We start from the raw sequence: 137,963 nt of genomic DNA, 5'->3' as shown, positions 1-137,963 counted from the left end.
GATATATCTCGCGGACTGGACTTGAAGCATTCAGAGATCGATTGAAGAATGGAACTCTTGATCTTGGTTTAACCAGTCAGGTAATGAGCAAAACTTCATACATAAAGTATTAATTTGTAAACCGAACTAGAGCCTAGAGGATCTTTTGATGTTGAAGAATACAACAAGATTCAAACTCTCTATATTGGTATATGAAAACAGGCTCAAAAACAAGAAGAGCTGCCATCACAAGTTTTGTGTTGTCTGGAGACTAAGCAAGATTGACTTTGTTGACCATGGTCAAATCCCTACGCTTCTAATCCGAGAGGCTCGTATAAGCATCATCATCTTGCATCCTCAACGGCTCAAGTCTTGGATCAAAAGCTGTATATTTCAAAATGATCTTTATATTTGTATGCGTACATTATTTATATGTTATAGTAATGTTCATAATGCAAAATGCTTGAAGTCATCTTATCGAGTTTGGCATGTGTTGTAATTTGCATTATGTTCATTGATACTGTCTTCTTGTGTGTTATTTTGGCTCTCTACATTTGCTGTAAAGGCTCAATTATAACTCATTTCAATTTCAAAGATCCAAGTCAATAGATTCGATGTTTATACAAAGATCTTAGACAACAAATTTGCTGCAAAGGCTCAATTATAGCTCATTTCCGCTGATGTATTACAACTTCAATAGACATTGTAAATGATATAAATGCAATTATGTTGAAGAATCACACTAATATGGTTTTGTTTATCTTTTTATTTTAATTGTCAATTTGGAATTACAGTGAACTCCATAAAAATCCATCATAAGAATCAAAATGTATAACAAACAATTCTATTAAAATCTTTCTTATCTTTTAAAGAATCCAATCGTCTATATGAGTCTGTTTGTTGATGACAAAAAAAAAAAAAAAAAAAAGAATCCAATCAGCTCCATTAAAATATTCTTACTAACGATTATTATCCCCTAGACTATATTTGCGAAGTGATTTTGTCACGTGTCCTTTATACAATCAATTTCACAAAACAAATATGACATGACTACTGAAATTGATGACATGTCTTATAGCTTAATATGATATGGACAATTGCATTTAATGTTAATTTATATTTTTGGTAAACTTTTTAAAATATGGTAATAACTCATATATTACATTTAATGTCAATTTATATTTTTGAAAATTTTTTAGAATATGGAAATAACTCATAAATCATCATTAAAATAAATATATTCAAATATGGCATTATAAATTTCGAAATATAATTTAATTAAATATTTTTAAATTATATAATTTTATTATTAAAATTTTCAAAAATGTATACAATTTTTTTAGAAAATTATAAAAATTTAATTGTAAAATCATTATTTTTTTATATATCTACAAATTTTATAAAGATTGTTTAATTTTAATTTTTGGTAATTATGCAACATTTACAAATTTATTTAATTTATTTAATATATTTAATTAAAATAAATAGATAGAAAAATCTATCTAAGATTATAATTTCAAATATATACATGCATATTCTTAAATATAATTTTTATGTTTAATTAAATCAAATTTATATTAAAATATTGATACACAATATTAATAAAAATTTATTTTAAAATATAATTTATATTTATTTGTTAAAAAATATTTTAAATTTTTTTACTGCACGTGGTGCAGGAAGACACCTAGTGACTTAATAAAATCGATGACACTATGCCTACACCTTTTTTAGCAAATGAATTAGCCCCTAAAACAAATACAAAAGACTTCAAGCCGATCTCAAAGCTTGTAAACATAGTTTAAATCCCAACACTCAAGAATTTCAAAGCACACCAAATGCAATCCAGTTCTTGCATGAAGTCCCGATAAACTCCTATGAATTCTCTCAACTAAGCATAAAATATTAATGTTATTCTACAAACACCATCTAAATCCATTAACTAGTTCATCATTAATCTAAAAGACATCGATTTGGAAGATCGAATAAATGGATTGCATGGAAATATCTCATGCAGTGCATGTTCTAAATGTTATGGTAGCTTTCGGCTCAAGAGATCTTCTCAACTTTCTGATCATATTCTGCTTTACATCCAAGTTGAGATGCCAAAGATTTAATCCCAAAAATTGCTGATACAGTATCTGAGTTTTCTTTATCTGTCAAAAGAAAGTGAGACAAAAAAAACAATATTATCTTTCTTTAAGATTCTCGTAGCTAGTGACCACTAACATTTCTATATTTCACAGTTCATAATTAAAAAGTACCTTAGGCATGATATGAGTCGCTTGCAACTCCAGTATCCCAGACCTTTGATGAGGTACTATACAGCCCGACCGACACATGGTTGCCACCTTGTGTCTGTTTTTTCCTTTTTATTCTTTCTGTCACTAATATATTTTTGCTTCACCTCAGAGACACAACACACTACGTGCCTTTGTTGAAGACAAATCTTGTAAGTCACGCACTTAAGGACCTTACCGCGTCAGTTCTCGGGTAAGTTATTACTTTTGGGTTGTATTGGATGCTTTAAACTTTGATTGATCATGGGATAGAAGCTGTTTCTCGCAGTTACGATATCCAACTTGAGAAGAGGCACACGCCATCAGAGAACTGTGTTGCGTCGATGAGATTGTACAAGAGAATGCGCAATCAGCAGCATGGATAGGCAACAGAAGGGAAGGGTCTCGCCTCGTATACTCCAAGACAACTGAATAATATGTCCGTGGAGCAGCTCTACACCAACTCTGTGCCAAACTACTACTGCTGGTGCCATGATCGTCACCGCTTCAACAGTCTATGAAATCCTATTTTCTCATTAAGCTCCCCTACTCGATAGCTTTCCGGTTTGGTTTTGGATAACACTGCACAACAACATCATTACCCGACCCTGATTGTTTCTGGCGGAATAGGGAACACAAGCTATTATTTTCCCTCACAAACTCTTGAAAGAATCTTGAAAACTCTCAAGACAAATACAATTATTAGGTTCGAGCTTTTCTTTCCCGTGAGCCCACATCAAAATCGGTTTTAGTATTATACAATTTTTAAGCACTTTAATTCTAAAGAGGATGATGAGTTTCCTTATCTTTTGGTCTCCTTTTTCTTTATATACAGTTTGTCAAGTACCTGTTTTGAATCTTGAAAACAATATGTTATTGTAGTTCAAGGCTCGCTCGACTCTTAACCAAACCTTCTATTCGGATTCGTCTAACGCAATCCTTATTCCATGCTACCCCCAATATATATATGTTCTTTCACATCAGTGGAGCATTTATAGTTAGTTGGAACAGAAGCCATTTGAAATGGTTCTTTTTTTTCACAAATGTCCCTTTTACAATGTCATTTGCTGTAATTGCTTCTCCAGGTTGTGTTACCATCTTGATTTGCTTGTCTACGCGATGCTGTCTATAATCGCATGTCATATATATTGTTGGGGAACAAAACTAACCGTTAGTTTTGTTGGATCAAGAAAAGCCATAGGCTTTTATTAAAATGTGAATTCAAAATGACGATGGGGGCTTGAGCCCATATGACATGTCAATTAAATGAAATGGCAAGAGTGGGAGACTCCCACATCGACCAGGAAGGAGGAAATGGAGTAATATATATATGCGTCTCTATGGCTTAAACAGTTCCAGGAGAGAGGATGACTCCCCACATGCGTACCATTGACGCTGTGCGGCCGGTTTGGTTTTGGTTTGGTCTTGGGTCTTGGCCCAAATAATTCTATTGAAATATTTCTCATCTTTTAAAGAATCCAATCAACTCAATTAAAACCTTCCTACCGTAAAAGATCCATTTACCGTAGTTCGGGTAGGGATCTAAAAGATCCATTTAGTACTTAACCTATTTTCGGTTCGGTTCGGATAGTTTCGGGTAATGTAGAAACCGGAAAAAGTTCGGTTCTCATTTGGATCTGGTTCGAGTTCGGGTAGTTCGGATAATTTGGATAAAATATCGGTTATTTAAGGTAAAATATCAAATAATTAGGATGATTTAGATAAAAAAATTGGATATTTCGGATTACTTTATATATTTCGGATTAATTTGGATATTTCGTATAAAACTATCCGGATAGTTTCGGATACTTTCGCGTAGTTTGAATACTTTATAATAATTTAGTTATCTTCAACTATTTTCAGATACTTTTACTAGAATTTTGAATTAAAAATTTATATTTAGTGATGTTATATGTATATATAATTAATATTTTTATATATTCGGGTACCCGTTCGGTTCTCGGTTCGGTTATTTCGGATATAAAAATATAGGAACCGTTCGGATATTTGAAGGTATTGGTCCGGTTCCGGTTTCGGGTATTTCGGTTCGGTTCCGGTTCGGTTCTTCGGTTCCGGTTATTTTGCCCAGGCCTAACTTACACCTTTTTTAGCAAATGAATTGGCACGTAAAACAAATACAAAAGAGTTCAAACCGATCTCTAAGCTTGTAAACATAGTATAAACTCAACTTGAACGCATCCAAACACTCAAGAATTTCAGTCATCTTTGAGAATATTTTGCACAATATGTGGACATAGCACACCAATGACCATCTTGTTCTTTCGTGAAGTGCCGATAAACTCCTATGACATTCTCTCAAACCAATCATAAAACATTTCATGTTATTCTACAGAATCATTAATTTTAAAGACCAAATCGAGTAAATGGATTGCATGGAAATATCTCATGCAATGCATGGCATCGTCGCATAATTTAAATGATGCCGTCTTAAAAAAATTGTTTTATATATTTTAATTTTTCTTAAACCAAATAATATTCAAATTGTTTTCTTGTAATGTTGAAATTTCATCAAAATCTTAATAGATTAATCTGATAGATAAAATTATGATTTGAAAACTTTTCTCTGCATTGAACAACATATCACCTATGTTACATGGAAACAGAAGCGGGTGCGTGGAAGCGGAAGCGTATGGAAACGTAGAAGCGAATTTTTTTAAAAAATTAGGAAGCGGATACGTGTTGGAAGCGTATATATACATATATATACATATATAAGAAGTTTTTTAAAATATAGAACTTAAAGTTATATTATTTTAATTTAAAATAAAGCATTTATTCATTTATAATAATTTTGAAATGATTTTATATTAAAACTATGAAAATACACATAAATTAAATTTAAAATAAATTATTATATTAATTATTTTTAATACTTTAGAATTAATTGACATAATATATTTGAATATATGATTTATCTTTAATAAAAACCTCAATGCATAAAGATAATTTATAGTATTAATTTTAATATTTGTATATTTCTATTCTCTCTACTAAATACTATTAAAACTTGGATTTTATATAAATTAAAAATTATAATTTTATATTTTTATTGATATAAGATATTGTGTTTTTTTTTAAAGAATGGAAGCGTGATTCCAAAACGGAATCGTAAGCTTCCAACGTGTTCTTAAAGAGAATATTTTAGAAGCGTTTTGGAAGCGAGATTCCGTAAGCTTCCATGAGGTTCCGATTCCGATTCCGGTTCCGAAGCGGGAAGCGGACGTCCGATGAAGCTTCCGTGCAATTAATTCTTCGATGAAGCTTCCGCTTCCGGTTCCGAAGCGGAAAGCGAGATATCATTGCCACTGCCCAATTTGATTATAGTCTATTGGGTTTTGTGTCTACTTTGATTGATAGACAAAGGAAAAATGAGATATTAGATCAACTAATTTAAAAGGAACCAAGCGCTCGTGGCTTGGTGGTAAAGGAGGTACAGCTGTACTGTCCGCCACCCGGGTTCGAACCTTGACCACAACGGATTTAACATCCCTTCCGTTGGGGCGCTGGATCCCCTACGGGAGATAGTTGGGAATGTGACTGTCTAGATACCAGAATTACTAAAAAAAAAAAAAAAAAAAAACTAATTTAAACGGGGGCACTTCAACTTGGATGTAAAGCAGATAATAATGATGAGGCACCTTCTTTTTTTTTTTTTTTTTAAATGTAGGCTCAATTATAGGTAAATATTTCATGTCATCTTGTATCAATTCAAAGAGGCACCTTCTGTTTTTTTTTTTCCTTCTTTCGAGACTATATTTTTATGAAATTATATAAAATTACAATGTTAAAGGTATCCCATAAAACAAAAATTATATGTGTCATCATATGCTGAAAAATCTCAAAGAAATAGACGTATCCTGGTCGAAAATACCTTACTCGCTAACGATTATATTCGTAATATTTTTCTTAATGCCTTCTTATTTCAATACATATCTTTTGTGTTTCTTTATTTTGAGGCTTTTCTTTACTCGTATCAGTAAGAGTGTGAGACTCATTATTCCTAACTAGATCTTTTGAAGCGCGGATAATTTTTTTTTATATGTAATTGTTGATTTGTTATATATGAATATCAAATATTATAGACTATAGTTGCTTTTTATATTTAATTATTGATTTTGTTGTATTATTTTTATATAATCTCTTATTATATTTAATTGTTGATTTTGTTTTATATTGAAAGTATTTAAATTCAAAGAAAATGTTTTTTCTTGTTTAAAAGTTTTTCATACTTTTATTTGAAAACACTTTTGACGTATTGTAATAGATAAGTTTTTATTTTTGTGGTATTGGACTTTTAATAAGCTAAGGTGGATCAATATCTAATTAAATGTAAGAAATAGTAGTGTACATAGTTTTTTTATAACGACTAATTTTATTAAACTTGTGTGGAGTTTACATAATCCTTCATGAAGAGGATGAACAATTAAAGTAAGTACATTGTAATAACATACAAAAAAATTGTCTTTCGGACTTCTAGCCTTATCCAAAAGATTCACCACCTAATTTATCTTTTTTTCCGTCCAGGTAAATGAGATATCTTCAAATCCTTTCACCCACCAACATATTTCCTTGATCCAGTTATAAGCTCCAAAGTGGATTACCATTCTTTAATATGGCTTTTTCACAGTCACTCTCAATGATTAGCATTCTATAACCCCTTATCCAACAATGCTGTACCGCCATTAAAATTCTTTGATGTTCACTTTCAAACGCATTTTAAACAATCTTCCCTGCAGCTTGAACTGATTCTTTATAACATCCATACTCATTTCTCAGAATCCAACCCGCTTCCGCTGGAATAGTTGAGTTGATGAAACTCTCCATCTACATTACATTTACTTTTTCCTTGGTTGGGCCTTAAATGTACTTGTTAGAATTTTTTTTTAATATTTTATATTTACGCTTATATGTATTTAATTTAGGAGACTTATTTTTACTTTTAAAATATGTGACCAATATAGCTTTCCTAATATTGTTTTATGTTTGGACATGTATATAATTAAACAATACATGATTATTGTTTTTTCATGTATTTATAACATAATATGAAGTCCGTAGCTAAGGTGTAACATAATAAGAAGTTCGTAGCTTATAACATAATAATAGGCTTGTGGTTAAGAAAACATAATAATAAGCTAAGGTGGATCAATAGCTAGTTAAGAAGTTTGAAGCTTTTGTTCGTGCATTTAAAAGCAAATAATTATTTTAATCCATAAATCTCGAATCAAAGCAACATATTTTTGTATCTCTTACCAATCTTTTCAAGTTGCAAAGCCATTGTATATATATATATATATAATTTTAACTATCTTCTTAATTCTTATCAGAATTTTGGGTTTCTTCTATGATTTTCATCAATGAAGTAACGTTTGATAGAGAAACATATAGTTGTTCCTAAGTGAACAATGGTGTTGGGAAGTACAAAAGAACAGCTATTAACTTTTGACCTCGTGGAAGCACTGTAGCCTAATGGTTAAGGTTTAAAGGCTTCTACACCCAGGTTTGGGGTTCGAATCCCAGACTATGCCCTCAAACTATGCAATTTATTGCAGAATACACGAAATCCAGGTTTCAAGTCCCGGAGAGAGCGATTTATTACTGCATACTACGGAAGAAGGCTTCCAAGGGATCTTTAACATGGTGCAAGTAAATCCAGTAATGCGTGGATCTTCATAGGACGGCTCAGGTGATGTAGTTAGGCGTAGATCCTCATAAGGCAGGTAGTATTGTTGGTTGTCAAATCGTCTATGTAGTATTTCTCTTAATTGTAATGCCATAATAAATCAACGTTAAAAAAAAAATTTTGACCTTGGCTTTTGTCAATCATCATAGGCTCATAGCTTTTCATCTTATAATTTTTCCATCTCTAGCGTGTTCAGACTTAAGAGTACACACAAAAAATAAGATGATGACTACATAACCTGACATATTTCTATTTGTTTCATGAACTATTCTTGTTTTGGACATCATCAATCATGTCTGCTTTTGGAAGGGTACCTTCAATGGTCCTCTCGGTATTAAGTACGACATGTTCTTTTGATTTAGTCAGACGATCCAAACCATGTGAACTTCCCCATCTACGAAGAAACAAAGCAGTTGATGGCTTCATCAATTTTTAGAAACCCTATATCAAGGTAGAGAGCAATCAATCAACCTTATAAATGCCATGTAAAATGCCTCTTTTCGTGGAAGCTTAAGCTCATATTCTAATGGAGCAAATATAGCTTCAATTGGAGGCATTTCATCATCATATTTTTCTGCAGCAAGGATCTTTCTTAAGGTGGATTCCTTAGCAAACTGAGCAACCATTGATGCCCTCTCCTCATTGATTTTCTTGATTTATAGATTCCGCAACACAGTTCTTATGCATAAACAAAAGATACTGTCTACAAAGCTCTGACAAATTAAAACATAAAAGTGAAGAACACATGATGTAATAATTGATCCAAAACTAAGTGGCAGTAAAATTCTGAATGTAATAACTGATCCATAAACTAAGTGGCAGTAAAAATTCTTAACGCTAATGCATAATATTCACGGCATAAATACACCTGAACACTTTCATGATAATTGGCTTGTTTTTAACTAACAAAAAGTTAAAAACTTAAAATTTTGGGTGAACGGAAAAAATAAACTGACATATGAAACTGAACTTCCTTTAATGAACACAAACACAAAACAGAAAAACAGACAACACAAATAACAACAAACCTTTTCAAGATCTTTCTCTCTATGTCTCTCAGACAAACTTTAACGATTTAAGTTCAGTGTGTGGTTTCCCAAACTCTCAAATCAATATCAGCATCACAATAAGGCGAAAAAACTAATAAATCAAGCCAATACCAACAACAAAAAAAAAGCAAGAAAATTAAAATCAAATCGACACATAAACAACTATAGATTGTCGTTGTATAATCTATTAAGCTCCACTTTCACTGTATCTGAACCATGAAGCAGAGTGATGAAGTTCCAGATGCACAGACTCATATATGCAAAGTTCCAGTCATCTTTTTAGACTCTATGAGATGATATATAGTACTTACAAACATATATAGCTTCTGAGAAAAAAATGAAAACACCATATTAGCAAACCAATAAGAGACCTTTTTGAAAAAGAAAACTATTGCAAAATATGCATGTCAAATTTTCCGATTATTTGATTGTATTACCCAAAATCACATTGCTTTACCGTATAGATGTATCAATAGCTCAACAGCCAGTTATGATTTCTAGAAGCAACGCCCCAAACACAACCACATTGGTCTTCACTAGCTGGTCCATTCATAAAGAACTCGAAGCTAGATATCTGAAAAAATAACGAAGGTTACAATTCACAACAACAAAAACGACATTTGGATTCTCAACATTTAACTCTAAGAAAAATCAAAACGTGTAATTTTTTAAAAAAGGAGACAAACGAAAAAAAGGCAAATCTATGTCTCAAAATAAACGTCTCGCTTCTCTCTAGGTTAAAAAAAAGAAAGAAAAAAAGAAAGAAAAATAGCACCTCTTTTTTCCGCTACTCCTCTTCTCCATCTCATTGTTCACCTCTGTACCCTCTTCACCAGCAAGGGTGGAGTTCAGTTGAGGTTGTCTCCATTATCAGATCCGGTGGTTCTGAAGCGTGCTTGGCGGTGTCGGTGGGGTTAGAGGACGATCCTTCTCTCTGCTAGTTTTGTATCTGTATCCATTAACTCGCCCTCTTGTGGTCCAAATTCGACATCTCTGAAGAACACCACTTCATCAGCTCTGGGGGAGGAGACAACGGCCTTGCCGTTTGGTTTCTTTGACTTAGGATCGTAGGAGACAGATCTGGCGGAGGAAGCACAAGTTTTGGCGGAGGAGTCGGAGTGGAGAACCGCCTTGCCGTTTGGTTTCTTCGACGTAGGATCGCTGGAGACAGCTTTGGTGGAGGAGACACCGGTTTTGCCAGTATGTTTGATTGGTGGGGATTTGCCATCGGGTTTTATCGCGGATTCGGCTTCTTAAGAGGATTCTCTCGATTTTGATTGGAACCAAGAAATGGTGAAGAGATAGACAATTTTGTGATAAATGGATCTGGAGAAAAAATGGTTATGAAGAAATTCATAGGGAAAAGGTGAAAGGAAGACATAAATGGAGGCTTGATTACACACAGATGAATCGTGTGTCGTTTGATCGACAATCCGTTAGAGAATTGGAAACGACGAAGAACAACACACAAAAGGATCTGGAATTCATCTTCTCACGTTTCTAGGGTTTTCTCTCTCATTGGGCTAAACGGGCCAAATAAATTCAAGTTAACAGATCAAAAAATTATTAGAAGCCCAACACAAAAATGGTCTGTGACATGGCCAAAAGAAAAAAAATTATTGGCTGATTTTTTAGTCCTACGTAGACAGTCAATCTGAGGCTTTCGTTTCCCTTTTATTACTAGTTTGATACTAATCTTTGGAAATACGACTATCTGATATAAACCTTCTGCTTGCTTTTTGGTCAGAAAAATTGTAGTATGTATTTGGTTTGGAGTATATTATGATACGAATGTGTGGGGCTTAAGCCCATTATAGAAAACTCGAAATATCCGACGCAACTCATTAGTTTTTTTTTTTATTACCCGCCATATAAAACCCTAATTCAATTTTCAGCTCAAGGAAGAAAACCTTGATCGTTCTCCTTCTTCTCCTACACGGTTGCCCTGTAGACTTGTTCTTTTGATTTCTTTAACGCGATGGATCGCGAAATCATGTACGACTCTGATGACAACGATATCGGGGAAGATCTAGATGACTTAAGACGCGCGTGTATCGTCTCCGATTCCAATTCCAATTCTGGCGGAGTGTTGCAGTCGGATTCTGAAAACGAAGAGGATTTCGAGATGCTTCGAAGCGTCAAAACCCAATTAGCTTCGTCGCCGGATCATCCGATGGGTTTATCATCACTGCCCTCTGATTCAGACAGTGAAGAAGACTTCAAGATGCTTCGGAGTCTTAAGAGACAATTGGCACTTCCCATGGACCAAGAAGACGAAGATGATGAAACCCTTTTCGCTATTTGCAAGCGATTCTCTTCTTATGAAAACTCAGGTGAGCTCAATTGTGACTTTATTTGTTTGCTCTCTGTAAGGTGAAGACTTTATGATATAATGAATGTTTGTTTGATTGATGTTGTGCAGGTGTGGAAAGAACTTTGATGAATGAGTCTTCTCCCAAGCAGGTACATGCCTCGTGTAATGAACCTTCAAGCGAAATATTGAGTAGGTCTAATACTTGTGAAAGCTTTTCAGAGGTTGTAGAAGCTTCCGTCGAGCCTCATCTTACCCTAGCTTCTGCGAGTTCAAGTACTTTCCCTGAATCAGCACAAGCGTTTGTCGACGCGATCAGGAAGAACAGGTCGTATCAGAAGTTTCTTCGAAGGAAACTGGGAGAAATCGAAGCGACGATTGAGAAGAACGAGAAGCTTCAGAAAGACGTTAAGATTATTGATGGTTTCACGGTTTCTTGCAAGAGAAGGATGAAGCAACAGGCGTTTTCTCAGGGTAAAGATCCACGTTTCGAACTAATCTCAATACGAAGGCCTAGGACTCATGATAGCTCTGAGGTAAGGACATGCACTCTGATCTATTGCCCCTGTCTCCGACACTGATGGAACAATGTTTCTGTGTAGGGTACTGGTGAAAAGACATCTCCTTTGACGTTGGGTCCATTAGAAAATCCTTGTGTTGCAAGTTATAGGATGGCACTAGAGGAGTATCCAGTTACAGTGTGTCGCACGAATTGGTCTGCTAAGGAGAACGAAGATCTTGCGAAAGGTCTCAGACAACAGCTTCAAGAAACACTCATTCGTGAAGCTACTGAACGGTCCAGGTACTGCTTTTCTCTTCCTCCTTGCTTCTTAGGTCTATAACAGATGCAATATTTAATTAAAAAGTTTTCTTTTCTTCTGAACAGTGATTTGGAAGGATGTTCAGATGATATAGACAGCATTCTTGAATCGGTAAGTAATCTTGAGATCACACCAGAAATGATTAGGCAGTTTCTACCGAAAGTTAATTGGGATCAATTAGATATCAAGAACCGTTCTGCTGCAGAATGTGAAGCCCGGTAAGTTCCTCCTCTATCTGAACTCTCTGATTACTAATATGAATCAAGAATGTGTTTTTTTTAATCTGTGCTCTACCTCATTGTAGGTGGATGAGCTCGGAAGATCCGTTGATCAACCAAGGTCCCTGGACTGCAGCAGAGGACGATTACATACGCTTAATTACCCAAAACAAGAGTGTTACAGATTGGCTTGACGTTGCTGTATCTCTAGGAACAAATAGGAACCCGTTTCAATGTTTGGCTAGATATCAGAGAAGCTTGAATACAGACATACTGAGAAGAGAGTGGACTCCAGAAGAAGATGACCAACTCCGTACCGCAGTAGGCTTGTTTGGCGAGAAAGACTGGCAATCTGTTGCTAATGAAATAGAAGGAAGAACTGGAACTCAGTGCTCTAACAGGTCAGTGATCTAACAGCATACTCAAAATTTTTAAGATGAGAAGAGTCATAGTTTTATAAACCACCCATCGAGTCCATCTTTAGACGATGTGGGATTATAATTTATAACATAACATTAATATGCTTATTTAAGTACGTATCTTATTCACTTATTTTCTCTATACTTTCAGATGGAATAAGTCGCTTGTCCCAAGCAGGAAAAGGGTAGGGAAATCAAATTCAAAGGAAGCCAAGTGGAGCTCAGAGGAAGACAAGCGTCTGAGAGTAGCTTTGACATTCTTTGGAGCTAAAAATTATAATAAAATTGCTCAGTTTGTTCCTGGACGGACGCAGTCTCAGTGTCGAGCGAGATGGAAAGATTCTTTAGATCCCAGACTAAACTTTGGGAGCTGGACCGAGGAAGAGGTTACAAAGTACAATGAAGCAGTTAAAGAACATGGAGATAGTAACTGGTCCAAAGTCGCTGCACATGTGTATTCTCGTACTAGCAAGCAGTGCTCCAGGAGATGGGAGACTTTGAACCCTCACCTGAAGCTTCTTAAACGGGAAGCTATGAGGTTGAGAAGAGAAGCTACCATTGGTAATTTTGTTGATCGGGAATCAGAGCGTCCTCTTCTTGTTGCAAGCGATTTTTTGGCACTAGCTGAGAGATCTTTCGAGTCAGAACCCGTTCTGAAGAAGAAACGCAAAACAAGGTCAGTTTAATCGAATTGCATACGCAGGCAATGGCCTTCTGAAACTAAATTGACCCTTTGTGTGTGTGTGTGGATGCAGACAGAAGAAGGCAGATGCAGAGGGCGAGAGTGAAGCAGTTTGTGCTGATACAGAGAGACAACCAAAGAGGCGGAGAAAAGGATTAGAGAGATGCTCAGGAGATGTATGTAGACAAGAGAATGGGACTGAAGAGACTGGAAAGGAGAAGAAACAAAGACGAAAACGCAAAGCTGTTGCAGGAACATCATCAGATAACAGCACTGTGACCACCAACTCCAACTGCTCTCATGTAAAAGTTGGTATAGAGAAGCTTAAGCCTAGGAGGAAAGTATCTGCAGTAGTTCCTATCGAGAATCAAGATGCACCAAATTAAGATTTTTCCTTTGATGCTCTTGAAAATTTTGTATGTAATACTAAGTCCAATCAAATTATTAATAGAAAGAGTAATGAGTGGTACATGTGCATTCGTATAATCAAAGCTTACAAGCTGTTTGATAGTTTAGATCAATTTGCATTCCTACAGAACATATAAGACAATACAAAACACCAAACGTCGGTCTAGTGCCTCCAAGGGTATATAGCACATCCTTGTAACACACACTGGACCCCAACAAACTCTTCCAGTGAAAGCAGGCACAAATAAGGGTTATCTCTGAACTCTGAACTAACGTTTGTGACTTGGAAGATACCTTTCTTCTTTCACTGGTAGATGCAAATGAACCTCTGCTCTTCCAGCTTTCTGGAAACCCACCCTTTTGTTTCATTAGTTGGCATTCATATCACAAAGCTCAAATTTTGTGTTGCATTAGCATATCCTCACAATCTCAGTTGTAATCAAATCAAGTAATCGTGCCAGTAAACCTTTTCACTTCAGGTAGACGATTGGTTTATACGTTCCCAAACAGCTGGACCTTCAGGGTGGACATTGACAAAATACTTGACAAACCTAGCATCACCGCAAGTGAGAATAGTACTCGGTGATAGCATTGGCCTTGCTGCATCTCTTTCCCTCAACCACAAATACATTGAGAATCTCTGATGTATTCTCTGCATATCATAGCACAGATACGCCGGGAAACTCACCAGAGATTCAATGGGATAGCCAAGAAGTTCGGTTAAGGAATGTATCTTCTTCTCTATGACATCTTTAGAGAGGTTAAGCACAATCGGAGCGTGCCTGATGATCTCCGCAACCGTATTGTGGTTTAACCCCGCTTTCACGAGGCAATCAAACCTCTCCTGAAGCTGATCTCCCCTCCCTCGAAACTGTTTCAGAGCCTTCACCATCTCGTCCGAGTTCTCTAAATACCCTAGCCTCATCAAAAACGCAGTCTTCTCCGCGTGTTTCCTCGCATCCTCTGAAAGAAGTTTGCTTCTTCTCTTCTTTGTCGTGGAAACAAAGCTAAACAGTCTCAAAGGCTCTTTCTTTAACATCTGACATAGCTCCTCTTGGCTAACGTTCAAGCTAACACAAACGGTTCTAGGTGCTTGCAGAGAGCATGAACCGATACGCTCAATGTGACTCATCAGAATCTTCCTGATAAAATGAGTTTCCATTCTAATACCGATCAAGAAATCAACCGTCTTCTGAATGTTTTTAACGCATTTGTCTGACAACATCTCAGGGTTGTCTATAAACAGCCTATAGATCTCATCCCCTTGAAGCCCCACTTTAAACAACCCACCAAACAGAACATAGAACTTCTTACCAGAGCCTTCAATCACCAAAGCAGGATAAGTTTTCAAAAGACTACTCAGCTTCTCCTCTTTACATCCCATTCTCTCAAGAAACTCCATCGTCTCCAGAATCCTCCCCCAGCTATACGTTCTCCGGTCAGACAAGTCTCTCCCAAGCCAATCACATCCCACTGGTAACCTTTTCAACTTATCAACCACGGAAGCAAACTCACCATCAACCCCACCAACAAGCAGCAAGGGACAGCTACTAACCAACTTGATAACTGTACCTTTTCTAAGACCCAAATCCTCATAAGCCCTGAGTTTAGCCACCAACACCCCAGACTCGTATCTAAAAACCTCTCTTGCTTCTTTATACACACGGCCAATCTTCCCACGAGGGACCCCATAGTTGCAAAGAGCATGGAAGTTCTCAAACATGACATCATCATCACTCAGAAACATTAGCCTTTGGGGAAGAAACTGCTCAAACTCAGATGGGGACAAACCCAAACTCTCGAAAAAGGGTTCGAACTCGTTTATGGGATTGTACCTAAGGTACTTAGTCAACGCCCTGGAGACATCTCTCTCGTTATCATCGATCTTGGAGAGCAAATAGGTCAGAAAAAGCGGCGAGTTCTTGCTTATATGCTCTGCATCAGTGAAAGTAAAGCTTCTAGTGGTATGCAAGTAATCAAAGAGAGCTCCTTGAGCCTGGTTCCTAGTTCCCCTCGAAACCGGATTAACGAAAAACCGAGTGGGTATCTGCGACTTATCACTGCGGACACAGCTCTGAATCTGAAAACGCCGAACTGTGAACGAAACGTGAGAAAGGTCGAACCTTTGAGGAGCTTGGCTCTGACGAGGAGGAACAGAGGAGGGGAAAGATATGCAATTTGTGAAATGGGTAATCATATTCAACGATTTATAAACCTTTTTCTGAGTTCTGAGCTTTAACATCGCCACATTGAACAGCGACTAGACATATGAGTCACCACCAGATACAGGCACCGACGCATCGATCCGAAGAAAATGATTCTTACTTTCTCAGAACAAGAGACGTTACCTGGAAGGAGGATATATTGCGAGCTTTGAATTCACCATTTTCGACGAGATTCTTTAAGGGTTTCATCGTCAAATCTGGGTTACTTTGCTTAAACCTTGTTAGGGATTTGACATTCAGATGAAAATATCAGGAAAGTCCTTTAACTTTTGTAATATACTAGAAACGACCGTAAGGTTTTGCTCTTTACTTCAAGTGTGGTATACTGTATTTGTGGATGTAGGAGGAAGGATACTTATCAATCTGTCATCCAATTTTGTGGTTTGGTTTATACAGTTAACCAAAACTAGACCATATTTTCCATTTCGGTTTGAATCGATTCCAGATTTGGTTCTTACTAATTGGCCTTAAAATATTAAGCCTGATATATTTCCTGTGAATACCACACACTTGTCAAATTTGGACGTGTCAGAAGTGATAAACAATGAGCTAAATATAAAACGAGTCCAATCCCATGGAAAATGGAGAGTTCTTCCTTTTGATTGTCTACACGATAAAAACAGCTTGAAACAGTGAGTTTCTTCACAAAGATGAGTATTGTGTTTTGTCTTTCTGATATTTTTAATTTCACGAAATGTTTAACTGGTTACTTAGGTTTATTTTAAGTGGTCCATACTATAGATTCAACTCGTATGTTTTAGGTTAGCATCTTCAAGCTAACAAGCCTACCAAACATTCCAAACATTGAATAATTAATAAGTACTAGTGGCAAAACCCCCGCGCAAGCGCGGGGTTATTAACGTTGGTGTGGTGTTGTTTTTATATGTGAAGGAGTGACTCATGTTTGGGAAGTTAGTTCCTTTTGAGATTGTGAAATGGAGTTATTAACGTTGGTGTGGTGTTGTTATTGATTTATAGAGGTTTGTTGTCAGGTTTTGTAAGTGAATGTTTGTTGACATATGGATGAACGTTTGTAGGTATGTGTATATATTCTTATTATGGTACTAAAATGTTGTTTTAACTCTAGCCTATGACTATCCAGTTTGTTTCCATTTGTTTTCATCTTAACATCGAAATTCTTTTTTAAGGAGAAAGAAAAACAAAATCAAGAGCTTTTTGTTCCTAGCCTAACTGCATGCCTACAGAGCTACGTTTCTTTACGAAAGTCGCGTTTCACAATGTAAACATGTAGTGATGCATTTGGTTTTGGACATTATCAATGCTGTCAACGCTGCCTTTTTTAGTATTAAAGAGAAAAAATAAAGTTGTAAACCATATATATAATGGATTCAGATTATAGCAACCTAGAAATTCGAAACAGACAAAGCTAATTGGGGTTGACAGCAGGACGAGCTTGGAACTATCAATCACGCGTGCGATTGTGACTATTCTCGTTGGCTCCAAAACCGGAAGGATTTGGTTCATCGCCTCCTGCTGCAGCAATGTTGCTGGCAGATGCAGCTGCTTCTCCATATTCCCCTTCAACAACTGGAGCTTGGTTGTTGCTGCTACTCTGTGAGATAGTTTTAAATGTGTTATTTCAAATTAGCAAGAAGAAAACGTTTTGGTTTGGTGTCAAAGAAGCTATTGTCACTTACTGTATAAACGGTGAAGATATAATGGTTTGATGTGAAATTGTATGACCTCACACGTATTTGGAAAACTTATTCTTTCCCAGTAAGCTCTTCAAGAGATGTCTGTTTTGCTGCCCTCCAACGCCATTCATCTGTAAACTGTTTCAGGGTTTAGAGGCATTCATAGTGACTGACAACCGTAAATGTGGACAAATGTAGTGTAGGTGAAAGAAAAAAAAACATAACAGCTCAAGAGCCGGATCAGCAGCATCTTTCTTAGTATGCTGAATATAAGCAGACATTTAAATCTGAGTCATGGAGCTATACAAAATGAGTTTTATGGAGCTATACAAAATGAGTTTTAACCTGGCGGTGAACTCTCTGATGGCAGGAAGATTGGTGTCAAAATAAAATTTGGTTGCTGGTGTTGAGTTCAGACAGAGATTACCTGCGGAATAAAGATTGTTTCACAGACAATGATATTAAGTAGAATAAAAGAGAAACCATATATGCATGGAAAGAATTTTAGTGAAAATGTTTTATATTTCTTAATAAATGACTATAGTATACCTCCAAATATATTTGGATTCACAGTTGTAACCACCATTACAGACTGAGTTTTATCACATGAAATTAGGAGATCCCGAAACATTGCTGCAGCACCTTCCCATAACTACAAGTACACCACCACCATCATGTTATATGAGATTGTAATATTTATTAATCCTGGATGAAAAGAAGAAAAGTATTAGGAGATTTGTAAGTGGTTTTTGGCTTACGGCTCAATTATAAGATGAACGACAAGTCTCGTCGCTGCTGCAGCCTTGTTAAGGTTAGACCCTTGCACATCGAATTAGGCCAGCACCATCTGAAAATTGATAAAGAGCTTGACGATTGATAACAAAATATAAATAGATGATGATGTTTTTGGAAAAGTGAACCTAAAAATACGGGCCAGTTCTAAATTTGTGTTTGCTAGAGCTTGGAAACGCTTCACAATGCTCTTGTCAACCTTAGCACACGATGAGACAACTAAGTTGGCTACTTGGCTCTAGGCATAGTGTCGTCGGCCATAGCTACCTCCCTCTTAAGACTAATGAAAATTTCAATTTACACACAAATTAGTGTACATTCTAAAAACTAAAATTGCTGCATTAAAATGATATTCAAGGCACGATTAAGGAATCATAATCTGTCATTTAGAAAACAAAAAGCCTCAATCGGAGGCATCTGTTGCTCACCGGCATTGCAGCAGGAAAGAGGGGAGGATCTTTAGGTTCAATGACAGGTTTCTTCAGTTTGCTGATTCTTTCCCATATTTTCATCGAGTGTCCAGTGCTTACAACTCCAGCCCACAGCTGATTTGAGGATATAACATGGGGATTCTCCAAACGAATAGGAAAGTCTCTGCATTTTCCAGGGAAAAAAAACTTTTCGTCAAAAAGCAAATAGAGAAGAACAGTGGGTGAGAGAAACCATAGCAATATACTCACATTTAGTTCTTGAGCCAGTGAATCCATGGGAGACAAGGTTCCCGATGTTAAAATGATAGGTTCACAATTTTAGTTCTTGAGCTTGGATTGCAAACGTCTCTTCTTTATAAGGTTTGAGTTGTTCTTTTGGTTTTAAGTCGAACAAAGCTTGGGTTGTAAAGAAAAGGAGACAAAGAGATCTAGGGAGTAAATGGCTTTACTGGAAACAACAGATTCATTGAACTGGTGAAAATCAAAACGTTGAAAGAGGGTAAGCAAGAGATGGAGATGAAGAGACAAAGGAGGTAAAAGGTGAAGTGAAGGTCTGGTTTTTCTCAGTGAAGTTCAATAGTCGTAGAAGGAGTTTTGTTATCTCTGGGCTAAAGGTTTCAGAATAGGTTTCTAAATATAAATTACAAACTCATTCCAGCCCACAAATCAAAACATAATATAAGTGTTGTTAACGGATGAAATAATATGCGGACCCTACACAAAAAATGTACGCGAGGCCCACTGTCAGAAAGCCCACTCGTCAACCTAAAAAAAATAAAAAAAAAGTGGAATCCGAAAAAAAGAAGCCAAGGGGCTTCGAACCCGTACTCTCAAGCTTTACTATGAGCGGGTTATACCACTGGGCCAAGTAAACTTTAGTTGATGTAGCCAGGGCGACGTAAGTGTTATACAAAAAACAAATTCGGCCCCTTTAAAAAGTGCTGACGTGTCGCCTCAGGGGGAGAGAAACTCTCCTATTATATTATAGACTAGATTTTTTAAGAAAAAGATGAATTTCGTAAAAAATATTTTTATTAATATTATTAAAATATTATTTGATTTCCTATTTACATTGTTTTTATAAATTTGTTATTTTTGAACTTAGCTATTTATTTGTTTGTATTATAAAAGTAAAATTACTGTTACTAAAGTATTTATAGTTTCTTATAAGTACATAATTTTAATATCACATAGATTTCTCAGTACATATACATTACTATACTATGCTATACACCACTATGAATACTTTATTAATAATTAGTTTTATTTTTTAATAATATTAAGATAAATATAATAGAAAATTGTTTTATATACATTTTTCTATGAAATTTATTTAAAGTGTGCTTTATTATTTTTCATAGTTAAGTTTTTATACAATTTTACCATTTAAATAACTAATATTTAGATATCAGTTTGTTTGTATACGTAAATGTATAAATGTATTTATAAACATGTGTATATTGTTTCTTAATAAAAAAATTAAAAGCGTCATATAGATTGTTCCATGCTTATTAACTAATACAACACTGTTATAAATATTTTCTTATAATTTTATATGTATTTCTATTTGAATTACATAAAAGATTAATCCTTATACAATATATCTAACTTCTTTGTATTTACCAAATTTTTAGAATGAATGTATTATTATATACTTATTTTATACATATTTGTATTTAAAATACTCTTATTTAATTCTTTTAAATGCATATCTAATAGTTTTATATGTATATTTAGGTCTAAATCATAATAAATATTTTGATGAAATTTAAATAATAGTAACTATCTGTTTGTTAGATATAAGAAAAGGAGAAAAAATATATATATATATATATATAAAATTTATGCTAATATTAAGTAATATTTTATTTATTAAAATAAAAAATAAAAATCTAAAAAATTAAATATATATCCTACTTGATATAGTTACAATATAAATTAGTGGTGGGATTATGATGTTTTAGCGGTTCACAAAATGTTTTTCCCGATTGAGAAGTTACTTTTCTCGGAAAAGGGTTACCATGTACTTCGATTTATTATTATTAGTGACCTAATTTAAAAAAAAAATATTTTAGATAATAAAAAAAATTAGGTATGTTTCATAAAAACATGTTTTTTTAGTTAAATGAATATTTGGATTATGACTTTTTAAAAACAATTGTCTCAAAATTTATTAAAATCTAATTGTTGATGAGTAAATAACTATGTTAATTTATTTAATTGATCAAAGGCAATTCAAAAGCATATAAACAAACTGTTTAATCAACAATATGTGTATTAATTGTGGATTATTCTTACCATATTTTATTTTTAATAGAACTTTGTAAGCTTATTATAAGCAAAAACTGAATTGGCCCGGTAAGAAAGAAACGAAAATTGACCAATGTTTTTAAGAATCTTTTATAATCTATTATAAAATTAGATGCTTTTGTAGCCAACACCAATATAAAAATACTAAAATTTTATTTTTTACTTATTTGATTAGGTTAATTATTTTAATATTAATTATATATTTTATTTTTATGTATATGCTATTTTATGTTTTGACATACTTTATGAATTTTTTAAATAAATTTTAGTGTTATGTTTTAAGATAGTTAGCATATATATCAAGTTAGTTAATTTTAGTTCATATTTTGAAATTAATTTATAGATTTACTTTAGAAATATTAAGATTTCTAAAAATATTAAACAATGATACTGATTTGGATATTTTCGTATTTTTATTTATATATGAATATTTTTAATAGTATATAGCCCTTATCGTAATATTGGCTGTGGACATAATTTGTTTTTTTCTTGTTAAACTCTTTTTATGTTAAGTTTTCAAGAATTTAGTATAAATACCAATCTATTTTTTAAGATAATTAATACATTAGTTAATTTATCATTTTTGTAATTTTGTATTTATTTTTATTTTACTTTCACATACATGATTATTAGAACATTTTTTTATGTTGATTTATTTTTTAAAATGTTTTTTTTGTTCGATAAAATTTTATTTTTAATTTTCAAATATTTAGTTTAAAAATAAAGTTAATTATTTATGGCAAAAAAATTTAAACTTATTTAATTTTATTTTGAGAGAAATAAAATATCTGAAATTTTATATTTAAAAATATCAAATTAACATTTTGAGAATACATATTATTAATAATAATTTTAGCTTCTATGTGACCACTTTAAATAACATATAGCCTCAATTTTAAAATCATATGTGCTTTAGATTCATATTTTCTTTATTATTTCAAATTCTTTTATTTTTTAATATTATATTTTGTACGTAAGATTTATGTTTTTCTTCCAAATATTTAGTTTATATATCAATATGATTCCTTTAATGATTTTGGCTTTTTCTAAATTTTACATTGATTATGAAAGAAACAATTTTTGAAAGTTCTATAAGTAATATATAAAATGGTGATTAACATATTTTTCTTGGTGCTTCAAGATAATATATGGATATTCTCAATAATTTACGGCATCAAATTATATATAGTATATGTTATTTGTGAATATTTTCAGTTATTTCTGTTTTTTAAAGCATATAGTCCATATCATATTAAAGGTTACATACAAAATTATATTTTTAGAAATAATATGCGATTAATACCAATTCCTATAAGGTACGTGAACAATCTCTTATTATATTAAGTTTTCAATAATTTGCTACAAATATCAATCTAACTTTAAAGATAAGTTTTACAAATTTTAATTTATCTTTTTATAGTTTTGTGCTGATTTTTATTTATTTTTACATACGTGATTATTTATAAATATGTTTTTTAAAACTTTGTTTCTTTTTGAATATTTTTATTTTTGTTAATTTTTTGTTTAATTTCAAATATATAATTATTTTATATATCAAGTTAATTATCTTTAATAATACGTGTTTAATTTCAAATATATAATTATTTTATATTATTATAAGGGAGAATTGCCAAGTGTGACTCAAAACTTGGAGTCAAACCCAAAACAATACCCCAACTTGGGTCAAAGGCAAAAGTAACCTAAAAGGCTATTGAAATTACAACTATCCCCCTTGTGACCAAACAATAAAACGAAATTTTTTTTACGTTTCTACCCCTCGCAAGTCGTCTGTTTAGACGACTTGAAAATAAGTCGTCCAGACGACTTAACTGAAAGTCGTCTGGACAGTTAGTCTTAAACATAATTTAAAAATTTTGTAAAAAATATTTTGATAAGTGAAAAATGAGAATGATGTAATTAACATATGTCTTAGGAGGTATAAATTAAGATATAACAAATTTCAATTGTTTTCAGCATAGATGAGTGAAAGTAGTGAGTCATGATATTCTTAAGTTTATGTTTCATCAACATATGTTGTAGTATTGTATGTGTTCTTAGGGTTAGATTTTGGAAAGCATTAAAACCGTTTTTGAAAATTTTTAAAATTACTTATGCGTGTTCATTTCTGTGTATAGTAAACACTATTTAAGTATAATTTGATTTTATAACGTGGTTAGTTAGTTAATCTAGTCATTTTAGTTTAGGGGTTCATTTTAGGGTCTAGGACGACTTAATATTTTGTCGTCTGAAAACAGACGACTAAATATTAAGTCGTCTAAACCGGACCAAACCTTAAAGTTTACCAATGTACTTTTAAAGCTAACCGGATTATTTACCCAATATATAAGGTGATTTTTATTTTTTTTGTTTCATTTTTCGCGAAATTCAGAAACCCTAACAGTTCTCTCTCAAAGGCGATTTCGAATTCCCACGATTTCCGAACAAACCATCGTTCTCAACGTCGGCTATCTATCTCACCGTTGTCGCCGCAGCTTCTTCTAACCCTAGCGCCGCCGATTCCTCTAAACCCTAGCGCCGCCGATTCCTCTAAACCCTAGCGCCGCCGCTTCCACTATTTCCGAACAAACCGTCGCCCTCGCCACCGTGGTCACCAACGTTCTCACCGCCGCTTCCTCTAAACACTAGCGCCGCCGCTTCTTCTAAACCCTAGCGCCGCCGCTTCTTCTCTGTAAACCTTAGCGCCGTTTCTCTGTAAACCCTAACGCCGCTAAGTCATCAATCTCGAGGAAAAGATGAACATAAAACGTTGTCTCTATCAATTTACTCATTCTCACCGTTTCACGTTTATTTTTTCAGATCTATAACCGCAATGACGAGTACTCCAACTCCTTCTGCGACTGGAAGACTTGTAGGTAATTTAAGTCGTCTGGAAAGTCATCCAACTGGACGACTTAGTAGATGACTTAAATATAAGTCGTCCATTTGGAAGACTTTCCAGACGACTTAATGATAAGTCGTCTACTAAGTCGTCTGGACTTATATTGTTGTCTTTGATTATTTTGCAGACAAAAAGGATGGATATTCCAGAACTCCCCCGTAGGTTATACACATCAGGGGAAGAGCCAGAAGCCCACAATAGCATTTCGTATCATACGGATAACAGCAAGTTGCATACTGCTCTTAGGAAAGCTCTTACTGATGACGAATTTGAAGAGCTCAAGGAGTCGAGTTTGGGAGTTTTCATCAAGTTCAAGGAGCAGGGATTTGGTTGGGCTTCAAGGCTGGTTCACTACATGCTCAGTTTCAAGCTGGACATTAAGAAGAAGTATGAGATGTGGTCTCTCGTTGGTCCAGAACCTTTGAGGTTTTCACTGTTAGAGTTTGAAAACCTCACTGGTCTAAACTGCGAGTACATCGAGGACCTTGAGACACCAAAATGTGACGTTACCCCAGAGATGGTTTCTTTCTGGGGGATGCTGGGAGTTCATCTGGAAGCTGGGCCAACTACTGATCAGATAATAGCAGCACTGAAGAGATGCGGGGATTGGTCCAGGGAAGATCGCAAGCGGCTCGCGTACCTCTCCATCTTCACTGGATTCATTGAAGGGAGAAAGTTTTCAACCGCTACACGATCTACTCTGGCAAGGCTAGTGATGGATTTAGAACGGTTTGAGAATTATCCATGGGGGAGAGTCGCGTTTAAGGTGCTGATGGACTCTTTGTGGAACAAAGAAATTGCTGGCTGTTACACCGTGGATGGGTTTATACAAGTTCTTCAGGTCTGGACGTACACAGCTATGCCGGAATTGGGTGCTAGTATTGGTGGTCCCAGAGCAGACAGTCCGTCTCCACCGATACTGGCTTACGAGGGCAGCAGAGGCCGCAGATCAATGAAAGCTGCTATCTTGAGTCAGGTATTTACTTCAATCCAAAAGACTGCGCAGACGACTTATTATAAGTCGTCTGGAAGGTCGTCCAGCTGGACGACTTATCGGACGACTTATAATAAGTCGTCTGGAAAGTCTTCCCAGAGGCTTGTCATGAGATATACAACTAGCCAATTTTGTGAAAAACCATTCCCAAGAAGGTATATCTTCCTCATCCACGATCCCAAAAGCCAATGGGAATATCTGAAAATTGTCATCTTGTGCGGCTGCAACTAACATAGTTCCTCCATACTTTCCACTTAGGTGAGTTCCATCCACCACAATGACCCTTCTCTGATACTTAAAACCTTTGATAGAAGCTCCAAAAGAGAGAAATAGATACTTAAATCTTTTCATAGAATCAAGTTCTATCGCCGTGATAGAATCAGGATTTGCAATGGAGATTTGCTCGAGATATGATGCCAGACGCGAATACCCTTCTTCTGCTGATCCTCTCACCAATCTTTGTGCATATAACAGTGCTCTGTATGAAGTGGTGTAATCAAGCGCCATGCCAAACATGTTCCTCATTGCATCAGTGATATGCTGCGGAGTTATCCCATCAATGATTCCAACACGATCAATGAAAAGACTACCTACATACTTCGGAGTACAGTGTCTCCGCTGAGCGATTCGGTCTCCCGCTGAGCATAAATGTTTTTCCACATACTTTGTTACCCAAAACGTGTTTGTCCCATGTTTGACACTCGCTCTGACCTTCCATCCACAATAGCTAACCGGACATGTTGCCACAACGAGAGTTTTCGTTGATTTGTATAATCTGAAAGAAAACTTACCCCTCACTGCTGCCAACCGCAGCTCTGAAAGCAGTGCACCCTTGCTAACAAAACTCTGGTTGACATAGATACTGGTACCATTCGATTTTCCTCCTTCAATAGCATTTGTCTTAGCATATGTCTTTTGGATTTCTTCAAAACAAATATTATCATCATCTTCCTCGTCCTCATCTGGAACCTTTCCATAAAGACTGTAATCCCCACCATTCTGATCCGTTTCACCAACAATAGAATTATCAGCATCCTCCTCCCCATTTTCCTCCTCCCCATCTTGATTTTCATCTTCAACAAACTCATTATCACCAACATCTTCAAAACATTCATCAGCTTCATCATCATCACCAACATCTTCTTCCCATTCACCAGCTTCATCATTATCACCAACATCTTTTTCCCATTCACCAGCTTCATCAATATCCCTTTTCTCTGAAACCGTTTCGACCTTGCTGCGGCTTGATACACAAAGACATACTCTATGGGTTTTGAGTATCTCCAGCAAGTTTCGAACTTGTCTATCACTTGTAACATTAATGGGAAGACTGCCTGGAGCCATCATCATTTCTGCTGGTAATGAGTAGCTAATCTCCACACTCACTGTTCTCATGTCCAGGTTATAATCTTCTTGAGCCATTGCAACAAGTTCAGCATGTGTTGAATCTTCATTCAATAAAAACAATCTTGCTCCTTTGAGATCATCAACCACAAAATCCCAACGGAAATCTCTCAACAACCATTCTCCATACACTGCATGTAACTGAAAAATCATCTGCAAATATTCAAAATAAAACACATTAGTAAACATAGAGAAAATGAAGAAGTTCAATAAACATTGCCGCAGACGACTTAGCATTAAGTCGTCCAGAAGACTTAAAGGTAAGTCGTCTAAAGAGGTCACTTTTGCAATTGAAAATTAAAAGGGACGACTTAATTCTAAGTCGTCCGGCTTTGTTTGTTAAAAAAAAACTTCAGACGACTTATATATAAGTCGTCTACGAGAAACGGGCTAGTTTTGCATTTGACCGAATCGTGTCAGATCTTTGACTATTTCTGGACGACTTATAATTCAGTCGTCTCTGGGAAAGTTAAAATTTCAATATTTTATGAAAACTTGACGACTTACGTGTAAGTCGTCCTAGGTTAGTTTTGTAATTGAAAAATAAAACTTGAAATTTAACTTTCTCCAGACGACTTAGATGAAAGTCGTCCAGCTAAACGACTTAATTTAAGGTCGTCCGGGATAAGCAAGGTTTGACCAGAAAATTGGGAAAAATTCTGGACGACTTTGCTTTCACCGGACGACTTTAAATTAAGTCTTCTGGAGGGACGACTTTATATTAAGTCGTCTGGTTAAATTTAAATTATGAAGTTTTATTTTTCAATTATAAAACTAACCTAGGACGACTTACACGTAAGTCGTCAAGTTTTCATAAAATATTGAAATTTTAACTTTCCCAGAGACGACTGAATTATAAGTCGTCCAGAAATAGTCAAAGATCTGACACGATTCGGTCAAATGCAAAACTAGCCCGTTTCTCGTAGACGACGTATATATAAGTCGTCTGGAGTGTTTTTTTTTTAACAAACAAAGCTGGACGACTTAATTTAAGTCGTCCGTTTGACCAGAAGACTCATCAGTAAGTCTTCTACATACAGATGACTTACTAGTAAGTCTTCTACGCGAACAGATCTTGAAAAAAAATTCAAATTCGTACCTTAAACTAGGTGAGATGACTTCGTTTGCACACAGGGTCTTCTCCAACCACCCAGAACCTCAAACGAAAGCAACCGTAAGTCAAAACGAAAGAAATATGGCTCTGTCAAAAGCTTGAGTTTTTTGGATGAATATAGAGAGAAAGTGAAAGAAATGTTGTTTTTAGTTCATAACAATTGAAACAGAGAGAGTGTAAAGAGATTTACGTGCATTAAAGGGCATTAAAAGCTCCAAACAGTTCGTACAAGGTTGTTGCCACTATTCATTGCAGTGGCAATATTGTAAATACTTGAAGAAGATGAGGTTGAGACAGTAAAGAAGCCATTTTCGAAAAAAAAAAAAAATGTTAATGGCATTTTCGTAGATAAACTGCAGGTGTGGGGTTAAAATCTCAAAAAAAAAAGAGTCAAAAGAAAAAGTTAGTTTTCTGTTTGACTCCAAGTTTTGAGTCACTTTTACAAAAAGCCCTTATTATAATGATATTTTTAAATTCTATGTGAACACTTAAATAATATATATCCTCAATTTTGAAATCATATGTTATTTAGATTCATATGTAATGAAAAAGTGATTTAGATTTACATTGTCTTTATTATTTGAAATCCTTATATTTTTAATATTATTTTGGTTACTTAATTTTATGTTGATCTTCCAAACATTTATTTCTTATAATAAACTGATTCTTTTAGTTATTTGACAATTTTGCTTACAAAATTTATTATTGATATTTTGTTGAAAGAAATAGCTTCCATTTTGAAATCATATTTTGTTAGATTCATATGTAATGAAAAGTGCTTTAGATTCATATTGTTTTTATTATTTTAAAATCTTGTATTCTTTAAGATTTTTTTTGTTAGTTGATTTTATGTTGGTCTTTCAAAGGTTTACTTTATATATCAAATTGATTCCTTTAATAATTTTGCATTTTCACTAAATTAAATAGTAGTTTCCTTTTTATTTTGAAATAAACATTTTTTGAAAATCTTGAAATTTTTAAAATAATAATTAAAATGGTAATTTGACATATTTTGGTGCTTTAAAATAATATGTGGATATTCTCAATGATTTATTGCATAAAATTACATATAGTACATATTTTTGTTGAATATTTTCAGCAGTATATAACCTAAATTTTGTAAATCATGTGTTTTAGATTTATATAGTTATAATTGTTTGAAAGTATTGCATTTTTAAATTAACTATTATATTTGTTTGTTATTTTTATGTTAATTTTCGAAACTTTATTTTATATAGTATAGATTTGTACATGATGTTTTTAACTTTGTAAATTTAACTTATTTGATAATTATTTATATTTTATTTTGAAATAAAAAATTTCGTAATATTAACATTTTTAGAAATACCAAATTGAAAAACGATTTGGTATATTTTTGGTGCTTTAAAATAATATGTGAACATTGTCAATGATTTATAATATCAACTTATATATAGTATATGTTAGTTTGAATATTTTCAATAGTATATAACTTAAACTTTGAAAATCATGAGTTTAAATTTAGATTTATATAGTTATACTTGTTTGAAAGTCTTGTATTTTTAAATTAATTATTCTTTTCGTTATTTATTTTTTAATTTTCGAAAAATATTAAATATTATGTTAACTTAATATAGTATTTATATTTTTGTAAATTTACCTTATTCGATATTGATTTATATTTTAGTTTGAAATAAACATTTTTTTGGTAATATTAACATTTTTAAAAATAGTAAACTTAAATAATAATTTGTCATACTACGATTGGTCGTTTAAATCCTATGTGGACGCTCTCGATGGCTTATAGCCTCAACTTTTATATAGTATAGATTTTTCTTGCTCCTGTTAGATGAGTTTGGTTTTATAAAATCTGAAGGTAAAAATGGAAAATTTTGATTCAAAGATTTTACACATAAAAGTAAATCCAAATTAATTCATAATCTTTCAAGTCAAATGAATTATGAATATCTATCAAACATGAAGAACACAAGATTTTAAATGTTATATTCAATTCTTTAATTGAATAACAATAAATTTAAAATCTCCTTACTGAAAAGATTATGAATACAAGAACTAATAATATAAGATTTTGAAATCATTTAATATAGATATTTTAAATACAATAACCAATAACTCTAGATTTGATAACAAAAATTAAAATCAGTCATTAAATAACATTAGATTATAAAAACGAAAAATCCATTGGCAGTAAATTAACATAGATTTAATTTTATCATAATACGTATTATAAATAGAGAAAGCTTACAAGAAAGTTTTTTGCGTTTACACCGAGTATAAGAAAATTTTTAAGAATGTCGGATTCCGTCAACTCTTCATCTGCTTCCAATCATTTCGACGGCCAGTTGTCAGCTTTGCGAGAGGCCAACGTGCAGTTAGGATTCCGGATAAGGACAAAAGTCCAGGAAATGGAAGAATTCAACAAGAAAACAGTAAGTTTGTAAGAAACGTTGGTGCTTCTTAGCAATGTTTTTGTGTGGCCTTTTTTTGAATCGCTTATATTGTTTGTACTTCGATTGCTTATATTTTTCCTTGATTTAGAGGTGTCTGAGAGAAAGTTGTTTCCTTTTTGTCTTTGTTTCATATCTTTACTGTAGACCACCTCCAAAGATGAGCTCATAGCTTCCATAACTTGCATTGGCAAGTGCATTGACAGTCTTGAGAGGGCTTTGTTTCAAAACAGGGTGGTGATAAATAATAAAGTGAATCCACCTATGTTGGTTAGAATATCTAAAGATATGACCAATGATACACTAAGGTCAAATGCCAAGCTCCTCATGGACCATTTCAAGAAACATACCCTCCAGTACTTTTCTAATGCTTTCTTCCCTCCTGTTACTGCACCAGATGGTGATGTTTTGCCCAAGTTTGCTATCTTCAGGTCTCATCTCGAAAAATGCGAGTCTCTCTTTGACCAGGTCATGATGGAAGGTTATGATTGCAACTTGCAAGACATCTAGCTGAAGATGATGAAGCTTCTAACCAGCTTACCTTACAGTGGCAGAGCCAAAATTGTTATTTAAAAGAGTCGTTTTATTGAACTAATTATATAATAATATTAAATTATTTATCTTATAAGAATTATTAATATGAATATTATAACTAAAAAGAATATCAGTTTGTTATAAACCCCACGAATTATAATTTTAACTAAAACTTATATGTTGTGAATAAATATATGAATATTTTTATATTATATCAACATATGTTTACATTTCTTTTTAATATTAGTGAATGAATAGGATTATATTAGTTTTGATTCTTCAAAATATTAATTTATCTAAATATATATTATAGTAAAGAAGAGAAAAATAATCAAAAGGATTAAAAAAGTTAACAAATGATAGGGAAAAATGAGGTAAATAAACATTAAAATATTATTTTAAAAGGCAGAAACAAAATAAAAATAACAAAGGTGTCAAGGGAAATGTTTGACCTCGAGACAAGGGGGTCAACTTATATAGAACTCTAACCAAATTATCCCACAATTACTTAACTTTAATGAACAAAAAATAATTTGTAAAAAATCACAGGGTCAGCTGACCCCCTCACGTAGACATAGCTCCTCCAATGTTACCTTATCATGTTGGATATGCTTACGCACCTGTGGTTTCTAATGTTATTGCTGGATCAATTAGTTTATTAAGTGGATTTTGACACCTAATGATGTATGTGTCAAGTAATTATGCTACTCCTTTTATATATTCAGTCTAGTTAATGGATATGTGTTATTTCAATGTCTAATTTGATTTAAGTGATTTATCTCCGGTCTAACTTCCTTCCTACAATATATACACCACACACAGAAAACGGATAAAAACTTAATAATCCAAGAAGAGGATCTCATTTTCTTATCACATTACATCGGAGATGTTCACACCTTTTGTCATTCAAATGAATCATATCAGAACAAGTTCTGTTCTGAGTTATTTATGTAATTTAAGCATCCCTTGCACGATTTTGTTTCCTGGGAGATGAAGGTGGAAACATGATAACATGATAATTGAAGGGCTGGGATAACATGATAATTAAGTCTGCTCTTTAAACATCCACTAATGATTCAAGCACTCCAAGCCAATCTTACTTTATTTATGGAGCTCCAGTACGCATGTACGTTCTAACCAATCAACTCACATTGATTACATTTGCTTTGAACAGCTGTCTGAATATAGCATGGCTGGTCAAATGATTTTTTTTTTTTTGATAACTCTGGTATCTGGGCAGCCACAATCCCAACTATCGCCCCGAAAGGAGTCCAGCGCCCCAACGGAAGGGATGTTAAATCCGTTGTGGCCAAGACTCGAACCCGGGTGGCGGGCAGCACAGTTGTACCTCCTTTACCACCAAGCTACGAGCGCTTGGTTGGTCAAATGATTTTCCATCGTGGGAATCATGTCCAATTAACCAAACGGGCTGTCCAAATCCGTATGCTATAGATATATCCTTGTGTGTGACAATTATTGGTGAGTTTGGCAAATCTTGAAAATTATTAGTGAGTTTTGCAAATCTTGAAGGAAGGAAACGTAGTGGTGTGTGATGCAAGTAACAATAGTTCATATCAACAGCAAAAAAGTGGGAAACATTCATAACAAGTTTTAAAAGAAGTAGTTTTAATTATGTATTGTAAAAGAGAAAGTGGCAACTTGTTGGATTTGAATCTGCTAGGAGCGAACCAGAAAGTAATATCAATAATTTGTTGGAGACATGATCTCTAGCTTGCATTTAGGATCGTTTCAAGAAAGATCTTCGCAAAAGAGAGGAATGCAGACTATAGGGAGAGCTTCAGAATTTGGTTGCTTATCAGGTGACCAGAAAGCATTCATCACAAGTTAGTTGGTTTCTCAGGTGTAAGACCTGGATCACAATGGATCAAGAACATAGAAAACACACACAATTGCGAAGATACTATTTGTGAGGACGACATTCATCGCAACTTATGGAGGAAGTTTTTTTTTTTTTTTTTCTTTAGGGACATTCATCGCAACTTAGAGCAGCTGCAACGGGGTAACGTTGATGGTCCTTAGCGGTTAATCATATGCTTATCGGATTATAAAAATATTATTTGAGCTAAATAAGCTAAGGAAGAATCCGTAACTAAGGATTTAAAGGCGTTGATCCTTAGAGACGTGGCAGCCGGTGATACGTTCGGTCCGCTTTCGTCTTTTGTATACCAAAAAAAAAAGATTTCATTTTCGACCGAAGCCGAGAAAAAAAGAAAAGCTCTCGAGGAAAGGCGATTTCGATCTGTATACGAAGGTAAATCGAAGCCTTCTCGTGCAGATTTATGGATTTAGATTAGGTTCGATGTTGTTTTCCTCTCAATTTAGTGTTTGGTTTTGTGTTTTCAATCGATTTGGGGATATTTACGTTTGAAATTAGGGTTTAGAATAACTGGGTTTTCAATCGATTTGGGGTTTAGGTCGTTTGTAGTTAGGGTTTGAAAAGGATTTTGGTTTCAAACGATTTGGGGATCTACTCGTTTGTTCTTACAATCGATTTCTTACTCTTTTGTCATGTTTTGTCAATATGGGGATCTACTCTTTTGTCATGTTTTGTTAACTCGATCCCTCTGTTTTGTTCAATCGGTGCTTGTTTCTCTAATGCTCTGTGATTGTTGTTGTTTATTATCCACTTCGCTTTATCTTCTTCGCTTTATCTTCTTCGCGTTATCTTCTTCGCTTTATCTTCTTCGCTTACATGATTTCTTTCAGGTTAACGAATCATGGGACAAGATTACTCGTACACCCAGCCTTCTTCATCAAACGAGTATGACATAACGTCCCTTCTTCAAGCAGAAGCTGAACTGTACGCCGATGGAGCTGAGAGTAGCTACCATATTGCTGAGCCGGTTCAGTACCCACCTCAACCTGAGGGTGATGATGGAATCCCGACGACATGCTACTGTGGTGGTGAGCCTGTTGTTGCAACATCTTACACGCGTAAAGACCCAGGGAGAAGGTACTTCACCTGCGACAATATCGATGATGGGGACTGCCACATATGGAAATGGTGGGATGTGGCTGTTACAGAGGAGATGAGTGACATTCAGAGACAACTTAGGCAGCTTAAGGATCAAGGTTTTGAGTATGACCAGAAGCTGGTTAAGCTACAGAAGACCGTCTGTGAGTTATCTAAGAAGAAATCAGGGGTTAGAAATGGCTTTGCATTGGAAGTTGGGTTACTGGTCTCTGTATTAGTTTTTTTAGGTCTGGCGGTCATGTTTCTGACTAGTAAGTTTATCTCTTCTGCTTTTGGTTGTCCTTTATGCAATTTTGTAAAACTTTTGACTGTTTGATCGCATGTTTTTGCAGCAAGAGCTTCAAAGAAGTAAACCAGAGTGTCTAAAACCTCGAGAGTGTCTGTATAATAAGGTACGAAACTACAAATTCCTAGTGACTTTTCTTTGAATTATAAAAAACATATAGTACTGTATTTTCTTTGAATAATAAAAATTAAAACGTCAAAAATAATAGTAGTCTCTTTTCTTTGATTGTATTGGTGTTAAATGCTAGTTGTTTTGCTTTCTACCTTCCTACCGCCTCAGATTGGATTGTTTTAAATGTTTTACAACCTAATGAATTCGGTGTTAGTCTGATTTGATTGGTGTTTAATGCAACTAGTTTTCTTTCTACCTTCCTAACTGCTCGGATTTTATTGCCTTTAAATGTTTCTTAGGTAAACCTCGCCTACTTAAGCTGGTGCGTTCTGGAGGAGGATTGTAGACTACTACAACGCAAGCCCTCAGCTGGTTGGGACAATACCTAGAGAGGTTGGTCAGTGCAAGCAAAGATGGGCTAGGATTAACGAGCAAGTGTCCAAGTTCGTTGGATGCTATGATGCGGCTCTGAGGGAGCAGAGAAGTGGTCAAAATGATGATGATGTGATGAAAGCTGCACTAGACTACTTCTACAATGATCACGGTTACAAGTTCACCCTGGAACATGCCTGGAGGGAACTGAGGCATGACCAGAAATGGTCCTCTACCTATCTGGCTAATCACGGTGGGAAGGAAAAGCGCAAACAAGTGCTGGAGGTAGACACAGAAGATGAAGTGGGAGAACCAGAGGCTAGACCTGTGGGGGTCAAGGCTGCTAAAGCTGCTACTAAGAGGAAGAAGAGTGGTAAAGAAGAGGAGTTGTCACAGATACATGCCATCATGGAAATGAAAGAAAAACTCTCTAAACAGAAACTGCTCGACCGTTTACTTGCCAAAAAAGATCCACTCACTGAGATGGAAACATCTCTTAAACTCAAACTTATGTCTGAGATGTTATGAGTTTAGGTATTGTGTTATTTGCTAACTCTTGGCGTATTAGACATGTTGTATTGAGCAGTTAGCTATCTTGTTTGGAGTAGTCCTGAGTAGTTAGCTAACTCTTGGCGTATTAGGTAGACATGTTGTATTGCGTAGTTAGCTATCTAGTCACATGTCATATAACTTTAATAATTAGCCAACTCTTGTCTTTTGTGTTGTTTCAGGTTAAGCAGTAGGACATGTGAACCAAGTCACGGGTGCATTTCTGAAAGTGTTTTGTTGTTTAGCTTCATGTGAACCAACTCACTACTTTCACTCACTACTTTCACTCACTACTACAACATATGTTGGCAAAACCTAAACCAAAGAATATCATGACTCACTACTTTCACTCACTACTTTTGACACATCCAAATTTAAGTTTGGGTTAACCTTTGTGTTTGAAATCAAGTTGTGAGTCATATTTGGCAATGATATTAGTGAGTCATGATATTCTTTGGTTTAGGTTTTGCCAACATATGTTGTAGTATTGTATGTGTTCTTAGGGTTAGATTTTGGAATGCATAAATGTTTTTTTGAAAACTTTAAAATTTACCTAAGTGTTTTAATTCTGTGTATAGTAAACACTATTTAAGTATAACTACGGGTTTATAACATGGTTAGTTAGTTAATTTAGTCAATTTAGTTTAGGGGTTAAATTTAGGGTCTGGGACGACTTACTAGTAAGTCGTCTGATGTACAGTATTCAACAGACGACTTACTAGTAAGTCGTCCAAACCGGACCAAACCTTTAATTTTACAATGTACTTTTAAACCTAACCGGATTATTAACCGGCCATATATAAGGTGTTTTTTTTTCACTGTTTATCGAAAATCAGAAGCCGTTTCTCTCAAAGGCGATTTCGAAGGCGATTTCCGTCGATTCTCTCTAATCCATCGTTCTCATCGTTCTCATCGTTCTCACCGCCGGTTATCTTTCCGCCGTTATCACCGTCGTTCTCACCACCGTTCTCACAGCCGCTTCCTCTATTTAAGATCCGAGAGGAAACCCTAGCGCGCATTCTCTCAGAGGCGTTTCGTTGAACTCCGCCGCCGGTAAGTTATATCTCTTACTGTCGAGTGATTGATTGAGGAAAAGATGAACATAAAACTGGAAGTCTTGGAAGACTTATAATTAAGTCGTCTGGGAAGTCTTCCAGCTGGAAGACTTTCCAGACGACTTAATTATAAGTCTTTCAGCTGGAAAACTTGCCAGACGACTTAATTATAAGTCTTTGATTGTTTGAGATGGTTGTCTTTGATTGTTTTGCAGGCAGACAAAAAAAATGGAGATGCCAGAACTCCCCCTTAGGATATATACATTAGGGGAAGAGCCCCCCGCAGTGCATAGCATTTCGTATCATACTTGTTGGACGTTGCATGCTGCTTTAAAGAAAGCTCTTCATGATGACGAATATGAAGAGCTGAAGGAGTCGAAGTTGGGAGTTTTCATCAAGTTCCAAGAGCTGGGATTTGATTGGGCTTCAAGGCTGGTTCACTACATGCTCGGTTTTCAGCTGGACATAAAGAAGAAGTATGAGCTTTGGAGTCTCGTTGGTCCAGAACCTGCGAGGTTTTCACTGTTAGAGTTTGAACACCTCACTGGTCTAAACTGCGAGTACATCGAGGACCTTGAGAGACCTCACTCTGTTGTTACAAAGGAATTGACTTCTTTTTGGGAGATGCTGGGAGTTCATGTCGAAGCTGGGCCATCTACTCAGGAGATAATAGCAGCACTTGAGAGATGCGAAGGGTGGTCTCGGGATGATCGCAAGCGGCTCGCGTACCTTGCCATCTTCACTGGATACATTGAAGGGAGAAAGTATTCAACCCCTACACGGGTTAGTCTGGCAAGGCTAGTGATGGAGCTAGAACGGTTTGAGAATTATCCATGGGGGAGAGTCGCATTTAAGGTGCTGATGGACTCTGTGAAGGGCAGAGATATTTCGGGTTGTTACACTATTAATGGGTTTGCGCAAGCTCTCCAGGTCTGGATGTACACAGCTCTTCCGGAATTGGGTGCTACTTTTGGTAATCCTCTCCCAAACAATCCGTCTCCCCCGATACTGGCTTACAAGGGTCGCAAAGGACGCAAACAGTTTAAAGAGGCTATCCTCAGTCAGGTATTTACTTCAATCTGGACGACTTCGCAGAAAACTTATAATTAAGTCGTCTGATAAGTCTTCCAATTAGACGACTTAGTAGAAGACTTATAATTAAGTCGTCTGGAAAGTCTTCTAGTTGGATGACTTAGTAGAAGCCTTATAATTAAGTCGTCTGGGAACACTATCCAGACTACTTAATCATAAGTCGTCTGGAAAGTCTTCCAGCTGGACGACTTAGTAGACGACTTATAATTAAGTCGTCTGTAAAGTCTTCCAGCGGGAAGACTTAGTAGAAGACTTATAATTAAGTCGTCTGGAAAGTCTTCCAGCTGGATGACTTAGTAGAAGCCTTATAATTAAGTCGTCTGGGAAGACTATCCAGACTACTTAATTATAAGTCTTCTACTAAGTCTTCCAGCTGGAAGACTTTACAGACGACTTAATTATAAGTCGTCTACTAAGTCGTCCAGCTGGAAGACTTTCCAGACGACTTAATTATAAGTCGTCTGTGAAGTCTTTTCTTTCCATCTTTCTTAATCCGTCAAATATCTAAGTTCATATCTTCTATTTACTGCAGACTAGGGTGATCAACTTTATTCAAAAGGACACTGGTGAAATGTTTCCAAAATGGGAGTTTGATGTTGAGGACCCGCTCGCGGAGAACATAATTAAACTCATGTTTGTGAAGAAACCATGGAAGTAGACCATGGATTGCTGGGAAGTCACCGGTACTTGGGTCAATACAAAGTCGGCGGTTGTGAGTCCAGCGAAGAAAAAGGTAGTGAAGGAAGACAGTCCAAGACCTCGGAAGAAAGCTCGTAAAGAGGCACCTGCTGAAGCTAGTGAAGAGGCAGCTGCAGAGGCTAGTGAAGAGGCAGCTGCAGAGGCTAGTGAAGAGGTGACTACGACTGTTGGTGGTTTGACCAAAGAGGATATTAAAACTATGTTCAAGGACATAGCTGATGCCATGAGGGAAGGGTTTGGGACGTGCCTTAAGGAGATCAAGTATCTGTCGGAAAGGGTGGAAGCTGTGGAGAAGAAGGTTGGTATCACCACAAAACGGAAAGGGACATCATCTCAAAACACTACCTCTCCACCTAAACCGACGCTCGAACCCGGGGTTAGTAACAAATCCTTGGATTTTATATATGTATTTTGTTTCATGTTTGAGGACACTCATTGGTTATTATTGTATAAACTCATTTTGTATATTGCAGAGTGAAAGTGTCAATGGGACGAACGCGGGAAGGAAGAGCTTGGCGGAGGATAAAGCTTCAGAACCGAGCCTTGTTCTATTGGACAAAAATCAATCCACTGTTTCAGATTTGCAGAAGGAGGATGCTAGATATCTAGAAAAGAAGGATGCTGCTTTGGCACTTTGCCGTGCAAAGAGTGATCGAACAAGGAAACTTGCCCGATCACAGAAATCTCCTTATACGGCAAACAGGACGGCCAGAGTGATCATTTCAAACAGAAAGCTTTATCCAGGCTATAATCCTTTTGCACCAATTGACAAGAATAAGTTGAGGGAGCTCGCTGAGTGGTTGAAATCTTGTCCGTAAGTGTTTGCTTTTCACATAATAGCTTGCTTTTTACATAATAGCTTGCTTTTCCCATAAAACCTGATTGCTTTTCAACATTTTGTGTTTGCAGTTATTATAGAACAGCTCTCGATAAAAAACCACGTAAAAGTAGAACTTGGTGGTATCAAATCCTCCGAACCTCCCTATGACGTAGACAACTTACTTGTAAGTCTTCTGCTATGACGTAGACAACTTACTTGTAAGTCGTCTGGTAAGTCTTCTACGTAGACGACTTATCAGACGACTTACTTGTAAGTCGTCTGGTAAGTCATCTACGTAGAAGACTTACCACTAAGTCGTCTGATATCTTCTGACTTGTACTTTATTTTATATGCAGCATATTGATGCTTGGATTAATGTGCTGAGGAAGAGGTACAACGCTAACCCACAACATTTCAGGAGCGAGAGAATGTGCTTCCTTGATCATCTCTTTGCTCAGCAATGGAGATTCAACTTCAAGGATTTTAAGGACTCGAAGCCCGATCAAAACGGTTTAGGAAGAAGACTCCCTGGTGGGGCGTGGAATTATTATGCAGGCACTATACCATCATTTTGCAAATCGAACAAGGTTTGGGGGACGGATATTGATGATATCTATGCGCCAGTAAACTTCGCCGACAGTCATTGGATTGCTATTTGGATATCGATCCCTAAGAGGCACATATTCGTCTTTGACAACATTTGTTCCAGTATCTCCCCAGAAGAACTCGATGTGGTAATGGAGTCTTTTCTCTACATGGTCCCTTATCTGCTTGTTGAGTGCGCTTCCTCAGACGAACTACGTGCCCAATACAGCCTGGAGCCATTCACATATGAGAGACCGACCAATATACCTCCGGCCCGAGCTGGTGATTGTGGCGTGTACACTCTAAAGTACATTGAATGTCATGCTCTTGGGATAGAGTTTAGTAAAAAAGACTTTGCTAAGGCCAACGGGAAGAGTATGAGGGATAAGATGGCGGTGGATATATTTCAAGAGCTTCCTGACGCGCATGAGTTCGTAAACAAGGACATGGATGACATCCTGGGTACGTATGACGGGTGATAAACAGGCCACTTTAGATGATTTTGTATGATAGATTAGGCTGATGTGTGTATTTGAACTTGATCCCTATTTTGTATTTGAACTTGATCCCTATTTTGTAACTATATTCTGCGCAGAAGACTTACAGTTAAGTCGTCTGGACGACTTAACTATAAGTAGTCTGGAAAGTCTTCTGAGCAGTGACCTTTTGTAACTATATTTCGGATAATATAAAGGGCAAGACCATCTCAAATTTGTTTGGTAGTGCAATTTGACAAAGAAGTTGACACAGATAAGTTCATAACACAAATTTTTAGTACATAAACTGAACACTGGACGACTAACTTGAAGGTCTTCTGGAAGAAAAAACTCTGGACGACTAACTGGACGACCTTCTGGACGACTTAATTGAAGGTCTTCTGGAAGACTAAACACTGGACGACTAACTGGACGACCTTCTGGACGACTTAATTGAAGGTCTTCTGGAAGACTAAACACTGGACGACTAACTGGACGACCTTCTGGACGACTTAATTGAAGGTCTTCTGGAAGACTAAACACTGGACGACTAACTTGAAGGTCTTCTGGAAGAAAAAACCCTGGACGACTAACTGGACGACCTTCTGGACGACTTAACTGAAGGTCTTCTGGAAGACTAAACACTGGACGACTTACATTGGGGTTTCGTATGGCCAGTTTCCTTGCATTTTGAGCATCTATAAGCCCTGTGTTGCTTCCCGGGTTTGCGTCCTCTCATCCTGGATAGCTCCAACCAAGATTGCCATCTTGATTTCTTCTGTCTTCCCGGACCACGTTTTACTTCCGGAGGAAAGCATGTGCGTTCCTCAACTTGTTGTCCAACACAAGGATATATATTCTCTGAGTATCCTGCAAACAAAAAATCATTTGAGTACACTGGACATACAAGTGTGGAGATATGCAAACCAACAGATGTTCCAGCAGCTATAGCATGAGGGCAAGGTATTTTCTCCACTGCATAGACACCACAATCACACTTTCCATGTCACTACAAGAAAAAGGAGCTATTGTTACGATTTTTTGAGACTAGATTTCTTAGTCACATATTTGTGACATAACATACACTGATTTGTAACTGATCTATTATGTCAAAAAAAGAGTAGCTATTTAGTCATAATATTGTGACCGGTTATGTCGTAACCAAATTATGTCGCATTTAGTGACATAAATATGACAAAAATAAATGAGACAAAAAATGTGACATAATTGTAACTATGTTTATTGTTACCATAGCGACAACTATGTGACTAAAGGCTATGACTCCGTTTATGAAGATATATAAACTAAATGTTCGTGATGGATGCATTGAAAAGGATAACAAATAAAAAATGTCGTAACTTTTCAAGCGCAAAATTATTTGGGTGATCTTGCAAGGTTTATTTATGTAGCTCAAGTTTTAACAATGGTTTATCCTGAGTTTTAAAAAGAAACCATTGTTTATCATTTTTCTTTTGAGGTTGAATATGAAACTTTTCTATACACTATTCCCTAAACATAAACACTAAATTTAAATTTACATACAAAACAATTAATTTGATCTTCTTAAAATTTAGAAATTAATTCTTAAACTTTCAATTCAAATATATATTTTTAAAATTTAAACCAATATACTCCAAACACTTAATCTCAAATCCCTTAAGTTAAGTCCAAATCTCAAATCTAAACCCTAAACTACACCAAATCCTATATCATAAATTTAAACTTCAAATATAATAGTTTAAACTTAAAATCTAAATCTTTGACATAAACTCAAAATTTATTCTTTTTTTTTTTGACAACTATAATAACTAAACTAAGATAAAGGTCCTACCGACTCGGAAAGCCAAGCCGGTGGGGTGGAATCAACATAGAACACAGCTGAAGGGGGACTCCGAGCACCTCGTGCAAGCTTGTCCGCCACTAGATTAGTTGCTCTTGGTATATGTTGAATCTTGAAGGAAGGAAAGAAACTCTTACCAGAATTTATTCTCTTAAAATCTTTAATCCCAAGTTTTTAAACTTAAACTTTTAACCTTACATATACTTCAAACCATATATTCATACTTAACCTTATATCTTAAGACATTAATTCATATTACATACTTCAAACTATTTTTAAATATTTTCTAAATTTTAAACTTAAACCTCAAACTCCAAATCATATATCATAAATTTCATTTCTAAATCTATTTTTCATTTCTAGAACTATATAACATGTACTCTAAGTGAAGTAAACTTATAATTTTAATAACTTTTTTTTTATCAACAATAAAACTTATAATAAACATAAAAACTAAAGAAAAATTAGAAAGTAAAATTCTATCCCTGTACGAAAATGAGATTAGAAACAAAAATTATAAAACAACTAACATTAAAGAATAAAATGTATTCTGTCTGTTGAGAAAAAAGTATAACAACTAAAAAAATTCCTATTGGCTGATTCACAAACACAAGGATCAAGCTTTTCACCGTCGGATGAGATTGGATCCAAGGGACCAAAGTTATTCCTTTTCTTCAGATCTCCATACATAGCTTTCTTCACTGCTGGCCTCCGCATCTCCTCTCTTCTCTTTCGTCAGAAGATCTCTCCACCCTCGCAAGATCTCTGCCTTCATCGCTCTCCATCTTCTCTACCACCTCCGTTAATGGTCGTTTATTATAAATTTTACTTCCATCATCTCTCTTCTGCGTGACTTTGACTTTGGTGCAGGTTGAAGAATTGAATGAGTGGTATCTCTGTCTTCCATCATTTGATGTCACGCTCACCGTTCACCACCACTCCACGGTTTGACATATATCTCTCTGTCGCTGTCTTTGTCTCTCTCTTTGAATCTGATTTTTGTTTGTTTTTTGTAAAGGAGGGTGGAGGATGCAGAAAAAGCTTGATGGTGGAGGATGCAGAAGAAGCTTGATGGTGGAGGAGACAAGACCAGCCGTGGTCGCAGTGGCTGTTGTGCGGCGGAGGCAAGGCCACACATGGCGGCTGGAGGAGGCAAGGCGAGGCAGGCATGGCCGCTTATTTTTTTAGGGTTGAATTTTTTTTAATGATTTGGTTTAGTTATCTAAACCTAATTTTATTTTAAACCAATTTCATTTTGTAAACCGAGTTATTTTTATTTCGATTTATAGAGTAACCAATTGAAACTGAGATGTTACTACTACTGTAATACTTTGTGAGGTTTAATTATGACAAATTAATAACATAATGAAGGTTACAAAATACAAAAATTTTGTTACACAATTATAGTAACGGATAAATATTATTTCGTTCGTCATTGATCATTATGTTTTGTGACTAAATTTTTGATTATAATAGGCTACAAAAAAAATTGACCAAAAAAAAGGCTACAAAATTAAGATTTTAAATTAGTTATAAATAATGACAGTTTGGGGCAATATATATAATGTCAGTATCGGTGACACAGTAAAAAAACTATAATGTCGTCAATATTAGTGACATTTTGTGACAATAGATCCGTTACTAGAAGTGATATAGTTGTCACATTAAACAGTCACAAATTATGACAGTTTGATACAATTTAATAAGTAAGAAATTACTACAGTTTTGTTATTAATATACAACGTAACTATGTGTGACGATTTGTTACAAAAAATTTAGTCGCAAGAAATTGTGACATTTTTGTTACTCCAGAAAATTTGTCACACGTATTGCAACCATTAATAATTGGTCACAAAAACGTAACAATGATAATATTGTTACGAATTCTTTGCTATCGTGACGGAAAATTTCGTCACAATACATTTATTTTCTTGTAGTGTGTTCCAAATCAACCACACAGTCCATTTTCCGACCTTTCACAAAGAATCGCCATCCATCAATTGGTTGTACTGTCATCGTATCCGCTATCTCCGATCGAACAGCAAGCAAGTATTCAACACCTCGACTATGTTGAGTTGGGAGACTCAAAGCATCTTCTCACCTTTTCCAAAACCACTTTCCTAGCTTCTCCCTTATGAACTCCAACAGGAACTGAACCGGAAATCCTCTAGCTCGCTTCAGAGCGGAATTAATAGATTCAGCGATGTTGCTTGTCTTTATGTTGTACCTGTCCCCCTGACAATAAACCCTTGACCATAGGCTGACGTCGGCATTCTCCAAATACGTTGCAAGGTCCAGGTTTGCACTCCGTATCTCAGCCATGTACCGGTCAAAATCTGAAACCGTATGAGCATAAGCAGCACCTTTCACCAAGTACAAGAGATGTTTCCCTTTATATTTTTTGACAATGTTATCTTGAAGGTGATAATAACATATTCCTCGGGTTGCCCAAGGAAACACCTTATCACACGCACTTTTAATGGCCGCGTGCCGGTCAGAGACTATCACCAGAGGCTGCTCATCAGATACACAACTAGCCAATTTTGTGAAAAACCATTCCCAAGAAGGTTCATCTTCAGCATCTACGATCCCAAAAGCCAATGGAAATATCTGAAAATTCCCATCTTATGCGGCTGCAACTAACATAACACCTCCATATTTCCCACTTAGGTGAGTCCCATCCACAACAATGACCCTTCTCTGATACTTAAAACCTTTGATAGAAGCTCCAAAAGAGAGAAATAGATACTTAAATCTATTGATAGAATCAAGTTCTATAGCCGTGATAGAATCGGGATTTGCTAAGGAGATTTGCTCGAGATATGATGGCAGACGCGAATACCCATCTTCTGCTGATCCTCTCACCAATGTTTGTGCATATAAAAGTGCTCTGTATGAAGTGGTGTAATCAAGCGTCATGCCAAACATGTTCTTCATTGCATCAGTGATATGCTGCGGATTCAACCCATCAATGATTCCAACACGATCAATGAAAAGCCTACCAACATACTTCGGAGTACAGTGTCTCCGCTGAGCGAGTCGGTCTCCCGCTGAGCATGTATGTTTTTCCACATACTTTGTTACCCAAAACGTGTTTGTCCCATGTTTCACACTCGCTCTGACCTTCCATTGACAACCACTAACCGGACATGTTGTCACAAGGAGAGTTTTCGTTGACTTGTATATTCTGAAGGAGAACTTAAACCTCACTGCTGTCAACCGCAGCTCTGAAAGCAGTGCATCCTTGCTAACAAAACTCTGGTTGACATAGATACTGTTACCATTCGATCTTCCTCCTTCAATCTTTTCGATATCTTCAAAACACATATCATCATCTTCCTCATCCTCATCTTCAACCTTTCCATAAACACTGTAATCCTCACCATTCTCGTCCGCTTCAGCAACAATAGAGATGCCAGCATCCTCCTCCCCATCGTCCTCATCCCCATCGTCCTCCTCCCAGTCATGATTTTCATCATCAACCAAATCATCATCATCATCTTCAAAACATTCATCAGCTTCATCATCTTCCCTGAACTCTGAAACCGTTTCCACCTTGCTATGGCTTGATACACAAAGCCGTACTCCATGCGTTTTGGTTATCTCGAGCAAGTTTCGAACTTGTCTATCACTTGTAACATGAATAGGAGGGGTGTCTGGAGCCTGCATCATTTCTGCTGGTAATGAGTAGGTTATCTCCACAGATTCTGTGCTCATGTCCAGGTTATAATCTTCTTGAGCCATTGCAAGAAGTTCAGCATGTGTCGAACCTTCCCCCAAAAAAATGATTCTCGCTCCTTTGACATTATCAACCACAAAATCCCAACGACAATCATTCAACAACCATTCTCCATACACTGCATGTAACTGACGCATCATCTACAAAAATTCAAAATAAAACACATTAGTAAACATAGAGAAAATGAAAGTTTACTAAACATTGACGCAGACGACATACCAGTAAGTCGTCTGGAAGACTTACCAGTAAGTCGTCCAAACGGGTCATTTTTGCAATTGAATTTTAAATAGGACGACTTACTTGTAAGTCGTCCAGCTTTGTTTGTTAAAAAAAAAACCTAGACGACTTACCAGGAAGTCGTCTAGGATAAATGTGTTAGTTTTGCATTTGACCGAATAGTATCAGATATTTGACTTTTCCTGGACGACTTACCAGTAAGTCATCCCAGGGAAAACAAAAATTTCAATATTTTATTAAAGCTAGACGACTTATTTGTAAGTCTTCTCAGGTTAGTTTGCAATTCGAAAAAGAAACTTATATATTTAACTTTACCCAGACGACTTACTTGAAAGTCGTCCAGCCAGACGACAAACAAGAAAGTCGTCCGAGATAAGCAAGGTTTGACCATAATCTAGGAATTAAATCTGGACGACTTTGCTTATCCTGGACGACTTTCAAGTAAGTCGTCTTACTGGAAGTCAGTCGTCTGGGAAAAGTTAAATTTAAGTTTTATTTTCCAATTGCAAAAGTAACCTGAGACGACTTACAGATAAGTCGTCCAGATTTAATAAAATATTGAAATTTTTGTTTTCCGGGAGAAGACTTACTGGTAAGTCGTCCAGGAATAGTCAAATATCTGACACAATTCGGTCAAATGCAAAACTAACTCATTTATCCTAGACGACTTATCAGTAAGTCGTCTAGGGTATTCTCTAGTTCTTTTTTTAACAAACAAAGATGACGACTTAAAAGTAAGTCGTCCGTTTGACCATAAGACTTACCCGTAAGTCTTCTACAGCCAGACTACTTTCGGGTAAGTCTTCTACACAAACAGATCTGGAAAAAATTTCAGTTTCATACCTTAAACTAGTGAGATGACTTCCTTAGCACACAGAGTCTTCTCCAACCACCCACAATCTCAAACGAAAGTGACCCACCAAGAATAGTATGCTTGAATGGCTCTATAAACCATAAAAAAATTTGAATCAAAAGCTTGAGTTTTTTGGATGAATATGGAGGCAAAGTGAAAGAGATGTTGTTTTTAGTTCATTACAAGTGAGAAAGAGAGAGTGTAAATCGATTTTAGGTGCATTAAGAGCTTCAAATTGGTTGTTCATGGTGGTTGGGGTATTGATCACAATGACAATCTTGTAATTACTTGAAGATGATGAGGGTGAGGGAGTAAAAATATCATTTTCGGAAAAAAAAAATAAAAAAAATGTGATGGTATTTTCGTGAATATCATGAACTTGTGGGGGTGAATAGGGCAGAAGAAAAATCCAAGAAAAACATGGGTTAGTTTTAGGTTTGACTTTGAGTTTTGAGTCAATTCTGCAAAAAGCCCTTTTTTATTTTCTGATTTTTAAGTTATATAAATAATCCATGTTCTTGAAACCAACCGTGATATTTATGGATGTGGGAGGAGGATTCTTATCAATCCGTGATCCAATTTTGTGGTTTGGTTTATACAGTTAACCAAAACTAGACCATATTTCCATTTCGGTTTGTAGCGGTTCCACATTCGGTTTATTGATTCCAAACTTTTGACTTTAAAATATTAAGCCTGATATATTTCCTCTGAATACCAAACACTTGTCAAATTTGGACGTGTCAAAAGTGATAAACAATAATATCACACAAAATTTTATTATTAAAGTGAGCGTTACAAATTCTCATGTATATGAATTAAACGAGCTTATATAAAACGACTTCAAACCAGTGTGGAGATTCAACTTCAAGGATTTTAAGGACTCGAAGCCCGATCAAAACGGTTTAGGAAGAAGACTCCCTGGTGGGGCGTGGAATTATTATGCAGGCACTATACCATCATTTTGCAAATCGAACAAGGTTTGGGGGACGGATATTGATGATATCTATGCGCCAGTAAACTTCGCCGACAGTCATTGGATTGCTATTTGGATATCGATCCCTAAGAGGCACATAGTCGTCTTTGACAGCATTTGTTCCAGTATCTCCCCAGAAGAACTCGATGTGGTAATGGAGCCTTTTCTCTACATGGTCCCTTATCTGCTTGTTGATTGCGCTTCCACAGACGAACTACGTGCCCAATACAGCCTGGAGCCATTCACATATGAGAGACCGACCAATATACCTCCGGCCCGAGCTGGTGATTGTGGTGTGTACACTCTAAAGTACATTGAATGTCATGCTCTTGGGATAGAGTTTAGTAAAAAAGACTTTGCTAAGGCCAACGGGAAGAGTATGAGGGATAAGATGGCGGTGGATATATTTCAAGAGCTTCCTGACGCGCATGAGTTCGTAAACAAGGACATGGATGACATCCTGGGTACGTATGACGGGTGATAAACAGGCCACTTTAGATGATTTTGTATGATAGATTAGGCTGATGTGTGTATTTGAACTTGATCCCTATTTTGTAACTATATTCTGCGCAGAAGACTTACAGTTAAGTCGTCTGGACGACTTAACTATAAGTAGTCTGGAAAGTCTTCTGAGCAGTGACCTTTTGTAACTATATTTCGGATAATATAAAGGGCAAGACCATCTCAAATTTGTTTGGTAGTGCAATTTGACAAAGAAGTTGACACAGATAAGTTCATAACACAAATTTTTAGTACATAAACTGAACACTGGACGACTAACTTGAAGGTCTTCTGGAAGAAAAAACTCTGGACGACTAACTGGACGACCTTCTGGACGACTTAATTGAAGGTCTTCTGGAAGACTAAACACTGGACGACTAACTGGACGACCTTCTGGATGACTTAATTGAAGGCCTTCTGGAAGATAAACTCTGGACGACTAACTGGACGACCTTCTGGACGACTTAATTGAAGGTCTTCTGGAAGACTAAACACTGGACGACTAACTGGACGACCTTCTGGACGACTTAATTGAAGGTCTTCTGGAAGACTAAACACTGGACGACTAACTTGAAGGTCTTCTGGAAGAAAAAACCCTGGACGACTAACTGGACGACCTTCTGGACGACTTAACTGAAGGTCTACTGGAAGACTAAACACTGGACGACTTACATTGGGGTTTCGTATGGCCAGTTTCCTTGCATTTTGAGCATCTATAAGCCCTGTGTTGCTTCCCGGGTTTGCGTCCTCTCATCCTGGATAGCTCCAACCAAGATTACCATCTTGATTTCTTCTGTCTTCCCGGACCACGTTTTACTTCCGGAGGAAAGCATGTGCGTTCCTCAACTTGTTGTCCAACACAAGGATATATATTCTCTGAGTATCCTGCAAACAGAAAATCCTTTGAGTACACTGGACATACAAGTGTGGAGATATGCAAACCAACAGATGTTCCAGCAGCTATAGCATGAGGGCAAGGTATTTTCTCCACTGCATAGACACCACAATCACACTTTCTATGTCACTACAAAAAAAAAGGAGCTATTGTTACGATTTTTTGAGACTAGATTTCTTAGTCACATATTTGTGACATAACATACACTGATTTGTAACTGATCTATTATGTCAAAAATAGAGTAGCTATTTAGTCATAATATTGTGACCGGTTATGTCGTAACCAAATTATGTCGCATTTAGTGACATAAATATGACAAAAATAAATGAGACAAAAAATGTGACATAATTGTAACTATGTTTATTGTTACCATAGCGACAACTATGTGACTAAAGGCTATGACTCCGTTTATGAAGATATATAAACTAAATGTTCGTGATGGATGCATTGAAAAGGATAACAAATAAAAAATGTCGTAACTTTTCAAGCGCAAAATTATTTGGGTGATCTTGCAAGGTTTATTTATGTAGCTCAAGTTTTAACAATGGTTTATCCTGAGTTTTAAAAACAAACCATTGTTTATCATTTTTCTTTTGAGGTTGAATATGAAACTTTTCTATACACTATTCCCTAAACATAAACACTAAATTTAAATTTACATACAAAACAATTAATTTGATCTTCTTAAAATTTAGAAATTAATTCTTAAACTTTCAATTCAAATATATATTTTTAAAATTTAAACCAATATACTCCAAACACTTAATCTCAAATCCCCTAAGTTAAGTCCAAATCTCAAATCTAAACCCTAAACTACACCAAATCCTATATCATAAATTTAAACTTCAAATATAATAGTTTAAACTTAAAATCTAAATCTTTGACATAAACTCAGAATTTATTCTTTTTTTTTTTACAACTATAATAACTAAACTAAGATAAAGGTCCTACCTACTCGGAAAGCCAAGCCAGTGGGGTGGAATCAACATAGAACACAGCTGAAGGGGGACTCCGAGCACCTCGTGCAAGCTTGTCCGCCACTAGATTAGTTGCTCTTGGTATATGTTGAATCTTGAAGGAAGGAAAGAAACTCTTACCAGAATTTATTCTCTTAAAATCTTTAATCCCAAGTTTTTAAACTTAAACTTTCAACCTTACATATACTTCAAACCATATATTCATACTTAACCTTATATCTTAAGACATTAATTCATATTACATACTTCAAACTATTTTTAAATATTTTCTAAATTTTAAACTTAAACCTCAAACTCCAAATCATATATCATAAATTTCATTTCTAAATCTATTTTTCATTTCTAGAACTATATAACATGTACTCTAAGTGAAGTAAACTTATAATTTTAATAACTTTTTTTTTATCAAAAATAAAACTTATAATAAACAAAAAAACTAAAGAAAAATTAGAAAGTAAAATTCTATCCCTGTACGAAAATGAGATTAGAAAAAAATTATAAAACAACTAACATTAAAGAATAAAATGTATTCTGTCAGTTGAGAAAAAAAGTATAACAACTAAAAAAATTCCTATTGGCTGATTCACAAACACAAGGATCAAGCTTTTCACCGTCGGATGAGATTGGATCCAAGGGACCAAAGTTATTCCTTTTCTTCAGATCTCCATACATAGCTTTCTTCACTGCTGGCCTCCGCATCTCCTCTCTTCTCTTTTGTCAGAAGATCTCTCCACCCTCGCAAGATCTCTGCCTTCATCGCTCTCCATCTTCTCTACCACCTCCGTTAATGGTCGTTTATTATAAATTTTACTTCCATCATCTCTCTTCTGCGTGACTTTGACTTTGGTGCAGGTTGAAGAATTGAATGAGTGGTATCTCTGTCTTCCATCATTTGATGTCACGCTCACCGTTCACCACCACTCCACGGTTTGACATATATCTCTCTGTCGCTGTCTTTGTCTCTCTCTTTGAATCTGATTTTTGTTTGTTTTTTGTAAAGGAGGGTGGAGGATGCAGAAAAAGCTTGATGGTGGAGGATGCAGAAGAAGCTTGATGGTGGAGGAGACAAGACCAGCCGTGGTCGCAGTGGCTGTTGTGCGGCGGAGGCAAGGCCACACATGGCGGCTAGAGGAGGCAAGGCGAGGCAGGCATGGCCGCTTATTTTTTTAGGGTTGAATTTTTTTTAATGATTTGGTTTAGTTATCTAAACCTAATTTTATTTTAAACCAATTTCATTTTGTAAACCGAGTTATTTTTATTTCGATTTATAGAGTAACCAATTGAAACTGAGATGTTACTACTACTGTAATACTTTGTGAGGTTTAATTATGACAAATTAATAACATAATGAAGGTTACAAAATACAAAAATTTTGTTACACAATTATAGTAACGGATAAATATTATTTCGTTCGTCATTGATCATTATGTTTTGTGACTAAATTTTTGATTATAATAGGCTACAAAAAAAATTGACCAAAAAAAAGGCTACAAAATTAAGATTTTAAATTAGTTATAAATAATGACAGTTTGGGGCAATATATATAATGTCAGTATCGGTGACACAGTAAAAAAACTATAATGTCGTCAATATTAGTGACATTTTGTGACAATAGATCCGTTACTAGAAGTGATATAGTTGTCACATTAAACAGTCACAAATTAAGACAGTTTGATACAATTTAATAAGTAAGAAATTACTACAGTTTTGTTATTAATATACAACGTAACTATGTGTGACGATTTGTTACAAAAAATTTAGTCGCAAGAAATTGTGACATTTTTGTTACTCCAGAAAATTTGTGACACACGTATTGCAACCATTAATAATTGGTCACAAAAACGTAACAATGATAATATTGTTACGAATTCTTTGCTATCGTGACGGAAAATTTCGTCACAATACATTTATTTTCTTGTAGTGTGTTCCAAATCAACCACACAGTCCATTTTCCCACCTTTCACAAAGAATCGCCATCCATCAATTGGTTGTACTGTCATCGTATCCGCTATCTCCGATCGAACAGCAAGCAAGTATTCAACACCTCGACTATGTTGAGTTGGGAGACTCAAAGCATCTTCTCTCATTTTCCAAAACCACTTTCCTAGCTTCTCCCTTATGAACTCCAACAGGAACTGAACCGGAAATCCTCTAGCTCGCTTCAGAGCGGAATTAATAGATTCAGCGATGTTGCTTGTCTTTATGTTGTACATGTCCCCCTGACAATAAACCCTTGACCATAGGCTGACGTCGGCATTCTCCAAATACGTTGCAAGGTCCAGGTTTGCACTCCGTATCTCAGCCATGTACCGGTCAAAATCTGAAACCGTATGAGCATAAGCAGCACCTTTCACCAAGTACAAAAGATGTTTCCCTTTATACTTTTTGACAATGTTATCTTGAAGGTGATAATAACATATTCCTCGGGTTGCCCAAGGAAACACCTTATCACACGCACTTTTAATGGCCGCGTGCCGGTCAGAGACTATCACCAGAGGCTGCTCATCAGATACACAACTAGCCAATTTTGTGAAAAACCATTCCCAAGAAGGTTCATCTTCAGCATCTACGATCCCAAAAGCCAATGGAAATATCTGAAAATTCCCATCTTATGCGGCTGCAACTAACATAACACCTCCATATTTCCCACTTAGGTGAGTCCCATCCACAACAATGACCCTTCTCTGATACTTAAAACCTTTGATAGAAGCTCCAAAAGAGAGAAATAGATACTTAAATCTATTGATAGAATCAAGTTCTATAGCCGTGATAGAATCGGGATTTGCTAAGGAGATTTGCTCGAGATATGATGGCAGACGCGAATACCCATCTTCTGCTGATCCTCTCACCAATGTTTGTGCATATAAAAGTGCTCTGTATGAAGTGGTGTAATCAAGCGTCATGCCAAACATGTTCTTCATTGCATCAGTGATATGCTGCGGATTCAACCCATCAATGATTCCAACACGATCAATGAAAAGCCTACCAACATACTTCGGAGTACAGTGTCTCCGCTGAGCGAGTCGGTCTCCCGCTGAGCATGTATGTTTTTCCACATACTTTGTTACCCAAAACGTGTTTGTCCCATGTTTCACACTCGCTCTGACCTTCCATTGACAACCACTAACCGGACATGTTGTCACAAGGAGAGTTTTCGTTGACTTGTATATTCTGAAGGAGAACTTAAACCTCACTGCTGTCAACCGCAGCTCTGAAAGCAGGGCATCCTTGCTAACAAAAATCTGGTTGACATAGATACTGTTACCATTCGATCTTCCTCCTTCAATCTTTTCGATATCTTCAAAACACATATCATCATCTTCCTCATCCTCATCTTCAACCTTTCCATAAACACTGTAATCCTCACCATTCTCGTCCGCTTCAGCAACAATAGAGATACCAGCATCCTCCTCCCCATCGTCCTCATCCCCATTGTCCTCCTCCCCGTCATGATTTTCATCTTCAACCAAATCATCATCATCATCTTCAAAACATTCATCAGCTTCATCATCTTCCCTGAACTCTGAAACCGTTTCCACCTTGCTACGGCTTGATACACAAAGCCGTACTCCATGCGTTTTGGTTATCTCGAGCAAGTTTCGAACTTGTCTATCACTTGTAACATGAATAGGAGGGGTGTCTGGAGCCTGCATCATTTCTGCTGGTAATGAGTAGGTTATCTCCACAGATTCTGTGCTCATGTCCAGGTTATAATCTTCTTGAGCCATTGCAAGAAGTTCAGCATGTGTCGAACCTTCCCCCAAAAAAATGATTCTCGCTCCTTTGACATTATCAACCACAAAATCCCAACGACAATCATTCAACAACCATTCTCCATACACTGCATGTAACTGACGCATTATCTACAAAAATTCAAAATAAAACACATTAGTAAACATAGAGAAAATGAAAGTTTACTAAACATTGACGCAGACGACATACCAGTAAGTCGTCTGGAAGACTTACCAGTAAGTCGTCCAAACGGGTCATTTTTGCAATTGAATTTTAAATAGGACGACTTACTTGTAAGTCGTCCAGCTTTGTTTGTTAAAAAAAAACCTAGACGACTTACCAGGAAGTCGTCTAGGATAAATGTGTTAGTTTTGCATTTGACCGAATTGTATCAGATATTTGACTTTTCCTGGACGACTTACCAGTAAGTCATCTCAGGAAAAACAAAAATTTCAATATTTTATTAAAGCTAGACGACTTATTTGTAAGTCTTCTCAGGTTAGTTTGCAATTCGAAAAAGAAACATTATATATTTAACTTTACCCAGACGACTTACTTGAAAGTCGTCCAGCCAGACGACAAACAAGAAAGTCGTCCGAGATAAGCAAGGTTTGACCATAATCTAGGAATTAAATCTGGACGACTTTGCTTATCCTGGACGACTTTCAAGTAAGTCGTCTTACTGGAAGTCGGTCGTCTGGGAAAAGTTAAATTTAAGTTTTATTTTCCAATTGCAAAAGTAACCTGAGACGACTTACAGATAAGTCGTCCAGATTTAATAAAATATTGAAATTTTTGTTTTCCCGAAGAAGACTTACTGGTAAGTCGTCCAGGAATAGTCAAATATCTGACACAATTCGGTCAAATGCAAAACTAACTCATTTATCCTAGAGTCGTCTAGGGTATTCTCTAGTTCTTTTTTTAACAAACAAAGATGACGACTTAAAAGTAAGTCATCCGTTTGACCATAAGACTTCCATAAGACTTACCCGTAAGTCTTCTACAGCCAGACTACTTTCGGGTAAGTCTTCTACACAAACAGATCTGGAAAAAATTTCAGTTTCATACCTTAAACTAGTGAGATGACTTCCTTAGCACACAGAGTCTTCTCCAACCACCCACAATCTCAAACGAAAGTAACCCACCAAGAATAGTATGCTTGAATGGCTCTATAAACCATAAAAAAATTTGAATCAAAAGCTTGAGTTTTTTGGATGAATATGGAGGCAAAGTGAAAGAGATGTTATTTTTAGTTCATAACAAGTGAGAAAGAGAGAGTGTAAATCGATTTTAGGTGCATTAAAAGCTTCAAATTGGTTGTTCATGGTGGTTGGGGTATTGATCACAATGACAATCTTGTAATTACTTGAAGATGATGAGTGTGAGAGAGTAAAAATATCATTTTCGGAAAAAAAAAATTAAAAAAATGTGATGGTATTTTCGTGAATATCATGAACTTGTGGGGGTGAATAGGGCAAAAAAAAAATCCAAAAAAAGCATGGGTTAGTTTTAGGTTTGACTTTGAGTTTTGAGTCAATCCTCCAAAAAGCCCTTTTTTATTTTCTGATTTTTAAGTTATATAAATAATCCATGTTCTTGAAACCAACCGTGATATTTATGGATGTGGGAGGAGGATTCTTATCAATCCGTGATCCAATTTTGTGGTTTGGTTTATACAGTTAACCAAAACTAGACCATATTTCCATTTCGGTTTTTAGCGGTTCCACATTCGGTTTATTGATTCCAAACTTTTGACTTTAAAATATTAAGCCTGATATATTTCCTCTGAATACCAAACACTTGTCAAATTTGGACGTGTCAAAAGTGATAAACAATAATATCACACAAAATTTTATTATTAAAGTGAGCGTTACAAATTCTCATGTATATGAATTAAACGAGCTTATATAAAATGATTTTTTCTATAAATCATTTGGCAGCAAATTAACATATATTTAATCTTATTCGAATACTAATTAATATTAATGATAAACATTAATTTTCAAAAATTTCTTAGTTTAAGTAAGTATTTTAATTATATATGTATTATTTTAAAATAATATATCTATATTATTAAAAGACAAGTACCTATTTGAAAATGTTCTTACTTCGTTAATTAAACTCCCTATTTTTTTGCTTGTCTTTGCATTTATGAAATATCCTAAAACGAATAAAACTGCCTAATTTATTATTTTTCTTTTCAGTTACATTAATGAAATATGTTTAAATGAATTTAAACTTCCTATTTTATTGTTTGTCTTTTTCAGTTACCTTAATGAAATATCCTTAAATAAATTTGGACATAATGTCATTTAATCAACAAAAAAAACTCATGAGTTATCCTTACGTGCATAATTTTAATAATGGATTTTAAAAACGTGCATCATTAAAATGTTACCTAAAACATACAACACTAATATATAACATGCATCAATAAAACTAGAATTTGACTCACACAATTGTACGAATATTATTTTCAGTTGATTAAATTAAAAAATATTTATTTATTCAAAAGCTATTTAAGAATGGCTATGTTTTTAAAAATTATATGGTATTATTTGCTCATAACTCATTTGTCATTTGCTAAATTGTTAGAAATAAAATTTTAGCATAATATAACTCAGTTGTCATTTGCTAAATTTATGGTTTTTATTTATATTTTTTATTATTTAATTATAATATTTTCATTTTATATTTGAAAGAGAAATGAATTTTCTTTCAAACAATATTTTTGTAAATGTATTTTTAAAAAAATAATCAATTTAAATTGTTATTATCATTGAATATAATTATTTTTGACATAATTTGAGTTTTCGTTTACATCAAAATTTATCATATTTTAGGATAATTTTAATTTAAAATGTAATTTTCATATTTTTCAAACAAATTCTAAAAATATTTTTTAATATTTTGTTATAATTTTTAAAAAAATATTGAGTTGCATTTCAAATAAAAAAGTAAAGATATTAAAAATATTCTAATTAAAATATGTAAAATTTAATATAGTTTTAAGGAAATGTTCAAAATAAAAAAAAAAATTACACATAAAAAAATCCTGATTTTTGTTAACTGGGCGGATCATTATTTATATGATATCGCAAACGAAAGAAAAATTTATGTTTTTACAATTATCTAATTAACTATGTATACTCATTTTTTTATATTTTTTTATATGATATCACACATTCTTAAAAAAATAGATAGTTTAAGATGCAAAAAAAAATAATTTAGTTAATGAATATAATATGAATGAATTTTACAAATACATCATTTATAAAATAAATAATTAAAAACTGAAAATTCATATCCGCGCTGGCGTGCGGATCAGGATCTAGTGTAGATTATAACGTTTGGTTCAATCTTACTAACAAAATTTATATAACATTTATCCTCATTATTTTTACTTGATGTACAAGCCGAAACAATTCATAACCCAAATACCAAATATTTTGCAGATAGAGACATACTTGGTTGATCCTAAAATCCAGCTACCTTCCCTTTTTCTAAGACAAAACCAAAAGAAGATAGTTTCTTTATTTATATACTAAAAATTAGATTCTTTCCTGTAAACTTCCTCCCTTAAGTTTTCTTGCAAAACACAATTCAAATCGTCTTACTAGGCATTCTTCAAGCAAAACCTCTTTGTTAATTAATTAGTGGAATAAATAAATAGGAAAAAATCTTTATTTATTTTTATTTACTTTTTTTCTCTCGATTATTCTTAAGATAACTACTTGTGAGTTGTTCGGTTACAGCACCTCTTGCGAGTCAAGTAATTGAGTAAAATCTCTTATTACCTACTTGGATGATTTCTTGAAGCTTCTAAAGAAATACCCTTTTATCCATATCATCTCTGTAACGTCCTTCTTCTTACTCTTCTTCATCGTCTTGGCGTTTCTTCTGCATCTTTTTTTGCGGTTCACGTGTTGATTGCTTCTGGGTCTATCCTTGTTCGTTTAACTGTTTTAAGGTTGTCTCGGGTTGAGGTTTTCTCTGATAAACAAAACACAAAGCAAGAAACATAGTCTTTAATTGTTGTCTTCTTGAGCAGACGAATATTCGAGAAGGTTAATGTAAGAATTCTTGCTCCTTTTGATGTATTTTACAAAACCATGACTATAAGCCATCAAAGGTTATATTGTATTTTAATATTTTGTATTTAATGTGTTTTGAGAGAAGAGAATGACTCAGATGAACTTTCTTTCTCTTTTATGAAGCCAAGTTAAGTTTGAGAGGAAGAACTAAAACCATTCACCACAGAAGATCGAGGCTAGAGACGGTTATGGACGTCATGTCTTACCAGAATCAGGCAGAGGGTTTTGTTAAACGCTATCTGTTAGCAGATCCATGTCTTCCTTATACTTCTGTTCTTACAGGAATCTTTCTCTGCAAGATGGTAAGTATGGTTCTAGTTCACATGCAATTTCAAACCTCACGTCCTTTCTTTCTGATTTGACCTGTGTAGCTTATACTATTTTTGATAAATAGGTCTATGATCTTATGGAGTCATTCAGCTCTATTCATATCAAATCATACTCAGCTCTCACAAAAATGAAGAGAATTGAATGGAACAACAGGTGAGTGTCCATATACTAGATATGCTCTTTATTTTCAGCCTGTTTATATTTTTGTTCTTTGTCTTTTATCACTTTGGCAGGGGAATTTCTACAGTCCATGCGATATTTATCTCATTGATGGCACTCTACTTTGTGTTCTTCTCTGATTTGTTTTCTGACCAAACAAGTCTTCAAGGCCTTATGGTGTTTCGTAGCTCGCCTCTATCTAACTTTGGTTTAGGAGTAAGTTTTCATCTTGTTCACTTCTCATGTTTCTTCTTGAAACCATCCTGATGAGCATTGATGTGTTTGTCATAATAGGTATCAGTTGGTTACTTTCTTGCTGATCTTGGAATGATCATTTGGCTTTACCCTTCTTTAGGGGGAGTAGAATATGTAAGTTGTAGACACAAGAAAGCTTTTGTGTTCTATCCATTGGTTTTAATGATCTTGATCTGGCTGGTAAATGATAATGGCTGTTTTCCTTTATAGATTTTCCATCACAGCTTATCTGGTGTGGCAGTAGCGTATTCTCTGTTCTCAGGAGAGGCTCAGCATTACACATACATGGTTTTAATATCTGAAGTGACTACACCATCTATCAATCTTAGATGGTACCTTGACACTGCTGGCTTGAAGCGGTCTAGAGCTTATCTTATTAATGGAGTTGCTATTTTCTTGGCTTGGTTGGTGAGTTTTTGTAAGCCTTATACATTTGTTTGGAATCTGTAAAACGTCTTAGAAATTCATGTTTTTTGTTTGCAGACAGCAAGAATACTTCTGTTCATCTACATGTTTTACCATGTCTACATACACTATGATCAGGTACCTAAGATTTCGGTTTAATGACCAAACAGGTTCTTCCACCGAACGGTCTAGCTTTACACTCTGATATTGCTGTTGGTGCTGGTTGGTATTAGAGGTAACGAATTAATATGATCTATGGACTTTTTGGCAGGTGGTACAGATGAATACATTCGGTTATCTACTGGTATTCGTAGTACCGATTGCGTTGAGTGTAATGAACTTGATGTGGTTTGGTAAGATAGTGAAGGGATTGAAGAAAACACTTGAGAAAAGACAGTGAAGCAAATATTTTCTGTTGAATGTAAATATAAAGCTCTTATGAGAAAATGTGTTAGGTTCAAAGCAACAAGGTTTTTTACTTTTAGCTTAAACACTAATTATGTTCCAAAAAGATCTCAAATTTACTTCAGAAATCAGAATCTTATTCCACAATCGCCTCTCTCTCATCCATATATATTTTTTTTTTTGTTTCATGTAACATCTAGTATGTATTCCCATCCAAACAAAACTTCTTGTATAGCTCATCACTAGACCACGCTACTAGTACAGTTGAGAGCATACACTGAGTTTATCTTGTTCTTTTGCTTTCAACTCAACCATACTCCATTCATGAAATTAATATTTGAGAGCATACACTGAGTTTATTACTTTTTGCAATTAGTGTTAATGGAGCAATTTAAAATAGGGAAGCATATAGTATATAGAGGAAGTGAAAGCCATATTTTGGCTAAGAGATGGGTAAAATGTTTAGTTTATATTCTTTGGATTCAAAAGATGTGACTTCAAGGTTCCATAATCTCCCTAGTACAACTATTTTAACCTCTGCCAAGCTTGGGATAAATCCTTTATAGCGTGAGTGAGAATCCTAGCTAGAATCACTTAAACCAAAACAAAAACTATGATGATGATGATGATGATGATTCTGTGTCAAGTTGAGCTTCCTTTGTTTTTGTTAATTCATTTTAATAATCCCCCGATATTAATATTCTCTGGATCCGAAAAAGAAATTTCCATTATCGTAATAATATAAGAGTATAGATTAACATAAACATGAAAATGTAATTAAACGCTTAAATAAATACTGCATTTATTTATTTATTTATTTATCTTCTGGAGAGAGAGAGAGAAGTGGTTGTTGTTGCCGACGCGTCTGTGTTCTCTCTATCCTTGCAATGGTCTTTTGATCTTAAATCTAGTTATCATCCACGAGCTAGCTCCCTTGAGCTGAAGATTTCTAGAGCTACGATACTGTGACTGTGATCTGATAGATAATCATGGCTACCGCTGGAAACAAGACCATTAACGCCAAATTGGTCCGTCTTTTGTTTCACTCACTCATGCAAAAGCTCCATTCTTTTTGTGATTTCAATTTAGCCCTTGAGAATTTTGATCTGATTGTTAAGTTGTCTTCATCATAGGGTTTTAAATGAACAAGCTTTCCTATCATCATGAACTCTCCACGTTGGTTTAGTGATCATATGTTTGATTTGATGCGTCCTGCTGCTTTTTTGAGTTGGTTCTGTAATTTGGTTTAAGCTTTCAGGTGTTACTTGGAGATGTTGGCGCTGGGAAATCCAGTCTTGTCTTACGGTTTGTTAAAGATCAGTTTGTTGAGTTCCAGGTTTGTGTTCTTCCTTGCAGCCTTTCTTGTTGTTTTGTTCACATTCTGTCGTCTTCTTCTTCTTGACTCTGATAAAATCTTTTTTTTCTTCTTACAGGAATCAACCATAGGTGCAGCCTTTTTCTCACAAACATTAGCTGTGAACGATGCGACTGTTAAGTTTGAGATATGGGATACAGCGGGTCAGGAACGGTACCATAGCTTGGCTCCAATGTACTACAGGGGTGCTGCTGCTGCTATCATTGTCTTTGACGTTACTAATCAAGTACCAAGTTTTTTAAATTTATTGATCAGTGGATGCAATTTATTGGCTTTCTTCTAAATTACGGTTGATTTTTTTTGTTTTTACTATCTTCTCAGGCCTCGTTTGAGAGGGCAAAGAAATGGGTTCAGGAACTGCAAGCGCAAGGTATTGTCTATAGCTATAAGTTATGGCTAGAATAGTTTTTTTTTAATGATTTCACTTTACTTGGTTTTACTATTTGTGTGAGTAGGTAACGCTAATATGGTCATGGCCCTTGCTGGAAACAAATCTGATTTATTAGATGCAAGGAAGGTTTCCGCAGAGGTAAGCAATTGCTCTGTCCTGACTGATTTTTCTTACTGTGATGTTTGGATTCAAGCTTAGAGTTGAGATGAGTGTGTAATAGCTTAATAGCTGATCCATCATGTGTCACTACCGTCACTTGGCTTCTGAATTTTGCTGCTAAGCCTACTTCTTGATACCTCTGACACTAATTGTCTTTCTTGTAGGAGGCGCAAACATATGCTCAGGAGAACGGTCTTTTCTTCATGGAAACTTCAGCCAAAACCGCTGCTAATGTCAAAGAGATATTCTATGAAATTGGTGAGAGCTATCGTTACACTCTAGATTCAAATTCAAACAGTTTTCTTTTTGCTTCTATTACTAAATGCTGTTATACCTTTTTCTTTTGGCCGGTACAGCAAGAAGGTTACCGAGAGTGCAACCTACAGAAAACCCAACAGGAATGGTTCTACCAGATAGGGCCATGGATAGGGCAGTGAGTTCATCTTGTTGTGCTTAGTTATATGTAATGGAATACACTTCCCTTAAAGGGGACCTTCTGGTCAGTCAATATTGATTTATGGACTTCTGTGTTTTGAATATCTTTGTTTTGTTTTGCTTGTGTGAACATTCAATTTACCAATTAAAAAGGGTTGTACATGAAGATATCTCATATTGAGATATGATGTATCCAGTTGTCAAACACCAAGCATTTTCAAGTTTTAGGAACTCTAGAATTTGTTTTTCCCTTTATTGGAGCTTCCTGATTGATCGATCACAAGTTCGTGCAACTCTTTTTTTCTTAAATGAATGTTAATTTATATTCAAATAGAAAAAACTTCCAGATGATGACTTGTGCTTTCAAGACTGCAACTTGTGCTTTCAAGTTAATCGTAAATATATCAAAGAATAAAAAGAATGAGGCTTCCAGATGTATTCATCTGTAACATCCTGTCTCCAGTTGTGAGCTGGTCTTTCAACGATAGCCAGGTCATGAATGAGAACTTTGGGGTTGAGTGAGTGAACCAAACTGCTCTGCTCCCGTTGCAATGTGGCTTATTCTCACGAACTTGAAGCAAAGGTCTTTTTTGAAGAGAAATGTGGCTTATAATTTTCAGTAATTTAATTTTTTATTATTTAAATTTATAGCTGGGAAAGATTATTTATTATTTGTATAGTAATTTAAATACATATAAATAAAATAAAAAGAGTTGACATAAAAAAAGAATATGAAAAGTTATTTTACATTTTTATATTATAAACCTAGTCTAAGAAAACAAATGCAAAAGCCCACTAACAGCCTACAAAACTAGGTGGAACCTATATATATGATATGAGCGTTGGTTTTGAGATCTTTGATTATTTACATTTTGGAGGATTTTAGGGTTTGAAGCGTGTTTAGGGGTGGTGGGGATGCAGCAGTTCCACGTCGCAATATATGAGATTGTGGATGATCCTTCACTGGATTCAACAATCTCGTGGAGCAAAAGCAACAAGAGTTTTATCATCTGGAATCCTAAAGAGCTATTCACGAAAAAGATTCTCAAGAGATTCTTTTGCTGCAATCTGTCACAGTTTATCACCGAACTTGACACATACGTAAGTTTTATTTTGTGTATATGTAAGAAGATTATCACTGAGTTTTTTCGGAATCTTGCAGTTTTGAATCTGAGTCTCTCTTGTTTGGTGGTGGTACGTACGTAGGGTTTTGTAAGAATTGAGGGGTCCGATGAGCAATTGGAATTCGGACATAAGCACTACTTTGTGAGAGGTAAACCTGAGCTTTTGAAGAAGATGCGTCTCCAAGCTGCGATGAATAGGATGAAGAAAAGTGCCCAGAAAGCCAAAGCTAGAGCTGAAGCAGAGAAGAACGGCTCTGTGACTGTGAGACGTGAACCTCGGATTATAATAAATGCCGACGATGCAAGGATGAGGTACAAGCAAATATTTGAATCATCATCATCATCATCATCATCATCATCATCGATCGCTAAAACGCCACTAGAGAATCGCTTCCGACATCTACGAATATGATCACTTGTTCCAGTTGCTCTCTAGACCTTGCTAAAATAATTGGGGTTTTCCAGTAAGACAATGCATGTTTTGCTTAACCTATATATTTTAATCTTTTGCTATTTTGTATCATACCTTGTCCCGAATATTACTTTGTGTAATATTTAAATGGTAGCTTTCTCTTTATTAAGCTGCAGTGAGTGTTTAAAGAAACACTGGCTGAAACATCCACAAGAATGCTTCTGTTAGTAGCCTACAAATGTTATCTTTGTAGTCTTAAAGCCTCTCTCTCTCTCTCTCTTACACCTGAGATCATAACTTTACTGGTCACTTGAGAACAACCGCATTCTGAAGCTCTCCCTATAGTTTGCATTCCTCTCTTTTTCTTCTTCTTGATTTTAACCAATCCTAAATGGAAGCTACATAATCTTCTCATATACCTTGCCTTTAATCCTCTGAGTTCACTCTCTTCTACGTCCAGTTCACTCTCTTTGCGTTTCGAGTGTTATTCGGACAAGGATGTCTGGAACAGAAAAAAAAAAAAAAAAAGAAAAAACTCATCTCTGAAAACATGAAATAAGCCTCATTACTATCTGTCTGCTAAACATTCTTCTCATTTGGTTCTTGTAGAGATTTTGATTTCCCAATCTTGATGTTTATGTGTACACTTTTTTATGTTTGGCGGCCTGACAAACAATTTGTAAGAAACAAATGATTAGACGAGTCTTTGGTTTAAAAAAGATGATGTTATATGCTAGAAAACAAACAAACAAATTATTCGATACTTTCTGATTAAAATCCATCAAGTTTGCCACATTCTCTATTTCAATACAACTGAAAGCTTTATCGTTCAAACACTTGTTATGATTGTTTCTCACTTTCTTGCTGTTGCCGATGGGTGATTGATGCCCTGCCGCTAAATTCTTGTGCACATGCTGAGATACCAATCAATTGGTGGCCACAATGAACAAGTTAGTTGAATCATATACCACTACGTTTCCTTCAAGATTTACAACTCTCACCAATAATTTTCACAGATGAGACATTGTACGGGTGCACAAGTAAACTGATCTAAAAACCTAAACCGAATCCGACATCTGAATATCTCATATTGGAACTATGTATCTAAACACCAAGTAGTTTCAAGTAGTATATTCATAGCCACTTGTCTGAATTCTCCTAAATGGAAGCTAGAGATTGTACTTTAGCAGCGTCAGCAATAAAGGTTTTTCATCCGAAAATTCAACTGAACCGATTTTGTAAGTTTTAATTGATAGAAAAAGTAAAATTTTATAGATAACTGGAAAAGGTTTCTACAAATTCTATAGAAATCTCTGTATTTAGCACATTTATCTATTCGTAAAAAAAAAAATTAAAACAAGTAGAAGCCAGTACAGAGCAAAATTTCAACCATGGGAACCACACACAGTGGACAGACTTAACACCAACACGAAACTTTTTAACAGAGGGGTGTGTGGCTATTCAGCTGTTCTCCTTCTCTTTGGAGTGTCGTTTTCTTGATACTTGGCAGCAGAACGACGCCTCTTCTCTTCCATGCTAGTGTCGTCTTTGGCCCACTCGATCACCTGCAATGAAGGTAAAAAAAGAGTCGAGAAAGCATACAAACCTAGAGCCTTGAGAGAGATATAAGAGTGTAACATAAGTCATACCAAATGGCGTCCGTAGAAATGGGTGCTCGACAGTGCTTTTTTGGCGTTTGAAGCTTCTTGCTTTGTCATGAATTCAACAAAAGCATAACCTGCGTACTGTCCTATATTCCTCTTTGGAAGCCTGAGACCCTTGATCTGAGGCAACAAAAAGAAACATGAACGAATGTGGTTTGTTGTAAAGAAAACAATCTTAAACTGAAACAGGCATTAGACCAAAACTTAAGCTATTGCACTGTTTACCTGTCCAAATGGACTAAAAAGCTGTCTTAATTCCTTCTCGGTTGTCTCAAAAGCTACATTTTTCACATGTAGCTTTGTTGAAATTTTGTCTGAGCCTTTGGCAACCGTGTCCCTACGCTTGTGTTCAGTAAACCTCAACTTCAAAGCATGCCCATCAAGAGAAGTTCCCTGAAAAATCAAACAGAAAAAATGTCACTTCCCAACGTCGATTCGAATCCAATCAACTTTTAAGTTTCAAAGAGGCTTGACTTATTATATACCTGTAGATCTCTAAAGACACTGGTCGCTGTCTCAACAGAGTCGAATTCGAGAAAACCATAACCGCTTGAAACATTCTTCCCATTCTTTACATGCTTCATTATCTGCTCATGATGGATTAATAAAGAAATACTTAAAAACAGACTCAATAGTTCAGTGCATACCATTCAAGTGACATCACCAATGAACAAACAACTTACCTTCACACTCAGTATCTTTCCCTGCTTCACCAGGTCTTTCAAATGCTTCATCAAACTCTCATCAGTCGTTTTGAAGCTCAGATTCGTAACATGAAGGACATTTGACTGAAATATAACGCAACGAGTAAAAAGTTACAGACAGACTAATTCAAAAGATAAGTGTAAGTAACATTTTCGTCTACAAAATTGATCAGAAGACAGATATTTCAAGCCCATGGAACATAAATTATACAGTACCTAACCTGAAACTCGCAACTCGCAAGATATTTAACTAAATTCGTATACAGCCACAAAAGGTAAGACTCAAATAAACTTCAGTTAACCAAGCTAACCAAGATTTTTTAAACTAACACAATAATATGATATAATAACGTCCACAGATTTCATAACTTGACATACCTCAGTTACGTCAGGATCGAGGTTAACCTCCTGTTCCAATTTGACTCTTCTCAGATCATTTACTCCATCATCACTCTTCTCTTCTTTGTTCTCAGGAACTGTTTTTGGCTCAAGAATATCTGCAGGAGCCCACTCGAGATACAGGGGAGCATCTCTGCAGTAACAACAAGAAATTTGATAAGGCAGTTTTGTTTAAATTTATCTCCAAGAAGCACTCTAGGGAAAGAATGAGGATTATAAATATTTAGACTGAAACAATTATCACTTTACTGTTCTTCCCTTCTTGGTTTAATAAACATCAAAGTTAATGTTTAAGCTTACTTGTAACGCTTGTATGCCATCTTCTTAATAGCTGAACGTGCATCAGCCGGTTCAAGGAAAACAACCTGGAGGTCATGTAACAAAGGGTTAGAGAACACGCAACTATATTGGTTGTAGAACACACAGAAGGAAAGAAAAAAATACCAAGGCCATTGTCTTCGTTGGAGGGAGAATAATTTTTTCAATTCCAAATTTTCCAAACATTTGTGCCAGTTCCTTTTCAGTCGAAGCAAATGGCAAATTCTTAACCAAGAGAATATGTTTGCTTCGGTTCTTCTCGTCGCCTTTCCCTGTAGCGAACTCTTCCAAAGCAGGGACATTAACTCCAGCCTTAGCGAGGGCTTCTTTGGTCTCCGCAATCACTTTTGTTTCAGCCAGAGCAAGGCGTACGGCAGGGTCATCAGATTCACGGTCAAGTAGCTCACTCTTGCTTACACCATACACCCTGACTGTGTTTTCTAGAATCTATAACAGCAAAATGGAAAGAAAAAAAAAGATGAAGGCATGAAGCAAAATAATAAAAGAACAGATTATAAATAACATAAATGGATGCATTTTTTTTGAAACAAGAAAAAACTTACGGTGTCCTGTCGCATGAACAAACTATTCCAAGCCTTTGTGTTTCCACCTGCTTCAGACGCCTTTCTTGCTTCCTCCTTCTTTTGCTTGAATGTTTTAGACAGATTAGAAGTTTCATCCCTGTTGAGAAAAGCCATCGTAATTGGTAAACAACTAATGAAATTTCTCCATAAAGACCGAAACTTAGAAAGGGAAAGGACACTGACACTTGTTTATCAAACGTTACACGAGGCTTGGATGGTAAAACATGAAGCAACCGCCCCTGGAAAAAATCGTTATCTAATACCTCCATTGCCCTGCATCACAATCCAAAAATCATTCAAAACCTGAACTAACATGTAAATGGAGAGAGTAAAAAAAAAAAACAGAAGGCTAAGTGTTGGCATGTATATATAATACCTTGCTGCATGTTCCGGAACCTGGTAGAGGATGTAGGCAACTCCTTTGGACCTTTTAGTCTCCCTGTCAAGAACAAGATGGACCTCTGATATCTCACCGAATGGGCTAAAATGTTCCATAAGATCTTCTTCCCTGTTGCAATATATTATTGACAGCAATCAGAGGTGTAAAAGATGAACAACAGAAGGATAAACATAAAACAGAAGATGAATAAGACAATTCATTACGTTGCAGTGTAAGGCAGGTTCCGGACGAAAAGGCGACCAGTCTGGAGAACATCATCACTGTCAGGTTTAGAATCTTGAGCCAGCTTGCCATCATCTTCTTCTTCCACCTCCATGGCATCTTCATCACCACCTTCCTCAACTTCATCATCATCGCCATCAACGGGAGAAATACGAGTATCAGCGTCATCATCACCATCATCAGCTTTGTCTTCATCACTACCAGATTCACTATCACTGTCCGAATCCGAGAGGTTTTTCTTGACCCTGCTCTTGAAGTACTCCAAATCATCAACATCATCAGTAGGAGCAACAACGTTCCTCTTTTTACTCTTTTCAGTATCTGATGACCTCTCAGCAGCACCACTGGAAACAACAACTGGCTCATCAGCTTTCTTAGCTACTTTAACGGAAGGAGCAACCGACGTGTCATTTGACCATATCTTCGACTTGCCCCTCAGCATAACGTCGAGAAACTCCTCGCGCATGGGATCATCAACATCTTGCTCCTTCTTACCCTTTTTGTTAGAAGACTTTCCACCGTTTTCTTCTTTCTTGAGCGAATGACGACTCCAAGGACGGGGAGCGTTCTCGTCTCCGACTTTACGAGCAATCTATTAAGTTAAAAGGAAGAATTCAAGACTAGTCTACAGAGGTGAAAACAAGAGTCTCTCCAAGTTTTTGAAGTGCAAACCTCAACAGAGATACGGAAAGTATCAAGGTAAGAGTTGTTGAAGTACTTAATAGCTTCTTGAGCATCTTGTTCACTACGGAACCCAATAAAAGCCATTTGTCTACTTGTACCTTCCCTGCGAAGCAAATAAATATATATTCAAATTAAAACGAGAAAAGACACAAAACTTAGTTGTGAAATAACGAGACTTTGAATATAGTAGTAGTAGTACCTGGAACGCAGCAATTTAGCGTCTGTGATTTCTCCTTTCTTTGAGAAAACATCTCGAAGACGAGCCTCTGCCACTTCTTTGGGCAGATTCTTCACACAGATCCTCGACCTGGAATTTACAAAAAACCCGACAAGAGAAGATGAGTCAACTTGGTTTCTGCGAAACCTCAGTAGGAAGAAGGAACAGTTTCCGGGAAAACAATACTTACATCTTTTAGTTTTGCAAAAGAAGAGCTGGTTATGAGAATTGTAGACTCCGAAGGGACCTCGAAATTAGGTTTTCTAAGAGACGAAAGACAAGACTTTAATCCTTTTTTTGCAAATGTTTCTGGAAGACTCTAGTGTCGGAACAATTAACTCAGCCGCCGGGACGAGGGAGAGACGAAGGAAGAATAAGAGGGACAGCGAGAGGGTTTTTAGGTCTTTTGCTGTTCCTACTTTAGGTCGGCTTTCCACATTTTATTTAGAACCGAACCGGTCCGGTCCAAATAACCAAATAGTTGTATTTTTAAAATACTTAATAAACCAAACCGAATCCCAATTATACAGCCAAAAACTTGTAACCGAAACTAAAATGAGGCTTTAGAGTTTTTTTTTCTTTGGTCGTCACTCATACGTAAGTCTCTTACTCAACAGATCTGTTCTTGATTTGATGTATGGCTAACCGGTTTGGTTAGCACGATAACCGATATATGAAAAATTAACAATGACCAACAGACAAATGGAACAAGGTTAGACCATTGTACCAAAGTTCTAACTAAAAACACAACATTGCCAAATCAATTGACCATTCTGTTTCCTATTTGACAAGTGTAAATATATCGGCAAAAAATCTCCAGGGAGGTCTTCTCTTCCTTATATATCATCTTTTATATATTAAATCACAAGTCACTTGAACAATAAGATTTTGCCACATGTCATTATTTTACAAATAAAAAAAACTAATTAATTATCAACATAAGGATTAAAAACTCTCGCAAATAAACCAACTGAAAAAAGAAATGTCTCCAATCAAAAAAGAGCTCCACTAACCACGATCTCTAATTTCTTAAAACCGTAAAATCTTAAATCCCTAAATTTTCTCTAATGAACACCTTATTTCATGGCACAATTTCAAATTGTTTCATCTATAACTTATTTCTTCTGTCTTCTATCCCTCTCTCTTATTCTTTGTCGTTTGTTTCTTAGTAATTTTTTGGGTTTTGAGTGTTGCAACAATAACTATATAGCTTATGACTTCATTATGTCCAAGTTCGGTGTTTCTTCTTAATTAAATACTCTCATATTCTTTTTGTTCAGCTTCAAGTTGTTTTAATAGATTATTCATAGGAAGACTAAGGGACAATGAGGCTGGGCATATAGATTTTAAAAATCTGAAATGGAAATACAAAGTAAATATTTTATCACTTTTCTTTTAGTTAACTATGCAAAGTTTCAGCGTTATTGAGTTTTTTTGGGGTAAATTGTTTCGTATATTATGGATATAGTACAAAAGAAATGGTGTTCATCTTTCCTATTAAGAACGTGAAGATGGAGAGAAAAAAACGTGAAGATGGCATATCGGTGTTGTTGTGTAGACTGAGATTAAGGTAATATTTTATAAAGAGGTATTTTAGCTTATTTTGTAAATTGTTATAATTTTCTAGATATATTATATATCCACAATTTATGACTTTATGTATATATATATGAACACTCTTCAACATCTCTTGATACGCGGTAATAGGAGGAGATAATCTATATGGAGTTGGTATATTTTTGACTTTAAAATGTAATAGTAATACATGTTAAATTTATATGATAATTTGATATAACACTAGTTTATATACTAAATTGGAAGTCACTCGTCCAATAAAAAGTTGATATTTGGCATTGTGTTTCAAAAATAACAAATCAATTAAAAATAACAAATTCAATTTTTCGAAAACTATAAGACAAAACTGATTCCTAAATTTTCTCATACCAGTAACATGTTCAAACTTCCAAGAAATATAGTTAGAAATTCTATCACGATTTCAAAGACTTTTTTTTCCCAACAATATCAAATTGTCTAACTTCTATATAACTTCAAACAACTAATTGATTTTTCCTATTTCTTTCTTTTATCAACGTTTTTTCTTCATTTTTCCAGTGTTTTGAGGGTAGAAAAAAATCTATACAGGTTTATATTTCTCCTTTTCAGATTAATTTTCTTCAATTTTCAATTCAATGCTTTCTCATTCTTTTAATTATTTATTCATGATTCAGGATGAAAATGGTACTTAATATACTCCAGTTTTAAAGAGTTCTTCAAACGAAAAAGAAAACTCAGAGTTTTGTCGGTAATTTAGGTAACAATACGTATATATGAACCTGCTATATATACAAACTGATTATTTACAAATCGTTGTGTTACGGTTTAACTATATATATTTTAAAAATATGTTTTCTTATAACAAAACATATTCAAATATTTTACAAATCGATTTGAGTCTATTACACAGAAACTGAAGATTTTATATATGTTTTATCTTATCGTTGAATTTTATGGTTAGTGATTATTGTAGAAAAGACGATCGAGAAGAATCTTAAAATGCAGGTTCAATAAAAAAAAATCATAACACGTGTTTTTTTTTACCACTTTCTTGCGGCTAACCTAGAAAGCTTTAATGTTATTGAGTTTTTTTTTTTTTGTGATTATTGAAGTTTTTGTGGATATAGAGCAAAATAAAAACTAGAGATCATCTTGCCGTTAGGGCAACATTATCAGGCACAAAATTTGGTCCTTAAGGGGAGGGGACCCACAAAAACACCAAAACCGAAGAGGAGAAGTCGTTTTGGCTTGGTCCTTGTACTGTTCGCGGGCCGCGTTCGCGGGCCTCACTGACATGGCGGCCCGCGATTGGTTCGTTTCTATTTTTTTTTTTTTAATCGGAAAAAAAAAAGAAAAAAAGAAAATTAAGAACTTTTACCGATAATGTTGCCCTTAAAGAACACGAAGCTAGCATATCACTAGTAGTAATGTGTGGACCAGGTTAAAGTAATAATTGTAAACAATGGCATCTTAGCTTATAATGATTACAAGTTGTTGTAGTTTTCTATATATATTATCAACAATTTATGGGTTTATGCAAACACAAATTAATTAACACTCTTCTTGATATATTATCTATAATCTACGATATATTTTAACAAGAAAATGTAGGGTATGAATGGTGACCAAGGAACGACGAGGAATAATGCATTCCCTAACGTTTCTAAAAAAAATTACCATTCACAAGGAATAATAATTTTCTCTCATTCCCTTTCGTTCCTTTTTTTTTGTAGAGAATTAAAAAACAAAATTATTTTTTGTCAAATTTGATAAGGAACAACCATTCCTTTTCATTCCTGGTATTTTATTCCCGTACATTCCTTTTTTATTCGTTCCTCTTGTTTCCCGGATGGTCACCAGTCGGACCCGTAGTGTTAATACATGTTAAAGTTAACAAATCCTTGCCCGTATACGTGGGGCTAAACACTAGTTATAATACAAAGGAAATCTTACAATACTAAAAGGAGAATAAGCTCAATGTTTAGCTATGCCATGTCCACAAATTAATTTAGACCAATCACATTACTATATTATGTCATGTCATCTACTACAGTGAAACCAATCGCTTTCGTCGCCGACTGATCGACTTCTTTTTGATCTTTTTCCTTGGAGAAACCCAGCCGATTTCACCTCTTTAGCTTCTCCTCTGTAACGTTAAATCGTGACCCATAAAGCTCCATCATTTAGTGCAATCACTATATAATCTATCTCTTCCCCTCCGATTTTTCTGAGAAGAAGATGAAATACGACGTAGAATCTATTTTTCCAAACCGCTGCCGCTGTGCTCTCCGGTGCCCCTTAACTCACGTCCTTGTCTTCGCTCTTTCTCAGCTTTCCCCATTCCTGGCTGATAACTCAGACGGGACGACCCTAAAGCTTTGTCTTCACTGTCCATTGACCAGAGACGGCTTGCACCACCACCACCGCACCACGACGTCGTACCTCCTCTGTCTTCAAGCTCACGACCACTACCTCTCCTCGCCACCCACCTTACTTTACCAAAAACAATACAAAATCAGAGAGAGAGAGAGAGAGAGAGAGAGAGAGAGGAGAGAGAGAGAGAGAGAGAGAGAGAGAGAGAGAGAGAGTGTGAGACAGAGAGAGAGAGAGCTTGACCGGCGAGGTTCATGGCAAAGAGAGGCTGAGAAGAACTTGATGACCGGAGATGAAGTGGAGAGAGGTGACGACGAGATGAGGTAGAGCCACATCGAAGCTTCCTCTCCTCCTCCTTCCACGCCGCGATTTGAGGAGCCACACCGAAGCTCCCTCTCCACACCGGAGACCTTTCCGTTTCATAACTTCTCAAATCTTTAAACAAAACAAAATTCAATTAGAGTAGGCATAGCTTTAAGAAGTGAAGAGAAAGAGAGAAAACTAAGAACAATGAAAAAAGAAAAAGATGGATTACGACAGAGGATGAACGTCAGTAGCTTCTTCGCAAAAAGAAAGAGGATGAAACACAGAAAAGGGTGGACGCGGGAGAGAGATTGGAAATAGAGATAAGAGACATGTGGTTGAGAAAGGAGAAAACACAAATGGATAAGAGCCCTTAGATTAATCTAACCAAATGCCAAAATTGTAATCCATGTAGTGGTGTGTACATGAGATATTTTTTTTAACTATATGTGATATGTGGTTGTGGTTGTAAGGTGAGAAATAAGAGATGTGACCAATTGTATTGATATGTAAGAGGGTTTGGGAAATGAAAGTGTAGAGCATCTTTATCCCTAGAACTCATTAGGGTCTCTTAATCAATTGTTTAGTAATAAATTTGTGTTAAAAATTTTAGTTAAGAGACACCTAAATTTGTGTCCTCCATTGCAAGTTTCTTAAGTAGGTTCTTAAAAAAATAATTGAAAAAACTTAAAGAAGAAAGAACCTGAGAAAGAACATTTGATCTTGTGAATACACTTTCATTATTCATCAACTCAAGGGAATAAATTAACGATAGGAATCTCTCGGTGATTATTATGATAATCATGAATCTGTTAAAACGTAAAACAGTCCAACTTAAACAAAGCATGGTAAAACGAGATACACTAACCTCTGATGGTGCAGGCTCCGATGAAGAGGGAAATGAGATAAACCTGCCAACATCCCGGCCGCACCGTATCTCCGACTCTCCTTCATCGTATCCACAGAATCTCCTGCGCCTCCGCGGTGGTGATGACAGCCCCGAGAGACATGACGGAGAGGCAGACGATAAGCAATTGTACTAAAATGATATTATCTAGCAGAAAGAAACAGACAACTTCCAAATTATAAATCACCAAACAAGAAGCCCTTGCCTTTCCTGCACTCAATAAAACTATGAACTAACAACAGTTACAGTAATAGTATTCAATAGCACAGACCAAACCAAGAAGAAGAAACAGACAACTTATTAAATTATCAAATATCAATCACCAGACAAGAAGCCATTGCTTTTTTTACTCCAAACTCATAACGAATTACAATAATAGTATCAATCATCAGACAAGATGCCATTGCCTTTTTAACACACAAGAAGACTCACAAACTAACAACGAGTTACAGTAATACTATGAAACACACAAATCAACCCCTAGAAGGGGAACTGAGATTGATTTTACTAAATCAAGTCAACTCTTATACTAAAACTTGAATTACTTATCAAAGTCTGAGACTTTAAGAATGGTGAAGGGTATGGTTCCAAGTGAAGATCAAAAGAGATAAGAAAAAAAAAGGGACTGACTTTGATGAGAAGGATGAGGAGAGCGGTCGATGGCTTGAAGCTCTCTAGCTGGCAAACATGTCCTCAATCTCTAGGTTCTGATTGTTCGATGGCGTCTCCAGTGATGTGATTCCTGGAAAACGATCAGACGGCGACGGGGAAGAGTCAGAAGACGGTGGCGGTTGCGGTTAATAAACCATCCAGGACTTCGCGTTGAGTCCCACGCCGAGGATGACGATCGTGAGGAAACTCGTGATGTAGCAAGGAAGCTCCCGAGGAGGAGGAGGAGGAGTCGATGATTTTGTTCTTCGCAAAGTGATTTTGCCTTCCTCGTATTCTCCTCCCAAAACTCTATCAAAGCTACACGTGGCATACAAGAGACGTTGCTTGTGTGGCCTAATTAAGATATGTCTTCAATGATAATTGCCTTTTTTTATTTTTTTAATTCTTAATTTTATTAAAAACCCTGATAAGATCCCCGATAATGATGCTCTTAGAGATTAAGTTTATAGTTGTATGTGGTTTTGGAATTTGGGAGAGTTGAAATTAAATATGTGATTTGAAATAAGTTGGTTTGTAAGCTTTATAAACTTAGAGTTTTTATTTATTGAAATTTGAAATTTTAGATTTGATATTTAGATTTGTGATTTGGAGTATAGGGTTTGGTGTATAGTATTTGAGTTATAGTTTTAAGATTTGAGATTAATTATTAAAAAGATTAGCTTTAAGTTTGAATTTAAGATTTGATATTAAAATTTTATATTTTAAATTTCAAAATATTATAACTGGAGTATGTATTTATGGTATTTTATATTTTAAATTTCAAAATATTATAATTGGAGTTTGTATTTATGATATAGGGTTTTAAGAAATGGTATTTAGGGTAGGGTTTAGATTAATGTTTATTGTGTGAAAAGTTTAAAGTTTTAAGGTTTATATTTAACGTTTAAGGTTTTAAAACAAGTTTAGGGTTTAGGGTATCAGATTTAAGTTTAGGATAATACTTACCTACTGATTTCCGACTGATTTTGCAACTGATAAATTCAGTCTCAAATTAGCGACTGAAAGGTGACTGTTAACCTCCAAAATAATTCAGTCCGTAACCATTTAGAAAAAGATTTGCAGGTCTTAGTCACCGCTTTCCACTCCTTCTATAACAACTGATTCTAAGAGCAAAAGAGCATGATTCTCTTCCTAAGGATCTATTCATATTTCCATTACCATTCAAACCAACCGGAGAGAGAGACTGTTTTTATCACAGACTAAACACGGTAGACTAACTGATATTTCTATCGGTTAATGAAAGAGCCCAATGCAAAAAGAAATACATGTTGGGTCTTTGAAAGAGTTCAAATCATTTTGATAATAATAACTTCAAACTCTTTTACCTTCGATTTTTTTGAACGAATTCCATGTTCGGTTGGTACATTTTCTTCAGTTTCGCTGCAACCATCAGTCAAAGAGAGAAACAATCTACTTTTTTGATCCACCTTCCGGGACAAGGAATGAGAACAAAAAGAGGCTGCTGATAGTATTTGTGGTAAGTTCGAAGATCTTGCACGGCAGTATGAATGAAGAGTTTTTAAATTCCGAAATAAATCAATAGAAAAACTGATAATGTATGAAAAAACACGGGTTACGAAGTAATTATCAATATAAAATCAAACCAAAAACAAACATCAACACAAGCTCACATGATGGTTTAACAAATACAATTCAACTTAAGTTTTTAATCAGATTATATGTTCTTTGCACTTTGTACCATGTATATTCATTGCTTAACAAAACTTTTAAGTAAATTACGCGCGGACAACAACTCTAGTGCAAATAACGATCAAAACTGTAGAGTTCCTAGCCTATAAGGAGGTTTCGGATGGATGATGTAAAGCTGATTTAGTTTCTCAACTGTTGGTTTATGTTGTAGTACAAGTACCAAAGAATAAGGGAGAATATAAATCCAACATTATAAATACACTCAGCTCGTTCTACACCATGGCTGGGAATCAAAAGTTTGCCAATTGTCTCTTATTAGAGACCCATATGAGAATGTTCAAAAACAAACAAATCACTTTACCTCTCTTGGGAGTGTCTTCTTGCCTCCCGATCACCATGACTATTATGGCTACTTTCTACTCGGCTTGTCTTTAGACCTCCTTCAGCATCCTCACTGTTGTCTATGTGTTGCTTCTTTCCTTCTCCCAACTGTTTTTCACAAGGGCTTTCCATTTTTCTCTTCCGGCTAGGCATTGTTGATGAAACATCATCTACCATTTCACCTTCCTCGCTGTTGCCCACCAAGTTGTTTCCATCAAGAATCTCGCCGTGCTCTGTACCAATCTTCTTCTGGCTGTCTTTGGCATCTTCAACAGCTATTTCCACATCTTCCAGTTCTCTTTCGATCAAATCATCCTCATCTATCACATCCTTTTTCTTCGTCTTCTCACCTTGGGACTTCTTAGCCTCTAGTTTAGCCTTCACCTTATCTCTAAGCAATTTTATATCTTTCGGCGATTGACTAACCGGGGCATCACCTGACTTCACAACACTTCTAGATTTATCAAGAGGGATGCTATCATCTGGAAGATTTGCATCTATTTTCTCTGTTCTGTCCTTCTCAGGTGCCTCAACTTTCGTTCTAGACTGATCCGCTTGATGAGTTTCTGTATGCTCGGTAATGACACTACCTGCCTCCCCACTCCCATTATCATTGCTCTGGTTTTGTGTAGCTTTTGACGAGCCCCCGGGATTGTCAGAATTTGAATGTTCATGAGCTGGACGGGCTGATATTGGCCTAGAACCAACTTGTTGAGCCGATCCTCCACCTACACTACTTTCGACTTGGCTTCCTTGAGATGCAGGAACACTATTTTGCTCATAGAGCTCAAGCATTTGGTTGCTCACATCTGAAGCGTACAAAAAGCAGCAGCTGTTGATCATATCCAGAAAAAAGCACGCAAGCCAAACAGAAATGGTGGCAAAAATCTCATAAAATTCCTTTAGTATCATAGTACTCTTACCCTCCAGTATTCGAGGTGTGACATCAAATTCTTGCCACCAAACCTTATCTCCATCCGATGGTAATTTCACTTTAAGGAACTTAGCAGCAAGAAAAATTGCACCCGCCGCAATGTGGTGAGGCTTAAATTGCAGGCAGAGTGACGTCCGCAGACTGCAAGCATCTTTTCATTGTATGAAGACGAAAAATACAAAGGCACATAGATCTAACTGAATCTTTTCAAGTAAACAGACTTTTAACGTACCCATCGTTAACAAAATTCCATGCAACTTGGGCCAGAGCATTCTGTGCGACCTTAAACTTCTTTATTGCTTCTACAAGAGGTTTATAAGGATGATTTACATTGAAGTCAAACCCCAATGTAGAAAGTACAATCTTTTCTCCGATTAGTATAAGCTCTTTCTGTTGCTCATATACTTCCTGCAATAGTCGAATAAGTTCGTTCAGCACACAGAAGAGAACTAGTCGATACAGTGACCAACACCGATCATAGTAACAGAGAAGGACTGTACATAAACAACGAACAAGCACAATCTGGAGGTGTAAGTACAAAACTAATGTCATAGGAAATAGAAGATACGGGGAAAAACAAGCACATTCACTTTGAGCTAGCTAAACATCAAGCAACGGAGTAGAGAAGGTCTAAATAGAATTGGGACCTTTTGCTTGATTTTCTGTGCAGTAACAGGATCCTTCTTGTGTATTATCTCATAGGAGACAACAATAACATCTTTTAACGGCCTTGGAGTTTCTTCAACTTTTCCAGCAAGGAACATGCATACTGTAGCAATCATCTGAGTGTGGATGAAGGAAAACAAGGGGAAAAGGGATCAGCATTAGTGTTAATACATAATACTGTTCTGCTCTAGAAAGATACACGAGTAAAAAGAACTATATACAATGATCCCAACTCCCAAGTAGACAAAAAGAAGGCTCTTAAATAATATGCATCATGACAGATATCTTTGCAGCAAATCAGTATAAATTCACCAAGTGCATCAGCTAGTTTGTTCTCTAAGTATACAAAGGTAATTAGCAGATATGGAGACAAAGAATATTAACTGGCACCAATTAGCCAGTTCAACCTCTAAATTCACGCAAACAAGAGTGCAGCAGACTGACTCGAACAACAAAGAAAGAGTAGGCCCATATCTCTAAAGCATTCAACTAGGTAACGTGCAAAAAGAATATATACTCACCCGTCTGTCATTCCTCGCATGTGACTGGCGAATGAAGAATCGATGGCAGAATATTATCGATGTAGCTATTGTAATCTGAGGACTATAAGAGAAAACTATATTAGTTGGATTCACTGAGAGAATCAAAAGTCAAAACCAACAGTGCACATGAAACACGTCTACATGAAGAACGATTCACACACACACGATGCACATGAAACACGTCTACAAGAATTTTACAAAATCTAGGGGGAGAATGAAGGTTATACTTACACTTTCAATTTCATGCCCAAGTCCTGCAGAAACGTACAGTAAGACTTGCGGAGGTATGTTTCCTTCTTCAAGTCAATCTTATCCAACCTCGACGGCGAGTTTTCCTCTATCTCTTTCCGTCCAAAATACCAGCGGGAAACCTCGTCCTGGTTCTCATTGGGATTCCTGGAATGTGATGAAACGCCACTCTCGTTGTATGAACATTCCCCACCTAATACTCCAGCCATTGCTATCTTTCTCAAAACTCAAATCTACCAAAAAAAACCAATTGTAATTGCTATTTAATCTCTGCGTCAAAGAGTTGTAATTGAATAAGAAAATTGAGAGATTCAATCAATTCGCAATGCAAATTTCAATTCTTCACAGAGAGATCCGAACAAAAACCCCAAATTTACGAAACTATTTCGATAAAAAATAACTGGGCAAGTTTCAGGAAGCAGGAAAAACGTAAAACCAGATCCGAGAGATGCACACGATCGCAAGAGAACCAAAAACCTAATCGAGGAAGATGAAATTGGATTCGATGTTTACGTACCAGGTTAATCGATTCTTCGATCGATCGGGAGCTAACGCGTAGAACAGCCCAGAGAGAACGAGAGAATAAGGAGGAAAGGGCAAAAAAGAAGAAGAAGAGGATTTTCAACAAATATCTCCCCCCGACATACAAGTGATTTTTTGTTATGACTCCTTTTGGTTAAAAACATTTGGGGGGGGGGGGAAAGTCAAACCTTTTGATAATTAAGGGACGGAAAAGGAAATGATAGTAAGTGGAGATTAATATTTTACAGAAACGTGACCATTCGCGTTGACCTACTTTGGTTGATTAATAATCTGAAAATATTCAATTCAGATAAAACCAATGTATAGGCAATGAAATCATTGTTGGCTTCAATTAATTGAATCATGTTATAAATTAACCATTGAAATGATCATCCACTTCTTTACCAAACTCAAGCACTATGATCATCCACTCCTTTACCAACTCAAGCACTATGATCATCTACTCATCAAACACTATGATCACCCACTCATTTACCAAATTAAGCACTATCTTTGTTATTTTATGTATTGTTGTTCACTATAAATACCATCACTCATCTCACTCTTTTGTACACCATAAACAAGAACAAGAGTTTATAATCAAAGAACCATTACATCTTCTTCTTCTTCCTTATAATAAACTCTCTCCCTTATACTAGTGTTATTTGCTTCCTACGGGTATTAAATTCTACTCTTATTTAAATTTCTCGATACTATAAATTATAAGTTATTTCATAACACGTTATCAGCACGATCACTCTGCGATTCGGTAAAATTTATTTGTATCATTTATACCCTGTTATAATGGTCGGTATACCGCCTCTACTATTATTTATATCATGTTATAATGGCCGGAATACCGCCTATATTATTTACTAGTAATTTAATTTATTTATTGGTCGGCCGAGCCGCCTTATATCCTGTTTATTATTTATTGGTCGGCCGAGCCGCCTTATATCCTGTTTATTATTTATTGGTCGGCCGAGCCGCCTTATATTCTGTTTATTATTAATTGGTCGGCCGAGCCGCCGTATAATTTATTTGATATTATGCATTGATCGGCTGAGCCGTCGCATGATTTATTGTCATATAACATAAATATTTCATTGTCATAATTTTTCACTTTTATGAAATTTTATAGATTTGATTGACCGTTTAATACGATATTTTCGGACTAATTTTTGGTGCACTCGATTTAACCCCAACGGTCACAAAGAATTTTTTTCAAAAATTTCCCCTTTCTCCAACGGTCATGAACAGTAATTTTCATCTATAAATACAACTCATTTTCACTTCATTTCATCATCCAAAACATTTCATCTTCTCTCAAAAATTTCAAAATCGCTCTCCTCCGATTTTTCAAGAAAGATGATTCGCGCACTTTTGTTTTTATGTGCCATTTTTATTTGTGTTTCTATTTATGGTTTATTCGATGGAGAATTTACTCCGAGTGAATTTAAGATGATTATCGGTTTAATTTTCTTTACATCGCTTCTCCTTGTAATTGCTTGTATGATTAATGTAAACGGTTTTTAAATTATGAAGTTCATAATAAATGGTTCATTTTAAAATTGCGAAATTCTAAATATATATATATATATATATATAGTCATTTTAGACAATGATATATATATATATATCAACGCTTGTCTATATGTAAGAATAATAGTTATTTGATGAATTAAATTTTGCTTATTATACTTTAATATGCTTCATGGTTTAATGGTATTAAGGAAACATACTTTATGATTCATGGTCTAACATCATAAAAGAAATTATTTGTAATCGGTTAGTTTTGTGGTCGATTAGTCTTTGGTCTAATATCATAAAAGAATTTGGATTATATGTTGATATTTACTAATGTAATGGCCATGTTTATATGAGCAAAAATTTAAAGTTTTCAGGATTGTGTATTCTCTCGGAAAGATATGTACAAGTTATCAGCCAATTCAGAAACGTGAACAGCTGAAACTTTCATCGCCGATATACTTCTGTTTATAAGATAAGTATTTTTATGCTTTATATACAAGTTTAACAAACTTGATTAGATAAATCAATGCACATGAAGTTGGCAGTGATATAAATTTGTTCATTAAAATGATTGATAGGTTAAACTTTGTTAAAAAGCATGAGAGTAATAATATAGTCTATATAATAATTACTATGAAAGTTTTATTTATTTTCTGATATAATAAGACACCTTTGTTAATACATATTTATATATATTTGAAATATTTTGATTTTATTACCATTTATATTGAGGATTTTAAGTTTAAAGCTTGACTCTAAAAGATCCATAAGTTTTGGAAGATAATATATATAAAAAAGGTATTATCACCTGAAGTGATTACCTAAAGCTCATTTTGTATTTTGCATTTAAAGATTACAAGACCTGAAGTCGGTAAATAAAGCCAACTATGTTGGATGTTAAGTTTAAAAGTAAAATTTCTTCAAGAAATTGTTTTATGATGCATATATATTGAAAAATATCTATTGATAAATCACGTCTAGTTGATTATGATTCATTCTCCTGAAGAGAATATGACATTTAAAAAACTCATAAATAGTGGTTTTAGACGTGAGCATAAATGAGGTCAAGGTCCAAAGAGTTTCTTTATAGAACTCATACTCTCACTTAAAGTTGAGAAAATAAACATGGTAATAAAGAAAAGAAATTATGAATTCATTTGAAGATGAAAGAAAATTTATTGTGTGTACAATACAAGGTAGTAAAACTTATAGAATGCTTAAAAAGAGGATATATATGATGCTCCAGAAGTATACATAGTGTTACTGCACATAAAAATTTAATTTAAAGTTTTTAAGAATGCAATTTAAAGTTCTTAAGGTATTGTATTTTTATAAGTATCAAAAGTTAAAAGGATCTACGAAAAATACATAACCCATGTAGGATATGTTGTTGATTAAGAAAATGAGATACATTCGAGATTGATAAACCTGTAGTATTATACTCTCGAGGGGAAGAGTTAAAGAATCTCACTTTTTATGATAAGTCAAACATCCAGAAGATTATGTTTACACTAAAACTAAGATTAATGAATTTTTCTCAAAGTAAATCCGTAAGATTTTGAGACACTTATGTTGAGACAATAAGCAAACGAAATGATATATACATTTCAATCAGAAATAATTCTCAAAGCAGTATAAGTATTTTAGAGAAAATATCTACAGCCTCTTATATATTGTACTACACAAAGATTAGTATAATGAAGATAAATGTATAGTAAACTAGAAGTTTACATTTGGCATGAATCAGTTAGACCATTTTGGTTCATTAATAATGCGAATATATACTTAAAGGTCATATGCATAGTCATATAAGAACCAGAAGATTCTTCCGAATGATTTGACATATGTTGCTTACCCATAAGATAAAAGGGTAATATGGTTTTCACCAGCCAAAATAAGATATTGGCATAAATAACGAAGATGTTAGTGGACTGATCACCCACTATGCATTTTTATAATATTGGTGAATTCACTTCTTAAAGTCTTTAACGACTATAGCACATTCACTGAGATAAGTGCTAAACATTTTGAGCAACATTGATCGCATCAAGCCAATAAATTTTCACTAGTTCTCCCCATCATTGGTATAGAATCAGAAACCAATCATTTTCATCTAAGAATGTTGGATGTTGCTCCGCCACAGAGCTTCAAATGAAGATGTGTTTTTAAATGAGGTTGGAAATATATGTTGGATATAAATCTCTATTGACACTTAAGAATCCAGAGCCATCCCCGAAAACTATAAGTAAGGCTATACATGAATTCTAAAAGTGAGTTAGTACTTCCAACATAAGGGGGAGAAAATAAACAGCTGGAAAAGAAAATAAGTTGAAATGAATTATCATTGATCCTCGGGCTAAACACAATGTGAAATAGAAGTCCAAAAGATAATTCATTTCAAAACTTACTAAAGCAGTTGCCAGACACGACCCATATAAATATAGTGATCAAGTCACATATACCAGCTGTAAATGCTCCAATAAGAATAAATGTTCTACAAGAACAATATCAAACTGCTAGTCACGCCTGCAGGGTGGTAGACAGATTGGTTCCAAAGATAAATCCTCGTAAATGAAAAAGGAGCATATATTGATAATGGTCAAAACGAGGCAATATAGTTTTGTATGATCTCCAGAAGAGAAATTAAACATGACTGACGAAAATTCAGGTACCTGAGACAAATGAAGAGATCTCAATAAGTTATGTCATGTATGAAACAAAATGGAACCGATAAGAAAATTGACGTCGATGATATTATACATGCAAAGTAGCAGTTGATATAATAAATGAGAAAGAGGATCATGAAAGAAAGTCTATTGAAAAGTGTACACAAAGAAATGATTGGCCAAATCAGAAAGATGCAATAGACAAAGATATAAACTTCTTGTGAAATAGAGAAGTATTTGGACCAGTAGTCCATACACTAAAAGGTGTAAAACAAGTGAGATGTAAATGAACCGTTGCACACAAAGAAGGATCAATATGAAATTGATTGTGAAGAGACATAATTTCATATGGTAGATGCAACTAGTTTCAAGTTCCTTATAGTCTGGTAATAAAGGAAGAACTTGAATAAAACAATCCACTTGAAAAATGTTAATCCCTGAAAGTATAATCCATGAAGGATTGATGATATCAAAATCATGTTCCCGGGAACTCTGCATATTCGATCGAATTGAAACAAACTATTTTATGGAATATATGAAATATTATAAGGTTAACAAATGTATCCATTTGTATTTATCAAGAGATTATAAATCAATAGAATCATGATTTGAATATAATCAAAACTCCTGAAGAGTTATAGAAAAATTATATTTTGGAAGAAAACTCTTGACAATACTATATTGTTTTATGTATTCTAAACTGGAGATCTAAAACTAAGATGTTATCATAAAGATCCTTAAAGTATTTTATTTAAGACGCTCGTATATGTTTGGTCCTGAAATACCATACGTAAGAGTGTTATTTAAGAAAATTATTAATCTTTTTCATTACTGAAAGATGTAATTTCATATGAAAAGAAAGAAAATCATAATAGTAACTTCTATAGTTACAAATGAATAATTCGTATGTACGAGACGAATTTCTATACGATTATATGTAAGAAATTTGGTTTGAAATCCAAATAGACCAATAAACTATTGTCTAAGTCAAAAGAGAATTATGGACAAGAAGTCTAAAGGACCTAGATATCATAATAGAAATGAATAGAGTTTATTCTCTTAAGCTTAATTCTCTGAAGAGAGTTGATTGGAATGCATATCCTGAAGATATTGTTTCCAGGGAAAGAAATATGATAGTAAGTGTGATTGTACTCTTTTTCCTTATCATGTTTTTTTTTTTATCCCATTGGGTTTTTCCATGACAAGGTTTTAACGAGGCAACAAAGAACATACAAAAGATAGACAACCAAAGAGAATGTTACAATTTGAGAGATGAAAATCTATCATTGTTCTAAAGGTTCTATGACTACTCATTCGAGGGGGAGCTTACGTAGTTGTACTCTTTTTACTTTTACTACGGTTTTTCCCATTGGGTTTTCCATGACTAGGTTTTTAACGAGGCACCACGTAATACAAGATGGATGATCAAGGGGGAGTGTTATAAATTAAGCATTGAAATGATCATCCACTTCTTTACCAAACTCAAGCACTATGATCATCCACTCCTTTACCAACTCAAGCACTATGATCATCTACTCATCAAACACTATGATCACCCACTCATTTACCAAATTAAGCACTATCTTTGTTATTTTATGTATTGTTGTTCACTATAAATACCATCACTCATCTCACTCTTTTGTACACCATAAACAAGAACAAGAGTTTATAATCAAAGAACCATTACATCTTCTTCTTCTTCCTTATAATAAACTCTCTCCCTCCCTTATACTAGTGTTATTTGCTTCCTACGGGTATTAAATTCTACTCTTATTTAAATTTCTCGATACTATAAATTATAAGTTATTTCATAACAAATCAGAAGAATAATCAAATTAGACTATTTTGGAACTTGACAATGACTTGTTATGTCCCAATTTGTACAAAGCACACTTTTTTAACAAACAAAACAAAAAAGTTTGGACATTTCACATTAAAGATGTTAGAAGAAGAGCTTCCAGTGTGTACTTTTCCTAGTTTAGATGCAAAACATTCATATATATATATATATATATATATATAATAGCCATAAGAGATAGGATCGCTAAGGAATCCCTAAAAGTCATTTCATTGTTCAACTCCTAAACATCACACCTTTGATCCACCCACTACTTGCCTCTGCAAGACACATTTGTCTTCAGCTTCTTACGAGCCCTCTCTTCTACTTTGAAATCAGAGTTTGTAATCTCTCTAGCAGCTTCTTCATCCTTGTCTTCCGACTCCTCAACCACTACTCTTTCCTCTGCTTGATTTGCCACGTTTGAACTGGCCTTTCTTGACAAAGAATCTCTCCCACAAGAAGCATCTTTTGTTGCTTCCTGTGTTTTCTCTATCTCAGTTGCTTTAAAAGACCCATGGCAGCTTCGACATATCACTTTCTTGTTAAGATAGTAGACCCTTATATACTCGTGTTGCGTCTCGCATATGTTGCACTTTGTCCAAAAGTTACTGACTTTTGGTGTGGGCTTGTTGCTTCGACCTCTACCGTTTCGAGATGCCTTAGAACTTGGCTGTCGTTGTTGTTGTTTCTGTGGGCTCGGTTGTTGTTTCTGCTGGTTTGGTCGTTGTTCCTGCTGGTTTGCAGGTTGTTTAGGCGGCGATGGTTGTTTGGGCTGTTTAAGTGGTTCCTGCTGCCCATTTGCTTCTTGTTTTGGCTGCATTGGTGATTGCTGCTCCTCATTTGCCTCTTGTTTGGGCTGCTTTGGTCGTTGTTCCTGCTGGTTTGCAGGTTGTTTAGGCTGTTTTGGTGGTTCATTCTGCTCATTTGCTTCTTGTTTGGGCTGCATTGGTGATTGCTGCTGCTGATTTGCCTCTTGTTTGGGCTCCTGCTGCTGCTGCTGCTTTGGTGGTTGCTCCTGTTGGTTTGTTGGTTGCTTCTGCTGCTTTGCTGGTTGCTTCTGCTGCTTTGCTGGTTGTTTGGGCTGCTTCGGCTCCTTTGGTGGTTGCTTCTGCTTTTTTGCCGGTTGTTTCGGCTCCTTTGCTTGCTGCTTCTGCCTCTTTGTAGCTTGCTTCGGCTCCTTTGGTTCTTGTTTCTGCTTCCGACTCTTTCTCGGTTTAACTTCTTTCACCATCACCACCCTCCTCTTCTGATCAAAAGCAATCCTCTTAACCTTATCAGACAGCAGAGACCAAGCTTCCAAAATCAACTTAAACGCACCTTCTGCTCCTTCACACTTGTTTTTATCAGGATGAAGCAAAAGCGCCAGCTTCCTGTACTGCTTCTTCACAACTCCATCATCAGCCAAAGGATCCACACCAAGAACTCCATACCAATCAGGCTCCCCTCCATTAATCTTGTTTCCTGCCGAGATATACACATCTATCAACATCAACACTTGCTTCAAACCGTCGAGCTCAGGGTACAGATTCTGAGCCTTGACAGCAAATGTTTTCGCCCCGGTGTAGTCATTTTCTGTAACTTTCCTCTTGGCGATGTCCATTGCCCTTATGGCTTCATCCTTGTTGCACTCCATGTCTCTTTAAAACAGAGAATCTTCAGACAGAACCTTCAGAACTATTATTTCTCTCACCTGTCTCTACAGAAAACCATACATGCAAATCAGTTAAGTCGAATGAACATCTCTTAGTCCTTACTTACCCAAGAGTTCTGAAGGTACTGTGTATCTAAGCGCAAGAGAGAATATCACAAAGTGTTGAAAAAACAGATTTTGAAGCTGAGAGTATAAGAGAGTAGCAACAATACACAAAACCCATAAAGAAAAGAAGAATCTTTTCACTTTAAACTAAGAAAAGAAGAATCTTTGAGAAGCAAAATCACATCTTACCGATAAGTAGGAAGACAGATTCTGATGGAGTCCTTAACTTTTTTATTTGACCATTTCAGTTTGCTGCAAGATTCGATTTTTTCTAAAGAGATTATTAAACCCAGAGAAGCGAGAAACGGAAGAAGAAAGAAGAAAGAAGAAGAGCAACGAAGCGCCTCGATTATAATGACAGCTGATTAGGAGATTGATTCTGATTTCGTAAAAGTAATTGGGGTAAACGTCAAACGTTCTGAGATTTGAGGGGTTGAAAGTGAAACTATTAGTTATTTTTTTTCCCTCTCTTCCTTTCCCGCGCTTTTGTTTTTCTCTTTCCCGCATTCTCTAGGATTCTCGATTTATTTTCTCACAGTCACACCCACCCTCTGGATGTTTGTTTCTTATAATATGTATTCAGGCCCGGCCCAATACATTTTTTTTTTTGTCACAGTGATTCTTGGATTTTAAAAAGATACCTTCACCATATTCTCTCGCAGATTTAAAATGCTAAACATTCCTTCTCAGAAGCAACTGAGCCACATAGGCTGAAGGAGCAGTAGACTCGTGGCTGCTATATGGTGTTGTTTCTTATCCTTCAACCAGTGATGATCAATGATGGATCATAAATACCAAACCGAATGAAGTCAATCAGAACCATCATCCCAAACCGAAAGTATGAACCATAACAGAACCGACGTTTTGTTCTTTTATTTATTTTTAAGCTTTTGTTTCAGTCAAATGAGTGTTCCTTATGTTTAGGAAACAACCTTCTCCAGTTTCGCACTTGCAAGAGATGATGTCTCCACCTTTTCTTCTTGTATTTGTGTTGAGATTGAACCTTGATTAGAATCTCCAACAGAAAAAGAAGAGTAGCTTAGAAGAAGCTACAAAGGAATGAAAGAAGAAGAAAAAGAATGAAGAAGAAGCTTGGAGCGCAAGCAACAGGGGAAGAAAAAGAAGTAAAGCCAACGACAACAACAAGAAGTCGAGGAAGAGACTTGGCTGTAACTAGAAGTTACAACAAGAACAATAAGAATAAAGTCTAGTTAGTTTAGTTAAGCCAACAAATGTATGAAGTGTTGGTTAATGTCTACCTAGTCAAGAATTGTTGTTTGAGTTGGTAAGAGTTGTTGGTAGAGTTAAGGCTAAGTTGTAGTAGTTGAAGTGCAAGTGTAGTAGTTAGTAAGAGACTACTATAAGTATGCATGTGTGTATTTAGGCCTGGGCATTTCGGGTATCGGTTCGGTTCGGTTCGGGTATTTCGGGTTTCAGATAGTTTGGATAGGAGCTAGAGGATCCATTTAGTACTTGACCTATTTTCGGTTCGGTTCGGTTCGGATAGTAAATGTAGGAACCGGAAAATATCCGGAAAAAGTTCGGTTCTCATTTGGATCCGGTTCGGGTTCAGACAGTTCGGATAGTTCGGATAATTTGGATAAAATATCGGTTATTTAGGGTAAAATATCAAATAATTAGGATGATTTTAGATAAAAATTTTGGATATTTCGGATTACTTTGGATATTTCAGATAAAACTATCCGGATAGTTTCGGATACTTTCGGGTAGTTTGGATACTTTATAATAATTTAGTTATCCTCAACTATTTTCAGATACTTTTAATAGAATTTTAAATTAAAAATATATATTTAATGATGTTATATGTATATATAATTAATATTTTTATATATTCGGGTACCCGTTCGGTTCTTGGTTCGGTTCGGTTATTTCGGATATAAAAATATAGGAACCGTTCGGATATTTGAGGATATTGGTCCGATTCCGGTTTCGGGTATTTCGATTCGGTTTTTCGGTTCCGGTTATTTTGCCCAGGCCTATGTGTATTGTTGTAAAAGGTATCCAAGTCTAATAAGAAAAGATTAGCAGAAAGAGAAAATGTAGACAATAAAGAATACTCTCTTCTCTCTACAACACAAACATAAACGTTAGAATAAAGATGAAAAGGGATTCATAACATTATCATAAAAAAGACGAAAAAAGATTCATAGATAATGAGCTCTTGACTTGCTAAAGCACATGAACTTTCCTCAGCTTCTTGAAAGCCATCTCAATAGCAGCAATCGTTTCTTGTGAATCCTCCTCCTCACGTCCTCTTTTACATCTTTCTTGTGCTTGATTTGCGGTATTTCCGCCAGAATAAGATGAAGGATAGTAAGTACCACCACTACTTGTTGTTTGCGGACTCCATTGTTGTTGTAGCTTTAGAAGATGAGAAAATGACAAGTATAGTTGCTGCAAAGAAAACTTCTCTTGTGGAGTTGCACCAATGTACGGGGAGGAGGAACTTGTCCCAGGTGGAGAAGCTCTGCTGGTGTTGTTGTTGTTGTTTGCTGCTTGATTTTTAGCACTCCACCGTGCTTGTTGCTGTTTAAGTAGAGAGACTGTGTAGTTGAGTTGATTCATATAACGATCAAATGAGGAAGAAGAAGAAGAAGAAGCTCCGTTTGTGTTTTTGTTCGTTGCTTGATTTTGATGAGCACTAATCCATTGTTGTTGAAGAAGAGATAATGCTACGTGTAAGTACGTCACATAACGGTCCCATGGATTTTGCTCGGTTGCAATGTAAGCATGTCCACAGCTTTGACAATAGATGGTCTTGTTAAGATAAAGATCCCTCCAACACTCGCTTCCTGTGTCGCACCCATTGCACATTGTCCAAAACATGCTGTGTTTCTTCAAATTTGATGAATTCACAGGCGCGCACAGGACCAGGAGCAGGCTTATTACTTCTAGTGTTAGCACTTGGATGCACACCGTCTCTAGCACTTTGATTGGCACTAGAAGAAGCTGGCTTGTGTGGATTAGGTGGCTTCTGTGGCCCACTTGCAGGCTGTTTACTTCTAGCTTTACCATTTGGATCCACACGATGTCTATTGGAACTAGAAGAAGCTGGCTTGGGTGCATGCGTTGGTCTCTGCGGCTCACTTCTAGCTTTACCATTTGGAAGAACCTGGAGGCTTGTTGGGTTGGCTTGGTGCAGGTGGCTTCTGCATCCCGGTACTCAACTTCCTCATCTGATCATAAGCACTTCTCTTAGTCTTGTCAGATAACACAGACCAAGCATTCGAAACCAACTTAAACGCACCTTCTGCACCTCTAAACTTGTTCTTATCAGGATGAAGCAAAAGAGCCAACTTCTTGTACTGTTTCTTCAGAGCTTCATCATCAGCCAATGGATCCACACCAATAACTCCATACAAGTCAGATTCTTTTCCTCCGTTGATGATCTTGTTGGCTGCTGTGATGTAAACATGGATCATCATCGACACTTGACTCAAGCCATCAAGGTGAGGGTATAGGTTTTGAACCTTGGTGAGAAATTTCTTGGCTCCAACGTAATCATTCTCCTAAAGTTTCTTCTCAGCAATGTCCATTGCCCTTTTAGCTTCATCCTTGTATTAGAGTAAAGGCCCAAGTGAGTGAAGACAAGCCCAAGTTCCATGTAACTAGGGTTCCTTGACATGAAGAGTTCATATAAATATAACTATAATGGTCTTGAAGGGCAACCAAGACTGCGTTTCTAGCAGCCAAACCTTTATTTAGATGCTTTATAAGAAAGGAAGAAGCTTTGAAATTGTCACCAAGTACAAATATATTGTTTATTGATAATCAAAGATGAAGGTTTGGCTGCTAGGAAGGCAGCCTTGGTTGCCCTGCACAAAATTATATTTATATGAACTCTTCGTATCAAGGAACCCTAGTTACATGGACCATCAAGGAACCCTAGTTACATGGACCTTGGGCTTGTCTTCACTCACTTGGGCCTTTACTCTAATACCTTGTTACACTCCATGTCGTTTGAGCAGTCTGTTACTTTTAGTTTTTGTTCGCTGGAAAAAGAAAAAGAAAAACAAAAACAGAGAGGAGTAAACGAAATAGGGTTTAGATCACAAACCAACAATGGAGTAAGTCAATGAAACATCATCTATCGACTTCGATGATTCAACCTAGAAATGAAACAGAGTTATACTGGCGAATGATATTACTTATTAGATTTTTGTAAGAAAAAAATTAATTAATTAATTAAGTAATTTTCTCAGAAGTAGTAGAAGGACCGAAGCGAGACAAAGAGGTGTTTAGTTGTTATTTTAGAAGACAGAGTTTCATACCTTGAGACGGGAAAAGCTGTGAAGATAGAAAACTGAAAAGTATGAAGAGTTTGATTGATATTTATATTAGAATTTCCTCTTTTACAATTACATCTCCTCAAGCGAAGCGTCTTCTTCACTCTTCCCAAATAAATAAAAATAAGAATTAATTGGGGTAACTCAAACGTTTAGGAGATTAATTCCAATTTCGTAAAAATAATTGGGGTAAACGCAATGTTTTTAAGTTCGACCCGGACACTGAGATCATGATTGTTTCAATAGTTTTTAGTTTTAGTTTTTGGTTTTTAGATTTTAGCTTTTGGTTTTTGATTTTTGGTTTTCATCTTTTGGTTTTTGGTTTTTGGTTTTTAGATTTAGATTTTGGTTTTTTGATTTGCTGTATTTTTTTAAAATTTTCATAAATTAACTAATACATTACTTTAAAATAATATAATAAAATATAAATAAATATTTAGATTTTACAATTGAAATTTATCAAAATACTGTGATTATTATTTTAAAATAAAATACAATAACATATTTTAATTATTATATTTTTATAAAAAATATATTATAGCAAAATATAAATCATAATATATATATAAAATTACACAAAACTAAAAATATTAAATTTTGAAACTACTTAGAAATTTTTCTTATATAAATTATTTTAATTTTTAAAACTTGAATAGAAATAGTTTTTCTTATATAAATATTATAAATGATACAAAAATAAAATAAAAAACATAAAATTTTGAAACTAATTATAAATTTTCTTGTATAAATTATTTATATTTTCTTAAAGTTGAATGGCAATTTTTATAATTCAGGATTATACAATATATTTTATTAATAAACATATTATGTTTTTATAATTTTTTGTTATTTTTAATATGACTAATAATTAATAAAATTATTCAATTGTTTTATTTATAGAAACTAATAACTAAGTTTTAAAATTAAATAATATTATTTATAAAATATATAAATTTATTTACAGATATGAAACACAAATTAAAATTTTTCACATTATTGTTTAAATGATATCTAATGTACAAAATATTTTATGATAATTTTAATTTGTATGAAAATATTATTTATTAATTATTAATTAATTATAATGTAGTAGTTTCTACAAAAAAAAAATCAAAATTCGTTTTTCTTCATAAAAGCTCACAAAAGTTGGTTTTGGTTTTTTTTCATAAATTGGTTAAACTTTTCAAAAACTAGTTTCCCTAAATTTTAGGGAATCTATTTATTGAAAATCTTGATTGGCAACTCAAATGGTTTTTATAAAAACAAAAACTAAAACCAAAAACTTGATTGGATGAAAAATGGTTTCTACAAAAGCAAAAACCAAAAACTAAAGCAAAAACCACAAACAATCAACCTCTGAACCGCAGATTTACTGGATTGCTGGATCACTGGATCGACCGCGAGTGAACTGCAAGTTAATAAATGAATTAATTTTATTATATAATATATATTAGCTAAAAAATAAAAATATAGAAACTAAAGTTTAATATTTTCTAAATATTTTTAAAGCATAAAATAATAGTTTGGATATGTATATATCTTTTATGTTAAAAACATTTAGAAAATACTTAACTTTAGTTTTTAATAAAAAAAATTAATATTTTTTATTTTCATTTGACTTATAAAATATAAAAAAAATAGTTTAGACAATTTAAAATTCTAGGGAAAATGGTCTATTCCCCTGCGGACAAATTGTTCCCGGTTTTTTCACACAAAAACTTTGAAGTCATGCAAAAAACCACATGAACAACAGAAAATTGCTTATTCTCTTGTGAACTAGTTGTTCCTGGTTTGTTCACACATGAACTTTTAAATCATGCCAAAAACAACATGAACAACTCTATTTTTTTAATTACATACACAAACTATTGATTTTAAACTAATTCCCCTAAAACTGTACGTGTTATTTAAAAGTTAACTTGGTTTATGACAGATGGAGAACCGGTTTAATTTGAGTTGATAAAAAAATACTACGTCGTTTTATTATTTTTCTTTTTTTTGTCAATTGCTCATTTTCTTCGTAAATCGTTTTATTTTTCATCATCAATTGGAGATACTACACCGATTTTATAGTTCCTTGTGGCAATACATGGAGATTGGTAAGCTTGTAGTTACTGCTCTCCTTTCTTTATGCGTCATGTAAAACGTTTTATTCGTCTCCAGAATATTAAATTTTATCCCCAATCGATGACGAAAAGTAAAACGATTTCTGAAGAATAAAGGCAGTTGACTAAAAAAGAAGAAAAAGAATAAATTAGTTCTCCAGCTGTCATAAATCAAGTTAACGTTTAAATAACACTGTTTACGGTTTCAGGGGAATTAGTTTAAAATCGATAGTTTGTGTATGTAATTCAAAAAATAGAGTTGTTCATGTGGTTTTTGGTATGGATTAAAAGTTTACGTGTGAAAAAACCAGGAACAAGTAGTTTATAGGGGAATAAGCCTTTTTTCCCGCTGTTCATGTAGTTTTTGTCTTGGCTTAAAAGTTCGTGTGTGAAAAAACGGGGAACAATTAATTTATATAGGAATATGTCATTTTTCCTAAAATTTTATGTAACAAGGTACGAGTTATGACATTTAAAAAAATCAAGACATAAAATTCATAAATATTTAAATGTCTAATGTGAATAACCAATTAAACTTCAAATCCAAAATAAACCAAAATTAAAAAATCACTGTAATAAATTGTCAATAACGGAAATAAACTAACACCAAGTCATATCAACTAATTTCGGATCTCTCTACCATCGTTCGCTTCATTTTCTTCGGGTGGTATAGTGAAATCTTCGTCAAAATCTAAAAATCACAAACTTCTTTTTTTTTTTGTTAGCACCTAACTTATTAATTGGAAATTTAGAATATAAAACATAATTAAAAACTAAAAAAAAATGAAAGTTATTTATTGGCTCAACCGGTATCGGATTCGGGTTTTAGTGGGTTTTTTCTGGATCACCGGGTTTCTAAATATTGGGTTTTGTGAAAAACTCAAACCAATTTTTTTTTGGATTACCGGGTTTACCGGTTCAACCGCGGATCCGGATCGGATTTCAAAACACTGGATAAACGTTAAACGGTTAGACATTCGAGGGATTATTACTTATTTTTCCCTCTCTTCCTTTTCCCGCGCTTTTCTTCTCACACACTGTCTCTAGGTTTCTCGATTTATTTCTCACACCCTCTGGATGTTTGTTTCTTATATATATATTAAGGCCCGGCCCAACACATTTTTTTTTCTGTTTCTTTAACCATATTCTCTCACAGATCTAATACTTACTAAACATCCCTTGTGAGAAGCAACTGAGCAAACTGACCCACATAAGCTGACGGAGTAATGGACTCTCAGAGCTGCTATATATATAAAAACTCTTGAGATGTTTCCGACAGTATGGACAACAACACAGTTCCAGACCAGATTTCTTATCCTTCAACCAGTAGTGATCAGCAGCTATTATCAGAATAGAGAAACAAGTTTTCCCAGTAGATACGAACACACTGTACTTGGCCAAAATGAGCTCAGAAATATATGACAAAATAGGAACAAATGTAATTGATAACTCATTAACCATGAAAGTAGAAACTTTCTCTACAATATTTTAGCATAGAGATGAAAAAGATTCATAACATTATCATAAATAATCCTTGAAATGATATAAAGTAGGACTCTGCAACTTGGTAATTAACTCTTTTACTTGTATTATTAAACCACATCTTTCCTCAGCTTCTTGAAAAAACTCTCTATAGCAGCAATCGTTTCTTGTGAATCCACCTCAAGTCCTCTTTTACATCTTTCTTGTGCTTGACTTGCGGCATTTCCGCTACTAGAAGATACTGACACTGAACACTTGTGGTGGACACTACCAGAAGATGAAGGATAATAAGTACCACCACCCCATTGTTGTTGTTGAGGAGACGATGAGTGGTTGACCCCTGGAGACACAAAACTTCCCGGTGGAGTTTTCGTGGTGGCACTAACAGATGGTGGAGAACCTCCCGCTGAAGAAGATGAAGGATAATAAGTACCACTACTTGTGTTTTGTGCACCACATTGTTGTTGTTGTTGAGGAGATGATGAGAGGTTGACGCTCGGCCTTACAAAACTTGCATGTGGGCCTTTCCCCCCGGTTGCACTAACAGATGGAGTCGTCCCATTGTTCTTTTCTGCTGCACTCCAATGTTGTTGTAGTTGTAGAAGTGAAGAAAATGTAGAGAAAACTTGCTGCAAAGCAAACTTCTCCTCTGGAATTGCACCAACGTATGAGGAGGAGGAGGAACTTGTGCCAGAAGTAGAACCTCCGTTGTTGGTGTTTGCTGCTTGATTTTGTGCATTCCAATGTGCTTGTCGCAGCACAACAAGAGACAGTGTGTGGTTGATTTGACTCACATGACTTTCCCATGGAGAAGAAGAAGAAGAAGCTCCGTTTGTGTTTTTGTTGGTTGCTTGATTTTGGTGAGCACCACTACTCCACTGTCGTAATCGAATCATAGATAATGCCTTGTTCAATTGCCTCACATAATGGTCCCATGGATTCTGCTCGGTTGCAATGTAACTCTGTCCACAGTTTTGACAACGCATGGTCTTGTTTAGATAAAGATCCTTCCGACACTCGCTCCTTGTCTTGCACCCATTGCACATTGTCCAAAACATCTGTCTTGATGAATTCACATGCGTAGGAGCAGGCACAGGACCAGGAGCACAAGTAGGAGCAGGAACAGGACCAGGAGCATAAGTAGGAGCAGGACCAGGAGCAGCCTTATTACTTGTAGCCTTAGCATTTGGATCCATACCATATCTAGCATTTTGATTCACGTTAGAAGAAGTTGGCTTGTGTGGACTCGGTGGCTTCTGCGGCCCACTTGCAGGATGATTACTTCTAGTGTTACCATTTGGAGGCACACCGTTTCTACTAGCATTTGGATTACCACTAGAAGAAGCTGGCTTGGGTGCATACGTTGGTGGTCTCTGTGGCCCACTTTCAGGCTGAGGCTGGTTACTTCTAGCTTTAGCATTTGGATACGCACCATATCCAGCATTTTGATTGGCACTAGAAGAAGCTGTCTTGGGTACATACGGTGTTGCTCTCTGCGGTCCACTTCCAGGCTGGTTGTTAGCATTTGGATGCACACCATATCCAGCACTTTGATTCACGTTAGAATAGTTTGGCTTGGGTGCATATGGTGGTGGTCTCTGCGGTCCACTTGCAGGCTGGTTACTTGTAGGTTTACCATTTGGATCCACACCGTATCCAGCACTTTGATACACGTTAGAAGAACCTGGAGGCCTGTTGTGTTGGCTTGGTGAAGGTGGTTTCTGCATTCCAGTATTTGACTTGCTGATCCTCTGATCATAAGCAGCTCTCTTAGCCTTGTCAGACAACAGAGACCAAGCATTCGAAACCAACTTAAACGCACCTTCTGCACCTTTACACTTGTTCTTATGAGGATGAAGCAAAAGAGCCAACTTCTTGTACTGTTTCTTCAGAGCTTCATCATCAGCCAATGGATCAACACCAAGCACTCCATACAGGTCAGAGTCTTTCCCTCCGTTGATGATCTTGTTTGCTGCTGAGATGTAAACATGGATCATCATAGACACTTTATTCAAGCCATCAAGGTGAGGGTATAGGTTTTGAGCCTTGGTAACAAATTTCTTGGCTCCAACGTAATCTTTCTCGGAGAGTTTCTTCTCAGCAATATCCATTGCCCTTTTAGCTTCATCCTTGTTACATTCCATGTTGTTCGATGGAAACGTTTTAGCACCTATAGAGAAAAACGAACACAGAGGAGAGTCAATGAAATAGGTTTTATGTCAAAACTTAGTAATGAAGTAAGTCAAATTAAAAAAACATCATCTATCGACTTCAATGTTGTGACCTAGAAGTTAAACAGACTAATTAATATACTGACGAATCGGATTAAGGTTTTGTAAGATTTTTAATAAAATAAGCTTCCCGGAAGTAGTAGAAGGACCAAAGCGAGAGACAAATAGGTTTCATCATCGTACCTTAAGAGAGGAAAAACTGTGAGGGAGAGAAAGAAGATGAAAACTGAAATATTTTTGGTTGGTATTTTTATATATTTTATCCTTGTTACAGTTACATCTCCAACCCGAAGCGTATTCTTTACTCTTCCCAAATAAAAACAAAAAATAATAAAAACTTGTTTTGAGAGAAGTTGTATTCCTTTTTTTTTGCTCAAACAAGTTGTATTCGTTTTATTTTCTTTTACCAAAAAATAAAAAAAAAGTCTAGTCAGCGAAAGAGTAAACAAATCACAGCCCTACATCATATATTCAGTATTCCCTCATTCTCATAGTTATTATTTTTTTCTTTCCTTTAAAACATTGATTTCAAAGGAAGTATTATTAGAGTCCTCGCTGTATTTTGTTTGTTCTGAAACATAAATGTAATTATTTCTATTTTTATATTTATTTGTTAATCTTTAAATATGGTATACAAAAACAAAACAAAAAACGAATAAAAACCAAAAATAGATATTGCATTAAAAATTAATTCTATAGTATTTGAAGTTTTTTCAATTTAAAGAGATTTCTGCATATAAATCAATTTTTTAAGAAAAAAAATTTATAAGAAAAAAAAAGGATTCAATAAAAACTTGTAAGACTTTTGAGAAGTGACCAAACAATCTATTCGAGCTAAAGGGAAAAAAGGAAATACAAATCATATTCGAATCTGAGATCATCTACTGTATACAAATATTTGCAAGATGAATATCGTTAATTGCGTTAATCAAGGGAATAAAAGATCTCAAAGAATCGGTTACGATATTTTTTTCTCCTCATAAAATCTATCAAATCTACTAGGAGCCATCATCCAAATCTAATTTCATAGTAACTGTAAGAAGTTAGAGAACATTGTCGTATTACACATTATATTCACAATCTTGAAACTAAACCATCTAGTTGTTTTGGTGAAAACATAGCTTCTTCAAAACTCACCTACCTAAAAGCTCTTCTTAATGCCCAACACCGTTCTTCCAAAGCTTCTAACTAAAAGAAAAAAAATCTAATACCACTACTACTTCACACCATCTTCAACGACCATCTCCATCAAACCTTTGTCAATTCATCAGAGAAACACCAGCCATCAATTCAACATGAGCATCTAGAATAATCTCACTGTGTTCTACACTTGTGTTGCTATTAGAGAGCTTTGACTTCCCATCTCCACTGTTTTGTCATCTTCATCACGCAGCTCCTCCACATCTTCTGCTCCTCTTTCAGACAAATCCATTTTCTTTATACCTTCATCTGACTTTTTATCCTTCACCTCCTCTGCACGCAGTTGCGAGTCTTCATCAATAGAATGGCCGTTTGGATTCTCTCCAGCTTCTATTTTTGAGTTGTCCTTTTCAATTCCTTCGGGCCTAGACACATCATCGTCCACTATCTGATCATTGCTCTGGCTTAGATTGACTTTGGATGGGCCTCCTCCTCCAGTATCAGAACTTGGACATTTATCTGTGGAAGCCACTTCTTTTGAGACAGGTTGATGCACCATCTCTCCACCGTTGCTTCTTTCGACTATGCTTCCTTGGGTTGCAGAAACATGCTTTTTCTCATAAAGCTCAAGCATCTGGCCACGGATATCTGAACACAGAAAAATGATAAAATAAACCGAAGCAACAAAGTCTAGAGAGGCATCAAAGTCAAAAAGATTAGCACATACCCTCTAGTTGACCAGGTGTGGTATCAAACTCTTGAAACAAGCCCTCTCCGTATGATTGTAAGTCCACTGTTAGGTGCTCAGCAGCAAGGAAAAAAGCACCTGCTGCTATTTGACGAGGCTTATATTGCAGGCAGAGTGTCGTCCCGTAACTGCAAAATGACTTGTAAATTAAATAAAGAAGAAGAAGAAGAAGAAGAAACACAAGGTCTATATAGCATTACCAATCGTTGACAAAACTCCATGCAACCTGAGGAAATTGGGACTTAACCTCTTCAACCTTATACTTCTTAATTGCGTCTATCAGAGGTTCGTAAGGGTGACCAACACTGAGATCGAAGTTTAGCGTAGAAAGAACTAGCTCCTCTGCGCTTAACACACACTTTTTCTGTTGCTCACATACTTCCTGCAAAAGTGGAATAACACTTATATGCAATAGAAAGAGAAACCATTGAAAGTAAAAAAACAAAGGGAAAAGGGACAAGGAGAGGGTTTGGGATTGGAAGCATATAGAAACCTTTCTTTGGGCAGGAGGAACATCCTTCTTGTGTATTATCTCATAAGAGACAATAGCAACGTCTTGTAAAACCCGTGGAGTTTCCTCGGCCTTCCCAGCAAGGAACATGCATGCTGTTGCAATTGTCTGCAGAGAAGGTGTAACAAAGCAAAAGGCATAAGTACAAATCTAGTTGTTCTTTCTATCCAAAACGACAAAACAGAGCTTGATCTATATCCCATACGGCATTTCTTTTGAGGCAGACTCATATGATCAATCAACTAGTACACTTTGTCTAGAACTAGCCGAAAAATGACACAGCGATCTATAGACTCACAGATTCGCTAAAAAGATGAGAGACTAAATAAATACCATTTTGTTAACGTCAAACTAAACTCACCCATCTGTCATTCTTAGCGTGTGACTGACGAAGGAAGAATCGGTGACAGAATACTATAGCAGTGGCTATTGTTATCTGGGGACTGCGTTGAGAGATTATTAATATCAGCAACATTCATCCACGAAACCAAAAAAAACGAGTAAGCTTATGTCACTAGCAGCTTTAGTGTATAAAACCAATGCTATACTAAACTAAACTAAACTAAACTAACAAAAGAGTATCGATTCCCCTATATGATAGCACCAAACCAAACTACAGAATTTCTAACACCTACACCAAAGCCTACTACATTCATGTCAAAAGGATTACATTTTCTTAACTCAAGATGGTGAATCTTAATAAGGGAGGTAGAAACTAAGGTAGCATAACAAATGGAGAGAAGAAACATACACTTTCAATCTCACACCGAGATTTTTCAAGAAGGTACAGTAAGACTTGCGTAGGCGAATCTCCATTTTCAAACCCATACCATCTCGTCTTGACGGTGAGTTAGTTTCGATTTCTTGCCTTGAAAGATACCAAGAGACAGACGTAGCATCATCGCCCTGGTTGCCAGGAACCTTCACAGGCAACGGTACATCCATTGGTACGCAGAAAAGCGATGATCTTTTTGACTGTTAAGAGATTAGAATTGTGGTAAACCTCTTAACAAGAACTGAAATCAACTGGATGAGGAAGAAAAGTCCAATTTCGAGAAAAGACAATGCAGTAAACAAGGAGAAGATCATTCCCAAGCCAAATGGAACAATTGCATGTGGAGGTGAGACAAATGAAGAAGATAAGCGACGACGAAGAGAAGCGTATACTCGGATGAACAGAAGAAAAAGGATCGATGCTTACCTTAAAGTCTAAAACATGCGCAGAACCAATTGGGGGATTAACACAAAGTCAAGATCGATACTTTCCTCAACCAGATGCACGCTTCCAGAGAAAGAAACGCCCAAAACGAAACCCACCCTAGAGCGAGCGAGCCAGAGAGAGAGAGAGAGAAGAGGAAGGAAGAAGATTTGAGTTACTTCACCACTGTCACTACCAGGGACTCCGCTCCTTGTGGGATTTTCTTTTTGGGATGCAAATCGAAGCTTTTTGATAATCAGAGGGCGCAAATAGAAATATCAAGCGTATACACTTGGCAAAGCTTATAACCAATCATATTATAACACCTGTACTGGAAATATCTTTACTATTGACTCAATTCATCCGTGATATTTTTATTCTGGACCACTCTTAGAAACTTAATTAAATGATTCTTTTCCTATAAATATTTGAATTTTTTTTAACAAACAAATTAATTAGATATTCCTATATATTATCTGAAATCATATCTGAATAAAATCGTTCATATCTTTTTTTTACAATATAAAAATATACTTATTTTTGCATTAAAATCAATATTTTAAATATTTAATTAATTTCGTGTTTATTTATAACATATATGTACATTTCATTTTTTTACTCGAATTATATTTAGTTAATTTCGTGTTTATTTATATTTCATTTTAACTAAAACAAACCTTTAAAATATCTAATTAATTTTGTAATTATAATTAAGCTCATGTACAATTTTGTATTAATATTGTGATATTAATTTAATATAATAATTTTCAATTAATTTTTATCTTTAACTAATAAGACTTTCAATTTAGAATTTTGTATCACATGATTGAAAATATGCTATTATTGACAATTCAAAACAAATAAATTAAATTTTTTTTTATAATAATAAATTAAATTATTGTATGTAAACTATAAAATTATTGTCTTTTAAAATTTTATATTAAACAATTAGTAATATAGTATATATTAAAATTATACAATTAATCATGTAAAAATATTTATGTGTGTAAAAATAAAAACAACCATCCGCACGGTTGTGCGGGTCAAGATATAGTTTCTCAGTTAAAAAGCAAAGTTTTTGTCCATAGTTTCACTATAACTACGATTCTACGCAAGAGAATATTCTTATATTATGATGAGACTTATTAAAATCGTTAAAACAAGTGTTGACAAAAAAAAATCGTTAAAACAAGAAAAACAAAAAATGAAAACAACACATGAAAAACATTTAACACTGGAAAAAAAAAGAAAAACAAATAGATCGACCTATAATTAATGTTGGCCGGAAAATTAATCTACTATATTTACCTCTACTAATTCGATCAATCTAACACTACTAAAAGCCCGATATACTGAACAGAGAGCTATGACACGTAGGATAGTTTATTCGGGCCAATCAGAAACATGTCTTTTGCCACGTCAGACAGACCTTTCATTATTTTACGTGTTATTGGGCTGTGTCAATGAAAGCATAATCGGCCCGATAACTCTGAGTTCCGCTAACCACGGCTGCAGCAAAGAACGGAGTTCGTCTCTTCTATTCGTTGTGACGGCGAGGCTGTGACTTTTGCAATTCTTCTTGCGATCTGAAACAGTCATTAATGGCTTCATGATAATCCAATTGATTCGTTTCTCCACGATTCATCTTTAATACTTTGCTTAGATCTGAAAGGTGGTGTGTAAACGATATAAATAGAAGTGAGTATTGATCTTCTTGAACTCATCCTCTCTTCGTATCTCTTACAATATACTAATTCACGGTGTTAATGTAATCCTAACGCCGTTGGTAACTGTTTCAATCATGTTGCTTCCTCTGGACCGATGATGATCGCGAACCTGAAACGAGCTCTTCGGGTGTCGTGTTGACCTGTAGCGGAGCAGGAGCAGTATGTATCTCCGAGCAAGCCACACAGCAGGAGGAGGAGACAGTTCAAACATGTCTTCTTCCATGATCAAGAGACTCCACCGTTGATGCAACAGCAAAGCGGTTTGTTAGGAGATGGATTATTAAGAACGACGTCATACCAAATACCAGGTTTAAACTGGTACTTCTCTTAAATCGATCTGTGGTCTGAAAAAGTTTCGGGCAACAGTGATAAGAGTCGGATTTTTATGGATTGATGGTGTCGTTTGCATTGTGTAATTTAAGATTTGTGTATATATTTTGGGTTAATTAATTGATCATAGGGAAAGTGTCTTTTATATATATATAGATACAGAGCATCATGGAGAGTGCATAAAGAATATTCAGAATACGGAAAAAGGTATGGCTCTTTGTAAATTGTTAGAGCTGTTGTGATTGATTTTTTTTAGATTCGAGAATTTTGTCATACGTTCTCCTGCAACTGACATGTTTGATTACGATGGGTAAAGGTATAAAGAGTAACTGACATGTTTATGTAAAGCAGATCACAAGAGTATGAAAAAGGCAAGAGATTGTGTATGATAGAGTCTGGTGTACTCAGGTCGAAATATCTGGTACATCAAGCAAGCTTGGGAAAGGTTAATTGCTCGAGCCTCAGAAGAGTGTGATGCCATACGAGAGTCTCATTTGTGCCTTTGTTATCTGGAATTGTACACAAACAGAAACAAACACACTTGAGAACAAGAATCCTCAGCAATTTGGAAGGGGCTCTTTACAAGGTTTTAACCTGGCCAAAATTCATTCCTTCGCTCTTGGATGAGATTAACTGGCAGAAGAGAATATGATGGAATCTGTATATATTTCCGTCTGGCCAGTTTCGTCAATAACCACACACATTATTCTTTGTCTTTAAAGTGTTACCAATGCGATGATGACTTTTGGTAAGATATTTGATGCATCCTTCTATCTTTTCTTTTTGTCAATCTTATGAATATGACATTGTTTCTTAGTTTTGCAGATTTATAAAACTCTTAACACATTGCTTTTACATATTTGATTTTTGTCTCTTGCTTTTGTAAGTTTTATCTCCGACTTGCAACACTACAAACCAGCATTAAGACGCCAGAGGCATGGTTATTATTGGTCTCAACACCGAATGTTCAATTCATCCAACTTTATGTGGATTCTTTCAAGTCGTGCATGCTTACTTGGTCTGCTTCTTTATAACATGTGATCTTAACGTCAAATCATTCGTCTCTGTTAAATTCTCAGCCAAATATGTAATGATTGAGCTTTTAGATATGAACTACAAATAATAATCCTATGAAGTATAGTACAGCAGCGATATGACCAAATTTCATTTTATACTTGGTCCACTCATTCTCTGGTTTCCAATTTGAGACTCTATCAACCATATGGTCAAATGTGCATACAAATGGGGAGTAGTATTTTACGGTTTATTTGGAGGAGAGCAATTTGTCTCCAAAGTTCGTCCCTAAAAAAAACAATTTGTCTCCAAAAAAAGATATAACTAAATCTTTATGTAACATATTAACTTCCTTGATCATGACATATGTCTTCTCAAATTCGTCTCCCTTCTCAATGCATTACGTACAAAGAGGCTATAGCTAATAAGTAATAACTCGACTAGGATATGATACTTCTTTTGTTATGATAATTATTATTGGAATTACAAAGGTCCAAAATCCGGCAAAAAAATTGAAATTGGTTTTCTCAAAAAAATAAATAAATTGAAATTTGTTATTTTCAAGTCGCCATATTCATCTGTTATTTTCAAATATACATATGGAATACACAGGTGGCACTGTACATGTGATGTATGGTTACATATTATATGCATTCGAGTTTTTTCATCTATTATTTGTTGAATCAATTTAATTGGTTATACATTTTACAATATTTTACATCAAAACATATATAAATAAGATAAACAAATATTTATATAATGGGTCCAATTAGTTGAAGCTTTTTATCTAAAAGTACGAAAAGTTTTAAACCGCTGATTTAAGAAAAAAATAAAACATAAAAATATAGGGTTGTAGATTTAAGGGGAGGGTCCATTAAACAACTTGGATACAAATTAGAAACAAAAACCATAATCAGTTTTAAGTGAAATGAAACATTTATATAGTTCAACCAATTAAACACCATAACTAAAAATTAATAATAATTAATAATTTTTGTTTATTCTACTCATCACCTTATATATAATTTATAATAACAAAAAATGAATAGAAAATTTTTTGAAATGTGCAAAACAGAAAGAATGAATAATTTAAAATGATTTTATAATTGTTTGTCTACTTATATTTTTATAATAGATTATAATCACTACTATATAAAAGAAGCTATTTTTGGAGCTTCTAAGGGGTGCCACGTCAGCATAAATATTCTCATCCAATCAATGAACCATGTCATTTTAAATTTCATAGATTATTTTGCTTCTCCAAAAATACAAGCTATGTTCTGACTAAATTAAAACTCATTTACAAAAACCCAACGAAATCATTAAAAATCTCATCTAAAGAAAGGCCCATGCCGACCCTTTATCTTCCTCCTCACCTTGGAAACCTATTTTAATCTGTAAGCAGAGACGACAGCTTCGGAGACGGAGCTACAGTTCTGTCTGATTGTGAATGTTGTGTTCCTTGCGTACTGATGAGGAGTCGTGGTGAGACAAGAACAGTTCTTTCGAACGTAGACGTCACCGGAGGTTATATCGGCTGTTATGTCGGAGGGTAATGCGTCGAACATGCTTTGGATTATGGGGAAGGTTTTGGTTTTTGTTCGGTTTGAAAGCGAGGAAAGAAGTGCAGAGATGGGAAGTGTCGGAGCAGTTCATCGGCTTCGAGGAGGAGAGGAGAGGTAAGATGAAGAAGGAAAGAACCTAGAAAGTAGAAGTTGCTAGAGTCATCGAAAGGTTTGATTTTTCTTAGGGATTAAGAAGAAAGATTGTTGATTTTGTGAAATTGAAAGGTGAATCAAGATGGGTTTTGATTGGTTTTGTTAATGGAGATGTGAGAAAGAAGTTGAAATCAGATGAAATCTCAGTCATGGGAGAAGAGTGAAGCTCACAGTTTCTGAAGGACTTTTTGATTAGATATTTAGTGTATTTAATTAGGTTAGGTGTTTGTTAGTTTTGTACCTAATACTTATGTTGGATTTATATTATTTTTGTCCGAACCTCAAGATGATTTAGCTACAGTTTAATTCCAATTGTTAATATAATTTATAATTTATTTGTTTAGCAAAAAAGCCACTCTCTATATTTATAAAGTTGTTTTCAAATTTGAACACATGTTTTTAAAATTAGATTTGGCAGTATATGATATATTCTAATTTCTTATTGATTTCTCTATTTTACCACATAATTAAAAGAGAAAATTGGCGTCTATATCATATTTACTTCCCCAAACTAAGCGCATACTATAGTTTACGAAAACATAATTTTTAGGACCATTTTGCCCCTATGCCGCTAACCAAAACAGTGCAACCCTAGCTGACACACTACTCCATTTTTCAGACAGCATCGCTTCCCGAAGATGCTACTTGCTGTGAGAACACATAGCTTTAATCTTTATCATATGAACAGTTTCTGCAAACTCCTGAAGATTGTACTAGGTGTTCTGAGATCAAAAGTTGGTACGATAAATATGATGTAAGAAGAGATCAAGGGCGTTTCAACATATCAAAACTAGATTATGCAAGATATTTGGGGAAATACAGTGGGGGAACAGGCGACTGAGTCAAGTGTTGCTAGGACCGGCCAAAGCTTACTTGGAATTTATTCTGATCCGGAAATGGTCTCAATTGGAAGTGATGCTACATTCATTTCTCGAGACGATGATAACGACATGGAACTCAGAGAACTCTGGAGCATGTAAATTTTTTTAATGTTTCTGTCGTAGAGGCCACACTTCACAACGTGAAACTATGTATGATGTCTGAACTACAAGAGACATGTTTCAAATTTTCTGCAAAGTGGATTTATGCAAAATCATGACCAGTTGATACAGTCTTACATGGACATACAAAGCCCAAATCATGTCGGCTGGAAGAACATGGGATTTTTCATGACCATCCATTACCATATAACAGATAAGATGGTAGTCAAAGAGTGTCAACTGAAATCTCCTTTGGCTCTACCCTCCCCAGTGATTTTATGTAGTAGGTTGAACATAAGCAAAGTCAGCTCAAAGAAATGGGTTGAAAGAGTTGAAGATGAGGATGTACGCTTCTCTGTACTTTTGGATGTTTCCTCTCTTCGATTGCTGCTTTCCTTTTCAGTTAGATCTTTAGTTGTACGGTACTATTTGTTCTCACGGAAGCAAAAAAAACAATATGGTGAAAAATAGCATCAAAACTTCCAAACTCGCCATGTCATTTAAAGTCAAAATGAATATTAGCTGATTTAAAATCAAAAACGAAATTCAAATTATTATTATCTACAGTTGTAATAAAAATATCTATAGTTGTGTACTCCAACTTATAAGCATAAATATATAATATTTAAAAATATAATTGTGTAAACAACATTAATATATTATATACATTTACAAACTCAACTAAATAAATAGCTACTAATAGTTAATTTTAAGAGTTTACTTTTATTAATAAAAAGTGTGAAAATGATACATCATATTTAAAATATATACTGATAAAAAATTCATGATAAATAATTCTATTTTAGTATTCTTAATTATTATAAAAGATAAATTAAAATTTTAATATAATTTGGCCTTTGAAATTTTGTTCAAAATGGTGCAACACCAAAATTAAGTTGTGTCTTATTCCCATGTATTACTCGATTTTTATTCCAAAATAATTTCAATTTTATTTAATTAATAATTGTTAACAATACTTTAAACTTATAAAAAATTACCAATTAACCTTAACTATTTTATGTTTACAAAATTTCCATAAAAATATAATTTATTTATATTAAACATTTATTATTAAAAAGTAAAATAGTCATAAATATATAAAAAATATCATATTTTGGTTCAAATAATGTATTTTATAATGAATAATGAGTTTTTTAATCTTTGATTTTAATAAATCAAGCAAAATGTTTTTATAAAATCAGTCATTATTTTATCATTTGGACAATACTTTTCTGATTTTGTCAGTTCTATAAATGATTTATCGGATTATTAAATCACTTATTTTATTTATTTTATATTTTATGTTTATTTTTGGTATTTTTATTTGTTTATGCATCTTTATTTAAAATTATTAAATATTCTCATATGGAAATCATATTTTCATGTTATTGTATTATTTTTAAATTTAAATATTTAAGTATCACATAAAAATGAGGAAAAATATGAAATAAATATATTTAAGATTTAAAGTATTATTATATAAATAAAAAATATTCAACTCTTAAATAGAGTAATGACTAAAGTTACTCTATTTATGAAGTGGGATTAGAGTTTACTCCAAACATCAAAAAAAATGATGTAGAGTTGGAGATTCCCTAACAATTAGGACCAAAAAAAATCATCAACAATTGCTTTATTAAGTAGAACTAGAGTTTGACCCGTGCATCCGCACGGGTGTTTAATTTAATAAAATAGACATATAATTTTTTTTACAATACAAAATATAATAGTTGTACAAACATACATTCATATGGGTATTTATTCGATTTGTAATTGTGATAAATTGACTATTTTTACTGTATGTAATTTGTTGATTTCTCATATTATGGTAGAATACAAAACAAATTAAAAATATATTATATAATATATTTGTCGATTTATATTTTTGACTACAGTAACCATTTTGATGTATTTATTTCTAAATTAGAGAACCAATTATTATGTTTATATATATTAATAAATCTATATTTTAAAAATTAAATGTATCATGTTTTAGTAACATAGATATATATGTCTCTAATTTTTTTATATGCCAAATAAATTTCACTTTTATTTTCATTTTTGAGAAAATATTAAATTGAAATTTATTTGTTGTATTTTTATAATTAAATTTATATGTGTGAATTGTATTAATCATCAAATTATTTAATATATATTTTAAAAATAACTTTATATATTTTAATAAAAATATCTATAGTCTATATTTTGCATGTGAAATAAATAATGATATATATGAATATATCTATAACATTTAAAGTTTGTAGATACATTTTAAATAATTTTTTTTTAGTTTTATTGTAAAATTTGGTTACAGAATAATCTGGTTAGAAAATAATCGTAAGTTTCGTACGTTTGGTTAGAAAAGAATTTAACAAAATAAATGATTTGTAGTTAATCAATTAAGTGTGAAGTTTGGATAGCGAAAAATCTAACAAAATAAATGATTTGTTGTCAATTAATTAATAATTATTAATTAGGTAGCGCATGTAGTTATTAGAATGAAAAAAAAATTCTAATACTTACTTCACTTTTAATAATATAGATATATTAAAATAGATATTTTGATTATATTGAGTATATGGAGAGCGTAAAAAAGATATAATATTCATTGAACAAATAGACGATGTTTGTATATGTTTTCTTAGTGTTCATATGTTGATCTCGTGTGGTTAAAATGATTTTTTTCACTTATTACGTCTTTTTTTTTTACACTATAGTATAAATATATATAAAAGTTGGATTGTAAATTACAACTGATTCATGATATGATTATTAAAGTACAAACTAATTAATCATCTTCTTCGTGAAAAAAATTGTCTCAACTGATTCATGTTTTGATATTCCTTATTGTTTAGATTTGCTTAAATTATTGTTGCCATGTTTTTAGTTAAAAATCAATTTAGGAAAATGCATTAATAAAAGAGGAAAAACAAAGAATATCTATTGTTAGGTATATTAAATACTGCAATGGCATTCTATTGTAAATATTGTGCAAGTTTAAGGGTTAGTTTAATTTTGTACTTCTCTTTTAATAGATTAGATTCTTCTGTTGTCGGTAAAAAAAAATCTTTAACTACTTTTCGAGCTCAAATTTATAGATCTTTAGGATAAAGTTACCAAAGAGTGTCATATATTTGTGCTAATTTAAAAAAAATTATATAACCATACAATCCGCGCGTAGCGCGGACACGAACCTAGTAAGTATAATAAACAATACAAAAACTATAAAATTCACTCCATCTAATTTTTAAACTCATAAAACAATATCTATGAGTATAAATACATTTTTATATCATGTCTTAACATATTATATTTTAAATACATTAAAAAAAATCAACAAAATTGTAAATAGATCAGATTATCTTATATAAAAATACATAATATTATAATTAACAAAATTTGATCAAGATTTTAAAAAGAAAAAAATCCCGAGCTTTGACAAAATCTAGTAATTAATTAAATCACCTTCTCCAATCTTGGTTCCGTGAAGAATGGCAACTCCCTCCCCTCCTTCAGTGTTTGATCTGATTCTAGACGAGAGGATTCAAAAAAAAGTTTCTTATTGAACATTGTTTTATAAATGTACTTGTGTCCATGAATTACATCTGACTATTCTTTATAACAAAGATATTGTTTTGGTAATGCAAAAGACAACTCCCTTTCTTTTTTTTTTTTTTTTTGTTGCAGAGAAACCATAGTTTGAATGTAGTTCTGTAATCGTTTGCTTTGCAGGGGGAGAAGATAATGAAAATACAATTTGGTGATCTCATCTTATACATTGTGAAGTCATCTCAACATGTCTTACTCGGAAGTCGGAACATAGAATCAGGGCCGGCTCAAAGATATCATGGGCCCTTGGCCAAAATAAATTTAAATATTTTTTTCACGTGTATTTATTGATAATTTAAAAAATTTGGACCCCTATTCCTAAATTTTTTTAAAAACTGGGCCCCTTTTATAATACTAATTTTGCAAAAAAAAATTGGGCCCAGGGCCCACGCCCCTTTGCCCCTACCCTAAAGCCGGCCCTGCATAGAATGTTTGCTGTGACATGCATTTCTTATTTGGATTCATCAACTTTCCTTATCTAATTGATCTGCTGATTCACATTGTCCAAAAAGAGTGCGTCTCTCTTTCCGTTGTCCTCTGCAGATACATTCTTCTCTTGTATTCTCAGCAAGACAAACTTGGGTTTTGTGCCTCTGGCGGCTCTCATGGCTTGTTATATGATGATCCGCTAGAATGTGGAACATTAAGTTTCATCTGAATCTCATTCTCTGGATTATCCCGTAGCTCCTTCAATGCATTCACCACGTTTTGAGCTAGATCTTCATAAGCTTTTGATACTACAGAACCAGGTGAAGAAACAACCACAGGAACACCTTCATCAGACCCTTCTCTGATCTTCATTTCCAGTGGAATCTATAATAAAAACGATACCTTCTAAGGCAACGAAGAGAATCTACAACACTATAATGCAAAAAAACAAAGCATCGGTTTTGGTTTTAGAAAATTTACCTCACCGATGAGTTTTAAACCCTTCTTTGCAGCCATCCTGCGTGCTCCTTCTTTCCCAAATATGAAAGAAGCTTCGTTACAGTGAGGACAAATGAAGCAACTCATGTTCTCCACAAGCCCCAAAATCTAGTAGTGTAAATATGCAGAAAGGTTAAGAAGCTAAGACAAAGCATATGCTTCCAAGCACACAAAAATAGTAAAGAGGGGGGATGTAGATGAACGTACAGGTACTCTAACTTTATCAAACATGGAGATCCCTCGATTAGCATCAGCGAGCGCAACATCTTGTGGAGTTGATACAATTACAGCACCTGGAACACATAATAAGCACACTCTGAGTAACTACATGACTTGTCCAATCAAACAACAACTCAGATATGTATATACACACACACAGACCTGAGAGTTTAAGATTTTGGGAGATGGTAATCTGAGCATCACCGGTTCCAGGAGGCATATCGACAACAAGAACATCGAGATCACCCCAATCAACTCCTCTAGTCATCTTAGCAAGAGCACTCATTACCTGTAACAACAATACCTCTCATCAGATTATGTTGATGTTGCATAAACTATACAAAGGGTATTTGAAAAGAAACACAGACCATAGGACCTCTCCACACAAGTGGTGCATCTTTGTCTACAAGGAGACCCATTGACATGCATTTAACTCCATAGTTCTCCACAGGAATCATCTTCATATCTTCAAATATATATACTACTTAAAACGATAGTCAAGAATGCAAGATGAACCTATCTATCTGTTAATCTCTACCTTGGTTGACTTGAGGCTTTTGACTGATATTCATCATGATAGGAACAGATGGTCCATAGACATCAGCATCAAGCAATCCAATCTTCAGTTCACATTTGTTGGCCAATGCTACGGCTAAGTTCACTACAACACAACCCGTTTCCATTATTCAAATCTCACACCCCAAAAACTCAAGAGAGAATGATTACAAAACAGAGGAAAGAAGATCTCATTGTAGTAGTACCAGCAGTCGAAGACTTTCCTACTCCGCCTTTACCAGACGCAACGGCGATTATATCTTTGACTCCGTCTAACCTGAGCTCCGTCGTCCTCCCGCCGGCGCTAGCAGAACTCTGCAAAAAACGAAACTAAGCTCAAATTCTGAAGATAATCACGAAAACGAATGGGTCGAGATTAGTGAGGAGTTTCATACGAATCTATACGCCCAAGCGACAGAAGCTGCGTGGAGTTCTCGGCGGCGGAGAGACCGAAGAAGCCCGGCGGTGGCCATGGGAGAGAGAGAGAGGTCTATGCGCAATTCAATACGGTGTCGTTTAAAGTCGTGGTTTGACCTGAGGATACGGAGAGGAGCTGCTGCAATATTGGAACTGGCGACACACTTATTGGCTTTCTCTGAGTGGGGTTCTTTTTTTTTTTTTGTATTCGAGGAGAATTGCTTTTGTGCTGAAACTGCCATTCCTTATTGGCTTTTGCATCATTGTTGTCACTCTTTGCAGTCTCTTTTGAGTTTTGTCTTTTGGGGTTCATCAGATGCATACACCCAATCTTAAACCCGCTCTTGAGCACCTCATCCGTGACACAAAACTCAAGGGAAGCTGTACTTGGAAAGTACATGAACCTTAGCGCTGGTCTTTAAGACATTTGATGTCAGTTGATGTCATCTGGTAAAACAAATAAAGACCTGGTTTGATGCCATGTTTGTTCCAACTTCCAAACAGCCAGATCCAAGGATATGTACGTTTCTACGTTAAACTTGAATGTAACCAGAAAAATAGTTGATTTGTTTTTGGCCTCTTGGAGAGGAGAAAACCGCACAACAAAACTATTTTCCAAAGCAACAACATGGACATCCATATATTTTGCTTGAAAGTTTCACCTGAACAACATCAAATCATCATCAAGAACAACTTTGTTTATCCATTACATAACACATAATCCTGGCCGATCTCTTCTTAACACAAGAATTTGGATCTACCCTGCAACATTCTTCATGAATTCCTTCCAATTACAGATACTTTTTATTAAAATATACAACCTTGTGGACCCAGTGGTTCCACCAAACTCAAGCAACTTAACATACATGTCATGCAAAGGGAGAAACAACATAAGCTTAACATCAAACTTCAGCTAGATATTTAGATAGAACTCTCCCTTTGACGAATCCAAACGGTCTGAATTGCAACGTCTTCAAGTTCCTAATTCAATGTAAATTGTGCGTTTAACATATATTCATGAAAGATACTAAGAGAAATTCAAGATAACCCAATAAGCATTCTACTTACCTTTTACACGACCAATGTTAACACTCACATGGGGATTTCATCTCTTATTATACCATTCCTTCTTGCTCCAACTTGCGAGAGAGACAGACCTTTCACGGGCACAAAAGCTTCACTCGATGTACGCTCAACAATATCTGTAACCCGTGTTCCCTGGAATCCACGGTCGTTCTCATCTGGATCATATAGCAAACTCATCCCACACCTTGTCACCTTGCAGCTTTCTAGTTTCCTTTCAGTGTCATCAGTAAGGTAGAATTCAAACGAGGCACTAGTGGGACGACATCTATTGCCCTCGTTACTCTCTTCACTCCATCGGTAGACTGGCACTTTGAACTTGTTATAACTGATGAAAACATGGTCAGATCCAAGTTTCCGTGGTTCATGACAAGATGATCCACATGACTCGTTCCATCCCCCAAGACAGAAACTAAAGCTGATAGACTGACCGTTTTGATTTTTGAATTCGCACTTGCATCTTACAGATAAGCCGTTGGCATAACAACTTTCATGGCCCTCGAAGCTGACAACAACACATAGGGAAACTCCTATAAATTTACTGTTACACCAGTGTGAAACCAGGTCGGTTTCTATGGAAGATCCCATTCTCTGATTACATAACCATGAAGGTATGTCACTTCCTGGAAAGCAAACGGCAACCAGAGGATCCGTAACTGGTCCCTGAAATGAGCTTACAAAGAAAACCATTAAAGCATGAGCATGAAATGAAACAAGAGAGTAAAAATAGAGATGGACCTTATGATTATGTTGAAGAGATGTCCTTGCTAGTAGCTGGCTCTTGAGTTGGGCTTGATCTACAATACTTTCCTGTTCAGCTCGGTTGAGCTTGAAGCAATCCGTGAATATGAAAGTAGTATGCATCCTCTCAGTTACCAAGGGAAGCGTCACTGGTTTGGCAACTTTTTCCAGAGAAACACATCCATGAGCATCTACATACTGTAGATTAGGTGGAAGCACCGGGAGAGAATTGAGGTTGCGGCAATGTTTCAAGTCAAGCAACAACAGAGAATAAAGTTTCTCGATGCTTTCAGGTAAGGTCTCTATATCGTTTCTGCTTAAGCATAGGCATCGCAACGAGCGTAAGGAGCTAAAGTTATCCGGCAGTTTGTAGATATTGCAATTCGTGAGATAGAGGTCCCATAAGCAAGAGTTGCCTGAGAAAGGCAACAATACCAACCATGTGGAACCTTTTATGCTAGATCCACAGAAGGAAAACAGCTTGAGGTTACTCAAGCAAATCATTTCAGGTGTCTGTCTGATGGATGTTCCATCCATAAGCAAAATCTCTAAGCATTCCATTTCCTCGTTGATGGGTGGAAGACTCTCCAGCGCTGAACAGCCAGAGAGGATGAGTTCTTGAAGAGATTTCAGCTTGTAAAGATCGTTGGGAAGTGACTTCAACCTGCGACAATTCTTGAGATTCAGTAAAATAAGATTGCAAAGACTCTCAATGTGTTCAACGACTTGCTTGATTGCTGAGCCTTCCAAATAAAGAGATTCAATATTTTCTGATATGATTTGAAACTTTTGAAGGTTTGAGCAGCCACTGAGGATCAGAGTCTTCAGAGATTTTAAGTTGATTCCCTCTGGAAGACACTCTAGGCTTGTGCACTCTCTGAGGTTCAAGTAAATAAGTTTGTTCATCTGTTCTATTGATGAGCCCAACGCAGCCAAACTCGTACAGCCTTCAAGATCCAGTCGTTCAAGATTTTTGGCCTTGGACAAACCTGATAAGTTCAGCAAGCCCTTTGAATGACTGAGGTCGACCCATCTTAGATTTTCTGTGTTCTGTGAAATATAGACAATGATTAAATAACCAATCAGTAGAAAAACTAGATAATATTTTAAGAAATCTATAGCCGAGGAGGATGTACCTTTTCAGTTTCCCACGGTTGTTTGATGTGGCTATAACGCAGATTAAGATCGACAAGTTCTTCTGGATTAAATTCTGATGGCAAGCAATTGTAAGGATACCCTTGCCAGTGGAGGTACACAAGCTCATCTGGAAAGTGATCAAGCCCTTCGCAGAACTGAAACTTATGGTCATTGTCACACCACTGGGAACAATGAGAATTGTGGAATTTCAGGAATTTGAGATTCGACATCCTTATGAAAACGTCAGGGCTTAGTTTGATCTTTTCGACATTAGACATGTTGAAGAAGATGCCTCTAACACATTCTGTTCCCTGGTAAAAATAACAAAATATATTTTTTTTTGTAAATACAACAGAGACCATATCAAGTGTAGATATGATTTATCACAGAAAATCAATGGAACACTCATGAGAAACTAACTCACCGTTCTCTGCTCCAGCACATGACGAATATCTTTGTGGTTCCACAATCTACTACGTTTGCCTGCCCTTCTGATGGACGATTCACTTCCGATTTCCTTCCCCATTGCATGCATTAGATCATGCATCTCAAGCCGATTATACGAAATGGTCACCAAGCACTTATCTTCAAGTTCTCTCATCACAGCTGCAGCATTGACACGGTCTGATTCCAGAATGCTGGAAACGAAGTCTGCTTTTTCAGATCTGAAAAAACATGCTATGTCCAGGAATATGCTCCTCTGTTCATCATCCAGTTCTTCATAGCTCCTTTTTAGCTCTTTCTGAATCTCCTTGTCTGGCATTACCCTTAATCTCTCCCATTTCTCCATCCAGTATGTTTTTTCCTTCTTGCATAGACCTGAGCCTAATAACTTCAAAGCTGACGGATGCCCTTTAGCATAATAAACAAACTTGTTTGATAGATCCAGAAATTCTTCCGGTGGGTAGAGGTTTTCAGGAAATGCACCAATGCTGAAAAGCTCCATAGCTTCCCAGTCGTTTAACCTGGGAACTAAATATGTTGCATCAGTGTTGTTCTGCAGCAGTTTCTTGTCTCTGGTTGTTATAACAATCCTACTTCCTTTCCGGTACTGCTCCAGCGGCCCAATGAGATCTTTGATTTGGTTTTCTTTGGTCACATTATCCAGCACAATAAACACCTTCTTGTTCCTTAGAAAGTCTTCCAATCTTCCAAGCGCTCTGACATCCAAATCTTCTTCATCCAATAACTTACAGAGGAGTTTCTCCCGCAAATAACTTAATGTATGCCATTCCAGCTCCTTGTCAACGTCTTCAAGGAAATAGTAGCCATCAAACTGACGGTGGTTTCGTTTATATACGCTATCAGCAACCTTCGTCTTGCCGATTCCAGTCATGCCGAGAACCCCAATGGCACGGACACAGTTTGCATTATCAAACATCAATAACTCCTCCAGTTTCTTTGAACGTGACTCAATCCCCGGGAAACCACTGATCTCACATGGAGACAGATCATTCAGCATCCTGAAAGTTTCCTTGGCTATTTTCTCAACAAATTCACTCTCCGGCCTGCATCAATCAAGTTTACAGTTTTACATAGAGAACTGAACAAGAAAAACAAAGCAGTGGAAGACAACAATATCACTAATTCTACTTACTACCTTTCTTCAGGAAGCACAAAGCCTAGTATATTGGAAGCAGCCCTCAGAGCTTCCTTCCAGGCCCCAACCTTCTGCCCATCTCCCTTGAGACACTCCTTAGGGTTCTTGAAAGGAGCTTCAAAACTCCCTTTCTGATTCTCCACATCAAACTTCTTGACTTTGTAAAAAATGGGTATCACACCGTGACCTCTTTTCTCCCTGCACTGCATTATCTTCCAGAGTTCCTCCAAGCACCAGGTGGAGTTGGCGTAGTTCTCCGAGAAGACGACGATGGACATCTTCGATTGCTCGATCCTGTCAAAGAGGACCGAGAGATCCTGGCCTCGCCGGAGTTTCTCATCAAAGAAAGTATCGATGCCTTTCCGGTGTAGGGACTGACGGAGGTAAGAAGTGAAGTTGGTACGCGTGTCAGCGCCTCTGAAGCTCACAAACACGTCGAACTGGCGCTTGGAGGAAGACGAGGCAGAAGCCATTATACGATTTGGGAAAGACGGAGACTCTGAGCCGTTGACTAAAACATCTTTTCCACAAAGCTTTATTATCTTTGCATTCAGCACAACTTTGTTGACTTTTCCAAAAAGGCCTGAGTTTTTGTCACTCACACTCGTTTGGGAGCAACGTTCCTGTTAAATTAAAACCAAGCCCAATCCTTTCTTGTGGCACAACAAAGGACATATCCAGAAGAAAACCCACGTAAAATAAGGTTTCTTTGTAGAGAGCTCTTGCCTGGGATAGTTACGGAAAGCCTTAGAAGCATGTGTATTCATCAATCCATCCAAGAGAAGAATGGTAAAATGCTCTGCAGATTCTATTCCACTCCTTGATGAATACACATGCTTCTAAAGCTGTCTGTAACCATCTCAAGCAAAAATTCTACAGGTGAAGCAACAGTGTTTCACTGCAACACAAGTTTCATTTACCACAAGGATAGAGGCGTACGAAGCTTGGAGAGCCAATAGCCTTATTTATAGGCATAAGGTACTTAAGGATATGGCTATTGTGGCTTAGGAAATACACTGCTTCAGTTATGTTACAGACTTTCTTTTACAAATTCACCCTTCCAATCCCTTTGCGCTTCCAAACTCACCTTTTCCGCTTCCCAAGCTCAAGAATTGTGCAGCCAGACAGCTTAAGGTTGACAATAGATCTCGAGTTCCTTACTCCGGATGGCAGTTTCTGAAGCCTTACGCAGTTCTCCAGATCCAGCGTACTAAGTTCAGTAAGATTCTCGACTGAAAATGGAAGTTCCCTTATGGCAGTCCCAGCCAGATATAGCCCTTCCAGGTTTGGTGAAAAATCCTGAATATCCTCAAGCTCTGAGCAGCCAGACAAATTAAGAAGCTTGAGAGAAGTTAGATCGACCATGGAAGGCAGACTTCGCAAATGACAACAGTCTTTCATATTCAACGAAACAAGCTTCCCAAGATGAGTAATAGATGTGCTAACGTCAATCATACTCGTACACCCTTCGAAATCAATATGTTCAAGGTTCATGGCTTCTGATAACGTCAGGACATCAGTTAATTTTCTGGAGTGACTCAGTTTGATTTTCTTTAGCTTCTCGAGATTCTGTTTACAACATAAATAAGCAAGGATGAGTCATCAGATGGCAAGCTTGAGAAAATAATGTAAGTAGCTTAAAATACCATAACATGTCAATACTTACTTTCTTCCCTTCCCATAACTTCTCAATGTTGCTATACGGCATGTTTATCTCTACAAGGTTCTCCGGACTAAATTTCTGAGGCAAGTATCCTAAAGGGTAATGCTCCCAGTGAAGTAGCCGTAGCTCATCAGGCAAAGTGTCGAGGCCTTGTGGTAGACTTAGCTTGCACTGGTTCCCAGAGGTGTTGGAACAATAAAACTTCAACAATCTAAGTCTGTACATGTTACTAAACACAGTAGGACTTAATTCACAGGTCAAGTCAGACGCATCCAGGAAGATTCCCTCAATCGCTTCTGTTCCCTGACGAAGACATCACATAAGTAGGGTAACATTAGCGTTATAAAGGATAACTATAAAGGAAATAACATATGCCAACTTACTGAATTGTTTGTCAATACATCAATGATGTCGTTAGAGTCCCACAATCTGCTACGTTCACATGGATCCATGTCTTCTTCACGAACAATAAATCGACCAATATCTTGAAAAGGAATAGGGATCTCTATTTTATTGTCCAGAAGGCTAATGAGAGACTCGTCAATGAGATCACAAATTCCAAGATATGTAAAAAAACCGCACGCATCAAGTAATTGCACCACATGCTCTTTGTTCTCCCCTCTGAAAAAACATGCAAGGTCCAAAAATATGTTCTTTCCGTTTTCGTCTAGTCCATCAAAGCTTCTCCGAAATGCCTCCTGAATCTTGGTTGGAGGGTTTATCCGCAAGCTTTGAAGATGTTTCTTCATATCGTTCATATGCTGCTTCGATACAGAGGAAACAAAACTCTTGAGAGCCAGTGGTATACCGCTACTGCAGCTCATTAGCTCGGACATGATGGCACTTTCTTCTTTTAAATACTGTTTGCAGAGACGTAAAGATTCAAAATCGGATAACTTTTGAATCTCGTATGGCTCTTTAACCTTACACTGCACAAGAACTTGTTTACTCCTAGAGGTTAAAATGATTCGGTGCCCACGAGAAAACCAGCTAAACCCTCCAAATACATATTCTGCATCTCTTGCATTACTCACGTCATCGAGAACAACGAGAATCTCTCTATTCTGGAACCAGTCCCTCATGAAACTCGGTTTTGTATCACAAGCGCCTAGACATAGTTCTTCTTCTCTAAATACTTTAGAGAGGAAATCATCACGTATTTGCCTCAACCCTTTGCTCTTACACATACGATGAAAGTCTTGCAGAAAGTAGCACAAATCATATTGTGGAGCTAGTAATTCAAAAATTTCTCTAGCAATGGATGTCTTCCCTATTCCTGCCATGCCCCAGATTCCCTCAATTTCCGCCTCTAAAGGCTGGGGGTGATTTAACAATGCTAAGATTCTGACCAGGTTCTTGCTGCTTTTCAAATGTAGCCTGAAGCATGCGTTCCTTACAACTTTCTTGGCAAGCATAAATTGACTCCTACACAACAATTTTTTTTAAAAGAACAATATAAGTACATAACTCCCAATATTCCACTAGTAAGCCTTCGGATATTTTCTAAAAGAAAAATTCAGAGAAACATGTTCCACACTGTACAAATACTAAGAGACATGGAGAAGTCAATTTACCCTTCTGACCATTGATGTCCATCAATGGATGCCACATCAGTCAGAGCCGCCTTCCATTTCTGGATTCTGTCTGGCTGGATAGAATTTAAATACGACGGAAGTACTTGTTCAAAACGGTCTTCCCAACCACAAATGTCAGAAGGTGTTACCTTGAGATATACAGGAATAATAACAAGGTGTTTTGCTTTACAAAATTCCATGATCGCCGCCAAATGATCTAGAGACTGACTACTATAGGCCAAACTACTTGAAACTACCATTAGACCAACACTGGATCTGTAAAGCATGTCCCCATCTAGGTTCTCTCTCTGAGATAGATTATATGTCAAAGGAGCAACCTCTCGCTCGTGTAACTCTTTCGAGATGGCTTCAATTAAATGTGTCTCGTCCTCATCAAGGTTGTCATTGCACGAAAAAACTAATACGTAGTCTGCTTCTCGAGTAATCTCCCTCGTCTCCTTCACGTATGATATTACAGCTAAGCTGCGGAAAGGATTTTCCTTGGGTGTTATGCCGTATGCCTCACATGCAGCACTGAGGCGGCCAACAAGGGCCTCTGCGTTGCCTGAAGTCTGCCGCATGCGGAGAAAATCAATGGCGTCTTTGGCTGTGCACCCAGAGAGAGTCAATGGACGCATGCGTTGGTCAAGGAAATCACAGAAGGAGTACCAATCAGCATCTAGGTTCCTCACGTTAGGAGGTGTGATGATTGATTTTCCTGGAATGTTGATCCCTGAGCATGAGTCGCCTGAACCTGCGGTTGATCGCAGACTTTGCTCACTAGTGAGTGCCTTTCCCATAGAAACCCTCCCTTGCGAAACTCCCCTTTTATACATTTTCTTTGGCTCGGCCATCATGGCGGGCTCACCTGAAACTTTTACTCTTTTGCAACTGCAATACCTTTCCACCTTTTCTAGTACCGTATTTAATTCAATGTCTCCTTTAATGGTTAAGGTGCCTGTCTCCGGATCTAGGGATATATAATTGATTCCTAAACGTGAAAAAAATAGAAGACAACTCAGAACATTCAGAGATAAAGACAGGGAAGCAAAGTAGTACTATAATATACAACATCGTTAATATAAATACTGACTAAACCGTTTCGATTTTAAACAACTGAAAAGTATGAAGTAAATGAAAATAATAGTTTCAATGGCAAATCACAACTGCAAGCAAGGAAATGGCACAACGCTTAGTGTAATCAATCCTATACGTATATCTAAGAAGCGTCCGTGATTGTTCATAATCTGTATTCGCTTTTAAGAGCTTTTGTAAATTACCACTGAGTGCAGCAAGTTTCTTCATGACCTTCTTCTGCATGGACTTATCACCGCTTATGTCCAGTTCCAAAACTAGCTGCAAAGATCAATTTTAAGAATTGTGAAAAATGAAAGAGAAGATATAAATCCTCACGATTCCACTATGTGGACAAACCTTGTTCTTGCTACTCTTCTCGGGACCAGGCTCCTTAGTCACTTCGCTGATGAGACTACTCGGTCTCTGAAACCCTGAAAGAGGCGGTGTGTGATCACCGGACGCTGCGGGAGCGCCGTAGAGAGGCACCGATTTCGACGACGGCGGCGCGGAGAGGGTCGATCCGCTGCTCCGGAGGGAGACATTTAGAGAGGAGTAGTTCGCCGGGATGGTGCCGGTGCCAGTAGCGGCGACAAGCGACGGCGCAGCTTGCTGGAGAAGCCACTCGATGGTTTCGCCGTCGGATTTATGACCGAGCTCTCCGGTTAACTGAAAAAGCCTAGCGGCGCAAAGAGCAGGTATCCTGAGTCGCCGTCCTTTTCCGTCGTCTTTCCTCGACCGCTTCGTTATAACTCCGGAAGTAGCCGCCGCCGGGGAGGAGGAGGTCGTTGCGAGAGTGGCGTATTCTGGAGGAGCAGATTTGGGGACGATCTTAAGAAAAGGATAAACCAGGTGCGGGGAACCTTCTCTGGCGACGGAAAACCCTTCTGGCCGAGACCTTTTCTTTGTGGGTACAGTAGGAAAAACCTTGTTAAATACAGACGAAGCTTCGTTGAAAATTATCACACGCTCCCTGCAACAATAACAAAAATTCAATTAGGTAAACAGAACTCCAAACAAAATGTATCAACTCATCGTAATAAACTACCTGGCCTTCACGATGTTTTCCCGTAGACCAGCCTTTAGTCTTTTGATCTCTTCTGGTATAGGGGATGGAGTTAACTTCCCTCTCGGAGTTGTGCTTGGAGATTCATCCCCTTGAATTCCAAGGCCAATATTCACATGACGCTTAAAGTCACCTTGACGAACAGACTTGTGATCTGCGGCAACCACCTTAGGATCAAAACGCAAACACTGGAAGAAATTTGTAACATCGGTTTGTGCTAATGGTGAAGTGGTCCTCAACATGCTCGCGTGAGAAGATGAGACAGGTTGCTCCATAGTCTCGCGAAAGCTACTAGATCTTGCCATCTGTGAAGCTAAGTTAGACCTGTATAAAGGCCTATCTGGTCCACCAGAAGAATAATCAGACTTCCCAGGTGCTGACATTCCCTTATCTTTAGCAAGTCCACTGTTTTATTTATACAAAAATATACACGCAGTAGCACATGACAAACTTGCAGAGTTGCAGGACATATATGCTAAATTCTCAGCTGTCGCGTTGATTAGAAGACGCACCTGCAAAGGGACACAAAACGGAAGCAAAACCTCAGTGAAAATCCCCCAGAACAATTAACCAGGAGAATGGAATTGGAAGACAAACAATATATTCGTAAGTAAAAGACATAAATTCATTTGTACTAGCCAAGTCTTAAAAATCGAAAAAAAAATATACAAAACTCTCAAAACTATACATAAATAGAAACACAAGGACTCATAAGTGTGCCGGAATCATGTTCAGAGCCATAGCATGGCATATTATATTTCTTCTACTACCACCCAATTGAAGAGCTTAAACCAATAATCAAAAAAAAATCTACAAAATTTAGCAAATGTACAAAAATGGGAAAAGTAATAGTAAACTGGAAAGTGAAGTAAACAAGAATATAGATCCAGTTGAAATGTGTTCAAAGATCTTATAATTTCACTTCTTATTAATCTAAAACATACGATAGAGTTAGAGAGTGACAAAAACACCAATACCTATCATCAACAACACCTTAATCAATTTGATAAGAAAGAAAGATATAATTCCTTTAAATGCCTTCGTAATCCACATTGCCTACTAATCATAAAACTAAAATGCCTCAACTTCAGACATATATGATTTTCAATTTACTCTTCTCTTGAAAAATTCGTGTTTTCAAAATTCATTGCAACAAAACGCCCAATAAACTAAAATTAACCATAATTCAAAGCTTAATATAATCAAACGAAAGCTCTTCAACACAATAAAACCCTAGAAGAGAAGTGAATCAACAATCATAGACGAAGTCAATCATCTTCAATGAGAAGAGAAATCCACAGAAACGGAGCCCTAGAACCCGGATCAAACTTCAGAGATCAAAGAAGAGAACAAACCTTCGAATCAAAATCACGAAAAAGTTTTCCAGCAGTTACAGAATCTCTCCCACAAGTCACGGAGTTAATGAGAGATTGGATCGTTCAAAGGAAGAGCTCGAAATCGAAATCGAAATCGAAATCAAACGAGGTCCCTGCAACAGCCATGAGAGGACGGGATCGAGACGAACCGCGCGTTCCTTGGTTTCCTGTTTTTGATCGGCAATGGGGGAAAATTGGCTGTTATCAAATTACGATATTACCCATTGGATAAACTTAGGGAAGATCGGTCCCCCTATGATGAGTGTAGGGGTAACTTGGTAATATAGAGTCAAATGGCTTTTCTCTAAGCTGTGACGATTGACGAATGACGAATGACGAATGACGAATGACGAATGACGAATGACGAATAAGGGTTGGGCACAAATATTTGTTATTTGTTTTATACCCGTTATTTTATCCGTATTCGTCTTGCTGGTTGGAATTAACAAGTATCATAAAAAAGTTCTGACTCGTCTTGATATTACTTGATACTTGTTTTACAACTAAAAAAATGATAATTAAACCATAAAAATCAAAGCTCTAAACAAATATTTTTTTGTTGTAAAAAGTAAACAATACTTTCTTATAGAATTCTATCTTTTTCTTTTTTTATATCAGGTGAAAATATTTTATTTAAAATAACTCTCGTGTTTTTACCAAGTCGAGTAGATAAAACAAACTTTCGTAACCTTCTCACGTAAAATATTATCTATCAAGTAATTTTTAGAAATTTGGAAATATATCCAAGTAATTAATAAATACTTGTAAGTAGCAAGTAATCGAACAAGGCAAGTAACATATTTTTGGACAAGGACTCGAAATAACAAGTACTCGTTTCCGACAAGTCAAGTACAAGTCGAAAAATTCGTTATTCGTTCAAGGCAAGCCAAGTATTGTCCGAACAATAGGATAATATCAATTAATAAACTGTATATATATTGTCCGAACAATTGGATAATATCAATAAATAAAATATTATTTCTATTTAAACTTTCTCTCCTTCAAAATTTACATTTCTTTCACTCAAATCTAAAAATATTTCATCCTTTGATGTCATCTTGACTGCAATCAGATTTGTACAATGCAACTACATCATTTGAAGTCGTAATTAGGATCCTTAAGATTAAATATTGTTGAATTATTACTAATGAGTATTGACTAGTTTTCTCCACCCAAAAACGTGTGTTATTGACTAATAATCATTGGTCTTATCTATTAAATAAATATCCAGTTAATTTTAAAATATGTTCAAGATATAGATTCTGTATATAAATAAACAGAAGAAAGGATTCGCTGGAATAATATCTTCAACCAACTAAACATGAAACTAAAGATGGACTCCTGGAAGAAGAGTTTGAGTTAGCAAAATGAAATTTATGATGAGGTAGTGTTAAATGTTGTTCACAAATATAGTTTACCAACATTTAACATTAATTCTAAAAATTAATTCCGCATATGCCATGTGAAAAAAGATAAATGCATGTGAGATGGTTGTATTACCCTTAATTACATCCAAAAATAGAAAAAAAGTGATTAAGGAGCATGCTTATCTCTGATGATGACACTAACATGTTAAACATATAACAGATCCCATATTAACATTCTTACAGAACTTACAACAATGATTGGGAAACACAGAACTCTTTTGCTCGTTTCAACACACGCAGAAGATGAGATTGTTCCATTTGTGACACATTCAAAGGTATATATGTATACACATTAACATATGCTAACTCTTGTTTTATCACCAACAATGATTTTTTAATGGTGACAGGAAGTAGAACGAGGAGGATCTCCGTACGACCTTCATGTTTTTTGTGGTAAGTACAAAACGCTTTCATTTGTAGTTAGTAGTTACTATTGGAAATCATAGGACTCTTAGTTTTACTAATCAAATGCCAGACTCAAATGATTGAAGATACCTTGATAACTGGACTCTAAGAGTGTGGCCTATCTCCACGAGATCATGCGACTCTGTTTTAGCATGCCATATTGGGCCAATACAATCTGTTGAATACTCCACACCGGACAAAAGGATTATAGTCACATGTCCATGATAATCTCAGCTACACCAGTTCTGGAAATAACTATTGAAAAAGCATCGTGATGTGTGATGTGCATAGTTTAAGAAGTTGTTGAAGTTATTATGCATATGCCTTCCTGAATGAAGATCCCACATATTCACGATCCTGAATATTATTTGATCATTATAGCTAAACCTGTAAGTGAAATTTAATACATCAAATCCATATTTTATTTGTGCTATTATAACATACATAACATTCATATTGTGTAGGAGGGGGACTATTCCAGAAAACACCAAATCCTCTTTGTGAAGATTATATGATGTCTCAAAAAAGATGAAAGAACCCATGTTGTTACTGATTTTCATCGTCATTCTATGTTGACTTATATTACTATAAACTAAGTGGATAGAGAAAATGGTCTTCTGCCCACATGAAATTCAACAAAGCTCTTGACTGGAGTTGTAATATACACAGTGAGCTATCTCGTAATTGTTGATTTCTTTCTCCCTTTCTCCCTGTATATATGACATTGTTATCTTTTCTTTGTCTTGGTTTCTTTTGGGGTCAGATGAGATGAGGGGCGGGAGGTGAGGGATGGAGATGGCTACATGAGAGGATCAGATGCAAGGATCGAGCGGAAAAAGATAAATTTTTTGTTTTTGTTCGCCGGAGGCGAGTAAGAGAGAAAGAAAGGCGTAGCGGATTGGGAGTGTATCAATGATGAAATGGTCTAACACATGAGCCATCTTTCCATTTCTGAGCGTTCCATGTACCTCACTGCATATATATTTGGTAAGACTTGCTTACTTGGCAGCATACTGATCAAATGTAAACCTCAATTCTATTTTCCGGAGGTTTCCTATGCCTCTAGATAGTGTGTTTGGCCTTGATTATTGTACGAAGGAGGTGTATGATAAAGGGTATATCTTTTGTTAGTGGGGTTCATGGTAAGGCGTGTTTCTGGAACGAGAGAGCTGAGGAAAGATTTAACGAATAAGGTACAATCTTCATTTCATAAACAAAGTCCTTGGGTTTGGTTTTAAACGTGTTTCTGACATGTCATGTCACTTATTTGGTCTCACACTCTCAATGAGTCGGCTTGCTACAACCTAGGATCCGTGGCACTTGGTTAACTCATTGTCTCTTTTGTAGAGTCTGTTCCGTTCATTCTCGAAGCAATTCGTCGGAGAACAAAACTAACCGGGACAACACCTGTGACTGGTTTTCGACAATGGGTCATTACACTTCACGTAGTTGTCTCAAAAGTGTTGAGTGGCCTATCAGATTGGTTTACCACAATGCCTACATGATGGTAACAGAATCTATTCCTTTTGAGCAAAGTTAAGCCTATCTCTTTGACCATTTCTTGAGTGATTGTTGTGTCTTGGCGTCTTATACAAATTGCTATAACAGGAAAAAGCTTCTGAAAATTGTCTGAAAATCACAGGTTTTAAACTTTGGAACTAGGGAAGTTGCTTGTGTTCTAGATTGAAGTGTACTTGAAATGTTGTTTGCTGTAGTAAAATCTTAGTGAAAAGCTGAGTCTGACTTGTGTCGGGTTTATGTTTCTGTTTCTCTTACCGTTTTAGTATCATCTTTATTTTAGTTGAAGCCTGAGGAAATCAGTGGCATCAACAGTGTTTTTGCTGAGCCTGGAATGCTTGCTCCAACGGGATTGTTCATCAGTGGCATAAAGTACATGATAATCCAAGGAGAGCTAAATGTTGTCATTCGAGGGAAGAAGGTAACATGACTGATTCTGATGAATCTTTTGCTTTTTTTTTGGTAAAAATCTTTAGCCTTTTTGTTCCCAAAGCAGTTGTTCTTAATGAACCAGTGCTACTTTTTGCTTTACATTGTAGGGAGCTGGTGGTGTTACAATAAAGAAGACCACCCAAGCCTTGGTCTTTTCTATGACGAACCAATGACTCCTGGACAATACAATATGGTTGTAGAGAGGCTTGATGACTACCTGACTGAATCAGGTCTATGAAGCTCGAGCTGCTGCTATGTTTATGTCGGCCAAATTGTCTTCATATTGGGAGGAAAACTATTTATGTATGGAATGTGATCGACCATTTAATTTTTTCAACCGTGTCTAACCTCATACCATGTGATGGATCTTGGGTTGAATGATTCTAAAACAGCCTGGTATTGTCTTCATTTGTGTTAGTTCTTATTGGTGGCAGTTTCGTACCATAGCTTTTTAGAGTTTATAATTAGTTCTGCAGATTAATCTTTCTGTGAATTGCAATGAAAGATTGATACAGATCACAAGATCATAGACACAGGTAATTGCATTACAATTAACAAGTAATCTCTGTACAACAACTCCAGTGAAGGAAGAATGACAAAATCTTAAATGTAACAATTTCTAGACAAACCCATTGAGAAACATGTCTTACCTTTTTCCTGCTATTGCTAGATTCATGCCAAAAGTACGTCAAAATATATATAAAATGATATGTAGCAATACAATAAGCGTGGATATTTGATACAGACCGAAAACCCAACCCCAAACCGACATGAAAAAATAAGTTTGGAATGGATATGGGTAAAAACAAATTAATATTTTGAATATTGTTTTTCAGGACGCATGGGTACATATTCCAAAAAAAATATTGTATATATTAAATATATTTGAATATTCATTTTATTTTGGTACTACAAATATTTTTTTTAAGTTTTGGGGTTGAGCATTCGGTTACCGTTTCAAAGTTTAAGTAAAATTTCAAATTTTTTCAAAAAAAAAACCCGGATGTTCGGTTAAAATTATAGGTTCTTTTCGAGTCTTTGGATCAGGTTTCAAGTAAAGGTTTGGATATTTTCCATATTTAAATATATTTTTTGGAAGTTTTTGGATTTTCCGACATTTTTGGGATTTGGGTCTTTCTGAGTTTTCGATTCCAGTTCATGTATTCCATGTCCTTTTTTTAATAGCGAATAACACATATTACATCATCATATTATCTCTAACTTTATTACATATATGATGATCAAACTATTGGCGACATGTGCGATATTTGATAAATAGCTTCATGGATGATGATTCCACGATGAAGCTCTCCACAAAATACTTGGATCGGCAGGCAGTTCTTTATGTATGGCATTCTCGATGGACATGCTCTCCCCATAGCAGACGAACACAAGGAACAGTTTTGCATACAGTACTCTGGAACTTCCGATAAGTTTTGCATCAAGCACATATTTTTTAACAAGTTTTAAAAATCGCAACCAAACTGACTTGGATCCAAATATAAATCGATCCGGGAACCAAACCGGAAAACTAAAAGTACCTATTGAGTCCAAAATTTTCTTGACCCAAAAGATCAGAATTCGACAAGAACCGATCTGAACCCGACTTGAGGTCCTGGATGCACATGTTTACGATCAATTAGATAATTAAAATCAAAATGTCTAGCATAACAAAATTTTAAACAGTAATTTGAAATTTAGTCTACAAAATTGACTTATTTCTAAGGTATTAGTATTAACTCTAAATAATAATTTGACTTATTTCTAAAGAATTAGTATTACCTCTAAATAAATAATATAGTTTTGTTCTTTTTACCTAACCGGAGAAACTAAATTTTAAAATTATTTTGTAAAAAATAACTGATAACTAAAAAGATTGGAACCCATTAATAAAAACATGGAAACGGATCTAGTCAGTATAAAAATGTAAAACAAAGATAGATAGGTCGGTTTGAATTTTCTTGTAATATTTAATGTATTAGGTCTGAACTTTCTACGCTGAATCGTGGGCAGCTTATTAATATTTCTAACTCGTGATTAAATTTTGAAAACCCTCGAAACAAACTTTATTTATTAAAATGAAAACACTCAATACAAATCACTTTTAAACGTTTCTGCCACTGGAAAAAAATAAATATACACGTCTAAATCAACTGCCTCTCTTAAGATATCGTGTCCAATCACTCACTCGTACCTCTACTCGCATTTGAAGAGGATAATAAAAAGCAACATTGAGGTAACCTGAAAATCCAAACGAGAAGAGATAATGTTACTCTACAGAGATACTTCAAAGTTTGATATAATATTCATCTGATCCCACACAACTCTAATATGCCTGCATTTAATAGGTTTGAAACTATTAAAATTCTGCAGTAGCTGAACAAAACGTGGTTATGCTTTTCACGATCTACAAGGATCACTTTAGTCAAACAAGATGTAAACCGATGAGACGAACATAGATTATAATTTTGTATTTGATTTGGTGCCTTTTGGTTGCAGAGTGGTTTTGCATTAGCAATGGAGGCAGCAGAAGGAAGGAATCTTTTACCTGTAATTTAAATCTACAAGACGAGCATCCATCCTCATACCAAAATTCTGATTTTTTTTTTCACTTTATCTAGGAAGTGAGAAGAAACAAATTGATGTACAAAGACGCCTTCATCACTCAGCTTCGCCTCCCTCTTCTTCTTCTTCTTTAAAGTGTTGTGCAAAGAATTCATCTAGTTGTCCCCAGTTTGGGATGCCTGATTCATTGGCATTGTCGGATGGCAACGATCGGATGCATTTGAGGATAAGCTCAACGTGAAGCTTTAGCCTGATTAAAACCAGACGCATGTTTATTACAGAAGTTAAGTTGGTTTATTTTTCAAATATAAGGATATGAAGCTACCTTTTCTTTGCCTCTGGAGAGCTTATCTCTAAGTTGGAAAGCGTTTGAGAAGTTTGGGTGTGGATGGCTGAAATCACCTGCCTACAAAGACCATGAAAATGTAAGGTAAAGTAAGTGACAGTAGAACCCGCAAGAGTACTTCCTGCCTTATGCATTTATAAGAAAGAAACAGTAATCTGTTGTCTTATACTATAAAGCTAAAAGATGAGTGAACCACTGCAAGTAATTCGACACATGGTTGGCAACAAGGATAAATAACAAGAAAACTTCGAAGACTTCATCTCTGTAGCCATAAAATTTAAGTTCTTCAGATCCCAAATGTAAGACTATTTGATAGTTATCGAGATTTCTCTTATAAATGCAATCTGAGGTGCCCTAGCACAAGATTGCTTGTTTTGTTAACTTGACTTCACTCTAATTCAAACAACTGGTTGCCTACTATCCTACAATACGTCAACTCTAGTCCAAAGTACTATTTAGTGCAGCCTTGGTCTTTCTACGGAAGTTGCGTATATGTTTACCTGAAGATTGCTTGAACATCTGCTTCATGCAATGTCTCGGATAAGACCCGATGAAGGTAGCCAACTTCCTGTAAAACGAAATGCACTTTAAACATCTATTATTATCTATATAAGATTGGTGAAATTATTATCTTTATAAGATCAGTGAATGAGAATAAATCACCCTTGTGAGTGGCCAGGCAAACTCTTTAGTTTGTTTATTGCTGTCTGGTGGTCTGTTCCAGCTCTCAACAACTTTTGGCAACCCATGAAGATGCGCCAACAGTCTTTCTCTCATTATCTGGACCAGCTTTGCGTATATTTCATCTCGATGAACCCTATAATCCTGACAATCGGCGAGAATCCAGAATTAATGGAAACGGACACTAAAACCGCCATCTTAACACTTATATTCTAGGAACCTAGAGATGAACAACTAGTGTGGATTTTGTTTCAACTACATTCTTATCAGGCGTGCAACGACATCCAAAACCTTAGAACCTGTAAGAGTAAAGAGAAAGAAAAAAAGGCAGCAGACAAAGAGAAAAACATACCTGAGCGACTCTATCAATCTCTACTGACAAGAGTGGCTTTCTCGTCTCAGGTACTTTTGAAAACATAATTCTTCTGGATTCTAGGCCCAGAAAAAGAACGATACATTATTAACTCCGTTAAACTCACATTATAACTGCAAAAATTAGAAACAAATGACAAAATATCACCTACCAGGAATAATAGTGTAAGTGAAGTCGATTACTTGACTTGCAAGTGCCAAGTGCTTTGCCTTTATGGACTTTAAACCAGAAACCTATAGCATGAAAATGCCCACTCAAACGGTCAATATTACAGATTACATCTATTTTGCGTAAACAAGAACCAAAATTTATGTTAAAAAGTTCAATGGCAAATAGACAAACAGATACACAGATCATTGGTTAGAAAACTCAATAACACTAATCAGCAATGACCATTACTATTTTCAACATTTAAAGCATATTTATACCTGCATAGCACCAGCACCCAGGACAAGTTGGCATGTCCTAGTGTTGAAAAATCTCAAAACTTCAACAACACGAAGAACAACTTCCGAGGACAGAGCTGGCAAAGAATTATTCATATCAATGTATTCTGACAACATCTTGAGTAATATTAACCCACTGCAGACATACAAGGAATTGCATCAGCATAAGTAAAATTAACAGCCGGGACAGCAGCTAAACATAAACATTAAGGAATCAAGCCTAGCAAATGGTACAAATAGATAGAGCATAGAGAGACATATTCATTAATCAACAGCCATTCGAATTACTAGAGAACACGGATATATAACATAACGATGCATAACAAGAAAACTAACCAGTTTACCATGTGGTAACCAACTCCTTGATAGAAAAGGTTAGATTTTCCATGCGCCTTCTGATTACTTTGATTATTCGCAACTGAAGATACAACAGCCTTGCTTCGTTCAAGAGACTCAGGTGAAACTGTAGATTTCACTTGTGCATTACTAACAGCAGGACCTTCACTAGATTCAGAATTTTCATTTCGTAGTTCAGTATTTTGATCTTCAGTTCCTGAAGTGAGAGACCCATTGGGAGTGAGCGGGTTTCTGTGGTATGTTATAGTATCAGCATCATCAACTTTCCTTGAAATCAACTCCTGGGATGCGAAAAGAGAACTGATTATCGATTGGAATTCTTCGGGAACATCCATCTCATCCCATGTTTCTTGATCAAGGACAGCTTTCAGTTTTGTCATCTACAGCAAAGCAAGATAAAACTTAGAATAACGACCAGAACACTTGATAATGAAAGAAGTTAGATGGTAAAATAATAACGGAAAATGCATCTATGGGATGAAGTCAATGTAGCTCAACACTACTCTGTTATCAAATGTAAGTTAACCTTTCTGCTGCACAAAGTATAGAGATGGCTTTGGGCATATTGCTCTTAGTATAACTATTTTCTCCCATTTTTTTTTGTAAGCCATGAAAGTAAACAGAGATGTAGATGTTCTTTCTGTAAAACTTCTAAAGGTATATATACAGAGACTAACCCGAGCTTCATGCTGGGAATCTACAAAGGCTTTGGCTTGTGATTGCAGCGTCCCTCGAATACTAGATCCCAACCGTCCGCCAATCTGATAATTTCCATTAAAAAGTCACGCAAGAACACGCAATGCAATTTCTTATCTCTTCTATGAAAAGAAAAGTTATGAACAAATACCTTTTCCGTAGCTGTTATAAATTCTTGGGTGAGATCATAAATGCTCATGAACTCCTGCAATTTCAATTTTGGATGAAGAAGAGCACGGACTCCTAGTAGCTTTGCCCATCTAGCATGAGTAACCTCACAGGCCGCAAAGACAGCTTCTGTGTTTTCTCTCAAGACATCGGCCCTATATAAATAAGAAAAATAAAAAAAAAGTAATTAGTTTCAAGCATAACAAAGGCTTGTGTTACAGGCAACTGCGACAAATTGGAATACATAAATAAATAAACAAGAAAACCTGAAGTTTCTTGACATGTTTATCAAGCTTGATGTGTCGCTTGATTTTCTCTGCAACGGAGTAGCCTTTGAGATAGCCTTACCCAATGGAGAAGACACTAATGGCTCGCCTAGGAAACCTGTTTCCTGGATTGATTCGGCCGCTACAGCACCAACAGCAATTGCAGCAGCAACGGAATCAGCTGCATAATGTCCATCGATATTGCAGAGGATCCATTCAATTGCCTTTTTCACTTCTGAAGCCCGAACAAGATGTGCCTGCATTCACTAAATGAAATGAAATCATGTTACATCTTAACCAATCGTCTAATTGCTTAAGAGGGTGAAACGTTTTAAGCCTCAATAAGGTATATGTATCAAAATCAAAATAAAGATGCTGCCAATGGTGTAACATAAATAGACATATATGTAGTACTTCTATAATGCTTGTTTAAATAAAAAAAAAATTCATAATTGATGCATATATTACCTGAACAATCCGATATATAGCAGTTAAGAGATTAACAAATGCCTCAGATGACAGAGCCCTCAACTTGCTCGCGAGAGATAATCCACCACCTGTATACACACTAGCAATAAGAATGGATTCTGGAGAGACAAACTACCAGCGAAGTAAAATGCATTATCCTAAGAGGATAAAAATAAATCTTCAGCCAACATTCTTCATCAGTTGACTAATTTCCATGTATACTACGTCCCAGCGGGTCTCAGATCAAGTTACTAAGTTAGAGGACAAAAAAAAAACAAGCATATGTAAATATACAGTATTTTCAAGTACCAAACTTATGTTCAACTATGTATCCGACAAACTAAGTCACATGACAATCTTAATACATAGTAATAATAATTATAATCTCACCATCAACATCTACTGAGCGCTCCCCATGTGAAAAATCAGATTCGAGCGATCTTGCAACAAGAATTGGAAGCAGCTCAGCAACTGCGTTCTTGATTGCGTTTTTCATTTCAGATGTCAGTGCCTCACGATACATCCTCAAAATTGATGGGAACTTTGCCTACAATAAACAGTTCAAGGGAAAACAAATGAGAAACATTCAGACTAAACAATTAATACGAACCAACAATAATGACCAGAGAGATAGCACTAACGAAGATATTAAAACAAAAAAAAAAACATTGTCAACCTCAATGCTAGCATGTGTTGAAAAAAATAAGGGAACGGCCACTCACCGTTCGTAGCAATCCAATTACTAGAGGAAGAAGCCGATCACATAAGGTAGACGTATCTTCTTCTTCTAGCTTAACCTGTACAGGTGGAAGATTAATATCACGAGTCATGCTGGATATTCTTCCACTTATTTTCTGATTAATCTACCGCTTCTCATAGGTAAAGATCTATTCAGTTTTACACCCACAATTAAGCTCCACATAGTACAAAAAAAAACCCAAATTCTTTAAAAATATGCATCTGTATCGGATGAGACTTACTTCACCCGTCTCCCAGTTAGAAGATATGGATCCACGTTTTTTTGCAGCAGATAAAATCAGTACATCTATTTCCCCAGTATTGTGTATTGAGATACGCATAAATTCAGCTGTGAGAATACTACAAAGAAAAAATCAACAAGCTATCAGACATTAGACCAAATAAACAAATTAAAGAGAGTAATAGAGAAACAGGATAGGTAAATATAGAAGGTGAACTAAAACAGTGAACTACTGAAATTTCACGAAACAGCACTGCTAAAGAAAATCAATATACTAAACATTTAATTGACGCAAATGCCTACGAGCCTGGGTATATTCCTAATCATCAGACGGAGAAAATGTCTGCCGCATGAAACGATTGATATACAGTAAGAAACAGTGACCTTTGCAGATTACAGAGATACTATTTGCTATGAATAAACCATAGCTGCCAAAGAATGTCACAGAAGGAAAAAACATAGCTGCAACACCCTGTAAGCATTTTTCAAAATATCAACTGCCTTCGTTATCAGAGAAAATCCAAGAGGCTCAACAACAGAACTAAAAACATAATCACTAGATCAGAATTAGTTGGCTGGTTTGGTACTTGGCACAATTGACATGAAATCCCACTGGGTCCAATTGTGTTCCATTCTATCCACAAATTTAAGAAACACTTTACTAATTACTGCCGTTAAAACAAAAGCTCAAACAATTTAAACGCTTCTCCTAAAAGAGCAGTACAGTCAAACTGAACACAGCCTATTTTAGTCAGTTATCATATTCGCACCTGTTTATAGACTCTATGGAAGTAGTGACATGATCTCGAAGGTGACGGAAGCAATGTAGACCAGTTAGCTCATCCCCGGCCTGATAAGGAGATAAAACAATTTTAGCTTCTTACGAAAGATCAATCTAACCATCTAACAGTACCCCCCACATCAGTCACAGATTACTTACCAACAAGTTCTGGAGATCGTCAGTTATATCCAACGCTCCAGCACAATCTGCGGACGCAACAAGCTGAACAATAAAGAATCAAACTTCTATCAAGAAAACAGTGGAAACACACAAAAGTAGCTAACTTGACACTACTCTAAGCAAATCAGTCTGAGAACAATTACCAATTTGAGTGCAGAGAGAGCTTGGTTAACATACAAAATGACCCTCAATTTACGCTGCAGCTCCAACATATTAATCCTAGTCGAGCTCAGCTCCTGAATCTGCCGAGCAGAATCCACCAAATTCCTATCAAGAAGCCTAATAGTCTCTTTCAACTCGCGGATCCTACTACACCCCTCAACAATCTTCACATTCAAATCCTGCAACTGCCCCTGCGCCTCAAAGAACGAATCAGACCTCACCGAGATCTCCTTCACAAGATGCAGCTCCACCACATCAAGATACTGCGACAGCTTCTCCTGAAGCGCTAGATTCTCCGTCAGGGTCGAGAAAGGGCACGCGGAGCGAAATGTAGCTCCGTCCTCCAACGCGAAATCCTCCTTGAAGTAGAGCGAAGGAACCTCGCGAAGGCACGAAGCTAAACCGGACACGTGGCTCTCCTGATCAAACCCGGAGCTCTCTTCCTTGGCGTGGTTCCTGATATCCTCGAACCTAGCGTGAGAGTCGGAGATCGAGGAGACGTAGCCGTGGAAGTCGGATCTGGTGAGGTCCGACCCGGGGAGCTTGGTCGAAGCAACGGGCGCGAACTCGGAGGGAGCTACGGAGGTTGAGGATGACCACCAGCCAACCCAGGAGGCGTCGGAGCCGTAGACGCCGGATTTGCCTCCGTGTGGGTTGTTGAGGATCGAAGAGAGGCTCTGGCTACTTGCATCGGAGATCGATTTGGATAGCGATGAAGGGGAAGGAGAGGAAGGTGTTGAACGACCGAGATCTACGCTGGATCGGTTGCTGTTGCCGATGGACCTTCCGATTAAGGAAGGATGCGAATCCATAAGGTCTCACGGAATCAAAATCATGAACCGAAACAAAAGGTGATCTGGGGGAGGATTGAATCTCGAGATCGGATTAGAGATTTGGGAGAGAGTGAATCGAATTGAATCAAAATTGTAGAATGGTGAGAGTTTGGATCGGGAGAGAAGTAAGAACGCAAGGGATAGTTGCGGAGGACTGAGGAAGCCCTCTGGGTCGAGACGCGGTGAGATGGTCCGAGGGGTGGTGGTGTTGAGCTGTGCGGGTTCACTGCGAAAAGATTTAATCGACGGTGGATAAGATATCCACGTCATCTACGAAAAGTAATATAATCACACGATTATTTGCGTCAGTATAGTTTTCACTTTTCATTGTATAGTTTGTTTTGTAATACAGTACCAGACCTTTATCTATGCAACCGCCCGAGATTTAGTTTCATTTTTATATACATAAAAATCTTATTTTCACATCATTAAGTAAACATTTTAACACTAACTATATTTTCAGACTTTTATGGTTTTTTCATATTTATCAACAAAGTAATTGTTTGAAACAGTAACATGTATTTATAGCTTACTATTATATATTTATTTTATTGAATATGGACTTCATATATTGAAAGATTAACTGATTTATTTGAGTTATTTTGTATTTAACTCATATATTATTTAAATATCATATCAAAAACCTGAATCCGAAAAACTGAAGCGATTCTGATCCAAAAGGTAGTACCAAATCCGAATAGTAATTGGTTAAATATTCGAAGATATTTAAAATTTTGGTATCTAGAGAACCGAAACTGAATCTGACCCGAACTGAAATATTTAAAGTATCCGAATGTATCAGAAATAGATTTATATATGCATAAATCTTATATATTAAACAGAAGTCACAACTTTGATTCATATGTGATTTTTATAAAAATGGACCTAATAAACATATTCTTAGAAAGTCATGTTAGACCTAATGGATCTAATAGACATATTCTTATAAATGGATCTAATAGACATATTCTTATAAATGTAACATGACTTTCTAATAATACGTCTATTAGGTCCATTTAAAAAAAAAAAATCACACATGAATGTTAACATCAACAAATATTAAAATATTTATTCCAAAAGAGACAATGAAAATCTAATTCCAATTATTTAATCTCTAATCTTATCATTTAAATTTTGGGCATACCAGAAATTTTTATTGGGCTATCAATAATTGGATTTAAACAATAGATGATACATTAGATTTATAGATAATATAAATTAAATAGATATAATTTAATGTTGTAAAACTATACCTCCATATGTTATTATTTAAATATTTGTTGATGTTAACTTTTAAAATTATAAAGAGTTTTTTTTAAATAACAAAAATCATATTATCTAACAATGATTAATCTTTACTACCTTAAACCGATGAAAACAAAACTAAAACTATATAGTTTATTTTAAAAATTAAACAAAAACTAAATGTTTAATTATTTACTCGATAATATAAATCTATGAAGCGAAAAGTTTAATTTTTTAAAAACATTCTAAATTTGTGAAATGTTACAATATATTTGAATATGACAATAAAATAATATTTTACTAATCTTTATATATAGTTACGATTTTAATAATGAAATAATAATCCAAAAATATATATAT

The 137,963-nt window shown here is 35.6% G+C and overlaps 15 protein-coding genes and 4 long non-coding RNA genes across 28 annotated transcripts; 9 read left to right on the top strand and 10 right to left on the bottom strand.

Moving 5' to 3' along the window:
* Positions 1-7,702: 7,702 nt before the first annotated feature.
* LOC106362640 (snRNA-activating protein complex subunit 4-like) lies at positions 7,703-14,018 on the top strand. Its single transcript, XM_022694600.2, has 7 exons — positions 7,703-11,344; positions 11,434-11,858; positions 11,925-12,124; positions 12,209-12,361; positions 12,448-12,762; positions 12,932-13,456; positions 13,536-14,018. Exons 1-7 carry the CDS (start codon positions 10,990-10,992, stop codon positions 13,846-13,848), a joined length of 2,286 nt encoding a protein of 761 aa, XP_022550321.1. The 5' UTR covers positions 7,703-10,989; the 3' UTR covers positions 13,849-14,018.
* On the bottom strand, positions 13,884-16,417 carry LOC106365915 (transcription termination factor MTEF18, mitochondrial-like). The gene has a single exon (XM_048745521.1). It carries the CDS (start codon positions 16,110-16,112, stop codon positions 14,346-14,348), a length of 1,767 nt encoding a protein of 588 aa, XP_048601478.1. The 5' UTR covers positions 16,113-16,417; the 3' UTR covers positions 13,884-14,345.
* Positions 16,418-29,296: 12,879 nt separating this feature from the next.
* LOC111201866 (uncharacterized protein At1g43920, Chloroplastic-like) lies at positions 29,297-34,014 on the top strand. The gene is made up of 2 exons (XM_022694200.2): positions 29,297-30,123; positions 30,289-34,014. Exon 2 carries the CDS (start codon positions 33,414-33,416, stop codon positions 33,984-33,986), a length of 573 nt encoding a protein of 190 aa, XP_022549921.2. The 5' UTR covers positions 29,297-30,123; positions 30,289-33,413; the 3' UTR covers positions 33,987-34,014.
* On the top strand, positions 33,991-34,967 carry LOC125579773 (glutathione S-transferase T2-like). The gene is made up of 2 exons (XM_048743616.1): positions 33,991-34,018; positions 34,387-34,967. The coding sequence occupies exons 1-2, from the start codon at positions 33,991-33,993 to the stop codon at positions 34,965-34,967; spliced, it is 609 nt and encodes a 202-aa protein (XP_048599573.1).
* Positions 34,968-41,584: 6,617 nt separating this feature from the next.
* LOC125580654 lies at positions 41,585-42,863 on the top strand. Of its 2 annotated transcripts, XR_007318389.1 has the most exons (3): positions 41,605-42,363; positions 42,426-42,500; positions 42,574-42,863. It is a non-coding gene; the product is annotated as an uncharacterized LOC125580654 (long non-coding RNA). The 2 variants fall into 2 exon arrangements; XR_007318388.1 differs by having other exon boundaries at positions 41,585-42,500.
* A 7,387-nt stretch (positions 42,864-50,250) lies between these two features.
* On the top strand, positions 50,251-51,020 carry LOC125580653. 2 transcript variants are annotated; one of them, XR_007318386.1, is made up of 3 exons: positions 50,269-50,520; positions 50,583-50,657; positions 50,731-51,020. It is a non-coding gene; the product is annotated as an uncharacterized LOC125580653 (long non-coding RNA). The 2 variants fall into 2 exon arrangements; XR_007318387.1 differs by having other exon boundaries at positions 50,251-50,657.
* A 5,904-nt stretch (positions 51,021-56,924) lies between these two features.
* On the top strand, positions 56,925-59,252 carry LOC106374938 (TLC domain-containing protein 4). Of its 2 annotated transcripts, XM_048745520.1 has the most exons (9): positions 56,925-57,317; positions 57,433-57,535; positions 57,680-57,858; positions 57,951-58,039; positions 58,120-58,261; positions 58,340-58,414; positions 58,511-58,708; positions 58,784-58,843; positions 58,977-59,252. In XM_048745520.1, exons 3-9 carry the CDS (start codon positions 57,745-57,747, stop codon positions 59,103-59,105), a joined length of 807 nt encoding a protein of 268 aa, XP_048601477.1. In that variant the 5' UTR covers positions 56,925-57,317; positions 57,433-57,535; positions 57,680-57,744; the 3' UTR covers positions 59,106-59,252. The 2 variants fall into 2 exon arrangements, with proteins under 2 accessions (XP_048601477.1, XP_013670310.1); XM_013814856.3 differs by having other exon boundaries at positions 56,925-57,535.
* Positions 59,253-59,896: 644 nt separating this feature from the next.
* Positions 59,897-61,632, top strand: LOC106377097 (ras-related protein RABF2b). Its single transcript, XM_013817264.3, has 7 exons — positions 59,897-60,138; positions 60,369-60,446; positions 60,544-60,711; positions 60,807-60,855; positions 60,941-61,014; positions 61,200-61,293; positions 61,392-61,632. Exons 1-7 carry the CDS (start codon positions 60,100-60,102, stop codon positions 61,490-61,492), a joined length of 603 nt encoding a protein of 200 aa, XP_013672718.2. The 5' UTR covers positions 59,897-60,099; the 3' UTR covers positions 61,493-61,632.
* A 683-nt stretch (positions 61,633-62,315) lies between these two features.
* Positions 62,316-63,171, top strand: LOC106374936 (heat stress transcription factor A-4a). Its single transcript, XM_013814855.3, has 2 exons — positions 62,316-62,571; positions 62,677-63,171. Exons 1-2 carry the CDS (start codon positions 62,386-62,388, stop codon positions 63,004-63,006), a joined length of 516 nt encoding a protein of 171 aa, XP_013670309.1. The 5' UTR covers positions 62,316-62,385; the 3' UTR covers positions 63,007-63,171.
* Positions 63,172-64,255: 1,084 nt separating this feature from the next.
* Positions 64,256-68,619, bottom strand: LOC106377096 (multiple RNA-binding domain-containing protein 1-like). Its single transcript, XM_048745519.1, has 15 exons — positions 68,389-68,619; positions 68,181-68,288; positions 67,970-68,084; positions 67,279-67,889; positions 67,052-67,183; positions 66,859-66,948; positions 66,655-66,772; positions 66,218-66,538; positions 66,074-66,138; positions 65,753-65,906; positions 65,354-65,458; positions 65,156-65,257; positions 64,896-65,063; positions 64,656-64,790; positions 64,256-64,571 (listed from the first exon to the last, which is right to left on the bottom strand). Coding segments are annotated over exons 1-15 (2,334 nt in total). The 5' UTR covers positions 68,391-68,619; the 3' UTR covers positions 64,256-64,463.
* A 3,023-nt stretch (positions 68,620-71,642) lies between these two features.
* Positions 71,643-72,720, bottom strand: LOC106373910. Of its 2 annotated transcripts, none has more exons than XR_007318385.1 (2): positions 72,369-72,720; positions 71,643-72,245 (listed from the first exon to the last, which is right to left on the bottom strand). It is a non-coding gene; the product is annotated as an uncharacterized LOC106373910 (long non-coding RNA). The 2 variants fall into 2 exon arrangements; XR_007318384.1 differs by having other exon boundaries at positions 71,643-72,241.
* Positions 72,721-75,818: 3,098 nt separating this feature from the next.
* Positions 75,819-79,150, bottom strand: LOC106377094 (cyclin-T1-4). Its single transcript, XM_013817263.3, has 7 exons — positions 78,947-79,150; positions 78,412-78,662; positions 78,160-78,241; positions 77,620-77,754; positions 77,205-77,380; positions 76,962-77,113; positions 75,819-76,847 (listed from the first exon to the last, which is right to left on the bottom strand). Exons 2-7 carry the CDS (start codon positions 78,636-78,638, stop codon positions 76,015-76,017), a joined length of 1,605 nt encoding a protein of 534 aa, XP_013672717.1. The 5' UTR covers positions 78,639-78,662; positions 78,947-79,150; the 3' UTR covers positions 75,819-76,014.
* Positions 79,151-84,965: 5,815 nt separating this feature from the next.
* Positions 84,966-87,162, bottom strand: LOC106377093 (neurofilament heavy polypeptide). Of its 2 annotated transcripts, none has more exons than XM_013817261.3 (2): positions 86,933-87,162; positions 84,966-86,683 (listed from the first exon to the last, which is right to left on the bottom strand). In XM_013817261.3, the coding sequence occupies exon 2, from the start codon at positions 86,618-86,620 to the stop codon at positions 85,256-85,258; it is 1,365 nt and encodes a 454-aa protein (XP_013672715.1). In that variant the 5' UTR covers positions 86,621-86,683; positions 86,933-87,162; the 3' UTR covers positions 84,966-85,255. The 2 variants fall into 2 exon arrangements, with proteins under 2 accessions (XP_013672715.1, XP_013672716.1); XM_013817262.3 differs by having other exon boundaries at positions 84,966-86,677; positions 86,933-87,150.
* A 10,714-nt stretch (positions 87,163-97,876) lies between these two features.
* LOC106377092 (cyclin-T1-2-like) lies at positions 97,877-100,722 on the bottom strand. 3 transcript variants are annotated; one of them, XM_013817259.3, is made up of 8 exons: positions 100,469-100,715; positions 100,271-100,293; positions 100,019-100,188; positions 99,629-99,710; positions 99,250-99,375; positions 98,957-99,138; positions 98,736-98,884; positions 97,877-98,656 (listed from the first exon to the last, which is right to left on the bottom strand). In XM_013817259.3, the coding sequence occupies exons 3-8, from the start codon at positions 100,093-100,095 to the stop codon at positions 98,193-98,195; spliced, it is 1,080 nt and encodes a 359-aa protein (XP_013672713.1). In that variant the 5' UTR covers positions 100,096-100,188; positions 100,271-100,293; positions 100,469-100,715; the 3' UTR covers positions 97,877-98,192. The 3 variants fall into 3 exon arrangements, with proteins under 3 accessions (XP_013672713.1, XP_013672712.1, XP_048601475.1); XM_013817258.3 differs by lacking the exon at positions 100,271-100,293 and having other exon boundaries at positions 100,019-100,242; positions 100,469-100,722; XM_048745518.1 differs by lacking the exons at positions 100,271-100,293; positions 100,469-100,715 and having other exon boundaries at positions 100,019-100,261.
* Positions 100,723-101,778: 1,056 nt separating this feature from the next.
* LOC125580652 lies at positions 101,779-105,535 on the top strand. Its single transcript, XR_007318383.1, has 4 exons — positions 101,779-102,510; positions 102,679-102,729; positions 102,874-103,270; positions 103,410-105,535. It is a non-coding gene; the product is annotated as an uncharacterized LOC125580652 (long non-coding RNA).
* Positions 105,536-106,205: 670 nt separating this feature from the next.
* Positions 106,206-112,360, bottom strand: LOC106377090 (iron-sulfur protein NUBPL-like). 2 transcript variants are annotated; one of them, XM_013817252.3, is made up of 9 exons: positions 111,940-112,348; positions 111,751-111,859; positions 111,528-111,650; positions 111,358-111,455; positions 111,152-111,278; positions 110,978-111,063; positions 110,753-110,878; positions 110,274-110,656; positions 106,206-110,060 (listed from the first exon to the last, which is right to left on the bottom strand). In XM_013817252.3, exons 1-8 carry the CDS (start codon positions 112,201-112,203, stop codon positions 110,447-110,449), a joined length of 1,143 nt encoding a protein of 380 aa, XP_013672706.1. In that variant the 5' UTR covers positions 112,204-112,348; the 3' UTR covers positions 106,206-110,060; positions 110,274-110,446. The 2 variants fall into 2 exon arrangements, with proteins under 2 accessions (XP_013672706.1, XP_013672707.1); XM_013817253.3 differs by lacking the exon at positions 106,206-110,060 and having other exon boundaries at positions 110,555-110,656; positions 110,758-110,878; positions 111,940-112,360.
* Positions 112,361-112,617: 257 nt separating this feature from the next.
* On the bottom strand, positions 112,618-117,257 carry LOC106377087 (disease resistance protein RPP2B). The gene is made up of 6 exons (XM_013817250.3): positions 116,523-117,257; positions 115,347-116,430; positions 114,922-115,233; positions 113,783-114,835; positions 113,030-113,707; positions 112,618-112,942 (listed from the first exon to the last, which is right to left on the bottom strand). The coding sequence occupies exons 1-5, from the start codon at positions 116,993-116,995 to the stop codon at positions 113,054-113,056; spliced, it is 3,576 nt and encodes a 1,191-aa protein (XP_013672704.1). The 5' UTR covers positions 116,996-117,257; the 3' UTR covers positions 112,618-112,942; positions 113,030-113,053.
* Positions 117,258-117,382: 125 nt separating this feature from the next.
* Positions 117,383-123,492, bottom strand: LOC106377086 (disease resistance protein RPP2A). The gene is made up of 8 exons (XM_013817249.3): positions 123,255-123,492; positions 121,882-122,411; positions 121,194-121,806; positions 121,040-121,115; positions 119,760-120,750; positions 118,569-119,610; positions 118,189-118,488; positions 117,383-118,091 (listed from the first exon to the last, which is right to left on the bottom strand). The coding sequence occupies exons 2-8, from the start codon at positions 122,280-122,282 to the stop codon at positions 117,606-117,608; spliced, it is 3,909 nt and encodes a 1,302-aa protein (XP_013672703.1). The 5' UTR covers positions 122,283-122,411; positions 123,255-123,492; the 3' UTR covers positions 117,383-117,605.
* A 5,614-nt stretch (positions 123,493-129,106) lies between these two features.
* On the bottom strand, positions 129,107-136,631 carry LOC106377089 (vacuolar protein sorting-associated protein 54, chloroplastic). Of its 2 annotated transcripts, XR_001275747.3 has the most exons (19): positions 135,507-136,630; positions 135,343-135,405; positions 135,173-135,252; positions 134,404-134,521; positions 134,146-134,220; positions 133,814-133,970; positions 133,424-133,512; positions 132,956-133,212; positions 132,673-132,844; positions 132,503-132,586; positions 131,805-132,205; positions 131,451-131,604; positions 131,174-131,255; positions 131,002-131,081; positions 130,632-130,793; positions 130,469-130,536; positions 129,948-130,028; positions 129,606-129,872; positions 129,107-129,298 (listed from the first exon to the last, which is right to left on the bottom strand). XR_001275747.3 is itself a non-coding variant. In XM_013817251.3 (18 exons), the coding sequence occupies exons 1-18, from the start codon at positions 136,335-136,337 to the stop codon at positions 129,719-129,721; spliced, it is 3,108 nt and encodes a 1,035-aa protein (XP_013672705.1). In that variant the 5' UTR covers positions 136,338-136,631; the 3' UTR covers positions 129,107-129,718. The 2 variants fall into 2 exon arrangements, 1 of the variants encoding a protein (XP_013672705.1); XM_013817251.3 differs by having other exon boundaries at positions 129,107-129,872; positions 135,507-136,631.
* Positions 136,632-137,963: the final 1,332 nt, after the last annotated feature.

Source organism: Brassica napus, chromosome C1 (genome assembly GCF_020379485.1).
Source record: "Brassica napus cultivar Da-Ae chromosome C1, Da-Ae, whole genome shotgun sequence".
NCBI classification, from domain to species: domain Eukaryota; kingdom Viridiplantae; phylum Streptophyta; class Magnoliopsida; order Brassicales; family Brassicaceae; genus Brassica; species Brassica napus.
The sequence above is the reverse complement of the archived record's forward strand: the minus strand, read 5'-3'. Positions and strand labels throughout refer to the sequence as shown.

Bases quoted from the DNA above. Each gene is read 5' to 3' on its own strand.
- LOC106362640 (XM_022694600.2), top strand. From the start codon at position 10,990: ATGGATCGCGAAATCATGTACGACTCTGATGACAACGATATCGGGGAA. The intron at 12,125-12,208 runs GTACTGCTTTTC...TCTTCTGAACAG, and splicing joins GAAGCTACTGAACGGTCCAG to TGATTTGGAAGGATGTTCAG. The intron at 12,763-12,931 runs GTCAGTGATCTA...CTATACTTTCAG, and splicing joins GGAACTCAGTGCTCTAACAG to ATGGAATAAGTCGCTTGTCC.
- LOC106365915 (XM_048745521.1), bottom strand. From the start codon at position 16,112: ATGTTAAAGCTCAGAACTCAGAAAAAGGTTTATAAATCGTTGAATATG.
- LOC111201866 (XM_022694200.2), top strand. From the start codon at position 33,414: ATGGGACAAGATTACTCGTACACCCAGCCTTCTTCATCAAACGAGTAT.
- LOC125579773 (XM_048743616.1), top strand. From the start codon at position 33,991: ATGTTTTTGCAGCAAGAGCTTCAAAGAA. The intron at 34,019-34,386 runs GTAAACCAGAGT...CGCCTACTTAAG, and splicing joins GCAGCAAGAGCTTCAAAGAA to CTGGTGCGTTCTGGAGGAGG.
- LOC106374938 (XM_048745520.1), top strand. From the start codon at position 57,745: ATGGACGTCATGTCTTACCAGAATCAGGCAGAGGGTTTTGTTAAACGC. The intron at 58,415-58,510 runs GTAAGTTGTAGA...TTTCCTTTATAG, and splicing joins CTTTAGGGGGAGTAGAATAT to ATTTTCCATCACAGCTTATC. The intron at 58,844-58,976 runs GTACCTAAGATT...ACTTTTTGGCAG, and splicing joins TCTACATACACTATGATCAG to GTGGTACAGATGAATACATT.
- LOC106377097 (XM_013817264.3), top strand. From the start codon at position 60,100: ATGGCTACCGCTGGAAACAAGACCATTAACGCCAAATTG. The intron at 60,856-60,940 runs GTATTGTCTATA...TTGTGTGAGTAG, and splicing joins TCAGGAACTGCAAGCGCAAG to GTAACGCTAATATGGTCATG. The intron at 61,294-61,391 runs GTGAGAGCTATC...TGGCCGGTACAG, and splicing joins AGAGATATTCTATGAAATTG to CAAGAAGGTTACCGAGAGTG.
- LOC106374936 (XM_013814855.3), top strand. From the start codon at position 62,386: ATGCAGCAGTTCCACGTCGCAATATATGAGATTGTGGATGATCCTTCA. The intron at 62,572-62,676 runs GTAAGTTTTATT...GTACGTACGTAG, and splicing joins TCACCGAACTTGACACATAC to GGTTTTGTAAGAATTGAGGG.
- LOC106377096 (XM_048745519.1), bottom strand. The intron at 67,184-67,278 runs GTAATGAATTGT...ATATTGCAACAG, and splicing joins AACCTGCCTTACACTGCAAC to GGAAGAAGATCTTATGGAAC. The intron at 66,139-66,217 runs GTATTTTTTTCT...CATGACCTCCAG, and splicing joins CAACGAAGACAATGGCCTTG to GTTGTTTTCCTTGAACCGGC.
- LOC106377094 (XM_013817263.3), bottom strand. From the start codon at position 78,638: ATGGCTGGAGTATTAGGTGGGGAATGTTCATACAACGAGAGTGGCGTT. The intron at 78,242-78,411 runs GTAAGTATAACC...TTTCTCTTATAG, and splicing joins TTGGGCATGAAATTGAAAGT to TCCTCAGATTACAATAGCTA. The intron at 76,848-76,961 runs GTAAGAGTACTA...TGTACGCTTCAG, and splicing joins CACACCTCGAATACTGGAGG to ATGTGAGCAACCAAATGCTT.
- LOC106377093 (XM_013817261.3), bottom strand. From the start codon at position 86,620: ATGGAGTGCAACAAGGATGAAGCCATAAGGGCAATGGACATCGCCAAG.
- LOC106377092 (XM_013817258.3), bottom strand. From the start codon at position 100,212: ATGGATGTACCGTTGCCTGTGAAGGTTCCTGGCAACCAGGGCGATGAT. The intron at 99,139-99,249 runs GTTTCTATATGC...CCACTTTTGCAG, and splicing joins TTCCTCCTGCCCAAAGAAAG to GAAGTATGTGAGCAACAGAA. The intron at 98,885-98,956 runs GTAATGCTATAT...GTCATTTTGCAG, and splicing joins TGGAGTTTTGTCAACGATTG to TTACGGGACGACACTCTGCC.
- LOC106377090 (XM_013817252.3), bottom strand. From the start codon at position 112,203: ATGGCAGTTTCAGCACAAAAGCAATTCTCCTCGAATACAAAAAAAAAA. The intron at 111,456-111,527 runs GTAGAGATTAAC...ATATATTTGAAG, and splicing joins AAAGCCTCAAGTCAACCAAG to ATATGAAGATGATTCCTGTG. The intron at 111,279-111,357 runs GTCTGTGTTTCT...TTGTTGTTACAG, and splicing joins TTGTGTGGAGAGGTCCTATG to GTAATGAGTGCTCTTGCTAA.
- LOC106377087 (XM_013817250.3), bottom strand. From the start codon at position 116,995: ATGGCTTCTGCCTCGTCTTCCTCCAAGCGCCAGTTCGACGTGTTTGTG. The intron at 115,234-115,346 runs GTGAGTTAGTTT...TATTTTTACCAG, and splicing joins ATGTGCTGGAGCAGAGAACG to GGAACAGAATGTGTTAGAGG. The intron at 114,836-114,921 runs GTACATCCTCCT...TATATTTCACAG, and splicing joins AACCGTGGGAAACTGAAAAG to AACACAGAAAATCTAAGATG.
- LOC106377086 (XM_013817249.3), bottom strand. From the start codon at position 122,282: ATGTCAGCACCTGGGAAGTCTGATTATTCTTCTGGTGGACCAGATAGG. The intron at 121,807-121,881 runs GTAGTTTATTAC...TTATTGTTGCAG, and splicing joins GAAAACATCGTGAAGGCCAG to GGAGCGTGTGATAATTTTCA. The intron at 120,751-121,039 runs GTAATTTACAAA...TTTCACGTTTAG, and splicing joins GAAACTTGCTGCACTCAGTG to GAATCAATTATATATCCCTA.
- LOC106377089 (XM_013817251.3), bottom strand. From the start codon at position 136,337: ATGGATTCGCATCCTTCCTTAATCGGAAGGTCCATCGGCAACAGCAAC. The intron at 133,513-133,813 runs GTGAGATTATAA...GTGTGTATACAG, and splicing joins GCGCTCAGTAGATGTTGATG to GTGGTGGATTATCTCTCGCG. The intron at 130,537-130,631 runs GTGATTTATTCT...TTCGTTTTACAG, and splicing joins TTGCCTGGCCACTCACAAGG to GAAGTTGGCTACCTTCATCG.